This window comes from Ictalurus furcatus, chromosome 8, assembly GCF_023375685.1.
Source record: "Ictalurus furcatus strain D&B chromosome 8, Billie_1.0, whole genome shotgun sequence".
Classification (NCBI taxonomy): domain Eukaryota; kingdom Metazoa; phylum Chordata; class Actinopteri; order Siluriformes; family Ictaluridae; genus Ictalurus; species Ictalurus furcatus.
Window position 1 is genome coordinate 7,683,216 of NC_071262.1, and position 144,179 is coordinate 7,827,394.

General features: G+C 38.3%; 7 protein-coding genes across 10 annotated transcripts; 4 read left to right on the plus strand and 3 right to left on the minus strand.

Annotated features, from left to right (window-relative positions):
• The first annotated feature begins 379 nt into the window (after nucleotides 1-379).
• urp1 (urotensin-related peptide 1) lies at nucleotides 380-3,401 on the plus strand. The gene is made up of 5 exons (XM_053631180.1): nucleotides 380-827; nucleotides 1,464-1,592; nucleotides 1,683-1,723; nucleotides 1,817-1,922; nucleotides 2,913-3,401. Exons 1-5 carry the CDS (start codon nucleotides 623-625, stop codon nucleotides 2,942-2,944), a joined length of 513 nt encoding a protein of 170 aa, XP_053487155.1. The 5' UTR covers nucleotides 380-622; the 3' UTR covers nucleotides 2,945-3,401.
• A 537-nt stretch (nucleotides 3,402-3,938) lies between these two features.
• On the minus strand, nucleotides 3,939-8,458 carry clic2 (chloride intracellular channel 2). Its single transcript, XM_053631179.1, has 6 exons — nucleotides 7,949-8,458; nucleotides 6,572-6,681; nucleotides 6,052-6,177; nucleotides 5,709-5,809; nucleotides 4,743-4,924; nucleotides 3,939-4,523 (listed from the first exon to the last, which is right to left on the minus strand). Exons 1-6 carry the CDS (start codon nucleotides 7,994-7,996, stop codon nucleotides 4,362-4,364), a joined length of 729 nt encoding a protein of 242 aa, XP_053487154.1. The 5' UTR covers nucleotides 7,997-8,458; the 3' UTR covers nucleotides 3,939-4,361.
• Nucleotides 8,459-8,631: 173 nt separating this feature from the next.
• Nucleotides 8,632-17,708, plus strand: si:ch73-335m24.2 (protein eva-1 homolog C). 2 transcript variants are annotated; one of them, XM_053631178.1, is made up of 8 exons: nucleotides 8,632-10,296; nucleotides 12,173-12,375; nucleotides 12,493-12,616; nucleotides 12,716-12,868; nucleotides 13,622-13,765; nucleotides 13,881-13,952; nucleotides 16,558-16,638; nucleotides 16,936-17,708. In XM_053631178.1, exons 1-8 carry the CDS (start codon nucleotides 10,095-10,097, stop codon nucleotides 17,319-17,321), a joined length of 1,365 nt encoding a protein of 454 aa, XP_053487153.1. In that variant the 5' UTR covers nucleotides 8,632-10,094; the 3' UTR covers nucleotides 17,322-17,708. The 2 variants fall into 2 exon arrangements, with proteins under 2 accessions (XP_053487153.1, XP_053487152.1); XM_053631177.1 differs by lacking the exon at nucleotides 16,558-16,638 and having other exon boundaries at nucleotides 8,643-10,296.
• A 1,867-nt stretch (nucleotides 17,709-19,575) lies between these two features.
• Nucleotides 19,576-55,199, plus strand: ocrl (OCRL inositol polyphosphate-5-phosphatase). 3 transcript variants are annotated; one of them, XM_053630482.1, is made up of 24 exons: nucleotides 19,576-20,310; nucleotides 21,388-21,467; nucleotides 25,679-25,770; nucleotides 26,071-26,109; nucleotides 26,391-26,504; nucleotides 31,528-31,701; nucleotides 31,804-32,050; nucleotides 32,134-32,295; nucleotides 32,402-32,503; nucleotides 32,737-32,851; nucleotides 32,971-33,087; nucleotides 33,239-33,420; nucleotides 33,642-33,753; nucleotides 34,028-34,137; nucleotides 34,291-34,426; nucleotides 34,535-34,645; nucleotides 39,477-39,642; nucleotides 39,844-40,079; nucleotides 42,613-42,636; nucleotides 45,064-45,180; nucleotides 46,885-46,969; nucleotides 50,240-50,367; nucleotides 52,313-52,424; nucleotides 52,522-55,199. In XM_053630482.1, exons 1-24 carry the CDS (start codon nucleotides 20,269-20,271, stop codon nucleotides 52,644-52,646), a joined length of 2,928 nt encoding a protein of 975 aa, XP_053486457.1. In that variant the 5' UTR covers nucleotides 19,576-20,268; the 3' UTR covers nucleotides 52,647-55,199. The 3 variants fall into 3 exon arrangements, with proteins under 3 accessions (XP_053486457.1, XP_053486459.1, XP_053486458.1); XM_053630484.1 differs by having other exon boundaries at nucleotides 19,576-19,895; nucleotides 21,368-21,467; XM_053630483.1 differs by lacking the exon at nucleotides 42,613-42,636 and having other exon boundaries at nucleotides 19,580-20,310.
• A 119-nt stretch (nucleotides 55,200-55,318) lies between these two features.
• vimr2 (vimentin-related 2) lies at nucleotides 55,319-69,617 on the plus strand. The gene is made up of 10 exons (XM_053630485.1): nucleotides 55,319-56,230; nucleotides 56,966-57,107; nucleotides 57,443-57,601; nucleotides 57,940-58,059; nucleotides 59,841-59,936; nucleotides 62,137-62,274; nucleotides 63,651-63,773; nucleotides 65,408-65,518; nucleotides 65,610-65,734; nucleotides 68,348-69,617. The coding sequence occupies exons 1-10, from the start codon at nucleotides 56,118-56,120 to the stop codon at nucleotides 68,388-68,390; spliced, it is 1,170 nt and encodes a 389-aa protein (XP_053486460.1). The 5' UTR covers nucleotides 55,319-56,117; the 3' UTR covers nucleotides 68,391-69,617.
• Nucleotides 69,618-92,652: 23,035 nt separating this feature from the next.
• apln (apelin) lies at nucleotides 92,653-116,563 on the minus strand. Its single transcript, XM_053630845.1, has 3 exons — nucleotides 116,318-116,563; nucleotides 99,278-99,450; nucleotides 92,653-93,674 (listed from the first exon to the last, which is right to left on the minus strand). Exons 1-2 carry the CDS (start codon nucleotides 116,382-116,384, stop codon nucleotides 99,284-99,286), a joined length of 234 nt encoding a protein of 77 aa, XP_053486820.1. The 5' UTR covers nucleotides 116,385-116,563; the 3' UTR covers nucleotides 92,653-93,674; nucleotides 99,278-99,283.
• A 9,156-nt stretch (nucleotides 116,564-125,719) lies between these two features.
• On the minus strand, nucleotides 125,720-126,861 carry LOC128611926 (anti-apoptotic protein NR13-like). The gene has a single exon (XM_053631799.1). It carries the CDS (start codon nucleotides 126,621-126,623, stop codon nucleotides 126,087-126,089), a length of 537 nt encoding a protein of 178 aa, XP_053487774.1. The 5' UTR covers nucleotides 126,624-126,861; the 3' UTR covers nucleotides 125,720-126,086.
• Between the last annotated feature and the right edge of the window lie 17,318 nt (nucleotides 126,862-144,179).

The window sequence follows — 144,179 nt, forward strand, 5'->3', positions numbered from 1 at the left end:
AGTAGTAGTAGTAGTAGTAGTAGTAGTGAAGCCTGTTTACCACATACTGTATGTGTGATTACCATGGCCAATAATTTGGATTTAAAAAATTTGTATGCATTTCAAATCATTCAAATGTTGTATTAACTTATAAACATGAAATTAGTCTGTATTTCTGCAAAACTTCTTATTCATTGGTAACCTGTTTGACTACGTAGTACTGTATCTCTAAATAAAACATTGTCTACTCAGAATAACTGCTTTATTCTGGTGGATCCGTGCCACCAATTACTTGTTTGTTTGTTTGTTTAATTGTTCAATAGGGAAAATGATACTACAGTAATGATACTACATAATCCAAGATGATTTTATATTAGCTTGCATCTTTTAGGCCTGCATGAAGACAATGCTATGCTTTGACATTTTTAAAAATGGTCCATATGGCCCATATGTCTGACAAGCCACGTAGGCCATAAACAATATGAGACGGCTGGACAGTGGCTGATTGGTAGGAGAGAGTCAACATTTGGTAGGGCTCACTGTGCAAGCAGAGATAGCAACCCTATGAATTGTGAGCACAACCTGAATTACACCAATGACGAGAGTACTGTCACATCCAAACCATTTACACTGATGAGGTGACATGAGCGATATTGATCCATCCAGGATAGATGGCCCTGGAAGATATAAAACTGAAGTCCCTTCCTACAGCCAGGAAGCAAAGACTCAAGTGGTTCCAGATTCTGTCAGCATGCTGTCTGTTGCACTGCTCTACATTTTGGCCTTGGTTTTCCCTGCAGATAATGCGTTACCTTTATACTCAGATACAGCACTCACACCACAGGAAGGTAAGTTCAGCCAGTTTCTCGACCAATTTGAAAGACAAGACATAGGGTTTTAATTTAACTTCATCTGTAACAGATGCAGAACTGGGGGTTACAGTAACAGACACATGATATATATACTATAAAATGACATTTTACAGTACTTGATTGCAATATATATTACATTTTCATATTGATGCTATTACAGTGCCAGTTTGCTTACAGGCTGTCTTAGGAACCTTTATGGAAAGGGATAGATTTTTATGTGAAATAATAAAAAATGTTTACAATTTGAAGTTTTTAATACAATTTCATACAATTGAAATGCAATTCAGTAGGTATTGGATTCTGTTCTGCTTACATTATGTTTCCTGTTGTGTCACAGTGTTCAGACTACAAAAATACCATACATTCTAGAGCTAATTTAGCCCAAGACCTAAAGTTGAGTTGACTTTTTAAATTAGATAAGATGAATATCTAGGTGCCCCTGAATTATTTTTTCAAAATGCAGAGACTTGATATGCTTCTGAAGTTCTGCAAAAATGTCATCGCTCAATCAATTGTTCCCACAGTTAAAACTGTATGCTTACTAGGATATTTATAAGTGCCACTCTATCAGATAGCATAATGCATTAATGCCAAGCTTCTGTATTCTACCAGACCTCCTTCAGAAACTGGTGACAGAAATAGAGGATGGACAGAGCAATGACCTGAGCACACAAAGAGATGTCAAAACCATCCTTCCCATCTTGCTTCACCAGGAACGAGAGATCGACTCTTGGCCTAATGGTGAGAGGATGTGAGGATGTGTATAGATCACATGTATTAGTTTTCACCTTTTACTGTGATTTAAACCTGGTTTTGTTTTGCATGTTTCAGGAGCGAAAGAAAATCTCCAGCAGGATAAAATGAACCACATGGTAAGAACCTTATGATGTTGTTGTCTCATGTTTCATTTCCTTTCAAGTGATTAATCTGCTGCTTGTGTAACATCGATGAAAATGGTCTTTCAGATGGATGACTTAAAAGAAGTAGTCATGAAATTAGCAGCAGCAGACAAGCTGCGCTCTCAAGGCTTTCTTCGATCTGAGCAGAATTTACCGAAACCCAACAAGAGAGGTCAGCCATGGCTTTGTGAAATAGCAGCATGATTTGTCTATATTAGTTGTTATAGCTCTTCAGGAATACTAAAGCACAATCAGGCTATTATAGGTCTAGGGTTCTTATACATAAAGGAAATGTACAAAAAAAAAAGCATGTTTATAACTGTCTTATGCAATGGTTAGACTGTAGAATGAGAAGTAAATATAGTCTGCTGTAAACCTCATATTGAGATGTGCCAGGTTAATCGGAAGAGAACCAATATAGATTGCTTATGATTAGGAATGGAAAACTAACTGCACAACCCCATAGCATGGTTTTTTTTTTTCACGATATCACATAATGCGCTCACAGTTTTATACTGAAGTCAGATATTATTCAATTATTTGGTTTGAGAAAACGGAATATTTTCTTTTAAGACTATGGATACTCATATGTAAATTAAGGAACACCTTTAGCTGTATTCATGTCCAACTGGACAAAAATGAACACTGAAAGAGTTAATGCAACACTCTAGGTGTTAATTCAACACTGGGGACTTTGCTGTGCACTGCTTAGCAATATAGTACAGAAATATAATTTCTCTTTTTTTTAATGAACATGGTCTCACACTTTGTAAAAATTCTCGTGATCATTTAGAAAGAACACGTGTAAAGTTAAGCAGTGGGGTTTGCATCCAGACCTTTTCTTGTGACAATTTATATGGAATCTAAGGAAATCCAACTACATTACACTTGTAACCACATTTCTCATGTAATCAGGTTGGTTTTTTCTTGTTTTTTTGTTTTGCCTGGTGTGCCTCTGTTATCTTGTTTTGAAAACCTTGTAGACTATTTCAGTTTTTGATTTCATTAATCATTTTCAGCATTTTCAGAAGCACTATCGCTTGATGTTAATAGTATAACTATTTTTTTTTTTTGGATCACAGAATATCATCAAAGCAATATATTGTCACACTGCTAGAAATACCGAACAATGAAGCTCTTTGTCTTTGTCTCTCCTTGACAGCCTGTTTCTGGAAGTACTGTGTAACAAACTAGAAGTCCTGTGAGAATTACAGAGGATCAGTCATCAAAAAGGTCACGTTTGTCTTCTCCCTCAAGCATCAATCCATCAGCCCTTTAGCAACGTGTGCATTAATTTAACTACAGTACATTAAACTAGAACATGGATATATTTTTAAACAACATGAATACAGATAATCTCTGTAAAATAGTTATGTAGAAAAGTGGAGCTTTGATGAGGCCAACACTGTGTCTGTACATGTTACAAGCATTATGTACAGCAAATTTGAATCACCTCTGTATTTTTCAATCAGCAGTACGTCTTCATTCTAAAATCTGCATGTTCATAAGCACACAAAAGAACAAAAAGATGTGCACAATGTTGGTGATATGTATGAAATTATTTTTATTTTTAATTAAAATTGTGAAATGAAATACATTTGACCTTTTTCTTTAGTAATGGTACTATGATCTGAATGTAACATTTTCTGTAATACAATTAGTTATTGTGTAGATGAATGCAGAATACCTGAACTGTACATGTACATAACATGAAAGATCAGTATATGTTGATTCAGAGATAAATTTGCCAGTATGCTTTGTTATGGTATAGTGTTTTAACTCACATTTACCTTACATTGCTATACTGTAATTGCATGATACATGTATACATAATACTATGTATATATATATATATATATATATATATATATATATATATATATATATATATATATATATAACGTGTAAATGTTAGGATTGAATAGATAAACTCAGGGGGGAAAAGGTTCTTCAAGGTTCTGTTGTATGGTTAACAGATGTAGCTTTCTTAAAGGCTTCATCTTGGAAACTTTTATCAAATAGAAACGCTTTCTTGTAGGGCTTCAGATAAGATATTTCCGTAGAAAAAATCCCATAGAACTAAAAACAAAAAAATAAAATGAAAAAAAGAGTGTAAACATTTTTAAAAGAATTTTTCTCTGTGTAAAATACATATATACACTATGGACAAAGCAAATCACATTTGATGTACATTAAATTGCACAAATGACTCATTTAATAGGCTACATAAGGGGTTATGCAAGTGAATTATAAAGCAATTATTCAGGGATTCCTGTTTGAAAAATATAACATGCCAATATGACAAATTAAGATATTATTCATCATTAAATAACATTTCTAGAGAATTACTTATCTGAATCTCTAGTGTTTTATGTTAATGGGCTAAATAAATGGGGGGAAAAAAATCAACATTAAATGGCACTCTAGCACAATTCAGCACATTAATAAACATTTCAATATTATACTCAATATTATACCACACTCACAGAATTCAGTTATTTAAACTGAACCTGACACTTTAATTAATTTAAAGCTATTTACAAAATTTAGGCTGAATGTCCTCCTTCATGTATAGAGTTGGTGGAAATGCAAGACTGTCTTAGCTGGAGATTTATGTCCTCTTGCTAGCAACACTCAGATAGGCTTTCTCAATCTCAACGCTGGCTGGACAAGTCTGTCTGAACTCCTCTCTCTCATATGCATACTGCAAGTAGCGATGTACGCCAGTGAAATGAGCCGGAATCTCAAAGTTACAGTACTTCTTGGCAGCAACCTTCAAATATAGAGAAAATGAGACATAATATGACTTTTGGTTTACTGCACATTGTTAAAAAAAATATACCCCAGAATATACCAAACATTAAGGACACGTATCTTCTCAAAACTCATAATAAGAGAGCTATCAGGCACAGCTAATATTTTGTCTATTCCATGATACATTTAAAACATTTCAAGAACACATTTTTCTTTCACTTCAACTTGTCTGTCTCACCTTGATCACATGTAATTTGGGCAGCAAGTTGCAGTCTGCCAACGTCAGGCGGTTGCCATCGAGGTACTTCCTCTTGGAGACAGAAATGTCCTCGGTGGAGTTGTGGTCTATTTCCTCAGGCAGTGGTGTGTTTAGATAATTATCAAGGCGTGTAAACTCCCTTAGCAAAGCCTGCTCTTGTACTGTGTGGACAAAGAATAAACAAATGTATCTTATTTGTACTTCTGTAGCACTTTTTATACTCCATCCACTGTATTAGGAACATCTGTACACCTGCATATTCATGCAATTATCCAGTCAGCCAATCATGTGGCAGCAGCGCAATGCATAAAGTCATGCAGATACACGTGAAACGTTTCAGTAAATGTACACATCAAATATCAGAATGTAATCCAAGGCTTCAGTAGTCACAGGTTAACCTAAACTGGACAGGTGAAGATTGGAGAAAGACCAGGCGATGTTTATCCGTTGTGCAGTTTGTGTGAGCCTGTGCCTACTGTAGCGTCACATTCCTGTTTTTGGCTGACAGGAGCGAAATCTGATAAGGGCTTCTGCTGTTGTAGTCCATCCACCTCAAGGTTCAACATATTGTGAGTTCTGAGATATCAGAACTTAAAAAATGGTTCACTAGTTAGTACCATAGTCTTCCTGTAAGCTCAAGCCATTCTCCTCTTATCAGAACTGCTGCTCACTGGATTGTTTGATGGTTTTTGCACCATTCTGTGTAAAATCCCAGGAGCTCAGTAGTTTTTGAAATACTCAAACCAGCCTGTCTGGCATCAGCAACCATGCTATGGTCAAAATCACTAAGATCACATTGTTGAACATGAACTGAAGCTGTTGACCTGTATCTGCATGATTTTATGCATTGGCTGTGCAGGTGTCCTAATAAAGTATTTAGATGTAAATAATGAACTAATCAATCATTTAAGTGCATTTTTTTAACATTGATTAAATATAACTAACCTCGGTTATTTGGACTGTTCTTGATGAAAGCAGAAAACTTGGCGAAAATATCAGCACCCACATCAAATGACTCTTTATTCAGAGGACTGAGATGAGGGTATCTGAGGGTAGAGCAGGAGAGACTGAGTGAGATATGTGTGTATGCGTGTACTGCTGTATATCTGTGTGTACAGTATGTCCTGGTTAATCATGGCTTATGTGGTGCCAAATTGATTTTGAACAGGTTATACCATATGAAATTATTCCATTATTTTTAATACCATAATATATTTGTTATTAATCAACAAAGTCAGTTAAGTAGAGTTCTAGATGTCAAGAGATTGGATTAAGTGTATATGCATACCTGGGAGGGGCAAGAGTTGCCTCGAGAAACTCCTCAATCTTCATGAAGTCAGTCTTAAGGGCCCCGTTGTATAGGAGGAAAGGAGGGTTAGTCCCTGGAGCTAAGTCTTTCAACTCCTCTGGCTTCCTGCACATCAAAAATTAGAGTAGTCAGTGTGTGGCCTACAGGGTGTGGATGAATTCATCAATCACATGGTGCACTTATTGGTCATCATTTGTTTCTGAATCAGGCCAGTGATGATTAATTACTCTTTCACATGTTTTGTTATTCATTAAGCAAAGCACCCGGATGTGGGAGAGGCTGGCTGTGACACTCAGAATGACTGAGTGACTGATTTTATTTGCTTAATGCAAACAGTAATACTGTAACACATGTAAATAACATAGGCATGACTGCTAGTCTGTAATACATATCCATGGCCACCTCTGAACCTGATTATTACAAGAATGCAACATCTGATCAAATTTCTGTAGCTGAAAATCACAATCTGGGAATTATTATGGTCAGGGGCAACACTTACTTCCTCATATCGACTGTAGTAACTGTGAATTTGACTCCTTTCAGCCACAGCACCATGAAGAGACTCTGACAGAAGGGACAGTTCCCCACATTCTCTCCATCATGGCCTGCCTGGAGATACACAGGGCAAATCTGTGTTTAACGCTGTAGCCAGACACACAGGGTCTCACATTCTTACACTAAAATTGGAAGAAAAAATACCCTTCTAGCTGTGTAGAGGATCACAACGTGCAGTTGGGTTCCTAGTTATTAATTAGGAGACGGAATAATTCGCAGTTTATCTTTTCCTCCTAATTCCTAATTCATTATTCTGCCTTAAATCGCAGTCTATTTTCTGGCCGCTGCCTTAGAAAAAAAGCTCTCAAAGAGGAAGATAAAAAGCGGTAGCTGTGTGTCTGTGTGTGTTTGGGTGCTGAGGCTTTTTATAGAAATTAATCCAAAGAGAGGAATCAACTTTAGTCCACTACAAGCCCACCTGCAACTTATTAGAAATAAGTTCTTGTGCCATATTTCAGTTGAATAATCTTCTGGCACCTGGTCATTGTGTTTATTGCCAAAGTTTTCCATATAATAGGGGAATTAACATGAGTATTAAAATATCTACATGTGCATGTACAAGCATGCGTGTCTGCGTCTGTTGGGCCTCAGGCAGGGGTCTAGGATTTCCAGTGTTTCCCTGTGTGTGTTAGATAAGATGCCACCCCTCGTCATCTCTTGAGGTGTGTACGTTGTGATAAAGAGCAGCGTATAAGAGGACAGTTACACACCAGGCACTACTATGTCACTACGACAACTTAACAACAGGACAATAAACTTCCAATTCAGAATGAGCATAAAGAAGATCTTTGCCTCTTTACACAGAGATCACTGATAAAGAGTGGACAAATATCAGCTGTAGTCTGTCATTCAACAATAATATAATAATATAATAATATAAAACCAGTACAGTCTTACACTCATAAATTTGTAACATTCTCCAGTTACATCAGCATTTTTTTGTTTGAATGTGTATACATTTCTCATGATATCAAGTTGAGATAATGTTTCGTAATAAAGTAAAATCCTGTCAGTATAAACAAATGTCAAATTTAGAACCCTGACATGTTTTTTTTTTATACATCTGACATCTTTAGTTATAGTTAAAGCCTGGACATCATTATTCACTTTGAATTGGAAACAAAAACAGAACTGACGCTGTATATCTATTTTGTAGGTAAAAGATAGAGGTAAGTCTATTTAGTTTTGCTTGCCTTAGTAGAACTGAGGGAGTTAACATATTGAAATTAACATAGGCATATTTCATTAACAAATGTTTAATTCCTTATATAACCCTTGCAAATTTAAGTGAGTAATATTAATGAAAGTAGAAAGCACCGACCTTTATGAAGAGCTCAATGCTTGGTTCTTTATCCTGTTGTAGTGCCATTATTTTCCACAATCTGGATGCTTGTTAGCTCAAAACTTGTTCAGCAGTGATCCTACAAATTAGGATGTGACCAAGCGGGGGAAAAAATCACCACACGCACATGCACACACACACACACAAATACACACACATATACACTGGCTGGTTGGGGATCTGTTCCTTCAACACTTTAAGTCTGAGGGGTGGGACAGTCAGATGGGTGTGGCATCGACTTATATAAACTAGGGGCCAAGTGGATACAGTGTTTAAAAATAGCTCACATTTTATTACCCAACTCTTGATTAACAAAGAATGAAACGTCAACGTATGGAGTGGTCTTACGTTCCATTCACTAAAGCCATCAACACTTAACATGTGTGCTATTTCTGCTCCAGCCTGCCTCTCAGTTACACTACTCTCAGTGCCTGTGACTCCCAAAACAAAGCTTCCACTATGTCGAACCACAATGCCCTTCTCTCTTACTTAGTTTAATTAATGGAAAAAGAAATAAAACTTTCACAGGTGTAGGATGTAGGGAGAGAATCTAAAAGTACTTTTAAAACACTTTGATTTGTGTTAAAAGCCAATGAGTTATGTTTAAATGAAACAAACAACAGAACTCTAGCTGGTGTATAGGTAGTTAGTTGAATTTGATCAGAATTCAAATTAGAATTGTTTACAGGTTTGTTTTAGTGTTCACATGCCTTCTAGAAGCTTCTTTCAGAAGTCTTGGAAGAGAGCAGACTCTGATCTCATGAGCCATGAGTCATGCAGAGGGCGATGGTGATGGGAGTGGGAGTTGCACTTGTGAGTGTGTGATCAATGTTAAGAAACTGTTGGTTAGTGAAACAAAAAGGAAGATCATCTAGATATTTAAAGGGAATTACTGAGTCACTGATGAGGTCTTAAGTTCATGATTCAATGTTTACTTAACTTAACTATACTTAACTATTACTTAAACTATAGCTGGGTATCTGAGTATGTTTGCTGCCTGTTACCATGGATGCCATGTAAACTGTACTTTTACTGTTTGAACTCACATGGATGAAACATACCTAAGAAATTATATTTGCCTACCTTAAAATTGAGTTGAACCTGTTGCCAAGCTCTGTGAACAAAAGGCAGGCATGCTCCAAAGCACTGGAAACTAAAAATGGATTTTGAGGAGTTTCGTTTCTGCTTTATAGAGGGGGATTTGTTGCATCACTGTGGGGATTTCACAACTGTTTGAGAAACAGTCCCAGTAGGCAAGAAAATACCCTTCAATAAACAAAATGCCAAGGCAAAAGAATATACACACTGGCAAATAGAAAGTGGTAAAGTTAATGTTCTCTTTTCTCAGAATATTGCTGGGGGGGACTTCCAGTATGAAATGTAAGATTGCAAAATTAGCCCTTAAGATGGCTATTACTAACAAATCCTGGAAATGAAACAAGGCCACACTCGGGACAGCACAGGAAGCAGGATAGGGCGGAGTTTACTCTTAGCTCAGTGCATCCCCTACCCCCACTATGTGAGTATTAGACCTGTGTTGATTTAAAATCCATGCTGCACACTTCCTTGGACAGTAGAAATCAAAGCAAACTACTTTCGTGAAATGTAAAGACCATTAAAGATATTTCCATGGAGATCCTGATGTCAGCTTTTAAGGAATGGGACGCTGGATCCCTGTTGACAGACTACTCTGGTCGGAGAAGTGAGCAGAAGTATGTTTTTTTCTTCACGCTGCTCTTCTTCGTCCTGAGGGAGAAAGTGTATAATTATGGACTTTGTGCTGATAAAGCAGTGCACAATATGAAAGGTATTTGTGTCTCCTGCAACTCCCAACTCTCCTATGCCTCCCAGTACATACTATCACTGATACCACTTACAGTGGGATTTCACAACACCTGATGCCATACTCATGTCTACCTGCTTTGCAAATGAATACTGCACTGCTGTTACTGAATTTGTTTGATCAAATGTCACTTTGACCCAACAATAATATAAGCTATAACAATCTTCAGACTGTCAACCTGCTGCATGTCAATAAAATGACGCACACTCCAAAGCGTGCCAGCCACAGCCATCAGCTGTTTCACACCGCCTGTGAAAAGAGGCCTGTTTTTCTCTGGGTACAATGCCATCATTGATCAGTGATTTCTCCTGGTCAGAATTCAGAGGGCAACAAACAAACAAGCCACCTCGCAGTGTTAAAACCAGACCATTATGTGACTCCTGCATTATGTCCCGTCCATGCAGCTGTACCTTGTCCTGGTGTTTTCTCTGCTTTTTGCTGGCTCTCAACTCAAACCATGCCTGGTCTGCTCCGGATTTCTCTGGTAAGTTTTTCTTTCGAAAATTCTATGATAGACAAGTGAACACAATGTAGGCACTTCCTGAAGAAGAGCATGTTGTTAAGTGATTTATCTTTCGCACATCCTGTGCAAAATAGCTCTGCAGTGTCAGCTTTGGAGAGGTGACTATCAGGGTCACTATGATTGTTTTCAAAACAAACCACTGAAGAAGAGGCCGTTAGTGTCTGCAGTTTGCTAAAGGCAGTTAACCCTTTAGTATACTATTCACTGTATTCAATATCACCATGTAATGTATTTTTATTTGTGTATTTATATTACTGTATATTTCATGGCTCTATGTGTGCATGTGTGTGTGTATGTGTGATAGCTTTGTGAGGAGGCAAGACAGATGGACCAACCCAAACCCACACACACACACACACACACACACACACAAACACACAAACTTATCAGTGCAGTTTTGCATGTTCAAGCTTAGAAACCAGAGCTAGGTGGTACGACAGTGAGGAAGAAAGGGGAGGATAAGGCTAGGAAAACACTTTTTTTCCCATTTTACCAAGAACATTAAATCTATCACACATATGGAAATTAGACCTTATATTGCCAGAGATCTATAAAAATATTGATGGTGAAAATTTTCATATGCACTTATATACTTAAGTGTTATGGGTCAGAGTACAACAGAGTTTTCCAAACCACAGAAAAATGTGATATTCTTATAATGTTTAAAACCTGTTCTTCCAAACACTTGAAAGTGATTTTGAATTGTAATGCAGAATTTTAGTCCAGTTAATGGTTTTGTGATTGACAACTTTGCGCCCCATAATCTGTAATCATTTTCTGCAAACAGTTTTACGAGAGCCTTTTTAAATCTATATCTGGATTTCTGTAAAGCTGCTTTGTGACAGTGTCCAAGGTTAAACACATTATATAAATAAAATAAATTGAATCGAACTGAATTGATTTGAGACAATATAGTAAGAGTGGGCCGATGGAATAATGAAGCAATAAAATATTTATGCATATTAATAATTTTCTCTAAAATGAACAGCCATTGAATAAAAAGACCCAAGGTGAGAGGTCCTGAAATTTAAGTCACGTTTCTTATCTTCTATAATAAACAATTACTGTTGGCGGCACAATGATGCAGCCGGTAGTGTTGTCGCCTCACAGCTCCAGGGTCCCTAGTTTGACCCTGTGCCTGGATTACTGACTGTGTAGCACTTTGCATGTTTTTCACATGTCTGTGTGGGTTTCCTCAAGGCTCTCCGGTTTCCTCCCACCTCCAAAAACATGCAGGTAGGTGCACTGCTTATGCTAAATTGCCCCTAGGTGTGGTATATGTGCATGGTGCACTGTAATGGACTGGCATGCCAACCAGGGCGTTTTCCTGCCTCAAGCCCAGTGTTTCTAGGATTGGCTCCAGACCGTGACCAGGATTAGGCTGGTCAAGATAAGTGAAGATAATGTAGATGACATTTTTATCGCTTTCTGTAAATATTGTTGGGTATTCAAATTCCAGTTAATGGGTAGATTTTTAAGGTGTTCTGCACAACTGATTTTTAATTAAAAAAAACAACAAAAAAAAAACAAAACAGGTTTCAGGTATTCATTCCAATGTAATTCTGGAAACAGATAAGTGCAGTGTTGTGAATGATTTAATATTATAGTTCTGCACCACACCTACGATGATAAGATAAGAAAACAAGGCAGTTTCACAAGCGTTATATGGTCGGCATCACACCACAATGGCCTTTCAGACAAAGCATGCAGTATTGTACTACACACAACACCTTTCCAGTGTTAATGTGGTTTCAATACCCAGGTTGTTTGCTGATTACTGAACTAACACAGGCAACACCTAAAGCCTAGTTCAGCACTTTTTCTTCTCTATCTGTAGATTTCCTTCACACAGTGTTGAGGAACCACACAGCCCACGCATGTGAGGGAGAGACTCTGAGCATCAGATGTCCCTCAAAAACCTCAGTGGCTATTTTGTCTGCATTCTATGGACGGCGAATACCAAGTCAGCACTTATGCCCCGACGCAAACACAAACATCACAGAAGAAAGCACAGAATGCATGTCTGCCATCGCCATACAGGTATAATACGGGAAGAATGTTGAATAACAATGTTGTGTAGAATGTCTCTCTGTTGTGAGGTTTAATTGTACTGCGTCCTCTGAATGTAGGCCTGAGCTTGTTTTTGTATGTGAGTAGAAAGTGGTGTCCGAGTGCCAGGATCGGAGGGCATGCCAGATTCCTGTGGCGAGTCGAGTGTTTGGACAAGATCCCTGCCCTGAAACCACCAAGTACATCCTGGTTTCCTACAAGTGTCGGCCCGGTTAGAGCACACACACATACACACACATCTGCGTAGCACATTTAACAGTGACTTTCTAAGACATAAAATGAGGCTAATTCTTATCGTTCCTTTTCAAAGCACATCATCGCTTGCGAACAGCGTGTGAAAACGAGAGGCTGAGGCTCGCCTGTAAGAACGACACCGTGCTGGCCATCTACTCCGCCACCTTTGGCCACCTGGAGCATGACACCCCTGTATGCCCTCAAGGGGGGCATGTGAAGCCTGACATGGGTTTGGGACTGAACAGCTCATTTGTGCCATCTAGTGAACAAACTATCACTAACAGCAGAAACTGTGATTTCCATCACTAACTCTAAGTTAAAGCAAAACATACAGTGTAAAGCAAATCCAAGCAAACAATAGAGTGCTGCAGGGATGGTGTGTTTTTGTAGGCCAACCCGGAAATTAGCATCGCCCTGATTCCCTTGACAAAAAGTCAATAGGATTTTTCCGTCGGCTTTTGGATTATTGCAAGAAATAAGTGCTGCGAGCAACAAACGTTTATGATTCTACATGTTTTGTTCATCAAGATAATCTTCACAAATGAACATAACTTTTATGAATTTTGAAGCCTAAATACAATCGCCAGAGGTAAAAAGCTAAAGCATGACTTCAACATTAAGCTTCCGATAGAATTTGTAGCACTACAATTTGAAAAAACACTACAACTGGAAAATACTATAAAAAATATATATATATATTTTTTGTTAAGTAAAATGATGAGTGGGGTATTATTGATGTATTTTATTTATTGATGTATTTAATTCTGTAGAATAAAATGTGAAAATATCTTGCGCTTGTGTTAACCACAGACCTTATTTCAGGCATTTAACCAAAAACCCATTAAAAAAATCCATTGACTTTGGGTCAGTGGAACGGAAGTGCTAAACTGCTAACCCATTTCCGGGTTTTAGGACTCACTCCTGCAGCACTCTGTACACTCTCTGCTGTTATGTATACTCTGTGCCTGCATTTTCCTTTCAGAGTGCTTGTCACCATCAGCCTTGAGAAGGGTATCATGGAAATGTCACGGCAGAACAAACTGCACCGTGCTGGCCAGTGTGCAGAACTTTGGCGACCCCTGCTTTCCTGGCACCAGCAAACATCTGCGAGTGTCTTTCACATGTGGTGAGTTACAGGACATACCACAGGAAGCAAGGAATAAATGAGCACATACACACAGTATTGAGAAATGATCTTATGGTCACTCATAGATGCCTTTGCTTTGTTACTGTGAATTCAGTTCCTAGGTATTTGCTGGAAGATGTGGGGCGTGGAGGCGCAGATCCTTTCCGAATCTCTGATTATACACATGGTAAGATGTGTAATGCTTATACAAACAAGATGGATATTGAACGATTTTCTGCAAAATTATTAAAGTCATTATCATTATATAAAGTCATTTTCAATCATCCAATTAAAAACAAAGCCTCACAGGATGCACTGATTATCAGGTATCTTCTGACTTTTAATATCTTTAACATATGGCACATTTAATAGCAAACATATATGAGAATTTCCACATAGCATTGTACAGTGGGACTGAAACTGTGGATGGGAACTGAGGGGACATGGATTTTTAGTTGAACTGGTTTAATAATACATTTTACATTTACAATGCAAATGTTAACTTGTCTTTAAATATATAAAATGTGTTTTAGAACTGAATGATAAATCATGGAATGCTTTACACAGAACTTTCCATGACAAACAAACAAAAGAGCATGTGCAAGTTTTGTTACAGTCATTGATAAATTAGGAAATTTGGCATCTAACTAAAATGCAGCAACAAGAACCAGGCAAGATATTTATAAATATAGCTGTAAAGAAAGGTAAACGAAGTTTTAAACATAGATAAATATTTTAGATAATTAAATTAACATTAATTAAGCCTATCTACAACATTTAGATGGCATATTTCCTGTCCCAGCCCATTATATATACACACTACATTACCCTGATATATAATCACTGAAATACTTCACAAGTATAATCATCATCATCATCATCATCATCATTATCATCATCATCAAAACTCTTTTTTATATAAATCTGTTATAGGTTGTTAGGATTTTTTAGTAGGATACATTATTTAAATTGTGTCCTACCACATTTACTTAACACTGTGATCTGAACACATTCACCCTTATGAAATACAATGGTGCTTGAAAGTTTGTGAAGAATTGTGATAGAATTTTCTATATTTCTGCATGAACCTCATCAGATTTTCACACAAGTCCTAAAAGTAGAAAAATAGAACCCAGTTAAATATATGAGACAAAAATATTGTACTTGGTCATTTACTTATTGAGGATGAGTCGATATTACATATCTGTGAGTAGCAAAAGATCTCATGAGCATTAGCCAATGTGAGAGAGGCCTTTAGTTGCTTAGATGCTACCCTGGGTTCCTTTGTGACCTCGCAGACTATTACATGTCTTGCTCTTGGAGTGATCTTCGACCACTCCTGGGGAGGGTAAAAATGCTCTTGAATTTTCTCCATTTGTACACAATCTGTCTGACTGTGGATTGGTGTCCAAACTCTTTAGAGATGGTTTCATAACCTTTTCCAGCCTGATGAGCATCAACAACTCTTTTTCTGAGGTCCTCAGAAATCTCCTTTGTTCATGCCATGATACAATTCCACAAACATGTGTCATGAAGATCAGACTTTGATAGATCCCTGTTCTTTAAGTAAAACAGGGCGCTCACTCACACCTGATTGTCATCCAAATTGATAGAAACCCATGACTCAAAGTTCACCTTCAAATTAACTGCTAATCCTAGAGGTTCACATACTTTTGCCATTCATAGACATGTAATATTGGATCATTTTCCTCAATAAATAAATGACTAAGTATAATATTTTTGTCTTATTTGTTTAATTGGATTCTCCTTATCTACTTTTAGGACTTGTGTGAAAATCTGATTATGTTTTAGGTCATATATATATATATATATATATATATATATATATATATATATATATATATATATATATATATATATATATAAATCCCAAACTTTCAAGCACCACTGTATTTAGAATATTCCACAAGTCCACAAATTCTGCAACATTAAAAAGAAAACATTAATAAAGAAAACAATATTGCAGCTTCCTGCATTGCAACTCAATACAGATAGCTGCAATATTGTTTTCTTTATTTTTAGTGATATTGTGATATTAACTGATGAGGCCACTTTGCAAGTACATTATTCTTACACAGATTATAGATTGAAAGTCAATTATGAATGAAAAACCAATTATTAGAATTGGTTATTATTAGCCTTTAGCATGGATACTAGTTAGCAACATGTTGTGTATTTCATAAGTGATGCAGCCAGAGAAATCATGTATGAATGTGAGATATTGTAGCCTGAGATGAGTTTAAAACAAAACAAAATTCAGAAACAATGACTGGTTAAATGAATGTTTTCTTAGCTTCAGTGTTTTTCACAAGGGGTTGTGACTTTCACAAGTCACAAGGGCTAAATGGTACCACAATCATGGACTCGCTGGTTTAACTTAAATTAACCAATATTATTACCACAGTTATATACCACAGTTTCTTTAAGAATTTTTACCTGGTCTTTATTAAAATAGCAGAAACAACTTATCAGTTTAGTATGATGTGTATATTGTCTGTGTGTGTGTGTGTGTGTGTGTGCCCAGTGCTCCTGGGATAGTCTGACCAGGACAGAGTGTTTACAGACGATGAATGCATGTTGAAAAGCAGACTAAATCCCACTAAAATGCAGAATTAACACAATCTACCATTCCATATGGTTAAAAGGACATTTCTGATAGAGATGTTAATGAGGTGGTCATAATATTATATTATATAATACATATATTGGCTGTACAGTATAATTTAATGAATGGTCATGCTGACTGCTGAGGCTGCTTTCCCCCTCTACAGGTGGCTGGTACACTGGCCCTGGTGTGTACAGACCACAAAACATTTTCACCAACACTTTGGAAATCTTTTTCCAGATCAAGGGTAGGTTAGCTAATCTGGACCATATGCATGCATATAAAAACAAATAATTTTACTAGAAAATAATTTTTAAAAAGAGGTTTGCTTTTTCCCTTTACTCACACCAGCAGTCAGCAATGGCCTTTTCCAATACTAATTATGTCAGAAACATTTTATTTTAAAAACCTTGCATGTCTGTTCCTTTTTAAAAAAAAAAAAAAAAAAATTTATTTTACTTTTTTCTGACTGTACCAGGTATTTATTTATGATTGCAGAGACTTAAGGTGATTGTATTCTGTCTCTTTTTGTCCATGTCATAAGGGCTTCCAGAGACAGTGGCTCTGTACTTTGTCTCAGGCATATGTGCTGGCTTGGTCTTCCTGCTGTGTCTGTTTGGTGTGAAATCTACACTGGTGCGGGACGTGAAGGACTTGGTGTCCGATCTAGAGGATGAGATCAAGACTGCACACAGATCACGCCGTGGGCTGATCAATGACGACAATATCTCATTAGACTCTTCCTTTCCTCGCTTTACATACCCTTACCGTGGAGCTGACTTGTTCAGCCCAGAGATGGTCATGACAGTGGTTATGGAAGACAAGAGAGATGAGGACAGGGACAAAGCAGAGGTGTCAAATGGAGACATTTGGCCACCTTGCAATTCCAGCCCTTACGCCATCCATAAATCCAAACTTTCATCTGCCTGACTTTAGAAATGAACACACTCCAGTCATGCCCCTGCTTATTGTGCTGAAGTTTTGACCAGTTTTGTAGAGGACTTTAACACTCATCTATATTATTAAATGAGATAAAAAATTATATTGTCATGCATTCATTCCAATAATGTGTCTCATAAACCATTGCAAGACTTGCAAGATTAATAATTGTTACATATAATAAACACCTTGTTAAAATATACAGTATATACAGTATTACTATTAGTTGTGTGTCTATTACTGAACATACATAACCTTCTATAACTTTCTGTTGGATATTATCATGGGATATAAGTGTTTGTTTATTTGTGAGAATTTTTGTAATGTAATGTTTTGATAGTAAATCAAATAATGAAATGAAATAAAAAAAAAAAACAGAACCCTTTTAACCATAAATGACATCTTTTTCTTTTTCAAGAACTTTCTTACTTCTCCTTGGTTTAACATGCTGCCATAAGTTTTCTTTTTTAATTTCTGACAACACTAAATGACCAGCAGAGGGAGGCTTCTTCATTTATGTAAAACAGTCAAAGCAGAAAGTTAAGCAGAAAGTGTATTGTTTCTACTGTTGAAAAAGCTAAGTAAAGAACCAAACATGACAAGGGGTAGTGTTATAGGGAAATAATATATTCCAAATTTTGTATGTCCTGAAATTTGTCCTGAACAGTATGTCCTGAAATTTGTTTACTCCTCTTATACCACAGCAGTGTGATGTGACATTAATAAATAATTTTGTATGTATTTATTAATGTCACATCATAGATTTAACTGTTTATTATTATATTTTGTTGTAGAACATCTGTGAAACAAATTAGTTCCTGTAATCACTTTATAGCAGCTATAAACAGTCATTCCTTCACCAGCATCTCTTTTTTTCTCTCTCCATTGTCACATTACCAGGAAACATGCTTTTCATTACTAACAAAACAACACATTTTAATCAGCCACAAGTCCCTGTGAGTGAGATGTTACTACAGAAATGATAATAACGACATTATTCTAAATCTACCCTCAGAGCTGTGCTGTTATATAACGAATAGAACACAGTGAAAACAATTCGTTAATGGAGTGTTGTTGTTCCATGCCGAAGTGGATTATTATTGAGCTTAAAATTGATTACAACTGCACTATTGGCTAAAATGTCTCAGTTAGGTGAGCATTAGACTGAAAATATGAAGGTTTCTGCCTTGATCCCAGGTTTCAGCAGTTTCCCCTCTATTTATGAATTAATGACACATTGTGTATTTAACTGTTTATTGTCACATTTACTGTTGTGGAACAAACAAATTAGTTCCTGGTAACATATTACCCTGAGCAATGGAGCTAACGGAGCTCCTGCACTCCAACATTTATTAGTTGAGGAGCAAACATACGGTTTAGCTCCCTTCTTTGTTATTCCTGCTGAAAAATTTATCTTACTTTACTGTATTACTGTACTGAAGAAATTCTTTTCTTCACATATCCCAGCTTGTTACGTAGAAAATTGGGGTCCGAGTACAGGGTCAGCAATGATACCCTTGAAGTAGAGAGGGTTAAGAGCCTTGTACAAGTGCCCAACAATGGTGCTGGGGATGAAACTCTGACCTTCTCATCAGTAACCCAGAGCCTTAACTGTTAAGCCACCACTGCCCTTGGCTTTGTTTCTTTTTGTTTCATGGGTAATATTTCTTTAGTTAATGCCATTCATTTGAAATGAATCCATATATAAAAGTGTCATAACTCCTCGGGATTTACGATTTGATCAATCAAGGTTTAGATTAGTTAAGTCTCCTTAGGGGGGAATTTACACATAAAAGCATGAGTAGGATGAGTGGGGCGGCTGTGGCTCAGGTGGTAGAGCGGTTTGTCCACTAATCGTAGGGTTGGCGGTTCGATTCCTGGCCCGTGTGACTCCACATGCCGAAGTCTCCTTCTGCAAAACACATTGAACCACAAGTTGCTTTCGATGGCAAGTTAGCGCCTTGCATGGCAGCTCTGCTACCGTGTGTGTGAATGGGTGAATGAGACACAATGTAAAGCGCTATATAAGTGCGCCTTTACCATTTAGTAGGATACGACCCCCCCCCCAAAAAAAAATAAATAAAATAAATAAATAAAATTACAGGATCTTCACGAATACCAAATTTTGTGTAAAAGCTACTACGAACGACTTACGAATAAATCCGTTCGTATCCAGCTTGATAAATGAGGCGCAGTGTGTGTAGGCTACATGATAGAGGCGCTCATGTACTGTGTATTAAAAAGAGCCGATCCGTACCGTGCACTGGAAAAGCGCCATTAGGACTGCTATATAAGCGTGAGGTACGTGCAGTCTCACGTGGATATTGTATTAGACTGCACCCAAGTACGCATTTAATGAATATGCGCAGAATCTGCGCAGTGTCTATGTTCACGAAGCTTCCCAGTCTGTGCTGTTTTATACAGATGTGGGAGCCGAAGCTAGCGCTGGTTGTGTTGATAGTAGCCGTAGTTTAACATTCAAACGTGTCTTAACTGGATGTGGCGAGCTTTCCCACAGTAAAGTCTTAGAGAATACAGTTAATGAATGATTTCTACTATTACGAGGTAATGGCGGGGTTTGTTTGTTTTTTTCTTGTCGGAGACCGCAAGCTTCACCTCTCGGGGTAGAACTAGCTTAGCTATCCGCTAGCCCCATTTCAGCCGGTCACCGATTAAACTAGAGTTAGCTTAAAAAAATAGTGTATTTATTTCAGTGACATTCTGCAGCAATAACAAACGAATATTGTTAACTTCAGTAAATTATCAGTTGGATAACTACAGAGTAAAGCTATTTATTAAGTCTGTCTCCGAGGAAAGGATTATAGAAGTGGACCGCAGGGGTGTGGACTGGTATGAGACAAATATTTAAGCAGTTAACTAGCCAGCTAGCCAGTGGCTAGCTAAATATCTGGCGAGAAGCTAACTGGAGACCTGAACGATGCTGTCCTCTTTGGGAATCTGTGAGCAGAACTGCCTGGCAGTATCCTTTGGAAGTTGTGTGAATGTAGTTAGATGATTATAATAATCCCAGAGAGCGAGGCGTTTAGCTAGATAGCCATAACAGTGTTGTGAACTAGAGGCTAAACTCGCTACAGACAGCTTAGTGAAGCGAGACAGCTTGAGCAGGGAGACTAACTGAACAACTTGAACTCTCTTAGACAGCTGTAATATATCAGTGAGTTACCCAAACTGTCTGACTGCATCTTTGTATGTATATATTGTGTGTATATATATATATATATATATATATATATATATATATATATATATATATATATATAAAATATTGTTTGTGTTTGTGTGTGTGTGTGTGTGTGTGTGTGTGTAACTTTTGGATGGACTTGATCCCAATAACTTTTTAGTATTGTCTGTTTAGATGGAAAAGTGTTGAGTACTGATCCCTGATCATTCTGAGATTTAAACACCAAAAGCTCCTATAAGGGTATGGGGATTCCAGTACATCGCAGTGCATCGTACTGTACACACACAATCACATAAGCAGTTTAATCAGCATGCTTTCGGGAGGTGTGGGGAAACCCGCACAGACACGGGTAGAGCATACAGACGGTCAGCTCAGGGTCGGACCAGGAACCCACGGATGTGAGGTGTCCTCTACCCCAGTACCCGTTCAGATTCCATGTCCTGTTTCATGACTGGATTATGGCTGGATGATATGGATGATATTGCTACACAGTGTGATTGCACTGTACTACACAGTACATGCTAATTGATGAACCGATGATGTCTGTGATATCAGACTGGCAGATAACGGCTGCAAAGGCGACATTAGTCTTAGGACACTGATACGATTCGGACGAATGCTGCTTCCGTTTATATTAGCTGTTACGTCAAGGTTCTCTCTGCTTGTTTTGTTGTCCAGTGAATTGGTTGTCATTCTATACTCCTTTGGGTGTTGGGGATCACACAATCATGGCGGTTCTTTTAGTATTTACACTGTATCTTGTATGCAGGTGTTATATAACTCCACTCCCTCTTTGTTTTTCCCCCCCATTCATCCTCTATAACACACTATTAAGTCCTTAACAGTAATGTTCAGACGGTAAAGGGGCATGAGCTGAAGGCGGGGCAACGAGAACCTCGACTCCTGTCTCTGCTGGAGAGTTCAGGACAGTTCATGTGAGTATCTGCTTCTGACGTGATCATGTTTACATTTAGTTCTGTTTATTGTGTTCAAATGCAAAACTGCTGTTCTGCTCCATGGTGTGTGTGTGTGTGAGAGAGAAAGGAGCTGTTAGCAGGATATATAAATGCTTTTATTGTATCTTGTGCTTTGTAAGGATTCTCTACACTTTCTCTCAAATTATTAAACAGTCTAATAAGCATGTGTTATCCAGATGCCCTTGTATCTCCAGATGTGTGGAATGTATGTCTATATAGATGGTATTGTTACGCGGAGTGTGATTTAACAGTCATGTTTTCCAGGTTGCAGAGATTGTGTGTGTGTGTGTGTGTGTGTGTGTGTTTGTTTATGACTGAGAGAAAGTGAGTAGTGGCGCTGTTAGGCAGTGTGCTGCCCATTAGCCTGCATACCTCTGTGTAGTCCCGAAGCCTAAATGAGCCTCACATGAGCACACAGTCGTCTAAACTGCGTTAAAATTTCACCACACTGAACCTCATGCTGGATTAAGGAGCATTACTGTGAAGCAGTCTAATCTTCTATACTTCTATGCACAGCAGTGTTTCTTACTCCACAACGTGACGTGAGCAAGACAGAACACTGACTACATTTACATGGACAGCAGTAATCTAATTATTGATCTTATTCTGAATAAGACAATATTGTGATTAAGGTGTTTACATGAGTTGCTTTTAGAATATTCCTTTCATGTACCTGTTTTACATGTTATAGGACATAGGTCGATTAACGGCACACGTCATTACGTCACCGCGCCACGCCGTCCGACGTCCCTCCAGAGTTTCACGTATCAACATACAGTTGGTCTTTGTTATGGTACCGTATACAGTTTTGGGTGTTTTTATTTTTAATTTTACGAAAGCTTCAAGTGCAGTTAATTATTTGTCATGCTGTACGTGCAAATAGACGACTGCTTGAAGCCATTGGCTGTGTCCCAAATCGCGTACTTACCTACTATATAGTAGCCGAAAAACATGTATTTCACCTACTATATAGTAGGTAAGTACGCGGTTTGGGACGCAGCCGTGCTCTCTTGTTTGCTGTCAAACAGTTGAGCACTGTGATCGTGTCCTGTCGCAAAATGCTGTGAAAACTCCCACACGACGTTAATAGTGTGATTAAAGTGTTTACATGTCTATAATGCACTTCCATAATGCGACTAAAACAGGAATACTCCACATGTCTTAATTTGTGTTTAGACCGAGTATGACTTTAGTTGGATTATGGTCATCAGAAATCACTGTTTACATGGTAGTTTCTTAATTAGAGTATCGTCTTAATCGGGTTAATATCGGAATGTTGTTGTCCATGTAAACGTACTGACTGATATCTGGTATACTACTGCTAATTAAAGCCTGTGAAGAGCTCCAAGCACTAGACAGGAAACACTGCTGTGAGTCTGAGGTGTTATAGGCGTTTACCAACACTGTGTGTCACACTCACAATGTTTTGATAGTGCATGTGGTCCGGGAGGAGTGAGCATGGGGAACCAAGTCTTATGTAATACAGATACAGAGCTTTCACTTTTGTAGGTGTGTGTGTATACCAAGAGTGCTGAAAGGATCTGTTTCTGCTCTCTGATTTTTGAATTAAAATCTTTGCCTTTGGTCTGCCCTCTTTAATTTTCAGTGTCTCCTTATAGATATGAGCATCAAAAGACTTTTCTAAATTCAGGTCAACCTTAGCAGTGTCTGGCATTTCATGCCAGAAAGTAGCTAAGCTCCTAGCAGAAGAAGGAAGTGACCGCTCTATATGTTCTCAGCTTACCACTACTGCAGCTCCAAGTGACTCAGACTGGCACTGGTTTGTTTAAATTGAGGTGTCAGTCATGTTCGTTACCGTTTCAGTGTCTGGTGGTTGCTGACGAGGTTTTGCCCCTTTTGAGAGATCATTTGAGAGTCATCATATGGAGAGGCTTCCAGGCAGGACTGTTATATTGAAACCTGTTGTATACACTTGTAAGTGATTGCAAGTGTACTTGAATCAGAGCTGTGTCGGGGGATTCAAAGGAGCTGTTGACCGAAAATAATTTGCCTTAAATGCACAAACAGCAGAATATTGCACTGAGATATTTAATAATTAATTTGATTTGCTGAAATATCAAATTTCACCAAGAACCATGAATAATACAGACGCTTTGGCCGCATTTTAATGAAATTTTAGTGGACGCTTGGCTTCTTGTGTCGTCTCGGAGCAGTTGCCTGTCAAGCGAATACGACAGCCGCACTCGAGTGAGGATATTTTCTGTTGCTTTATTTCTGCCTAGTGAATGAAAGCTCTTTGAAAGACACTTCTTGTCAAATATTTTTGTTTTAAAAATATTAGTAACATATCATGTGCTTTGGGCTGAGATGCTACATTGAGCTGCAAGGCTCCAACTGAGCCAAAGCACAGAGCAAAGTGCTACAGAAATGCCATTGTGCTCTGGACATTTGGACCAGCAAACAAAAAGAGAAAATAAACAGTGGATGTGACGCAAAAGCTAGTTATTTAAGCTAGTTATTGAAATAATGATCTAGTAATTTATTGAGACACACTGTTGCCAGCCCTGTGTTCTCCATGCTTGGGTGAATATTTTTTTGTTGTTGTGATTTTCTATACCAACTTGGTAAAGGTTTATTCACCATTTTCACTATTCAAGTTTTACTTGTGTATTCTCATCCCTATATGCCACTCAGCCGACTTAATTTTTTGCTTCATTTAATTATGTGCGGTATGTGAAAACAAAGTAAACCAAATAGTACACGAAACAAAAAAAGTAATAACGTTCACTCTGTTCAGATTCGGCAACCGGACTGATAGGTGTGAAAGTGCTTTTAAGCGACCTACTTTCCAGACAACTCACACTTTTTTCTAATCAGATAAGATTAGATCGGTGATTGCAGAGCTGCACAATTATCACATTTATTTTGCTCAAATTGAAATAATTGTTTATCACAATCAAAAACAACATATAAAATGTGAATGTAAAATGTGTCACAGCTTACTCCCAAAAGTGTCAGTTTTGCAGGGTAGTGAATAAACTATAGGACTTGTGGGCTATTGAATGCATACTGTAATAACACTGAGAGTAAATAATAATGTTATCGTCATCTTCGGTGAAATACATTTTATTTCACAGCTGCCAATATCATTATGTTAAGACTCTGACAATAATGGCTGTCGGTTACTTTGGTTGAATTTGTTGTAGTAGAGAGCTTCTGGGTTGTGACATTTTTTTTTCACACAGACTTGTAGAAATGGTGGACAGTGGAGCTTGTCAGGGTTTTTGTTTAGTTTTTTTTTGCCTTCAGGCAGTGGGTGAATTTTTCCTGTTTAAATTTTGTGCTGAGTTAAGAGGAAGTTGGGGCATGTTGGGAGTGGAAAAAGTTTGACGACTTATTAGTGTGTATTGAAGTAATGACCTTCACGTTAGTTTTATAGTGGAGGAGTTATAGAAACTTGTCTGTGGTAGAAAAACGAAAGCCACAATGCTCACAACATTTTTTTTCTCTGTCTCTTCCTCCTCTCTCTCTCTCTCTCTCTCTCTCTCTCTTTCTCTCTCTCTCTCTCTCTCTCTCTCTCTCTCTCAGCCCTCAGTTGCACTGTACAGGGTGGAAAAATGGTGCAGTTGATAACAGCCTGTAGTTACTGTTTTGGTTTAGTGCTGCATAAAAAGAAAGTATATGATAACAACTGTGTAACTAGATATTTTTTACTACCATGTTTAATGTAACGTTTATTTTTTGTATTAGCTGATACATGTAATAAACAAAAGCCATACAGTATGGTTCAGATTGAAGTTATTACCGCTTCTCCTCTGAATATGAAGGGAACAGGCACAAGATAGCATGTTTGTTAAAAGCAGCATGAACAAACAAACATAAGCATGATAATATTTTAATGCTCAGTGAAATTAAAGTGAAGCGAAGTATCACTTTTGGCAGACGCCACACTCACCTGCTACTACTTTGTGTCAGTATAGAAGCAATTTCAGCCAGAGACTTGAATCAAGATGTGTACAGTACGTGACTGTACCTGATGCAACATTTGGAGGATCATGGGTAATTTGCCAGGTCGTGCCATACTGTGCGATAGAAAAGCGCCACAATTATGGATTGTAATTCTTCTCACTTGTGGTGCGGACATTATTAAACAGTCATCATTGCTGTAGTAAACAAAGTTTCATAAGAAATATTTTGCTTTCTCTAAGGTTGAGTGTTTTGGCGAATCCTGAAGCGGTCATATCCAGTCCCGTGCCCCAGCTGTCCATTCCGATCAATAGGCATTTTCACATAGTACGTGGTAAGTGGCTTTTATATTATGCTTTATTTTCCAGAGCGTTGTCGCACCAGTCCTACGTCTCTTGTAGCATTATCATATTTTTAGTCTGTGGTGAGTAAAAATAAAATAAAGATAAAATGTTGATGACTCAAGGATCAGATCATCCTGTCTTAATCCTCAAAGTGTTCAAGCTTCCTTGTAAATCAAGCAAATGTTTACTGAGAGCCTATAGGAATTGTTTCCTTTCAGTAATACAGCCCCTAGCAACCTTTGTACATACGAGTCATAACTTCCTGCAACTGTCTTTTTTTTTCCCTCCAGAAGCAGAGGAGGCTCTTCTCATTGACTTCTCAATACGCAGTAAGAACAACAGGTTTTTTTGGTTTATAATATAGTTTCTATGTATATTCTATTATTGACGGATAAGTTATTACTTTTATAAGAGAAAGTAAGAGACTAGGGAAGATCCTATTTTTAGTATTTAATGAGTTATTTTTTTGCATGCTCTGTCACTTTACTGTTTACTGGCAATATGGGATTACAGCTTATAGATTGTATGTCCTCAATGTTTTTAGATGTACTGTTTTCCTCCCATCTTTGTTATGCATAGCCTAACAGCACTTTTCCCTTTCTTTCGGCAGCGACGCTCAGGATCCGTATTCGAGGGGAGCAAGCTCCAGAACTCCTGCTGGAGTTACAGGACGATGACCGCAGTCAGACTTTTTTCCAGCAAGTGATGAAGGCTAAGCACCAAGGTGAGGATATGCTCCTGTGCATTTGATTATTTATTAACTCTTAAATTCTTTTTTTATTTACCATGGTTGCTTATTAACCTGAACAAATGCAGTAATAGTTTATAATGCCCCAATTTCAAGTTGTAGGGATGCAAGGCTTGCTTAATATGACTTTTCGTTATGAGTTGGTTTTCTTCTTCTGAACAAATTGCTTTGCTAGACCAGAGGCTACAAGTTTGCAGACCTGGACTGTTGTTACGCAACACTCTTGCTGGTTATATAGGTTTAATGACTGTTTCAGACTTGTCCTGAAAAATGTAGTAGAGAAATCAAAAGACATGTAAGAACATTATCATTTTATTGGAAAAATTTACGAGCACCATTGAAGTTTAGTATGTTTTTTTTGTTTTTTAGAGATGGTAACGTTAATGTGCTACAATAAAACACACAAGTAGGCATGAGAAAACCTGAGCTTGTCAATTATGACAGAATTTAGGAACATTGTGTGAGCCATGACAAATTAATTTACCTTCTGATAAACTAAATTTAATATTTTCAGTTAATTTTACAGACTGTATGTAAAAAAAACAAAACAAAAAAAACAACAACCGTTAACCTGTTCCATGTTGTAAACAAATACAAAAAACCTCAATGTTCAGTCTTTGAAGTCTGTTCCTCTTAAATATATTTAAAGCTACACTATTAGACATTTTCCACTTTCATGGTTCTGGGCTGGAGTCAGTTCTCGAACCACTCTGGGTATATTGTGTATATATCTGAATAATCTCATATAGGATGTGATTGGGTGAGTTCATTTACCCGTCAGATGCAAAGAACTTTAGTTTAATGGTGTTCATTAGGGACGCACCGATCAGGATTTTTACAACCGAAACCAATCCAGATACCAATCTTTTTTTGTTTAAGCTTTAATCAGGAGGTCTGTCATAAACAGTTAAATGTAAGCTCTCTGCTCATGATCACTGTTAATTGAATTAAAATAATAGCAATGACAAATAATTTTAGTTAATTTATAAATAAACAAACGTAAAATATTTATTTTTAAATATCTTAAACAATAGAGTCCTAATTAAAAGTAGACTAACACAAAAATGATCCATATTAGGAAAAAGGCTAATAGTGAACTAAGCTTAATGTCAAATTGATATTAAGTGCAACCCATAGTAATTAAACATCATTTAATTTCTCATTTTATTTATACTTTATGAAGTTATTATAATATCTATTTTTTATATTAACTGTCTTATTTATAACTAAGCACATTTTCTGTCTTTACATTTTATTATTTTTTGTTTGTTTGTTTCAGTTGTTCCTTTTAGATCGGTTCCCCAGTACAGTGTTGCCATGTCTGCTGCTAATATTGTGTTTTTTGGTAAATTAAATCAAAATATGTAAACTGGAGTTGACTTTTCTAGTGATATCTGGCAACCGTGAGTTTAAATGAAGTGAATGGGGACGAGTTCGTGAAGAGAGTGAAGGAGAGTGGCAGTGTACTGTATGTTTACAGACTTAACAGTTGCTACTCTTGATTATGATTGGTGAGGAATTATTGCCATCACAAAGATGGCAGTTGTGAGATCGGGAAGTTGAGAGAAACAGATGATGTACAGAGTTATCTCATCATCATGGCTTCCACACTTGTTCGGTTGACTGAGGAGATGAAAAGCAGTGTGAAAGTAACTGTTGCGCGGTGTAGATGTATTTTGGAGTTTTAGTTTTTATTCCGATTGTATTATACAACTCTGAAAAGGTCACCTGCACTGGTGCTCCTAAATATTTTTTTCACAGTCGCACAAAGAACTTCTCAGTCGCAAATGCGAGTGAAATGGTCGCACTGTAGAGCCCTGAAACATGTTATGTATAAGCATTACTTTGTAAGTGCTTGAAGTTTCCTTCTTACATTAAGGCAGTTCATATGGTCATCATCAGAAAATTCATCTGCGTGTTGCTAGTTTCTTAAAGGTGCAGTCAGCTCTATTGCAAAGAGGACACTTTTTGTAATCTTTGGCTTTCACTGTTGCACTGTCAGTAAAAGTGTCTGTAAACAGTTACAGAGAAAATCTGAGGATTACCAACATCTAACCAGTCAGGAAAAGCAGTTGTTTCAGTATATCTATTCATCATTTTGCCTGTTAATTCAGAATGCTTCTTTTACACTTGCATACCGGCCTTTAGTTTAGACTATGCATTTAGTCTAGGCATCTGTTTTGGGTGTGGATTTGGAGGGAAAAGTAAAGGGAGGGGCTGTTTTTGTGTGTGTTTCAGAACAGCCAGCTTCTGCTAACTTTTACCAAAATCACTAACTATAACGCTGGTAAATCTGGAGCTCTAGCAGTTACACATACAAAACCATCAGAACTGTTTGTTTACTCATTGACACCAACTCCCATTCAGACCCATGTTGGTGAAGCTCCCAGAATCTATGGTATCAAGCAGAGTTTGAGTGTTAGTTATGTAGTAGGTAAGCTTCTATCTGCTTATCAACTGCTATGAGCCATATACTATACATGTAAGATTAGTTTCCAAACTTAGCTGAAAGCTGCAAAATATAGTGTTTCTGCTATATTCTGTAGTCAGGGTCCATAGATAGCCTGTAACGCTACAGTCGCAGCAGGTATCAATTCAAATAATCACAAGTAGATTACAAATGTCAAGCTGGGCAGGGTGTTTGCTTTCTATAGTCTGGCAGGTTATAAAAGGTTAAGATAATATAACTGAGACAATATGAAGATGCCAACAGATTAAGGACTCTTAAAATACAATGCTGTGGAAAATTTTTTTTCTGCTTTTGTGTATCGAGAGATACTAAATTGTTTCAGCAATTAAAACAAAATCTAAGATGAAACAAAGGCAACCTGAGTAAAAAAAAATACAGTATTTAAATGATGCTATTTATTAAAGCAAAAAAGTTATCCAATACCAACTGTGCCTGTGTCAAAAATGTATTTGACCCCATAGTTACTAATTCTCCAAATCTATGAAACTGCTTTCATAATGGGATTCAGCTGGACTAGACGCAACCAGGCCTGTTTACTGCAAACCCTGTTCAATCAAATCTACATTTAAATAGAACTTTTTCAACAGCATGAAGTTGGTTAAAAGGTCTTACCCAGTAACACACTATGCCAAAACTGAAAGAAATTCCAGAAATGATGAGGAAGAAGGTGATTGAAATGCATCAGTCTGGGAAGGGTTACAAAGCTATTTCAAAGGCTCTGTTACTCCAAAGCACCACAGTGAGAGCCATTATCTCCAAATGGAAAAACTCGGCACAGTAGTGAACCTTCCCGGAAGTGACTGACCTTCCAAAATTCCTCCAAGAGCACAGCAACTACTCATTCAGGAAGTCACAAAAGAGCCAAGGACAACATCAAAGGACCAACAGGTATCTCGCATCAATAAAGGTCACTGTTCAAACTGGCATCAATGGAAGACTGGCAAGGTTAAAACCACTGCTAACCCAGAAGAACGTTAGGGCTTGTCTGAATTTTGCAAAACACTCCTTAATGATCCTCAAACCTTTTGGGAGGATGTTCTGTGGACTGATGAGTCGAAAGTGGAACTGTTTGGAAGACAGGGGTCCCGTTACATGTGGTATAAATCAGAATTCCACAAAAAGAACATCATACCTATCGTCAAGCATGGTGGTGGCGGTGTGATGGTGTAGGGATGCTTTGCTGCTTCAGGGCCTGGGCAACTTGTAATAATTGAGGAAAACATGAATTCTGTTCTCTACCAGAAAATCCTAAAGGGGAATATCTGGTCTTCCATCTGTAATTTGAAATTCAAGCCTAGCTGAATTATGCAGCAAGACAATAATCCAAAGCATAGGAGTAAGTCCTAGTCCTAGAAGTACGTAAAAGACTGATCTCCAGTTATCGGAAGCATTTGGTTGCAGTTATTGCTGCTAAAGGTGGCACACCCACATTTCAATTTAAGAGGGCAATTGGTTTTTCACATGGGTAATAGGTGTTGGATAACTTTTTGCTTCAATAAAAAATAAAAACTGTATTGTGTGTTTACACAGGGTTGTTTTATGTTGTATGTAAAGTTTGAAGATCTAAAACTATTCAGTATGAGATGTACACAAAAACAGAAGAAAAAAGTAATTTCTAATAATCTATAAATGTTTGCTATTATATTTAAAATAATCAATATTATTGTTAAACAAAAAATGCCTGGAGCGGTGAGAGAGCCTTCAGTCAGTGTTCATAAATAAAATTTGCTATAAAGGCTGTAATTTTTTTTCATGGTCCCATTTCTCATATGTATACATAATTTATTATGTTTAAATAAATGCAAATTAAATAAAAAGAATATATCAGTTGCTTTTAGAAAATCAGTGCTTTGGGGCCACTCAGTGGAGCTGGAATAGAATATTGAACTTTAATCTCTTTTTACTTCTGGAGGTAGCAAGACTTTATTTTTTATTGAGAAATGAGCAAATATGAGACAGATTTCACTTCAGGAAAACATGTAGATTTCAGGATTACATACAGTAGAAAATGTCTAAATACATATAAAAGGGTTTTCATATTTGCATTTGGTAATAGTAAGAGAAGAAAAATATCATCTGGTTACTGCTGCTTGTCATTCACATCATTTTATCTATACGCAGAACTTGCCCAACCAGTTTTCAATATCCTGTTAGCTTTTGGTCAGCATGTGATGGTTATGGTCTGTTAGTAGCAGAATACTAATGAGGTCACTAGGAACAACATAGCAGGACTTCATCATTAAGAGCCATCCCAGACTAATGTGCTACAGCCCTTTTAGTAGGTTGTTTTTATACTAGCTGTAATCATGATAGTGAATTTTGTAAGATATTAAGTGGAGGAGAAAAAAGCTATTTAAGGGAATTTTAAGTTTATAGACTCTCCAACATATTTACATGCGTACATTGTGATTACTCCATACCTGTTTGTCTTTGAAATTCTGTTAATAGTCAGGTTGATATTTTTGCCTGGATCATTTAAGACTGGTACGTTGTCCTGACTGTGGTGCTGCTCGTTTTTTCTTCTTCCAGTTGAAGGAAAAAGTTCACCGCCGAAGAAGATGGAGCCTGTTGTTCCTGCCCCACCTAAAGGCTCTGTCCCAATCCCCCCTCAGAGAAGCACCTCCAAAGCATCAAGCAGTTCCTCCAGGCCCATGCTACAAAGCAATACCAACAGTAGCACTCCAGGAAAGCCTTTAACCTCTGGTACATACAGTGCCTTGCATTAATTGAATACATGCTATGTTTATACATGCTACCTATTGCATATTTAAAGCTGTTATCTATTTTTTTTTGTACTTTTACCAGATTCTGTAGACTCTCCATACCTGGTGACAGACTTGGGTTTTGAGGATCATTTCAACCATGGTTTAAAAGTAGAGGAAAAGAAGAATAGACAAAATCGGATAGTTGCCCCAAGAGAAGCCCCTCCACCTCCTACACCTCCCCTTCCTCCTCGGAAAGGCAGTTACACCCCCTCTGTTGCCCCTGCTGCAGGCCTACCTCCTAAAGATAGACCTCCTCAAATACAAATGGCCACACCTGTCAGGCAAGAGTAAGTCTGAGCAAGCTTCTTTTGCTTTAAGGGAGTTTCTCTCTTCCTATGGAGTGGCTATAGTGTCTTATTTAATCCTACAGGTTTAATCACTATACAGACCGCTCCAACTCTTGGTCTAACAGTCCAACTACGCACACCATTAGGCAGGCTATGTTAAGTAGCCAGACAGGCCAGAGAGAGGGCCTTCTCAAATACCGGTTGGGCAAGAAGGAGAAGGAGTATGTGGACATCCAGAACTTTAGGTAAATATAATTTTTTTTTGTCTTTTAAATAAATTAGTTAATTTGTACCACCTATTATAAGGCTGACAGATGCCCCCCCCCCCTTATTTTTCTTTTTTTTTTTTAGGTTTTTTGCAGGCACGTGGAATGTGAATGGTCAGTCTCCTGATAGTAGGCTGGAACCCTGGCTGTGTTGTGACCCTGAACCTCCTGATGTGTATGCAGTGGGGTCAGTGTCACTAATACTTGGCGTTAAACATCTGTATTTCTGGATCATATTTCCACAAACTCTATTAGTTTTATAGACCTACATTCCATTGATTTATCAGTCCATTTTCATGATTATTAATTAGCAGACTTTCAGCGTAACAGCGGAGGTGCTCCCTCGGATCAGTGTATGGTTTGGTTGACCTTTTTCATTTTTAAAAAAAATGTTTTAAAAGAAAACCATTGTGACAATAGGTTTCAAGAATTGGATTTGAGTACAGAAGCATTATTGTACATGGATTCATCCAGACAGCATCTGTGGGTTGATGCAGTGGAGCGGAGTCTTCATTCCAAAGCCAAATATAGACAGGTGAGTGACTGACCACATGACATCTAGAAGAGAGTGCAGGTTTTATAGCTTATACTAAAAGACAACATGTTTAGGCCCGTAGACTAACGGACCTTTTTTTTTAAAATTTAAATCCTCAGGTACGCCTTGTTCGGTTAGTTGGTATGATGCTGGTGGTGTTTGTCAAGAAGGAGCACAAAAACCACATCAGTGAAATTGCTGCTGAGACTGTTGGAACTGGCCTAATGAACAAAATGGTGAGCCTAACGTTAGTACAGTGGTTGTATAATTTTTAAAAAATTTTTTTTTTTTTTGGAGAATATGAGGTTGCTAGTGTCTGGTTTCAGTTCATGCACCTTATAAATAAACTACTGCAGTAACTGCTGACTGATTTGTGTACACCTACAGGGAAATAAAGGAGGTGTGGCGGTGCGGTTTGTGTTTTACAACACCAGCTTTTGCATTGTAAACTCCCACCTGGCAGCCCATGTCGAAGACTTTGAGCGACGAAACCAGGACTATAAGGAGATCTGTGCCCGCATGAGCTTTCACCTCATGGAGCATCCACCTCTCAGTATAGTCAAACATGAGTACGTTTTTTATTTTTTATTTTAGTTGTCTCACGCCCTCACAGAGCTTATCAAACATCAATAATGTTAACACCATTAATGTTAACGACTTCTTAAGCATAATTAAACACAAGATAGTAACTGTATCAAGACGTTAGTCATATGACAGTTAATTCATGTCTCTATTACTTTATTCTAAATTGACATTTTTCTAAAAGATTGTGTTCATTTGTTTGTCTTAGTGTGGTAATTTGGTTGGGAGATCTGAACTACAGACTGTTTTTAAATGACGCAGCTGATGTAAAGAGGCTCATTGCTAATAATGAGTTGCAGAAGCTCCAGGAGTACGATCAGGTACGTGCAGAGAGACCGTGCCATGTGCCAAATAGTTAGGTCAAAAAAAAGAGGAAGTCATTGTAGATATAGTAAGAATATGGCTTCTCAGTTCTCAAAACATTTTTGGGAACACTAATTCAGTCAGTCACTGGAATCCCTTGTTGTTGTTCCTGTTTCCTTTTTTTGTCATATTTATGTGTCCTGTTAGATATGCCTGAAATGAAGAGAGGGTTCCTCTGCCATTTATAATACAGTTGTTTTTTTGTTTTCTGTCTTTATTCTCTTTTGGCAGCTGAACATCCAGAGGGAGACTAAACGTGCCTTCACTGACTTTATGGAAGGAGAAATCCATTTTATCCCCACTTACAAATTTGATGCAAAATCAGACCGGTGGGACTCAAGGTATTACTTTAGATCCAGGTTCATCACGGCATATCACAGTTAAAAACAAAAATAAATAAAAAACTGAAACATATGAGAGCACAGTTGTGAACTATTTTAAACTGGTCTGTTGTTTTTTGTTTGTTTGTTGTGCTTCATCTTTTTTTGATTCAGTGGCAAATGTCGGGTTCCTGCCTGGTGCGACCGTATTTTATGGAGAGGTAATAATGTCAGGCAGTTGTGCTACCGCAGCCATATGGAGCTGCAGACCAGTGACCACAAACCTGTCAGCTCTGTTTTTAGCATCGGGGTGAGCTTCAGAGTTCCACCAACATTTATTTCACTTTTTTTTTTTTTGGACTAATTTTGATATTTTGTTCACATATCTGTGGGTCTTTATTTTCTGTTTGTGTAACAGGTGAAGATGATAAATGAGCAGCGTTATAAGAAGGTATTTGAGGAACTAGTTCGTGATATGGATAGGTTGGAGAATGACTTTCTACCCTCTTTGTCACTGACTCAAAGAGAGGTGAGTAGGGCTGGACCAAAAGTCATATCGCAGTTATTTTTGGGCTGAATGGCGATATACAATATATATCTCGATATTGTTTACGTGGGTTAATGCTCAGTTGTAAGCCAACTACATGTGAGGCGTCACAAGCACCTTTATTTGTAAAACATCAATCCAAATAAAGTGCAAATACAGGGTTCCTCTAACTGTTTGAGAATACACACAGCTGTGTAAATATCAAAATGTAAATAAAAAATGACGAATATATAAAACAAAAATAGTCACATCTCTGACAATACTCAGTTGTTACTCTTCAGTTGTTAACCCTATAACAGACTGATTTGGTAAAAATAAACATGCAGTTTATTCTTTTGTGCTGAACAAGATACACAGCTTTTCAAATACCAAATGTAAATAAAAAATCTATAAAATATATTAAATAAAAAGATGCACATCTCTGAGAATACCTCTTCCGTTATTTAACAAAAAGAAGACCGAACAAAAAAAAGAGGGTCTTGAATCCAGGTTTTCCTTTCCTGTTTAACAAACTATATCTCGGTGCAAATAACAATGAATATGTAAACAGAAAATATAAACTGGTCTACTTGCTCTGAGAAAGTAGTTATTTTTCTACTAATCTGAACACTTCAACAAACAACAAAACTTTTCCTTGTGTGTAGCTCTCGTGTTCTCTCACAGGTTTTTGTGCAAGGAACACTAGCCTATCAACAGACTTGGGCTTGAGAGATGCCCTGTGGCAGGTTACAATGTTACCACTAAAAACTTTTTCTGAAGGTGTGCTGGTGACTGGGACACAAAGATACCTCTTTGCCAGGGCTGGAAAGAAAATATCATATTCTCTTCCACAACTCAAGAGGATCGCTATCACTCTTTACACTGACCGACTCTGTCTCTTGAAAGTTCATTTTCAATCGCCTACCTCTGTGTCAGGTTGGTGTTGGTGGTGGCTGTGCTCTTCTTAAAGAAGCTTGCGAGTGTCTCCTTAACTGGTGGTGACACAAATGCTGCTCCTTCTTGGTCTGCAGGCGTGGGCACAGTAGGAACAGGCTGAAAGCATCAGCTAGCAGAGACTCCGCCTCCAATACAGCTTTGTGCTTCAACATGTCGATCTTGTCAGTTGAGATGTACTTGGTTTCGAACCTTGGATCCACAAGTGAGGCCATGTCCAATAGGTCACTAGTGGCTGGATCAGCATACTTTGTGTTGAGAGAATTCACAATGGTTTTTTCTGATGGATTTAGTCAGCTTACTATCTCCCTCATCATGTGCCAGGAGACTTGTTTTGAAAAGATTAAGCACAAGTCTGACATATGAGAGAGTAACATAGTCCTCACCAGACAGAGCATCTGTGAAGTCCTGAAGAGGTTTGTGAGCCTCCTGAACCGCGTTCTAGGACCTCTATATCCTGCTAGTTTCCTGGATTTCTTGTCGGAGGACAAAACTTTGGCAAGGGTGCCCTGCTGCTCCAGAACCCTCTATCATTTGCTGACTTGTTCCCCATCTTGTAACGGACTCAGTGATGAGCTGGTGAGTGAACTTCCAGCTGAATCTGAGCTTCAGCCAATTCTCTCCTTTTCTTTCAGCTATAGGAAAAGCTGCTCACTATTTTCTTGCACAGAGAAATAGCCCGAGAGATGCTGTCATCATCCATGCCATATCGTGTGATAGAACATTTTAGAAAAATCTTTTGAATATGTTTTTATTTAATTTTTATTTATTTAACAGATAACAAAAACTTTAATATGTTCTGACATCACTTAAACCAGCCCCTCTCATCAAATTTTATATATATATATATATATATATATATATATATATATATATATATATATATATATGTATATGTGTGTGTGTGTGTATTCATTTAAAACCGCTACGCGGTCAACTCCTTCAGCATACTCACCAATTGCAAGATGAAACCGGTGACCAAAGCACTACATCCTCAGCCACTTAGTCAGTTGCACCGCTTTGAGAACAGTTGTTATTGCAACCAGTTCCCTTTCATCAAGTTTCCTGTTTGTAAGGGCGTCCTGCAGGGCTCTCCGGTGTGGTCTTAGTGGGGAAAGTAGCTTGTTTGGAGACACGCACTTTTCAACACCCAATCTTCAATAAAATGTACAGTCAAGCTCATATATGGCTCGTATGATCTGCTCGACCATACATCTGTTGTCATTGCATAGTGTGTCATTTTTGTGAGTCGTATAGTTTTTGTCTGGCATCACAGTACATTTTGGTAGCGCCTCTCTTATAAAGTAGTGACAGCTGGGCAAGTCGTATCTTTGATCCATTTTTTTTCAGCAGTTTTTTTAAAGCCAGCTTGTTCAACCGTTGCAACAGGGATCATATCTTTAGCAACGTGGTAGGCTACCGCCTCCATTATGTCTCGCCACTTGGCAGTTTTCTTTTCATAGGGCACGCCCTGAGTAAATGAAGCTTGTAAAGAGGTTGGTTTTGGGGCAGAAGGCTTTCCAGTCTGGCTTGCAGCACAACCTTCACGAAGTTTCATACAGTTGTAAATGGTGAAAGAGGTTTGAAGTTCTTCCGGCACGTGTTGCGACATGTTTATTGCACTGTCTACATATCACCTTGCTCTGATGGTCAGCCGACCTTTTAAACCCAAACCATCGCCAAATGATTGAGCCATTGTTTTTCTTACATCTTGATGTATATGCATAGAATTTTGATCTACCATCCTGCTGTTACCACTGTGCATGCCATACCTGTAATGCAGAGGTTTCCAATCTTATCTGCAAAGGACACCGGTATTAATTTCAACCAACCAAATGCCATAACGGATTCTACCTTTCTAAATCAGTAGTCTTCATATCAGTTGTCTTCAGATTGGTTAGATATACAGTGGATGTAAAAAGTCTACACATTTTATTCTACTTTTCCTTGCAAAAATTCTCCAGATCTATCAAATTGTGAGGGGGTCTCCTGTGCATAGCCCACTTCAAGTCATTCTACAAGTCTTTGAAGGGATTTAGAACCAGGATTTGACTAGGCCATTCCAAAACCTTGATCTTCATCTTCTGAAGCCATTCCTTTGTTGACTTGTTTTTGCTTTGGGTCATTAGCCTGCTGGAAGGTCACATTTTTCTTCATCTTCAGCTAGCCAGGCCTGTAGGTTTTGTGGCAACATAGATTGGTATTTGGAGCTTTGCACGATTCCGTCTTTCTTGATTAGATCCCCAGTCGAAGCTGATGATAAGCAGCCCCATAGCATGATGCTGCCACTCCCATGCTTCACCGTGGATATTGTGTTCTTCGGGTGATAAGCTGTCTTGTTTTATGTCCAAATTATGACATTACTTTTAGAATTATCACCTTGGTCTCATCAAGTAACACATTTTGCCAAATGGTTTGGGGTGATTTAGGTGGGATTTAGGGGGTTAGATGTTTGTTTGTTTGTTATTCCCATGAGAAAGGGCTTCTTGTTCCTATGGCAGTTTCTATGGCAATAGTGAAAACTACAAAAGGTAACTGATATTTTTGTCTTAATACACATCATCTTGCAAAACATCTGATGTGTGGATGTGGTTTCCAAACTTTTGTTTTGTTTTCATAGTTTTCTATAGGTTTTTGTTTTCCTGGGTGTGTTGCTCAAAGCCTAGACGTACAAGTATGCGTCAAGTGCCAAACAACAAAACTTGATCTTTACAGGAATGGAGCCGTTGTCTTTATTTGTCTTTTGTTTAGCAACATGTTTATTGCCCATCCCTCATTCAGTTTACACACAGCCATTATATTATTCCTTTTTTTTGGAGCACAAAGCCTAATTTCTGTGTTTTCTCACTATGTACATAAATATATCACGTCAGTCCATATTTCACAGTTAGATTACCATAACCATGCTTTACCACTGCAGATGATCAAATAAAGTTGATTAGATTGAGAATATGGCTTTTGGAGCTTTCCACACATCAGGGAATAAAGGAGTGTTTATTAAAGCTGCTCTGGTCATGAGGTTTCACCGAGCTTGTAATTCCACAAATGCAGAGCATAAACGCCTTTCATTTCAAAACATGCAGAGCTAAAACAAAGACATGAGAAAAAACACAGGCTGAAGACTTCTCTCCCATTAGGATTTATAGTGGGCGTAACCAGACTTGGCCTTTATAAAGTGTCAAACCACTTTAATCTGCCAAGAGAATAAAAAGGAGCTTATTTAGTCTGTAGAGTATTTTAAACCGTGACCAATATACATCTCTCAATACACATGTAATCATTTCCAGTGATTACATCAGGGCGGCTAGCGTCCAGTATTTGAACAGAGTTTCTCCTTTAATAGCCAGCACATTTATAATAGTCTTTTTGTTTTTAAGTGTTTTTGCTGTTTATTTTCATTTCACGTTGTATTTTTTTTTTTCTATATTAACACTGTTGTAGTCTGTCGAATGTTTGAGCCTGTAAAATTCCATCAATGACAGGGTTTTTCCTGGGTCAAAAATGGTCTTCAGTGGTGTCCCACAGACATGGTCATACACACACACACACACACAATAAAAAGTAACCTACTAATGTGATCTGCGAACCCAATACTGACAATAAATTTAAAATAAATGCAAAGAAACAGTTTGTGATTTTTGCTTATCCTGTTTATTCTTGAAATAAAAAACAATCACTGTCAGGACGGATAATAAACCAAAGTGCTTACAACTGTTTTAATCATTATGTTTAACTTCTTAAAATCTTTATTGCTGTCCTATTAAATGTTCATATTGGTTGAAGTGTAATTTATCATAAGAACCACACATGTGTGTGTATGAGTGACTTAATTGTCTCTCTCTTGTGTTTTTTTTTTTTTTTTTTCCCTCATTCCGGGCAGTTCCACTTTGAGAATGTGAAGTTTCGCCAGCTACAGAAGCAGAATTTTCTTATTACCAATGATGGCCAAGTGCCCTGTACATTTGCCTTCATCCCCAAACTCACAGACTCTCAGTATTGCAAACCCTGGTTACGAGCGGATCCCAACGATGGTGTTCTTGACCCTAGTGAGTGCCAGTCATTTTAGACAGTTCTGCATCTATTGAACAGTTCGTCCAGAATGTAAATAAAGGAAAACTGAAAGAGCACATACAATGTAAACAGTCATAATAAGCTTGTGATGTGATTATGTACTAAAAGTATAAATAATTAGCTGCTCACCGTTGCTCAAGTTGCTGATTGATTGATTTAAAAACATTTTTCTGCAGATGAGACCATGGAAATATCCTTGGAGGTGTATGTGAGTAAAGACTCAGTAACTATGCTCAACTCAGGAGAGGATCAAATTGATGACATCTTGGTGTTGCACTTGGACCGAGGGAAAGATTATTTCATCACCGTGTCGGGGAACTACCTGCCCAGCTGTTTTGGAACCTCTCTGGAGACGCTGTGTCGTATGAAGAAACCCATCCGTGAAATTCCCATCACTAAGCTCATCGACTTGGTGAGGGATAAAGTGCAGCTACAAGCTTGTACAAGTAGCGGTTTATTTAGAGGTTAAATTATATAGATGTACTATAAATTAATTATGCAACAGTGTAGCACATGCAAAGTGAAATCCTTTCACTGGGCCATGTGCAGGTATTAGGGTTGTAATGCTGAATGTACTGAGCAAAATTTAGTAGCAGAATTGTGATCTTACCGAACTGAAACGAGGTCTACTTGGCATCTCCTGTTTTTGATCAGGAATACTGATTAGTTAAAACATTAATTAGTGTCCTCTCCTAACTAAAATGGTTAGAGATCAGGGATAATGACTGCAATTGCATCTTTTTCCGAAGTCAGGTTCTTTGTTGTACCTTTGCTGTGTTGCCAGATGTACAAAGGGAAACGCATGTAGAGCAAATGACATACTGTTGTCTTTTTTTGGTCAACAATATGCACATGTTCAGCACAAGACCCAAACTGTTACTATACCAGTGATTTAGAAGTTTACAGAGTGAGGGTGCTCCAACTTTTGTTTGCTCTGGTTGTGTCTAGGAGTAATCATCTTGTGCATGCTCAGCTACTGAGCAGTTTGTAGGGTTGGCAGTTAGGGCCGGAGTATTTTTCTCACACTTTTATTTAGACGTAAGTTACAGAGAACATGCGAGGGATTTATTGAGACAGCACGTCTTATGAGACAGAAACATGAGCTCAGTCTTAAACCTATAATTATGTTTGCAGATCCCATAAAGACTTTTGCACCAAGGCTGAAAAATGCAGCCTCTAGAATTTAACGTGATGTTTCAGTGTGGGTATGTGTAGAGTATAAAACCCTTCCCTCTCTGCTCGAATGCGCACACACACACACAGAGCCATTGCAGATCAGAGAAAAGGAGAGATCCTGAGACGAGACCAATAGGATGCAGTATTAATTTTCAGAATACTGTTTTGAAAGTTCGATTTGTCTGTATCAAATTAATTAATCAGTAATATATTGTCCATGACTGTGACTTTACTTCCAGTTGAATGGCCTATTAATAAGTAGAATGACACTTAATAAGTTAATACAATATTGGAAGTCTCATTTAAACCCATCTATCAATATATATAGAGCATGAGATCCAGACTGGAGTGAAGTTTGATTTAAAAGGTGGAATATAAAGGTGCTAGAATAAGACTTTCACTAATCTCCTTCTCAAGTGAATGTACAGGTGCATCTCAAAAAATTAGAATATCGTGGAAAAGTTCATTTGTTTCCGTAATTTAATTCAAAATGTGGAACTTTTAATATATTTTCATATATTTTCATATATTCTAGATTCATTACACATAAAGTGAAATATTTGAAGCCTTTTTTTGTTTTAATCTTGATGATTATGCCTTACAGCTCATGGAAATCAAAAATCCAGTATATCAAACTATTACAATAAAGAATTTATAATACCGAAATGTCGACCTTCTGAAAAGTATGTTAATTTATGCACTCAATGTGCATTGAGTTGTTCTGGAAGCCCAGGTTGCTTAGAAGCGGCCTTCGGCTCGTCTGTATTGTTGGGTCTGGTGTCTCTCATAGATTCTCTATGGTGTTCAGGTCAGGCGAGTTGGCTGGCCGATCAAACACAGTAATACCATGGTCAGCAAACCAGTTACTAGTAGTTTTGGCACTGTGGGCAGGTGCCAAGTCCTGCTGGAAAAGGAGATCAGCATCTCCATAAAGCTTGTCAGCAGATGGAATCATGAAGTGCTCTGAAATCTCCTGGTAGACGCTGCATTGACTCTCGACTTGAGAAAACACAGTGGACCAACACCAGCAGATGACATGGCGCCCCAAATCATCACTGACTGTGGAAACTTCACAGTGGACTTCAAGCAGCTTGGATTCTGTGCCTCTCCACACTTTTTCCAGACTCTGGGACCTTGATTTCCTAATGAAATGCAAGATTTACTTTCATCTTCCCCATGATTGTGGTTGTGTGTACTGAACCAGACTGAGAGATTAAAGGCTCAGGAAACCTTTGCAGGTGTTTTGAGTTAATTCGCTGATTAGAGCTGTTCTCAGGTCGACATTTCTGTATTACAAATTCTTTATTCGAATATTTTGAGATACTGGATTTTTGATTTTCATGAGCTGTAAGCCATAAGGGCCATTGCATTGTCACTTCTGTATGTAAATGTAGACTTTAGTCTTCAGAAGCCCAGGATTGTTCCTGTGTCTTGTTTCCAGATAGTGTACCTATATGTCACCTGAGGAATGCGAAGCAGTACAGATCACTATAAAGCTTTTCCAAAATGTTACAGCATTTTTCTTTGTCAGCATTTATCATCTGCGTTTTTGCCATTTCTCGTACATGCAAATATGAGTGATCATGAGTTATCGTTTCTTTCATTTCTGCTGATCTATTTTCTAGACTGGTGAGTGAAAATGCATCTCTTATGCAATGCTTTCTTTTCACTGCTTATCTAATTTCCCTGTCCTCCTTTTTCTCAATCTCTCCTGTATGCATTGTCCATTCCTTTCAAAACAATAATTCTTGGGACCGCTTCACTCTCAGGGAGAAGATAGCTACACGGAGAAGGTAAAGCTCTACAGATTGCTGTACTGTAAGGGCTACTGCAGTGTTTTGTCTGTCTTGCTAAATGGCATTTCATTGCAGAATTCGAGACAGTTTGTTTACAGTGCATGCATGTGGTGTGATTAGTTAGTCATTTCTGTGTATGCATCAGATAACGTTCTTTATGGTTTATGCTTGCTTTGCACTGTCGTCTTTAACACATTCAACGATCAGCGGGCCTCCCACTTTAAGATCAGCTCTTGCTTCACAGCAGACTCAGTGTGTTGTTCAGGCAGTTAAGGCTGTTCGGAGTTTCACTAGGCTCTGCATGTCAGTTTCTAAACAACACTACTGCTTTATCTCAGAAGCTCACCAGGCACTGACATTACAATACTTTGTGTGGAATAATGCAACTGGTCTAATAAATTGCTAAGCTTTTGCAATTAGCAGGGTTTGAGATTCTTCCAAGACAGTGTTTACTTTGGGGTTACCAAGGTGTTAGAGTTATCTTTGAAAATATTTTGTTAGGATGGAACACCACTGGTGTTTTCTCTGTCAGGCCCAGACAATGAAAAAGCTCTTACATGGATGGATGAATCTTCAATTAATTTGCAAGCCCACCGGGCAAGTGACAGCTCCGATGTACTTGCCCAGTCTCATGTTTGGTTTGCCCAGGAATTAATTAACTAGGTTAAAATGTTGTACAAAAAAATATCACAAGCTAGTTAATCCCGGGATGTGGAATGACTCTGTGTAGCCACTGTGCTTATACTGTCCTGATGAGGTCTTTAATATAGCATGCTGTGTTTGCACCAAGTCTTTGGTAAACATCTTGGTTCCGAGCTGTGGTGCTCTTGCACAGCACATAAAAGATGTTATTTAAGTCTGGCTGCATGTTTTTTCAGTCGACATGCGATTTGTATGACCGTTTTTGCCTTCACCATTCTGTATTTTGCTCAGTTTAGATAGTCTCTCCAGGATTTAGCTGTTTTGCGATCACAAAATCAAGCAAACTATATTCGCAGGAGCTTGCAATTTTTCAAAATTACCGCAGATAATCCGCAGACTTGGGCCAAGACGCGTCATATAACGTATCACAATGTGCTTTCAGCCCAAGCCCTCTTCGATTCACGTGCAACGAACATGAGTAAAATTACTGTAAAAGGTCTTATTTACCTACAGACATCGCTGCGCAAGAACATGCAAAACAATTTCATGCCAACTCGGGTAGTTTTCTGCAAAAAAAACACACAAAAAACAGCAAAATAAATAATTTTTGGGTGTAACAATCACCAAAAAACGCCATGAAATCCTGTATGGACTGTTTAAAGATCCCTAGTGATTTGTATGCTCCTGTCCTTAGTGCTCCTTCAATCATGATGCTCCACATTTTCTCAAAAATGTGTGGCCCAACATTGTACCCTGCTTTATACTTGTCTTACTTAGGAGTGCTTAAAATGAATCTTGGAGCACAAAGAAAAGGGAAATGAGTGAAGGTATTCCATTGTTTTGTTGTGTTTTTTACTGTAAGCTCCCCAAGTTACCCCCGCCCGCAATTTCCGTCTTACCAAATCCCACTCACTAGCTAACTCTTACATTATTGTTACCAGCCAGGGTATTTGGGACGAACACGCACTTCCTCCAATAAATGTGAAACAGCACTCTTCATGCCTACCCTCTTCCATATACATGAGGTCAGAGACACCTCGACTGGCTAGTGTCGCTGTGATCAACAGGGGAGAGGGAGAGGGAGGGAGACGGAGGGAAAGGAAAGGAGAGACAGGGAAAGTTCATTCCATGCAGAGAGCACTGCCAGATTACCTCCCAGCCACTGATGGCTGTGGCATTGTAAAGGTTCAAACTCATGATCTCCTGATGATAGGGCTCTTTTCTGATGCACCACCAATTCCCTTTCTAAACACTTTTTACCTTCACATTAACACCATCTGACTTTTAGAAACTGCCTTTCTGAGTAAACATGTCCTTGTTAGTTTTAGTGATGGTGTTGAGACTTCTGTGGTTGGACAAAATAATTGCACAATTTTTCAGAGAAGAGTAAAAGTGTTTTGCTCTGTGTGCTTAAAAGAATAATTGGATAGCAGATGCAGATATTTTGCTACTGTTTCTCTTTTAATTCCTTTTAGGATTGGATCTGGACAGGGATATGCCTTTTTAACATTGCCATTTTTAAATTCTAAGTGATTTGTTTACAATGTCTAAAGTACAATATGTCTAGTTTAAAACAGCCCTCCTTCAGTCTTGCAGTCCCCTGTAAATAATGTGTGACCTGCTTAACCTCACTCTAACCTCCTAATGTGTGAAACTTCCCTGCTTGTATTAGTGAATCTTGTCTAAAGAAAATTCTGCAATTTATTAGCAGCACACAGTAAATCAGGTAAAAGCACACTGATTTGCTTCGTTCTAACAGGTTAACATTTATCTACTTCTCAGGAGAAATCCAAGATGAACTTCCTGTTGGACAATAGCAACACAGAGGACAAACCATTAAAGATCCCCAAGGAGATCTGGCTGCTTGTCAACCATCTTTTCACCAAGGCCTGTCACCAGGTAAACCACAGCTTGCATATTAAATCAACTCTCTAGTTTTTATTTACAAGGTGCCAAAATGTACTGATTTACATTTAGATCATCTAGAAAACTGCTTTAAAAATTACATTTGTAATGCTTCATTTTAATGCTAATATAGCTTCTCAGTGTTTGCAGTCATTGCTTTGTGCTCAGTGTTTCTAAGAATTTACCCTCGTACAGAGTATAGTGAGAAGCCATTAGGCTTCTCACCATCACACCTGCTGCACCTCACTTATCAAGCTTATACAAAGGGTTTATTCGTTAATTGTTTGTACAAGCAGTTGCCCAAGAATTTTGTTATTCATGAAAATCCTGTAATTTTGGAAAAAAACGTTTGCATCATACTTGTGCTCCTGAGTGTGTGGAAATGTATGCACTAGTAAGAAAATTAACTAATGTAAACCTTGACTTGCTCAACTTGCTCATGGATTATTTTTCGAGGTGGCCCAATAGAAAAGCGTTTGCTCCATCATCGCGAGATTGAATCCCAATGATGCCACAGACATCCGTGGCCAGGAGCCCAAGAGGGCAAAATTGGCCGTGCTGTCAGGGAGGGAGGGATTTTATACTCTCTCTCTCTCCTGTCAATCCTCTGCGTGTGTTATGCCACCCCCAGTCGCTGTATGAACAGGAGTTTGAAAAGCTGCAGAGTTGGGTTTTTTTTTTCTTTCTAAAAACTGTTCACTAGAACAGGGACTAAAAATACCATGGAGAACATTTTGTAAAACCCAATCATTTTATATTTTTAACTTAATTAAAGAGTATGAAAAATGAAGAAAGCCTGCCAAAACAAACCCCTAAATTACCAGAGATAAATTCAATAAAATTCGGACAAAGGAAATGCTGCTGCATAAACGGGCCGGTCTGTCTGTGCATAGCTGTATGATGATTATTTTATTTATTTATTTATTTTCACCGGATGAAAGCTGGATTATAAATCGTTCCGTTTGTAACGGCATCTTCTAGTGCTGTGCAACACGCCAACATGTCGGCTGACTCACTTAAAAATAGTTTTCCTGTTATGCTGTTAAATAAAGTCTATATTTTTATCAGCACAGACCTGAGTCTAAATCACTTTCCCCTTTTTTGCCTTTTATGTGTTTTGTGGGCGTGACCAAATTCAAATCGGCTGTGCCTCACAAGCTCCTTTTCATTTATGGATGATTATCCTTCATCAACACGAGTAGGAAGAAAATCAGCGTTTCCAAAACTTTTTATTTTTGTTTGGCTTACACAAACATTTACACACAACTGGACTAAAATGTTGATCAATGGGGCCCATTCAGTCTATTTCTGTCGGAACATAGAACAGGGCTGATGATCACTGCTCTACATTATAAGCTTTAAAAGCGGGGAACAGATTACACTCTCACCAACTTTCATGGATGCTTAACAAGACCTTTTGTTGCCTTTACATTCAGGCATTTTTATTGCTCACAGGAGTTTTAGTTACTCTATACTATAGTATAGAAATCTATACTATGACTGGTAATGTCAAGGAACCAATTAAAATGGATAGTAATAGATTGTAGTTGTGGGAAGCCTGTAACTGGAATCAAAGAGATGAACATTAGCAGTGCAGCTGCAACACAAATAAAAATACATTTTCATCTTCCCCCAGAGCCTTTTTATATACTAATTAATTGGGTCATGTTTTAAGTAAACTTATTATTATTTTTCTAGGAGGACCTTTTCCAGACCCCTGGCCTGCAAGACGAGTTGCAGAGTATCATCGACTGTTTGGATACCAGTATTCCTGACTCCATTCGTATCCTTTTCCCCAAAATGACCATGTGCTGTACGCTATTGCTTGTATGATAAAAATGTAGGGGAAATGTTTTCCAAATGTTTTTGCTTGATGAATGGACAAGCACATTTTTGTCCTGTAGAAATATCATACTCACTTAATAAATAACACAATCTAGTTTGAAAAAGTCATTGTTCATAATGGCAATTCTTATACAGATATTCCCAGTCCCCTGACTTGAACCCCATAGAAAACCTATGGGGTGAACTGAAGAGGAGTGTCCACCAGCTTTGTTATATATAGTTATATATATATATATATATATATATATATATATATATATATATATATATATATATATATATAAAAAATATAAAATGTGTGTGTATATATGTTTCATGGATATCAAACCATTGAAAACAAAACACAGGTTTATCAAGAAAAAATCTTTGTTAAATATAGGTGTGGAACAATTATTGGCACACTTTTTCATCCATTCAGAATCTCTCCAGATCCTTCATATTTCGAGGTCCACGCTGGTGGACTCTCCTCTACAGTTCACCCCACATGTTTTCCATGTGTTTCAGGTCAGGGGACTGGGATGGCCATGGCAGGACCATGATTTTGTGGTCAGTAAACCATTTTAGTGTTGATTTTGATGTATGTTATGGATCATTGTCCTTCTGAATGATCCAACCATGGCCTATTTTAAGCTTTCTGGCAGAGGCACTCAGGTTTTCATTTCATTTTGTTATTTGATAGACTCCATGATGCCATGTATCCTAACAAAATGTCCAGGACCTCTGGCAGAAAAACAGCCCTAAAACATTAAAGAGTAACCACCATATTTAACCGTGGGAATGAGGTACTTTTCCATATGGCTACCTCTCTGTCTGTGTGCGCCAAAACCACCTCTGGTCCCATTTGAATTTCCAGTAGTGTCTGGCAAACTGAAGACGCTTGAGTTTGTTTTTGAATGAGAGTATAGGCTTTTTTTCACCAAACAACTTGTGGTGATGTGGGTGACTTCGGATTGTAATTTTGGAGACTTTTTGGCCACTCGAACCATCCGCTTCACAGTACGTTGAGACAATATAGACACACGTCCTCTTCCAGGTTGGTTCATAACATTTCCAGTTGACTGGAACTTCTTAATTATTGCCCTGATGGTGGAAATGGGCATTTTCAATGATTGTGCCATTTTCTTATAGCCACTTCCAATTTTGTGAAGCTCAACAACCTTTTGCCGCACATCACAACTATATTCTTTGGTCTTACCCATTGTTATGAATGACTAAGGGAATTTGGCGTATGTGTTTCCTCATATTTATACCCCTGTGAAACAGGAAGTCATGGTTGAACAATTTCCTGTTCCTAGTCACCCACGTGTACTAAAAAAACTTAAAATATCAATGGGAATATACTTCTCATATGAATTCATAGAGGTGCCAATAATTGTTGCACACCTATATTTAACAAAGATTTTTTTTTTTTTGGATAAACCTGTGTTGTGTTAGCAATTGTTTGATATCCATGAGAGTAGAGTATTTTTGTGAATCTTTTGGTTAAATTATAAAGACCATTTTTCACAGCCTTCTTTGCTCATATATTTCTGAACGTGTTTCAGATAAAGCATATAACATGTTTTTCTTTAATGAATACAAATCTATAATCGTTAGCAAATTTCTGTGTTAGAAGAGGAATAAAACACTTCATGCTGTTATAGGAAAATACTTTAGGGTGGTAACAGTAACTCTGCTTTGTGATGGTATGCAACAATCCACTCCGTTATTGATATCTATTTTTACAACAGCATGCCCCCATGTGGTTTATTTGTTATAAATCTGTTTTATTTCTTGTACTGGGAACAAAATAGTGATTGTAATTAGAGATGCACCGATGTATCGGCTGATAATGGATATCGGCCGATATTTTAAAAACATCCGATGATCAGGGCCTATAGAACCTGTCAATCCAAATAGGCTGGGAAAACACATTGAATTTGTGCTGTGTGTGAAGACGTTGTCTCTTGTGTGGAATGACGACAAAACTGCAGTTTATAAGCTCTGCACTGCTAAAATTTTACACCGCATGCTGCAGCAGAGCAGAAGCAGTGCGTATTTTTTCTGGTGTGCATGTTAACCAGTGCTTTTACACCAGACACAGCAGCAGCGAAGCTGGATTTTCGGCATCGTGTCTAAATTTCTTTTTTGTCGAGCTGAATTAAAGGGCCAGTACACTGTTGAAAGATTTAAATTAGGATGAGTTGACAGAAAAAGTATATATTGTACAGAAAAATATATTTGTAGAGTAGTATATATCATATCCAGTTAATGCTAATATATAAAAAAGTTTATATTTTATGTTACCAGTTTGGTATTCAGTGATGGAAATGCTTTTGTTTGTGGTGAGTGAATGTGAGACTAACTGGAGGTTTTTTAGAATTCAGTCAATTAATTCTCTTAATATGAAATAATAACATTCAATAAGAAATCCTAATGAAATCTTCAGAATTTAGTTAATGTTAATTAGAGAAATGTGTTTTCTGTTTATGAGACCTGTTACTGTGAAACAACTTTTTGAAATGGAGGGAATAAAGTTTTTATTCGCATTTCTTTCAGAATTGTGGAATTAATAATTGTTAATTTAAAAGAAAGCATAAAAGGCAGAACTATCAGCTGAGAAATTTAGTATCGGTGCATCTCTAATTGTAATGTGAAGGTAAGATCGTCGTTGTTCTTGTACGTGTCAGCTGATAGTTAACTTTCTCTTTGGTAGCTACAGCCAGTGCAAAGCATGCAATTATGCATCCATCTGATATACAAATTTGTTGTGTATTTGGTATATTTCAAGTATTTTTCAAGTATTATAAATAGTCAGATGATGCTTGCGGTTATAAAATTGCCCAGGGTGTAAAAGTGCTCAGCTTAAACTGTTCTCTCCCACAAGATTTAATCTGCACTCTAACCTGGCTGCTTTTGTGGTATTTTTCTTTATTTATTTTTTGACAGAGATCCCTGAAGCTCTTTTATTCCTTTTTATAATGACTCAAACTACTTCAAGGAGACACAGTACACCCTCTGTTTTGCTTTCTTTCCTTGTCTTTACTGCTTTATTTTCTCCTGCAGTCTGTCACTGTGCACTGCCACAGTGGCGCTCTCAGTCCAATTTGTCCTGCATTCTTCAGTTTTGTTAAATGTCACCATGGTTTTCCACAAATTGCCAGTCTGCTCTGTGTGTGTGTATGCGTGGGTGTTCAGTTTGTATTTGCACCCTAACTGTGTGTATCAGCTGGCAGCAACCATTCAGTAGCCGAAGCACTGCTGATCTTCTTGGAGGCTCTGCCTGAGCCCGTGGTGTGTTATGAACTCTATCAACGCTGTCTCGAATGCTCACATGACACTCGTCTCTGTAAACAGGTACACAGACACTCTAGAAGAAGAGCTTTGAAATACATATTTAAAATTAACCTAACTGACTATAGTCCATGATGGTTAAAACAATACTGATTTATTTAAGATAAGCCACTTATGACGAATCATTTTTCAGCTTTTAAAGAGCTGAATTTGCAGCAAATTGGCAGTTATTAATGATATTGCACTATATGTATATGATGGCCTGGGAAACCCATTCTAATGGACGTTTTATGTTATATGAAGTTCTGAATGCTGTGGAAATGTTTCTCAACCAGAAATAATGTTATAGCATTTTAAAGTCTGTATACTGCCAGAAGCCAAAAAGGGGAGAAATTGCTTATAAAGATTCCATTCTGACTCCACTGAGAGACACCAACGCACTTAGTCTCTAAAATCAACTATCATTTATTTGTTTAATTTGAATTGAATTGAGTATGTAATAAATCAAATATATACATAAGAAATATTATCACTATCTTAATACAAGTCTTTATTTATAGCCTACAGCTGTCTAACCCTTCCAGCAGTCATTCCATGTTTATTATTAATAATAATAATAATAATAACAACAACAATAATAATATCCTTCAGTGAACTTTAAAAAAAAAGGCAAATAGCCTTTACAGTTTATAAAATTCCTTATGTTTACATTATAAAGTATATTTGGACTCCTCATTAACGTTAATAATCCTCATTAATGTAATAATGTTCTGTAACCTCTCTGTATTATGTGAGTTAGAATTATGTTAACCTTAGTTAAAGTATCATATAACAAGAGAAGGACTCACCCACCTCTTCATTTGTAATGTATGTTTCGTCATTTATGTAATCTTTAGAAAAACAACATAAGTGGCAGTTTATCAGAGATTATAAAGCTACAATGGAAAACTCGGATCACAAGACATCATCCATTTCCACTCTTTTCCTTTTTTTTATTTAAATTAACACCTCTACAGTGTAATTGACTGTGTGTGTTCATTGAGAATTTGGCAGCTGATATTTAGTTAGTCTGGGCTAGTTAGACAACTGAATCAACTGCAGAATTGAAATAACAACTTGATTAAAACATGGCATTCCCTGTGTGAGAAAAGCACACATAGCTAGATGGCTATTAAACACCTTTAAGCAGGCTGATAGTTTTGCAGCCATGTTTATTGCAGGCGAAAAGGCACAGGCAAGGTTTAGTCCCGATATATTTATGGTTTCTTAAATACAGGTACCCAAGTGTGAAAACCTCAGTTTGAGTCAAAACCTGGTTTGTCATTTTCTGGCTGTTGGCCAGAATTCAGCCACAGAGATATCTGACAAGTTTTCCCAGATTGCCAAACATGTGTGATGATGCGTCCCCTGTTCCGAACATTCCAAGCTTTCCAAACATTTCCATGTTTTATGGATGCCGTTTACTTATATTCTTATTAATGGATTTTCATTTGTTTGCTGCCTTTGATTTTTTTGTTTTTGTAATTTCGTAATACAAACCTATACATGCTTTCGGTTATTGTGGAAATGCTTGGCACGTTGTTCGTGATTCTAAATGATATCATGGCACTGTTGGCCTGAGTGGATAGAGTGGTTTAGTTTCTCTACTTCTTTGTGCTTGCCAAGTGAGCAAGTCGTAGATCTTGTATAGAGAATTAAGCAGTTAGCTATCCTCTAAGCTCCTCTTATGAAAAATGGGTAGTAGCTTAAAAAATGAGTGGATATCCAGTGTAAATAAATAATCTACTATATATGTACACATGATTATAATTGCAACCACACGCAACGTACTATTGACTGTATGGATATGGCCTCAGATTAGGTATGGATATAGAGTTGGAAAAGAGATATTTGGACTATATATCAAACATATGCATTGACTTGATTCTCTTAGTGTTTAAAAATGAAATAGAATAAAATAAAACTAATTGGCTATTCTCCCTGTTTTTTGTTGTTGTTTGTTTTACAGTTAATATCACAGCTCCCCAGAGCACACCGCAACGTGTTCCGTTACCTAATGGCCTTCTTGAAGGAGCTGCTGAAGCATGCGATCGACAACAACCTCACTGCCAACCTCATAGGTCAGTCAGTAATTCGCCCATCTGTGTATCCACACTAACTATTCAAAAATGTTTTTCATCTTCATTTCTGTTTCTCATTCTTCATTTCTTCTTCCAGCTACCCTCTTTGCAAGCCTTCTCATCAGGCCTCCACCAAAACTTTCAAGCAGACAGACCTCAAACGATAGGCAGAGGGCCAATGATTTCATCTTAGGCTTCCTAATGGGCAGTGATGAAGACTGAGGAGCTCCTCAGAGATCACGGGTCATAAACGCTCATCCAGGTGCAGGTGGTGCCCTAGTGATGGCAGAGAGTTTAAGTGCGTGTGTGTGTTTGTGCGCTCCTGTATACGAATTATCATTAGCACTATCATACCTATTTGGAAAAATGGCAGCATCTCTTTTGCACAAACGCTGCGATTGGCTTTAGTATTCTTTTTGTTTATTAGAGCATTCTCCATTGTTAAATGAAGCAGTTTCAGGTCGAACTGGTGTCGCTCTGAGAGTTCCGTATTATTTGGCCTCGAGGCCTTTATGAGGATTTATGTATGAACCCCTTTTTTTTTTTTTTTTTTTTTTTTTTTTTTTTTTTTTTTTTTTTTTAAAAGATGTTTCAATTTTATGCCAAAACCAAAAACTGTTATTTTTGTGTGTGTGTTTGTGTGTAACATGCATCAGAAGAGAGCTTGTACACTAAAATACAAATAGTAATGAAACTTTTGACGGATTTCAACAGTGTTGAGGCACCTTTCATTTTTTTGCTCCAATCCAGCTATCAGTGGACTGTGTGAGTTTACCATGTAACTAGTGAGAGACTAGTTCCTCTCAGTTTGCTATTAGTGGGTGGGGTTATATTATTCTTGAAAGGTGACTTTGACACTTGTTTGCCTTTTGAAGCAAGGCTTTCTGTGGCAGTGAACCTGAGTCACAGTGGTGTTTATCCGTTGTAGTGTAAACATTTATTTATATATTATATGTTCTTTTGCTATATCTGTCGTTTTCTCTACCAGTCAACACTGGGGATTTCTCAAAGCTCAGTCAGATTCCCTCTTCAGTCATATACATGGGAATTTTGTTTTAGACCCACCTGTCCCGGTTCATCATGTTTAATTGTCAGTGCCGCTTTAATGCTGTATTTCAGCATTTTCTGGACAGTGCTGCTAAAGTGCTATTAAACATTGTGACAGTGAGCGTGGATCTTCACACTGTGGTTCAGCAGAACACTACACTCCAGAGTGCTGTGGTGTATAGCTGTTGACAAATGTTCCGCATGTTTCTGATGGTTTATTCGAAATCCAGCTATGCGCTTTCTGGTTTTCAAAGTCATGTCTACTTGATGTCTTACCTGATGTAATTATGTACTCTTGTTAATTAATGGGTGTTTTCTGCATTGTCTTCACTTTTAACGCTGGTGCAAAATGTCTCTGCTTTTCTTCTGTTGATACTGTGTGTGCAGTAACCTAAACCATGCATAACAATCATTACTACATAACAATCATTAGGGGGAAGTTTCCTTTTTTCTTTTGTGCCCTAAATAGAAACGTTCACACCCTAATAGCTTTTAGGGGCATTGCTTGATCATTTACATATACTGTAGATATAGTTCACGAATCCATATAAGCTACTATCTTTATCAAGCCCTTTTTCTGTATTTCAGTCCATACTAAAAACCTGCATTTAGGTTTGTCATGAAATATTGTTTACAAATATAGCTCCTAATCATGCATACTGTTAGTGTCCTAACCAGAAGTTTACTGAATCAGTGCATAATTACGTTTTAAAGATGACGAGGAAATTAGGAGAACTTCTTTGACTTTACTTATATATACACACTTGGTGTAGTTTGGTTAGACATTGGGTTTGTCCTGTGCTGTCACATTTACAGATTACAGGTCAGAATTTATGCAACATTGCAAAGTCAGAGTATTCTGTCATTTCACATAAGTAGAAACCAACTTGAATAGTTAAACCTGTTCTCCCTTAATTTAACCATGCAAGACACTTGTGGTATGCCAGCTATGTTAAGAACAGGAAACTCGGCATTGAAAATACATCACTGATATTATCAAACTGATATTATTAGAGGTGAAACTTTGTCTTTTCACCCTACTTGTATCCACGGCTCAAATTTCCCTGAAGTCTTAAATGAATTTACTATAAAAGTCGAGTATCCGCTATTGCTGTCTTCAAAGGCTCTTATCATTACACTGTAAAAATTAGCATGGCCTAATGCAACTAGATTATCTGCTCTCACATTCAGCTACTTCAGACACAGACATGCTGATCTCTGCTATCTGACCAATTGTCCATGTCTGGCATTTTTATAAAACTGTGTCTGTGGGTAGATTTAGTCACTCACAACACTAGGCCTCTTCTTTTGTAACTTCCTCTAAAAACAGCAGTCATAAGTAGATTCCTGGAAAGGGCCCAGCACTCAGCTTCTGCTTTCCTCAAAAAATTCCTCAGATTTGCGTGCATTGAAGTCTCGGGAAGGAGACGCTCTAGTGCTCAGTGATCTGAGATTTTAGATGAAAAGTTCATTAGATGGAAGGCTGCTTGCTTCTATGATGTCTCCATTCATCTTCATCAAGCTCTCTGGGAAAATATACTTGGAGGTGTACTGCCTTGTATTGTCCCTTGTCTTGCATTCTGTTTCTGTTGTCATGCATTGGGTTCTGCACTGGTTTGTCTTGTAATTTTGGTACATATGCAACTGAACACTTGCACATCCTTCAGTTTTCTCCTCTTTTTTTGGTACTTTTAACTTATTTAATGGAAATAAAATACTGAAACTTAACTTTGTGGTTGCTGAAGTCATTTGAGTTTAGCCCATTGTTGTTATCTGTTTGCTGAGGAACGGGGATTACAGTTTTCATTTAAGTTGCTAGCAAAGTATAGCGTTAGGTTATGAATATGAGCTTCCTCCTGTGCTTTTGTTTTGTGTTTTATCATTAATGTATATAAACGTACCTTATGTATTACAGATGGCAATGGATTTCAACATTGTCGTCATCATAATATGTAGCTTCATATTGTATGTGTATCAGGTAAAATGTCTGGAAGAAGAGAATGAGTCTTTGGAGGCTCAGATTATTGTGATGGAAGAGAAATTAGCAGCCAAACCAATCCCCTCTAGATCCAACAGTCTCGACTGCCCTTCAGACTTCAGCCTGGAGGCCGTGGTTGAGAGACCACGCAGAGAGGTGGTATTTAAACATACCAGCACTAGACATACCAAATATTTGTCATTTACACATCAGATCAGCGGATATTCATGGTTTATGTACATAAAGTATGGGCCAGTAATACAACACATTATAGACAACTAAGATATTGTATCTTAACCTGTGCATTCATCTTCAGCTGTAGTCTACTTCAGTAGCATTTTAGGAAGCATTCACATAGTTATGAAACTAAGATATGTATATTTGTCCTTCACTGAAGTAGTAAATGCAGTCAGGCAGCATTCATTTCGAAACTATGCCTTATATGGTACTCTCTTCTCTATTACAGATGGCAATGGAGTTCAACAGTATTGCCATGGCCGGATTGTTTCTCCTGTGTGAAACATTTCGCTTCTGATACCATTCCTATAGTTAGTTTGTGAGAGAACCCTCATGTGTGTGTGACATTCTCAACCAAGCAGTGTATAAAGTCTCCAGGCTGAAGCAGTAGCCACCAATTTGCCCAGCTATTGTGTAGCTTTGGTGCAGCCATGGCCATGCTGAGAGTGTCCTCGTATCGCAAACTGTTTGAGGAGCAGCACCAGAGATCAGCTACATGGCTCAGTCAGCGCTGTGGAACCCAGATCCTCCCATCTTCCGCCAGGTCAGACTGATATGCCAGCTCTTTGGCATTATGGCATTTACTTTCAAGAGGAAAAGAATGGTGGCTTCAGTGATTTTTAAGGTTATATAAGTGTTATATATATTATATAAAGCAGGGTTGTGTTTTTTTTTTGTTTTTTTTTTTGTTACAGAGGTGGAAATCACAACCCACCATTACCAAAATTGTTAGATTTATTGTTGAATTCTTGTAGTTATTTACTGGTCATTCGAATGGAAAGGGTTTAATCCAGACCTCTATGACTAATAAATACATTTAAATAATGTTCATGAAATGAATTTATTCAGAGGGGGTCCTTGGACACAAGAACACGCTTAAGAACACTTTGAAAAATGATTAGTCACTTACAGTCAGTGGGAAATGAGGGGGGTTTTTAGTGATGTCAGTTTATTTGCATTATTGCATTAGAAATCAAGGAAGCCCTCTTGGTGTGTCTCTTTCCATTATTTTTCGCTGTGCTAAGAATAGTGAAACTTCAGTGTTTTTAGCAGTCCAGTTTCACTTCATCCACTCACTAGAATCGAGAGGAATGTTTAGTGCCATGTGAGGTATTTTTCGAGTATGAAACTATGACCTCACCCATTTGACTGATAAGCATACTTCACATTAGTCATGTCAGATGACTTTCCAATAGTAGCCATTTCCTTGCATGCGCTTTTTTGTTTGCCTGTGGTTTTAAGTCAAACGTCATGAGAAAGACGAAAGTCTGTTTGCTAGGGGTGGAGTTTCCATGATCGCCTCTCCTGAACCGGACTTCGCTGCAGCTCGGGCGTTAAACAGGGAGGGTCTGATGCGTTTCTCCCAGGAGCGCTCCATAATCGCCACCCTCAATGATCGCCTGGCGGTCCTTATCGACATGGTGAGACTGGGAGAGGCGGCACTTTGCGACCGGGTGCAGAATAACTGGGCACATATTAAATGCTTTACACATAGCACAACCTCCTTAGTCTTCTATTTGACACAAAAAGCTTATTATGCATTTGTGAAAGTAATATCTTCTTTGTAGTTGACCCAATTAACTTATTCCCATACCATTACTTTGATACTACTGATTACTATGATTGATTACCCAAGGAATTGATTAACCTGGGTCTCTGTCCATATTTTTCATATCACTATGGCAGATTATTTAATAAGTGTAGTGTTCGAAGACTTTGCTATAACGTTTGTAGCTTCACACTGTATGTGTATCAGGTACGATGTCTGGAAGAAGAGAATGAGTCTTTGGAGGCTCAGATTATTGAGCTGGAAGAGAGATTGGCAGCCAAACCAAGCCCCTCAAGCTCTGTCAGTCTCGACTGCCCTTCAGACTTCAGCCTGAAGGCCATAATTGAGAGACTGCGCAGAGAGAAGGTGTTTAAACATACCAGCACTGGACATACCAAATATTTGTCATTTACACATCAGATTAGTGGACATTCACAGTTTATGTAGGGCATGGTCCAGTAATACAACACACACATAATATTGCCTTTATAAACAATTCAAATATTGTCACAAACTGTGCATCACATTCAGTTACTTCAATAGCATTTTGGGAATCATTCACAAAGTCAGGAAACTAGCATGTGTATATTTGTCCTTCACTGATGTAATAAATGGGACCAGGCAACATAATGTAAAGAAACATGCTGACCTAATTAAGATCAAAGCTTGGCCTTATTTGGTATGCTGTTCTCTATTTTCCCCAGGATGAGATTTTGTGTCACAAAGAGGAGCTGACAAAAGACCTGCATCATATAAAAATAAAGTATGATGAGGTCGTGGAGCAACGGACTCGCCTCCAACTGGAGCGCAGGGATGTTGCCGTGGTAATGCCATAAAGGTCTATGGAGCTGAACAGGGCCCTTGCCATTATCTTTTCTTCATTTATTCTCCTTTTAAACAAAACTGTAACAGCACTAGCCCTTGCTTTGTCATAGGTACAGCACACAAATACTAACTTCCTGCGGGGATACCAAAAAAATAGAGCATGAACGCATACCAAATATTTCAATATCAAGATATTTCATGTGTATCAGGGTGTAGGTTTCCTCACATTTTGTACAGTTTTTCCTTTTTTATTTAATTTTTTAATTAAGTGAATTCATATAGGGTCATGATTCATCTCTTCCAGAACTATGTCACTTTTATTATGCATTTATAGTAACTATAACCCAAATGTACAGTTCAGAAGTTCAGACCAGGCATGCAAAATATAATCTAACGTAAAAATCTAAACAAATGTAGTATCTAATCATCTGTAGATCAGTTATTGGATGTCAGTCCAGTTTGTGGGAACAGCTTAAACAGGCCCTCTGTGATGCTGTGTTAAGTTTTCCAGTAGATGGCAGCCTCTACATCCTGATCAGTGTGTGATGACATCGCCCAGCCTCTGTGAAGAGAATAACTCTGTGTGTGTGAGAGAGAGAGAGAGAAAGAGAGAGGCCCAAAACGGCACAAATCTGTTCTAGAGAGCGTTGATTAGCAGTCCCATGCTGGCTCTGGGCTAGCGGCCATGCCGAAACACGAGCCGCTGTGTTCATCGAACATCTCATCACTCCACACGTCTCTTCTAATAAAAGAACAGATGTGGGAAAGCTGCTACAACCGTTTATAATTCATTCATGCAGGCTCTCATCTCTCACTGCCAGATGCTGTATGGTGTGCTTGGCTGGACTGAAATCTGAATGGAGAATGGCTGATGAAAAAAGCTGCTATAAAACACAGAAATAGAGTGTGAGAGACATGGTGGAGTCAAAGGGAAATGGGTCAAAACAGAGATGGCAGACTTTTGTGAAAATAGTTAAATCACTCTAAATGGTTGGTTGCTGCATACAGACCTGAGAAGCACAATATATCATGTTTAAAATTAGTTTTATGACAGTTATACTGAAAGTCCATATAGGCTGTCTATGTAATAGACATTATTTCAAAATAAAAAGAAGTGCCAGTTTTATATGAACGATCTCCCATTAGATGGTGTTAGCATTTACCTAAAATAACAGATTAAATACAACCACAGACAAGACAAGGTCATCACATGGAATTTAGCCTCTGACAGCTTAGGACTGGAGGAATAGTGTGTGCTCTGTCATCATAGTCCAAGCTTCCTGTGGTCCATCACCACTCTGGCACATTCATATGCAAATGCATTCATTCAGAGTAATTGAATTCTTCGCCAATTAATCAGGCACCCTGAGAAGCCCGGATGAGCTAAGTGAAATGGCACTGTCTCGCAAGGAACATGCCCCTGCCATACATTGCTGTGTGTGCAAGTGGTTGGAGAGGCAGTAACTCAACTTGAGCTTCACTCCCATTGCCACAAATGGTATGCCGAAACCACATGCTGCCACACTAAATAGTCTATGAAAATAGTTTCCTACATAGTGTACACAGAGACTACATTAGACACGGCTCACTATGTGGTAGGAGCACTATCAATTTAAATAGGAGGTCAAAATAGTATGCTACTAGGTGTAGATTGAGGCTAAATCATAATATATGCACTTTTTTTTAATTGAATTTTATTTTTTTTAAACATATTGTAACCATACTGTTTTTACACTGGCTGCGAAGAGCATAGTTTGGTAATATGTGCTGCCCCCTGCAGGAAGTGGACACAGTGACTGCTGACTGCTTGGCACTCAGAGAACAAGCGGCAATCTTTGAGGAGCAGTTAGCTGCCATGGAGCAACAGCATGAGCTGGTAAGACAACACTGAGCACAACTGTATCCTGAGAATTTCCATGCTGTGGTTCTTCATACATAGTTCTCTAATGGAATTGTCAGTTGAAGTAGTGTTGCTTTTATTGGTGGTCCATCTGTGTCAAACTAATTTTAGGTAACATGCCACATTACACTTAGTCCACTGTCAAGTGGGCCAGATCAAGAAAATCAGTTTACTAGACCAATAACACATCAAGAACTCCTTTTAAATGTGTTCCTTTTCAACATACACTCACTGGTCACTTTACCAGGAACCTGTACACCAGCTCATTTATGCAGTTATCCAATCAGCCAATCACGTGACAGAAGCACAATACATAAAATCATGCAGGTACATGTGAAGAGCTTCAGGTAATGTTCACATCAAACATCAGAATGGGGAAAATATGTGATCTCTGTGCATTTAACTGTGTTTGGGTCCAGATGGACTGGTTTGAGTATTTCAGAAACTGCTGATCTCCTGGGGCTTAAACACATAATGGTCTCTAGAGTTTACACAGAATGGTGTGAAAAACAAAAAAAAAAACATCCTGTGTTCAGAGGGTCTGCAGGCTGAGACGCCTTGTTGATGAGAGAGATAAGAAGAGAATGACCGGACTGGTCTGAGCTGACAGGAAGTCTATAGTAATTCAAATAAGCACTCTTGGTGTACTGTGTTTCTGCACTGTGGTGAGCAAGAAAGCATCTCAGGACACACAACACACCAAACCTTGAGGTGGATGACCTACACCAGCAGAAGACCACATCAGATTCCACTCCTGTCAACCAAGAACAAGAATCTGAAGCTATTACTGGCACAGCCTCACCCAAACTGGACAGTTGAAGACTGGAAAAATACCAGGTGATTCTTCTAATCTTCAATTGTCCAGTTTGGTTGAGCCTGTGCCCATGAACCTTGAGGTGGATGGGCTACAACACCTGAATCTGCATGATTTTGTGCATTGTGCTGCCATCACATGATTGGCTGATTAGATAACTGCATGAATGTACAGGTGTTCCTAATAAAGTGGACAGTGAGTGTATATCTTAAAGGTACATTCAGAAAATGGACAAATTGATTGCACATATATCCCCTACAGAACAGATGAACAGAGTTCTCATCATTACCAAGAAAACTTTTCAAACTATGGCTTTACCATAGTCATGCACAAGTATTCACCCCCTTTCATTTTTTCACATTTCTACAGTGTTACATGTCAAAAATGGTCTCAGCAACAAACCTCAAAATATTACAAGTAAAATTTGTGATTCTAAGAATATGGAAATTATCGTTTCTAAAAAGTAGATGATGATCATTTTGTGTAATTTACATACATTACGCATTGTATGTTGTTTAAACTGGTAAGAAATAGGCGAGTCAAGGCATAGTCAGATCTTACATGGTATTTTAGCGTATAGTGTATGCAAGACAGCGCATTAGACACACATATTTAGTGATGCTGAGAGAAAGGGTGCTGTGGTAAGTACCCACTCTCATCAACTGTTAGTACACTCCATTAAACTTTGACATGGCAGGGAGTGAGGGAGAGGCAAATAACAGCCAAGACCTGGCTATAGAGAGTTAGATGTCACAAATGATGGAGCTTTGGCCCAGATAACAGCAAAGGCTTTGAAAGAAGCTTTCTGTCTGTATTGTCTCTGTCCTTGCTTTTCTTTCTTGTTCTTTTTATCTGAGCCTTGCTTTTTTAAAAATACATTTTCCTATGCAAACCATATTCTCTCAATCTCTCTGTACCCCTCTCATCTGTTCTTCTCTTCCCACTGCACTTCCTCCAGGAGGTGATAGACCACCAAATCCCTCATATCAGGCATGGGAGCTAGGGACAAAGGGATGCTAGAGGCATAGAAAACTTAATCATTATGTATTTTCCTTTAGTTATCTCATGTTTAACACACTTCCTCATAGCCATGCTTGCAGTCCATGGGCTCATCTGGAGTATTAAATAAGGACAGGCATCTCCTTCTATTTTTATGATGGCTACTTTTAACAGGGTAGTCAAAGCAAGTCGTATTCTCCTGGTAACTCTGCTGAAGTTATTATTATTATTATTATTATTATTATTATTATTATTATATTGTTCAAGGACAATTAATGAACATTGGCATCTAAGAGTTTAGAAGAGCATGAACTGTAACATGATGAGAGAAATGTAACCTCTTAATGGTGTGCTGGTCCACAGAGGATCGAGAGTCTGTGTGAGCCTACGGCTGAAGATCGGGATGATCCAACTGTGTCTCTGCAATTCCCCACCATCGACCTCACTCCAGCCATCACGGTTATCAAGGACTACTACTGCCAGCTGGCTGAAAGCCTAAAGGTACATTATGGATATATTTAGAGTCTGTTCTACCCTGACACTAAAGCTTTCAAACATGCAGTTGTGTTGACATGGTCACTTCACACAGGCTAGGAAAGATTTATTTTATGCTAAAACCAACAACAATACACTTTTTGCATGGTGTAGCCTTCATGTCTTCTTTCAACTGTCTGTTCAAGGCCTAAAGCTCATTGTCATTGAAGTCAATTATGTAATTGTAACTAGTCTCACTATTTAATATATGATATTTCCCATCTACCTGAGCATCTCCTCAATATAAATAAGTGGGACAGATGATCTTTTGGGTGAAAACAATCCAACCTCTCTCTCTCTCTCTCCTCTCTTTCGCTCTCGCTCTCATTCTCTCACTCTCTTCTCTCTCTTGCGCTCTCTCTCTCTCTCGCTCTCTCACTTTCTTTCTCTCTCGCACTCTCTCTCTCCCCTCTCGCTCTCAATCTCCTCTCTTGCTCTCTCACTCTCCTCTCTTGCTGTCTCTCTCTTTCTTTCTCTCACTCTTTCTCTCTCCTGCTCTCATTTCTCTTCTCACTGGGCAAACCTGAGCTTTCACGTGTCTCAGTGGGACCACCATCTGTGTTTTCTGTCTCAATTTCCCCACTGTAGAGAAGCCCTGTCCGATACGTTTCTTTTCCAGCACAGACTATTATTGTGTGTTCAGTGACTTATGAGAAGAGAGTTTTCTTCCGAGGTCATCCTCTAGCACCATTCCCCTTTGACCCTGCCTGCCCCTAGAATGGTGGCTCTACACTGGGTCATGGCCAGTAATCAGTGTCCTGGCCTCCTTCCCAGGCTCCTTGGCAGTTTGGTAAGAGGTAAGAGAACTGTTGCACTGGGAGGTTGGCTTCAGGAGTCTCTAGAGAGCCTTCAGTGTTTGTGAATGTGTGTGTATTGGAGAGATTTTCAAAGACATGAGAGAGTGGGTTTTCCTTTCTAGACAGCTATGTTAAACTCTACAGTTGTTTTCTCTATGTCCCTGTTCTTCCTTTGTAATTTTTGTCTACTTTTCTCTTGCCCTGTGGCACCTGGATCCAGGGCCCATCTTTGAGTCTGGGCCTCATTACCGCTCCAAAGGGGCCAATTGTCTCAGTCACAATTGATAGTGATTGGGTCTTGGACTAATCATAATTACCAGCTGATTTTGGCTCATCATGCTAGCTTACGTGATGGCCCCTCATTTGCTTTTCTTTCACTCTTATTTATGCCTGCGTTAATTGGGAACAAGTATGAGGTAATGTAAGTGGGGATTAATCGGCCATGCTTACCGCCTACTCCCTGTATATGCCAGAGTCATTTTGTGCAGCAAGGTGATCTGAGTGATTGGACATGACTGATGCAGTATGCTTTTCTTGTGTTAATAGTTTGAGTCCGGGGCTGTTGCGATTGCCAGAGGAGAAGAGAAGGGGAGGAACTTGGAAAAACATACTGGAGGGAAGGTTAAGGATTATTCTGAGGTGATGGATGTGAAAGGTCTGAAGGAGCTGGTGAGTGACACTTCCTCAGTGCTGCACTTGAGCCCCCAACCTGCTGTTCTAACAGACTGATCCATCCACTGTTTCCTTTTTTTAATTCTGAACATTTTGATCCACTGTGATTTCAAGTGATCCAAATTATTTCAAGCCCATGGTGGCTCTTGCCAGTTTAAGCCCTTCAATGCTTCTTCTCTAACGATCCAAACAAGTACTTAGGAGTCATGAGAGGTCAGAAGGCACGCCAGGGAAAAAAGCGTGAGTGTTCCTGTGACCCAAAGTGTTTACACTGAGTGATAACACTGGGAGATGTGAGTGCTACAGCATCTCCATACCAGTGTTTATCTGTCTTCTGAAGTTATCACATTTCGCAGTCTGCCAGGCAGCTCTTCCCCCGTTATACTTTATAAACTTCAACACATTCCAGCTGGGTCTCAGGAGAAAGCAGCAGTACTAATAAGGCCCAGTAGTAATAACACCTCACCTGTCAACTGTCAATTCTCAGTCAAGATTTTATTTATGTTTTATTTGTAAATATCTGTTTATGAAGACACACTTATAGCACATTAGTCATTAGTAAAAATAATAAAGAAGGATTCGTTATAGAGAGAGATGCATGAGAAGCATCTTGAACTTGAGCATAGTATGATTAAGAACCATTCATTGCTCTCAGTTTACATTTTAGAGGACGGGGAAATGATCAGTTGGTCGCAGCTGACACCTTTTCATTTGCAATAACAAACAAAGTGGTTTGGTCCTAATTATGTTGGTTGTAGTCATAGCCCACTCTGAAAATAAACAGAAAATAAACCACTCTGCCTGCTTTCATAACACCATGTGCTCTTCCTTAATCTGCTGCATGCAGATCGACATTGATGGACAGCCTGCCTCGCCCTGTTCCACTTGCTCCCCTCCACTTCTCTTTTTCTCCCGCAATCACTCTTTTTATTTCTCTCGGTTTCTACCCTGTCTTTCAATTGTGTTTTCATATCCACCTTGAACCTCTGTCTAGATTTTGGTTCCTATTTCTCAGTTTTGTTTTTCCCTGTCTCTGTCTGTCTCTCTCATCTTGTGGTCAGTTTCCTAATTCCTAGTGAACTGACCAACTCCTAAGAACCTAAACAAACTGCTTATGGTGAAATTAGGTCCCCCTGCTCTGCCTGGGCTTTGGGTAATGAGGGAGGCATCACTGATGTCTTCCATCGACAAAGGACACCAATCTCCTCACCAATCAATCTCGAAGCAAAGCAGCGACCACCTCTGTCGCGTGGCTCATCAGCAGTTAATAAGGCTGCTTGGAGGCTCCTGTGATCTACCTCAAAGAGAAACAGAGCCAGCTTTTTCCATCCATCTCTGCCAGCTGACTATTTAGCTTACCTGATTACAGTAATTATTCACAGCATTAGACTGCCCTGAGGTGGGCCATATAGCTCTCTGCATTCTGTTTGTTGTAAGGAACAAAAGCAACCTGACATTCTGACAGCCTTCATATGCACATGTATACCATGTAATGGCAGCCTGGACATTTCATGTTGATAGACAAACTTTCAAAACAAAACATGTCAACACTCTTTATCGAGTCAGACTCTTGTGTGTTAATATATACGCTACACTGCAAGTATAACCATTTTGACCATATATGATCCTAGATTGTTAAGCTGCAAAAGGAGCTCGCTGAGCTGGAGGCATGTGGTGAGGAACTGGGGGCAGAGATTGAAGCAAAAAAACAGGCTCATTTGCTGGAGATAGAGGAGCTGGAAGTAAAACACTGAATATTATACTGAAAAATTCCATACAGCAGAGCTGTAGGAGGGCATGACCCCATTTCACTAACACAGTCTGTGTGTTTAGAACTGCATCTGCCGGCTGGAGAAAGAGGAGGCTGACTTACAAGCACAGATGAAGGAACAGATGGGAGACTACGAGGAACTGCTCAATGAGAAGATGGCACTGGACATAGAAATTGAAGCCTATAGGTAAGATTAAGACCAATACTAATGTAAATGTGAGGCTTAATTAGGTAGTGTAGGCTTAGTTAAGTCCTTACAGAGAAGCTTGTCAGCTTAAAATATAGCAATCCTCAATGCAGAAATACACGCTGTTATTAAATACAATGGGGGAAATAAGTATTGAACACGTCAACATTTTTTTTCAGTAAATATATTTCCAATGAGGCTATTCACATGAAATTTTCACAAGACTTTGATATTAACTCAAGAAATCCACACATATAAAGAAATCCATACATTAAAGTCCATAAATGAAGTTATGTGTAATAGAGAGTAATGACACAGGAAAAAAGTATTGAACACGCTAACTGAAATTTATTTAATACTTAGTGGAGAAGCCTTTGTTTGTAATGACGGCTTCAAGACTCTTCCTGTATGAAGAAATTAATCGGCCGCAGTATTCAGGTGTGATTTTGGCCCATTCTTCTAAACATATGGTCTTTAAATCTTGTTCAATTGGATTCAAGTCAGGTGATTGACTGGGCCATTCTAACACCTTAATTTTTTTTTCTCTGAAATCAATTGAGAGTTTCCTTTGCTGTATGCTTTGGATTGTTGTCCTGCTGGAAGGTCCACCCACATCTCATCATCATCATCCTGGTGGATGGCAGCAGATTCTTCTCAAGAATCTCCTGGTAAAGGGCTCCATTCATCGTTCCTTCAATTATATGAAGTCTGCCAGTACCATGCGATGAAAAACAGCCCCACACCATGATGCTTCCACCTCCAAACGTCACTGTTGGTATAGTGTTTTTAGGGTGATGTGCAGTGCTATTTCTTCATGGTGTGTAGTATGACAGCCAAAAAGTTAAATTTTGCTCTCGTCTGACCAGACTACACTCTCCCAGTATTTCATAGGCTTGTCCAAATGAGTTGTAGCAAACGTTAAACAAGGTTCGACATGCCTTTTCTTTAGTAATGGAGACTTGCGGGGTGAGCGTGAGCAGTGGAGTGCATTGCCTTTTGTTTTCTCTGTGACGATGGTACCTGCTGCCTCCTTGTGTTTCTGGAGCTCTTTCCGAGTGCTCCTTGGCTCTTGGGCTTCTCCTCTGACTATTCTTCTGACTCCCTGGTCAGAAATCTTGCGAGGAGCTCCTGTGCGTGGCTGGTTGATGACTGCATGATGATGCTTCCACTTGTGGGTAATGGCCCCAATGGTGCTTACTGGAAGATTCAGAAGTTTTGAAATACGTCTGTATCCGATTCCATCAATATGTTTTGCAACAATAAGGTTGCGAAGGTCTTGGGAGAGCTCTTTTCTTTTACCCATCATGAGATGTTTCTTGTGTGACACCTTGGTAATGAAAAGACAATTTTTATAGACCATCAGTTTACTAACCCAGCTGATATTAATTTGCACAGATAATATATACAATATAATTACTTACGGATTTCAGCTGGTTCCTTGCCTTACCTTGCCAGGGAGAACTGCTTTTACTTAGCATGTTCAATACTTTTTTCCTGTGTCATTCCACTTTATTACACAACTTTATTTACGGACTTTAATGTTGTGAATTCTTTATATTTTCGAATTTCTTGAGTTAATACTGATGTCTGGTGAAAATTTCATGTGAATAACCTCATTGGAAATATATTTACTGAACAAAAAATTGATGGGTTCAACTTATTTCCACTGCAGTATGAGGGAACTTCCAGTTCCTACTGTGCTTTAATTTGAGTCCCAGTAGAGAGAGAGAGAATAGCAAAGATGAGGTCATTGTGTGGCATCACACCTGAATGAACCCTTGATTAGATGAAGACATTACTAAGAATAGCAGCTTCATTTACAAGAAAAAACTTGGCTGCAGGAAATGCATCCGTCTGCAGTCGTAGAAACCATGATGCCATTTCCTGTATCCTTTAAGGCGCATGCTTCCACTGCATTGTTAATTGTCACCTGTTGGTATGCACTGTGACGCATGTGGTCCTTCTCTCCATTTGCACACAATAGCTTATTAAAATAGGCGGGAGGCAAACTTGGCGTTGTCTGATAGTGTCACAGCTGCCTGCAACCCGCAAAAGTAGCTTTGCTCTCAGGTTCACTGCATGAGTGCTGTACACCTGAATACTCCAAAGTCTCACCAGGCTGACTTTATTCTTTATTCTCTTTTAGCTAACTGCTGTTCTGTTGTCCAGAAATAAATACATCAATAAGAGTTGAACCCTTAGTGTATTTATTTTTACCCTTTCTGTATTTTAAAGTCCTGTCAGGCCTAAACTCTGATGCTGCTCTTCCCAGTTTATATTAATATCCTAAAAGCTGTTTATCCAAAAGCATATCTACATGTCTGGCTAGCCCTTCACAGAGTTACAGTTTTGAATTAGCTTTATTTACAGATATTACACACTGTATACAATGCACAAGTTACATTAGAAAGGGGATTTGAGCTCACTAGTAATTCATGACATTCAGTATGGATTTGAGTGAGCAAAAGGATGATCAAATGTAGCCTGGGACTGGAGGCAGTGTTTTAAAACCTTGGTCAGCATTGGTCAGCCATGGATAGCTCTTTGTCTTGGGGCTCTTGTGAAAGAACTGCAGTGTTACTTGTATTTTTTTTTCTTATACCTTTGTCCTAGGGCTTTGGTGGCGGTAGAGGAGCAGAGACTGTGCTACCCGTGAAACAGAGAGGCCCAGAAACATATGATATCTTTATCATATTGCTGCTGAACTAATACACACTTACACAGTTGCACGTATAAAAGGTGTCTGTATCTTGTATCTACTCTCATCTAATCTCATCATATAATCAAGTATACATACGGAGTAGGTGTATTTTAAAGGTAAACCATTTCTCAATGGCTTATCATGAAACTTGCATGATACTCCTGGATATGGATATAATCATTTTTAATGTTGCAAGACCTGGCTCTTGAAGGGTGCTACACATTGTTTTGCTGGACCTTTGTGTGTTTTTACAAATAACTATATTTGATACTGTTTTCTTAATCTTAGCACTCAAAAGAACCCTCAAGAATGTGCCTCTATATATATATATATATATATATATATAATCAGTTTTAAAGTGTCTAATAATAAATGGCAATAAAGACGCAACTTCATAGGTTTAACAGCAATCTGAAAATGTTGTAATAATTATTAATTCCTCAACCAAACTCAAGAAATGTTTGTATGAAGAATGTGTTGATATTAATCTACTGTAATAGCTGCACATAAAGGAATAAAGAGCTCTAGGGCAGAAATTGGGCTTACTTGCAAAATATTGCTCGTACTACGAGGATTGCAGTTTGCAACTATATTTAGGGGTCCAAGCCTTACTTGGGAACTTGTTCATCAACATCATCTTCTTCTTAATAATAATAATAATAATAATAATAATAAAAATAATAATAACGACAACGACGTAGCCTTGCTGTGCATATTCTGTCAGCCTCCTACTACCCTGTTTATCATTGGAAAAGGACTGCTATAGGGTCACTGCTGATCATATGTTCTTTGGGTGGTGGATCATCAGCTACAATTGTATGGCTACAAAGTGAACCTTTGTGTTAGGGTTGCCTAAAAATTAAAATCTCAGCATGCATCTGCAATGAAGTGAGTCATAGTCAAAAAAGACCATCAGACACAAATATCTGAGCAAATACAGACCTACACCAAAAAGATGAAAGGCATCTTTCAGACCACTGACAATACTCATAGCAATCAGTGGCTGTTAACCACAATTTGTGAAAAAAAGGGAAATGTCTGAGCTTTGCTATGTGGGTGTAGTGATGGAAATATCCATGTATAGATTTAAAGTCTCAGACACGACATCTCCCAAAACAGACATATAAACACACGACAACGTATGGTTATGTTTGTGTCAGTCACCTCCTGAATTCTCACCTGACACTGATCAATTACATCCTCTTAAACCTTTGGCCTATTCTGCACTGTCCGAGTGCTATTGAGCTTTTTTGCCGGAGGTGTAACTTAATAAGCTTGTCAAATTCTATGACTAAATCTTTTGCTCACTCTAATTAATTCATGTTTTCCACCTTTCTCCAATTTTGCTGACCACCCGAGAAATCTCATAAATGTCCTCCCTTTAACCCGTCTTCATTTATGCCCTCCATACTTTACTCATTTGTCTTCAAACTTACCTTTGCATGTAAGCACCCTGTGCTACGAGATAACAATATCACGGTTGTGTTAGCTCGGCAAAATGTTACTAATAATGGGTCAGATAAGATTACAGCTACTGGTGAACTGCTTGAATTTAAGATTATCGTTACTGACCTACTCAGGCAAGCTGACTACTTTAATTGTGTGGATATGAAACATGACAGACATGGGACGAAGCCACTCTGTCTTTGGGGCCCTTGTTTTTGCTGCTGAGGCACTCCATCATTCTTAGTGCTTCAGGGCACCAGATCTCTATGACTTACTCCCCCAACCACCTTTGTCGCAAACACACACGCACACACATGTGCCTTCTGGGACCTTCTGGTGAAGTATGGCACATTCAGCATGGCCCCCTGGGCAAGTGGGCAGTTCCTGGCCTTCATGGGGTTCAGTGGAGGAGGAGAGCAAGCAAAAGGTTGACTGTGGAACTTTGGTAAGATTTATGTTAGTTTGATTGTGTGTTTTTCTGTCACCCACAGGTTGTTCTCTCTATGCTGACGTCTTTGTCTGCATTAACATGCTGTATTTATAATTATCACCTAATATGTTCGCTGCCTGCTAAAGCACAAATTAGATTTGATAAAAATGTTTGTACACTTAATCATATTTCCATTTTTATTATGTCAGTTTTGGCTTAGTGGAAAACAAGTGTGTATCTGCGCTGAGATGGCCTCATTAAAATGGAAATGATTGCTGTTTGGCGCAGCACTCCAAAACACCGATTTATTGGCCTGATTGTTGATTAAAGACTTGCTGCTGGTGGTTTGGGGATTCATGAAGCCTTACCACTTGCCCCCACTACACCAATATGATAGCTGTTAGCCCTTAGAGCCCAGCAGCACCTTTAAGAGGTTTGAGGTCATTCCTCCCTTTAGACCCAAATCTTGAGTATGCAGTCATGAGGTCGGTCATCAAAGTAGCTCTGGGTCAGTGGTCACTGAGGGGTCTGGCCTTTTAATCCCAATACCCGTCATGAGGATAGAGTATGAGAGAAGACAGAGTGGGAGCACCATCCTTGATTTAAAAAAAAAAAAAAGGCTTTCCTCACAGTTTGTCATCGGAACTTATATACATTTCTTTAGATTTTCAGAAAGTAAATGTATAACTGGGCTTTGTGAAGTGTCTATAAACATAACTATATGTGTAGGTTTATGCTCATTTTTTTATATGCTGATCTTAGCAAGGTAACACATCTGATACTACATGTGGGACCACAGTGCTTGCCTGCATGAAGAGCAGACATTGCTTATGCCTGCTGATATTTGATCTAAGTAAAACAGGCCCTATCAGTCAACACCTCTTCTGCCTCGGACATGAAGAATTGAATTAGAGAATGGTGGTGGTGCTGACCTGAGCAGCTTGTATAACTCAATTCAACTCTCATCTCCTGATAGGTGTACTGAACCAGGTTTATAACAGCCTGATGGCTATGCAAACAAACAATGTCCTGCTGAAAGAGAGAAATTTTCAATTCAATACAGGTTCTAAGAAGTATGCAATGAATTAGATATTTATACTGTAAATAAACAGGGAGGGACAGAATGGTGATTAAGGAGAAAAGTAAAGACTGAAAATATACAAAATGGAAAGACTATTGAGAAGTATTTCCCTAACAACAGAACAATAATAAATTATGGGAACTTCTCTGTCTGTCTGGCATGGCTGAGGTTCAAGGAGGAAAGCCTCTCTATCTCTCCTTCTCTCTTGAGTTGCTCTTCCTGCTATTCTTAGAGCCACTGGGAAAGAGATCCCTGAGTAAACATTCTTTCTCTACATAGGAAGAGTTATACTGCTGCGTATTCCCTTGTCTACAGTGTTTGTCTTGATGAGGTGATTGGGTGTTTTAAATGTTTTCTAATGGCAGTTGTTCCATTTACGATGAGACTGCTGACCGCTAGATGACTCTTAAGTTCTTCCACCACATGAATGAATGGGAGGCACTGTGGAACATTTTATCTGGAGGTCTGAAGCAGTTGTGCGTAGACTATACAAATGAGTTTTTCAAAAAGGATCAAGGATACAGTATATAATATTTAATATATCACTGGCATAAATGGTTTGCTCAGATTGTCCATTTCAGAGCCTCCTAATATTTTAGGCCACTTGTGGTGCATTTGTTTATATTTGGCAGATTTCTTCATTGTTAGTCCTGGGAAAAAATAGTAAGGGTTATGATTTCTTCTAATGTGTAATTAAGCTGCATCACATGGTGAACTTGATGGAAAATGAGGAATGTCTTGGCACAGTCCCACTTGTGAATTGGCAGCAGTTCCATTTTGTAGAGGCATTCATTCACTCCGTAAGATTAGTTTTGTTTTGCCAGTTTGTCTGCAAATTATGACACGTACTTATACAGTAACATTTACAGTGCAATTCATAAAAATGAGTAAAAATTTATATCATAAAAACAATAATATGAAAAAATAACACGTTAACTGTTTTTGCGTCCTCCTTTTTTTTTTCTAAAAAAAAAAAAAAAAATTACAACAAAAAACTGGGTTCAATATTAGCAGCTGCCTTACAGTGAATATTTTCTGACACCTACCCTGGAGAGAATAACATCACTGAGTCTCTTCTGCAGGTCGGAGACATGTATAGAGGGATCTTAGTCCACTCCTTCATGCATGATATTTTAAGTTCCTTCATATTCACAGGTTTGTGCATGTGAATTTCCCTCTTCAGTTGATTTGGAAGCATGTTTGTCTCATATATTTTGTTGAAAGCTCTATCTATAGCCAAGTCTGAAACTTCTGGCACAGGCAATCAGTTTTTGGGCTGAAATGTCCTGATATATTTGAATGTGACTAGCAATTTCATGATTTAAAAGTGTGAACACTCTTTTCAGTATTTTGTCTCTGTCCAATAGTATAGATGGTTCTGGCTTTTGAATGTGCAGGTCTGTTTGCCCTCAGCACTGACAGGATTCCCTGGTAAACAGGAGGCTCTGTTTTAGCTTTAGGGGAGTGATGGTATCAGTTGTGGCAGCCACTCTGGGTATGTGTTGGTACCCGTCTAAACTTATTGATGAAAGTGTCTGTTATCTTGCATAAGGCACCTACTGTAAAGAGATTATTGTACATTATATGTCCCCCATTATCTGCCTAAAGCTATGGGATGACTTTGCAGAGAACACCAACAGCATGTGGAGCTTAGAGATATTAGCCCCTGATAAAAGGATGCTTATCCCCAAGCTTAGAAGTTTTATTGTAATACCATCCATATGCTTTGTATCAACTCAAATGTTTTCCCCTTGCTTCATGGATTGTAATTCTGAGTCTTAAGTAACCATTAAATGTTCATTATGGTATTGATTTTATTCATTCACTGACTCATCTAACTGGAAGTTCACTACAAGACACTCTCAAGCCTCTGTTTCTAGACAAAACAGTTCTTACATCAATCTCAGGCAACATCTGCTGCCAATTTGGCAAATATTCCCACAGTCTATTCACAGGGGTTCTGGGGTCTGCCTGTCAGGAAGAAAGAGAGAGAAGCAGAGAGGCAGACCTTTCCGAATCCAGAGACTGATAAATGAGGGGTTAAAACAGACCTCGTTGGTAAATAGGCATTTCTGAGCACTACTTATTTGAAGGGCTAATAATGATGCTGACACTATCAGCCCTCACGGAGACTCAGTTAGAGAGGCCATAGCTGAAGATGAGCCATGGTTCTCCAGAACAGCAAATCGAAATTTATTCAATTATTCAACCAAATGTAGAGAGGCTTTGAGCCAAACCAGAAGCAGTTACTGCATAAAATAAAGACAAATGTGGTGCAGAAGTGCCAACTGTGCCTTTTTAAGAAAAGTACCTATCGCTGAGGTTTTGCCAAAACTAAACAGCACTGCAAAAGTGTACGTTCTGCATACAGCATAGCCAAGCTCTTCAGTGGTACTGCAACAAAGGGGGGAATTTTTAATGACCGTGAATGGTTTGAATGTAAACATTGTTTTACCACTGAAAGGATCACAGGCTTGATGCATTGTATGGTTAATGGGACTTGCTCATATATATGAAATTATAAAGTATAAAAGTCTAGTTTATAAAGAAATATCTGCTAAGAGACATGTGCAGTGATGTGTGGTGTTTCTTCTTATGATGATGATGATGATTATTATATTGTCTAATACTTTAATCTGTTTCATTTTTATATATATATATATATATATATATATATATATATATATATATATATATATATTTATGATATATGTTTATATAAGTATGGGATGCATATCCTGTGAGTGGCAGTGTATTTGGCATATCTGTTGCTGGATCTATCCACATTTAGGCTGTAAGAGAGGCACCTGACAGCAATATAGAGAGACTGTGTGTTACAGGCTGAAAGAGGAAAGAGTTTCAGCCAGAGAATGGTGCTGATCAGTTAACACTTCCTCAGCCTTTCTCCAAACGACATCCTTTGCCATGGCAACTGCATAAACATCAGACTCTCTCTCCCAGGGTGAATCTGCAGGGAATTTCTGAAGGTGCAATTTATGAAGCATCAGCTAGGGATTATGCTTCTGTGCAGCAGAACCAGACTGCAGAGATTTTCAGAGCCCCAAGGAAGCTGAAACAGTGATTGCTTTCTATATAGGTTAATATTGGTCTTGTGGGCACACAGTATGCATGAATATTTGGTGACGTTTTAATGTCTATACATATTCACGAGAATTTCTCCTCTTATGATGTAAAGATGGTGATGCTAACCTTATCACTCATCAAAGCTTTTTTTCAAAACTAACCACTTAAATGGCTTCATTGAGTTTGAACATTCTTGCAAGTGAAAGCTTAAATAGTCTGCAATAGCCTGACACTTGAATTCGGGAAACTGATTGGTCATTTTTAGCAAAATGTGTTCCAAAATTTTTACTTATATATATATATATATATGTGTGTGTGTGTGTGTGTGTGTATGTGTGTGTGTGTATATATATATATATATATATATATATATATATATATATATATATATATATATATATATATATATATATATATATACACACACACATATACATATATATATATATATATATATATATATATATATACACATATACATATATACACAGTGAGGGAAAGAAGTATTTGATCCCCTGCTGATTTTGTACGTTTGCCCACTGACAAAGAAATGATCAGTCTATAATTTTAATGGTAGATTTATTTGAACAGTGAAAGACAGAATAACAACAAGAAAATCCAGAAAAACGCATGTCAAAAATGTTATAAATTGATTTGCATTTTAATGAGGGTAATAAGTATTTGACCCCCTCTCAATCAGAAAGATTTCTGGCTCCCAGGTGTCTTTTATACAGGTAACGAGCTGCGATTAGGAGCACACTCTTAAAGGGAGTTCTCCTAATCTCAGCTTGTTACCTGTATAAAAGACACCTGTCCACAGAAGCAATCAATCAATCAGATTCCAAACTCTCCACCAAGGCCAAGACCAAAGAGCTCTCCAAGGATGTCAGGGACAAGATTGTAGACCTAGACAAGTCTGGAATGGGCTACAAGACCATTGCCAAGCAGCTTGGTGAGAAGGTGACAAAAGTTGGTGCGATTATTCGCAAATGGAAGAAACACAAAAGAACTGTCAATCTCCCTCGGCCTGGGGCTCCATGCAAGATCTCAACTTGTGGAGTTGCAACAATCATGAGAACAGTGAGGAATCAGCCCAGAACTACACAGGAGGATCTTGTCAATGATCTCAAGGCAGCTGGGACCATAGTCACCAAGAAAACAATTGGTAACACATTACGCTGTGAAGGACTGAAATCCTGCAGCGCCCACAAGGTCCCCCTGCTCAAGAAAGCACATATACATGCCTGTCTGAAGTTTGCCAATGAACATCTGAATGATTCAGAGGACAACTGGGTGAAAGTGTTGTGGTCAGATGAGACCAAAATGGAGCTCTTTGGCATCAACTCAACTCGCCGTGTTTGGAGGAGGAGGAATGCTGCCTATGACCCCAAGAACACCATCCCCACCATCAAACATGGAGGTGGAAACATTATGCTTTGGGGGTGTTTGTCTGCTAAGGGGACAGGACAACTTCACCGCATCAAAGGGACGATGGACGGGGACATGTACCGTCAAATCTTGGGTTAGAACCTCCTTCCCTCAGCCAGGGCATTGAAAATGGGTCGTGGATGGGTATTCCAGCATGACAATGACCCAAAACACACAGCCAAGGCAACAAAGGAGTGGCTCAAGAAGAAGCACATTAAGGTCCTGGAGTGGCCTAGCCAGTCTCCAGACCTTAATCCCATAGAAAATCTGTGGAGGGAGCTGAAGGTTCGAGTTGTCAAACGTCAGCCTCGAAACCTTAATGACTTGGAGAAGATCTGCAAAGAGGAGTGGGACAAAATCCCTCCTGAGATGTGTGCAAACCTGGTGGCCAACTACAAGAAATGTCTGACCTCTGTGATTGCCAACAAGGATTTTGCCACCAAGTACTAAGTCATGTTTTGCAGAGGGGTCAAATACTTATTTCCCTCATTAAAATGCAAATCAATTTATAACATTTTTGACGTGTTTTTCTGGATTTTCTTGTTGTTATTCTGTCTCTCACTGTTCAAATAAATCTACCATTAAAATTATAGACTTATCATTTCTTTGTCAGTGGGCAAATGTACAAAATCAGCAGGGGATCAAATACTTTTTTCCCTCACTGTATGTATGTGTATATATATATATATATATATATATATATATATATATATATATATATATATATATATATATATATATATATATATATGTGTGTGTATGTGTATATATATATGTATGTGTATGTATATATATATGTATATATATATATGTATGTGTATGTGTGTGTGTATATATATATATATATATATATATAATGTGTGTATGTATGTATGTGTGTGTGTATATATATATATATGTATGTGTATGTATGTATGTATGTATGTATGTATAGATAGATAGCCTTTAAGAACACCTTTGATGAAAGAAAAATGGTTGAATGGTCCTCATGGTTGAATCGGGAAGACAGGTTGTCTTTAATGGGAATCATGGCAAACACATCATACACAATTCAAAAAGATTGGGAGTGTTTTGGACCAACCGAGGCGTGAACGATCACAAACATCGACTGACGAAGGCGCAACTGACGTGATGCTGGCAATTATAGTCCCCTATGTATGGAGACTTTTGGGAAACCCTGTAGTTCTGAACTGGAAATGATTACATATATAAAGAGTTTAGATTTTTCTTAGGATAGATTTTTATTATATTTATGTTTTATAATATTTATCATTTTTGCCATGTAAGTACTATTTTTTTGTGTGAAAAAGTTTAACTGATTTTTTTTTTTTTAAAGCTTTGCTTTTGTATGTCGTGTTTTTAGTTATGTAATTTTTTCTTGCATTTTCTAAGTGCTGCAGTTAAAACAATAATCATCTTAAAGCTTAGTAGCTTTTAAAGAAAAAATAATATTGAATGGGTATTGATATTGGCTGATACTCAAAGTTTCAGTGTCAGTATTGGTATCGGAATAGAAAAATGGTCTGCATAGTAACAAATCATTCACACAGTCTAGTTGGATAAAATTTAAATCTAACAAAAAGCTAATTAAAAATACACACTGTTATTTAAAGAAATTGTATAATAATTTTTTTATGATGAAACTTTCTGTAATGAGACATTTATTTAGTTTGTTGTCAGCCCTCTGCAACAATTTGTAAAAGGCTTCATTAATGCAGAAATGCATAGGAGAAAATGTTAGAGCATTGCCTGTGATGACAGATATTAGTTTTAACTCGGGTATAATCAGTGAATGACACAACTCAAACCTGTCCCTGTAGGTCCTGTTTCTGCAGCTCTCTTCCACTGTTCTCTGAGGGCGATTCTTAAGTGACAGATATGATAAACAAGCTCTTGTGCTTCCAATAAAGAAATATTTGATGTGTTAGCTTGATATGAAACTCAGTCCAGAGTTTTGTAAAGCGAGATTTGGATTGGATGACCGGGAGTGGTGTCTCTACTGCCTGTTTCTCACTGGCAGGAGTTTAGACATGGCTACACTGATTGTATCATTTGCTGCTGTATTGCAGCTAGATTTTGAATGTTTACCCAAAACATAATGAATCATTGCAAATGAGAGAAAATAAAATCCAGAGCAAGGCAGAGGAGCATGTTGTGCTTTGTCTCACTTGCATTAGATCAACTTGCCAGTGTTTCGGTTGTTTTCTGGTGCATCTGTTGTACTGCTGGTTAATGGTGAACTTTGTGGCTCAAGGCTCATCAGACTGTGAAATCTAAATGCTGCTTGGAAAAACATGTCTGTGAACCCTCTGAAATGAACTGGATTTCTGCATAAATGGCAGCCAGAGCATTGGATACACTATACAGTACAAACTGAAGTCCTGTAGGTATATCCGAGCTCGTTTAAGCCTGTTCACAAGCTCTGTATTGAGAAAATGTTTTCAAGCTCAATGAAAGTATTAAAGCTGTAACTGAATACAAATGCATTATTCAGAGTTAACAGATAATGTGGTATAAATAGATACAAATATAGATACGAAAAGGATGTACAGTATTCCTGCACAATGCCAGAAAGGATCACAGTGTGAGTGATTTCATATCAGCTAGATATGAGATTCGCAGGACAAAGAAAGTCCATTTCCATTAACATGAATGTGTGGCGCTAAGTCATGCGTTTACAACATACTAAGTAACTGCCTGGTCAGAGTCACGATCATTTCAATTAGGGTGCTAGTTTGGTTAAAATTTGGGAAGGAGAACCAACTTCATTTGACACAGACAGGTGAAAACAAATAGAATATCTGAATGAGCAGGAGTAGGACCATGCTGAGAGCACTGGCGTTTCTACTTCTTTGATATTTTCCTCAGTGTTTCCAGGGGCATAGTGATAAGGTTCATATTTAATAATAAAAGACAACTTCAGGTTTAGATCATGACTGCTTTGGGTTTAAATCCAAATACAGATAAAGATATTTGGAGCAAAAAATGGATGTTGTAATACGTTTTATTTGTAGTTGATTGTTGCTTAATACATGCTAAGACGTGTATTTTGTCTCTATACATTACATTGGACCTTGCTGTAATCATGCAATACACTTGAGTTGGTTTTGGATCTTGAACTTGCTGCAAGGACCACTCTAAATTATGGACAAGCAGCAGTGCATTTGTGGAACTTCCACAAGGTCTGTCATGATGCTAAGATTGCTTACAAATGTCTAAGCCCCTTAATGCAACAAACTGGTGGGACTGATCTAAATACTAAACAGGAGAGCAAGATATTTTGCTGATGCCCATGTCTCTTTGTGGGGTCATGATATATTTGTACTGTTGGTTATGGTTTTGTACGTTATCCTCTATGTTGGTTTGTATGCAAATTACAGCATGTAATATATAAATACCAAACAAGATGCCATCAACATCTGGGCTTGCAAAGGACTGTTCATTCATTCTTTTCTCATAGTCTTAAGATTATGAGGTTGATGCAAAGACAAAGACACATGAGCGCAAACATGAGAACTATGCACACTTCCAACTCTATTTATATTGCTTAGCCAGGGCTGGTTTGGGTAAAATCACTTCAAGCTTGTAGCAGTAGACTAATTCTCACCAACTGTCTCAGAATCTGCATGGAGGAAGTAATGTGTGCAAACATGGATAATGTTTCACACTCAGGGGAAAAAAATCAATGCACCACTTTTCCTCACTCCTAGTGGTAGATGGCAAATCGCTTTGCTTTTCATATGCATAAACTTATACTTTGCACAAGTTTGTCATGCTGCTTGCATCCCTAACGGTCATTTGGCCTTTCTCTGGAAATCGCCAGTTCTTAGTAAAATCAAATGACTTCCTGTTACTTTGACACATCATTTTGCCACCCGTGGGAGCACAGGGTTATGCTTGGATTGACTAGTAGTATACAGGGGCATGAGCAATGATTTACCACAGATTACCTACAGATTTTACTATATTCCACCAGGAAGTAATCAGTCAAATCCATCTAAGTTTGATGATATAATTCGAAAAATGAGATTCTCTTTGTGCCAAAAGTATTGAACGTAACTTTTCAAGAAACAAACAAAAATATACAATGAGAAAGAAGAAAAACACTCTGAAACTGAGAACAGTGATCAGTGGCAAAAATTTAGCATGGTCTTCAAATAAACAGTACTCCTTGTTAAGGATTTTCTAAACTTCCTTTTCGCTAATCATGGTCTATGAATGCACTGCCAGAGTTTTTGTTTATGCTTTCAAACTTTTCGTTTACGCTCCACAGGTTTACGTTCACCATTCTGGCACAAATCTCACATGTACTTGGCTTAACAGTGATTTACTCTCATTGGCTAGTGAGATTTGGATCGACAGCTCCCTGACCAGGAAGTAGAGACTTCAGTGGTGTGAGTTTTGGAGAGCGTTCTAGATGCAGTTCTCTGTATAATTATAGTGTATGTACTTTGTAGTGGAAATTACTTACTTAGTCAGTATATTAGTTCATAATTACTCTTTGAGATTTGTGTAGTCTCATAAGACTATTTTTTTTTAGATGAGCTCTCAGGAGCAGCACGAAGGATTGTTGTTGTTATCATCAATGTTTTCATCAGAAAACTCTTAACAAAGAATGCTGCTTATTTGAAGACCATGTTGCCACTGAGTTCACCGTTTTCAGTTTCAGACTGTTTTTCTTCTTTCTATTTGTATATTTTTGTTAGTTTCTTAGAAAGTTGTTTTCAATACTTTTGGCACAAATTTAATTCCATAACAGAGTATCATTAGATTTTTTGTGGTGCTGCTGAAGAAATATATTGCTATGTGCTCCTGTGTGGTTTGAACACCAAAACCTATTTCCACTTCATATCCAATGTCTTAGAAATAAGTAAGGCTAGAAATAAGCACCACATGGAGCATCCTTGAAGAAGCGGGCAGAAGAGCATGGTGAGGATGCGGAACATCCACAAAAATGTCACACCAATAGAAGCTTGTTTTGAACTCTTGCTCGTAGCCTCAAGCTTTCAGAACACAACAGCCAAATTCCAGCGTATTTACATAGTCAATGTGCTGGTGTATTCTGACAGGGAAAAAGTAACATTTACAAGACTTTAGAATTGTTGCAATATTACACCTCTCACATTACAAACCGGGACTTTGTGTGAACCAAGTTGATTATTATATTATAACTATAATATAGTGTATTATCCACTGTTAAAGGAAGGCAAAAATCAAGAAAGCAAAAAGCTATGGCATTCCCTTACATTTATAGACAGAGTAGTAATGCTGCTTTGTTTGTTTGTTTGTTTTGTTGTTGTTTATTTGAATCTGCATAGACTGATGCTGGTATAATTTTTTTTTAAAACATATTACAATTCTTTCCAGTCTTATAAACAGCATCTTACTCTGAAAGCTCTTTTGACCATAGTATACTTGTACAGAATTGTATCGTAAATCAAACCACAGGTAGCCAAAACTGTTGTGTTTTTTTTTTTTTTTTTAACATGGAAGAGCAGGTCATCCCTGAATCAACGGGAACACTTGACTCCAATTACCCTCACTGTAAGAGATCATTATCATCGTGCTCGACATGCGTTTTTCACCATTCAGCTCCAGTTGTTAAACCACTTGCTCAGTAAAGCAAGGCTATATGACTATATAAAATATTTGTTTGTTTGTTTGTTTGTTTGTTATTTATATTAAGATTAGATTAGATTATATTTCAGGAGACCTTCATGTGGAAAACTTTATCTGTGTGTTGCAGTTAATCTGCTTCTCACAGAATTTTTTTATGCTTATTTTTCCTTATGAATTAATCAAATTTAGTTTTTTAAAAGAGACCTTATGTAAAATAAAGCTACTATAATAATAATAATAATAATAATAATAATAATAATAACAACAGCAATAATAGTAGTAGTAGTAGCAGTAGTATTGTGGTATTACATGTGTGGGCCAAATTAATATCTATAAAATCTCAGCCATGAAACTCTTGGGGTTGAGGAATGCATTACATCAACTTCTCATCAATGGCGCAATAAGAATAATGTGGGCCAAACTATTACACACATATACACACACACACACACACACACACACTTTTATGTCTGTAATGCCCGAATGGAGATAGAATTTAGGAGTTGTTTCACTCGGTGTAATCACCTGACATGACTGATAGGCTGCATGAATCTACAGTCTGGGATACAAGGAATCAGCCTCAGCATCACTGTACTTTTTCTTATGACCTTTTGTTCAACAAAAGTCCAAAATAGTATACCTTAAGAAATTTACTAACAGCAAATAATCCGATATGGTTGTCACAAATTAATTTATATGGATATACAAAAATTAAATCATATTGATTTTTCTCCCCCTTTGAAATAAGGGTGGATAAGCCCTGCTAGCACATTTATTCCAGCTACCCTGTACTTCAGTACCCTGTTTAGACAAATGGTTTTAAACCATTTTAGAAGCCAGAGTGTTTAAGAGCTGGGGACTGAGAGTCAGTTATATTTCTTTACATGTGAAAGATTCAGAAATGGATAAAGAACAAGAGCATTAGTGAGGTCAGGCACGGGTGTCGGGTAAGGACAGTCAGCATTTCAGTTCATCCCAATGGTGTTCAGTGGGGTTGAGGCCAGGGTTCTGTGCACGCTATTCAAGTTCTTCCACATCAACCTTGGCAAACCATGTCTTTATGGACCACGCTTTGTGCACAGGGTCATTGTCATGCTGGAACTGGTTTGGGCCTGTTAGTTCCAGTGAAGGGAAATTGTAATGCTACAGCACACAAAGACATCCTATACAATCATGTGCTTCCTTCTTTATGACAACAGTTTAGGAAAGACCCACATATGGGTGTGATGATCCGGTGTCCACATACTTTTGGCCATATAGTGTATCTCATTGCCATGTCATCCTGTGATGTATAAAAAAAATGTTATAGACCACTATCCTCCAAAGCCTCCGATTTTTCCCTTACAGCACATGCGGTTGATCTTGTCACACAACTTGATTAGTCCATCCATCCATCCATCCATCTTCTATACCACTTATCCTTTTCAGGGTCACGGGGAACCTGGAGCCTATCCCAGGGAACTTGATTAGTGAATATCACAAATATTTTCCCAATTGCTTCTCACTGCTGGTGGAATGGAGTGGTGCAGTGGTTAGGAGTGGCCTTGTCTGAGCTGCTGCTTGGCTGTGGTGTGATAATCCCACAGTCACTGACACTGGGCAGTATGATGGAGGTCTACATCCCCACTGTCTGTGTTTATAGTCAGTCTCAAACATGACAGAGCATTGTCATCACCACACACTCTGGAAAGGAGGAGAAAGAAAACTCTCAAAGGTCTGTGTTTAATAAACAATTCAGCAAAAGCAATTATCTGATACAGTGCTTACTATAATTTGCTGTTGGACCCAACTTCCCTTCACTCACCAGACGTTATCACATGCTGAATTCTTTAATGCATTAAGAGCCTAAAGTAAATGTGATAAAATGCAAACTTAATCCACAGTGGAACAATCTCGCACTGTCAGTGTGTGTAGCTGTGGATCATAACTCTTGAAGGTACGCACGTTTATTATTCGAGCAATCACAGGAGGCAGTGCAGAGCACCAAGACAGCAGGTCCACTCCAGCTGCAGTTTAATTTGCTGTCAGCCCCACTCTGAGCTCGAGCTGCGAACTGAAGTACAGGCTGTTCCAGAAAAGCTTGTCTTACACTGGCACTGCTGTGTCTGTGTGTGGCTCAGCTGGCTGTGTGCATGGATAAGAAAGAGATGGAGTGGGAGTTGGAGTTTGCTCTATAGTTTTTAACTCTTGAGAAAGTTGAACTTCATTAAGACATCATTAAGAAATGAAACAGTAATCGGGTAGTAAGCAAATTTCTTCAAAAGCTGGTTACGAAAGAAAAAATTGGCACTGCATTGCATACTTTTATAATTTTACTAGATATAATGTAATCTAGAATCAAATAATTCAAATAATCAAACAGCAGGCCTTTTAAGGCTTTATCAGTCCCTGCTCTTTTGGTAAACTGTGATTTCTGTTTTGTTTGTTTTTTTAAGCTGATGCTAGCTCATTTACTTTTTCTGTCCTACGCTGTCTTGTGTGCTTGTCATATTTATCTGCATACATCTCATAATGTCATTTAATATTGTACTGTTTTGCCACAGCCACGGGTTGTGTGCAGATTAAACATACCGGTCGAACATTGACTTCACAGAAGAAAAGCCTTTCTTTCCATTTCTCCTGAAACATCCACCCTTTGAGGTCAATGTTTCTTTTTTGGACATGTTCAAGATCACAAGTAGCTTGCCACACAAGCATCAGTTTCAAACAGCTGTCATCAATAACACCCTCAAAGATTTTGTGTTAAGTGTTCCAGGGTGTAATAGCAACACAAATAAATGAGCAGTGAGTTTTGATTTAAATTTAAAAAATAACATTTTGTGGCTAATATAATTTATTTAATCTTTATTTTGTTTTATATTATTCTTCAAATCATCCTGCGGGCCAGATTGGCCACATGTTTGACATCCCTGGTCTATAGCATCTTCATTCCCATATACGAATCCATTTATGAATTATATACTGTTCATAAAGGCTAATTGTTTCTGTCAGTAGATAGGAATAAAGCCTATGATATCAAAGGTTTGGATTTTAAGCTAATAATAAATGCCCCCACTCCGATTCAGGTCCTGTGCTACAGCCACACTTTGCTTCTTGCTGCCTTGTAATGTTTCATTTAATTAACATCTGCCATAATGCGTAAGCAAATTTGCAGTCTGTTTTTGTGTTTAGGGCATTCCACAAAGCCACTGTTAAAAGGCACTTTTTAGTTGAAGCCATCTGACAGTGATTTTTCCCCATCCTATGTAATTTCATGATGGCTCCCATCCTTTCAAGTTCCTAATGGCAGTCAGTGGCAGAGCTCTGGCTTAGTGCTTCTGCAAATTACAGGTCAGCCTGTGTTGCTCTGTTCTTTATGCAGAGAAATCACTTTTGTTTTTAACCTCAAAGCAGTATGTATCTTCCTTTCAGTTTTAAAAGTGGGTGTTCAAATGAATCAGTTAATAATGTAATAGTGGCAAAAATGTCATTCATTTTTTCCACATAACAATTTTTCCTTGCTGATTTGTAGCAAGTGGATTTAAGTGGCCATGCTACACTGGCATCCATGTCATATCATCAGTGATGGTAAATGGTCTGCACTTATATAGCGCTTTTTAACCATAGCGGTTCTGCAAAGCACTTTACACTGGTTCTCATTCACACACACACTCAAACACCAATGATAGCTCAGGAGAAACTTGGGGTTCAGTGTCTTGCCCAAGGACACTTCGGCATGTGGAGTCATGTGGGCCAGGAATCGAACCGCCAACCCTACGATTAGTGGACAACCCACCTGAGCCACAGCCGCCCACAATGATGGCTGATCATGATGTATTGGGAGAATTAAAATCTAATATCACTAGCTATCTGTCAATTGCTCAACAGTGTAACTCAGGACTAGGGAATGCATTATATTGTGAGGTCTCATCTATGGCATAATAAGAATTATGTGGGGAAAATTATTACACAAGCTGACACATAAAAACAGAAAGACTTAAAGTCTATAATGGTTTCAAGTCTATAATGGCGTACTGGGTTCTTGAAGTTTTTTCCCTGTTTCTTCCAAATATCAACCCAAATCGAGGTCAGATCTTGGAGTTGTTTCACTGTGTGTATCAACCCATGTATTTCTTTTTCCTACCATTTGGTGTATTTTTTTTTTTTTTTAAATAATCTCCACCACTGTGACCTGCTACTAATCTATACCCAAAAACTTCTAATGCTTAGGCATTGATTTAGAGAGAGAGAGAGAGAGAGAGAGAGAGAGAGAGAGAGACATTCATATTTAGAATGTGATGAATTTGAATGGAGCCCACCTAAAAATATTCCACTCCAAAAGATAGAAATGCAGGACTAACAACAGGAAATAACTGCATAGTCGTTCCCATTTTACAATGTCACCAAGTCCCTGTGGAGAACTCCTGTTTACTGGCATAAACACAGCAATAACAATTGCAGCAGTACCCTTAACCTTCGGAAACCTTAAGTTTCCCTGGTTACAGCACTGCCTCCACAAACACCATTTGTGTTGTAAACAGTCAGTAGGATGTATTGAGTTTCTCACAGATCAACAGCTGTTACTTACCATCTGTATAATATACTTTAATAATAGAACGATGGGTATGTAGCCGACTGCGCACTGCCTTTGTTTCAAATATGCCAGGAAAGCCTAATGTAACCAAGCAGTCCTATGCATGACTAATTCTTGAGAACAAGTTTTTTGGGGGGTCTGATAAGGTAAATGAATTCAAGGACAAGTTCAGTGCATGAAATCTCCCCTTGGTTTCTAGACATGTATTCCTGAGTAGTCTATCAGAGTCAGTCATTCCCATGGGCACTTTGAATAAACCACAAGAAATCAGCACTTTGATTGGAGCAGTAACCAAAGAGGCAAACCCACCTCAAAAAAATCATAGACATTTGCCATATCACTCTTACCTAACCACAACCTCCCTGACTCTAAGTTCATGCTGATCTTGTTTTTATGACCAGTTAAATGAACCGTCACCTCTGCAGAACTGCCACTGTTAACACAGCTGAGGTGCATTAGGCTTTTGTTGTTCTTCCTTTTTTTTTTTTTACCTGGCTCCAGGCCCAGTGCTGCAGTCACAATGTTTTCCTTCCTCTTCACTGCAGTGACAGACCTCAAGTGGCACCTTGTCGCAACTCTAATGTGCTTAATTGTCTTGAATGTTAATGTTCATTCTGAAGCTTTGACATTCTGACATTTGAAATGGCAGTGATTTGACAATGTGATGTCTGATCCAGGGCGCGCGGTGGCGCGCGTTGCACCTCCAGGATTGGGGGTTCGAATCCCGCCTCCGCCCTTTGTGCACAGAGATTGCATGTTCTCCCTGTGCTTCAGAGGTTTCCTCCGGGTACTCCAGTTTCCTCCCTCCATCCAAAGACGTGTGTTGTAGGCTGTTTGGCATTTCCAGATTGTCCGTAGTGTGTGGATGTGTGTGCAATTGTGCCCTGCAATAGATTGCCACCCCTTCCAGGGTTTCCCATGCCTTGTACTATGAGCTCCCTGGGATAGGTTGCAGGCTCGCTGTGACCCTGTGTAGGATAAGTGGTATGGAAGGATAATGGAAATGGATGGATGTTTGATCCAGTACCCATCAAGATAGATGATTACACAAAGTAACGGAGCTGGAAACCAGAGCTATACTAAGGATACCGCATTCATCCATCCATCCATCCATCAGTCATAGGTACCAGTACCATAGGTCAACTGACAGCAATAAATACTTTTATGTTGCAGTGGAAAAGACTAGAAGCTTGGTGCCAGAGATCCTGCAGATATTATTGTTTTGGTGTAATCTGTAGTTAAAGTAGTAAAAAACATTCTGTATGTTTTGTTTGTCAGCTTCACTTTTCTCACTTGCCTGCATCATACATAATTAAGAAAGGCACTTGAGCATTATGCATCTGACACACATTAACCACTTCTGTGATTTCTTAGACCTCAGTAAAGTCAGTCTAAGCCACAAGCACACTTGGATTTCAAGTGTCCAGTAGATATTGTACCAGATGATGTGTCGAGACTGCTTCACCTTTCAGAAGTTAGAGGAGCCATCTGGGATGCTTAACTGCCTCCTGCCTTAGCCTCTCTTACCAGAGCTACACTAAAAGTCTGGCTCTTCATTGTCATGTTCCATATCACCTTGGTGACCTCCTGTTCAATTATACAGCTGACCCGAGTTTGATGACATAACCTCTTCAGACTGGGGTGCGTATGCCCTGTGGGGTGGCCTGTTGCCTGTCAGGCCATGTCAGCTTCGCATGTTAAGCAGACACTTCCCAGATCAGTCCCAGTGGGCTCAGTACTGCTGAAAGCCTCCAGGAAAACCTTTCATTTCCCTCAGACTTTACTTTTTCTTTCACTCTCTGTACCTACCGTCAACTTCTCATTGCAGGTCAAAATGCCAAAAGACAGAGATTTTAATGTACTGCTGTGAGACAGTCTTTCTTCAATGGTGATACTTATATAATATTCGTACCCCCATGATAAGATACTCATTGTATGCTCATGATCTCTGTGGCTCAGGTGGTAGAGCAGGTTGTCTACTAATTGCAGGGTTGGGGGTTCGATTCCTGGCCCATGTGAATCCACATGCCGAAGTGTCCTTGGGAAAGACACTGAACCCCAAGTCCCTCCCAGTGGAAGGTTAGCGCCTTGCATGGCAGTTCTGCTGTCATTGGTGTGTGAGTGTGTGTGTGTGTCTGTGTGAATGGGTGAATGAGACACAGTGTAAAGCACAGTGTATTGCCGCTAAGGTTAAAAGGCGCTATATAAGTGCAGACCATTTACCACTGTACTGGTTACAAAAAATAATAACATAAACAAAGACAGGAGGGCTTCACAAAATGGTTCTCCATATTGCTCTCAGTATAAGACTATTAGTTTGGGTCTTTATAATAAGTTAGAAAGTACGCTATTTATTTTATATTGTGTAAATGTAATCTTTGATTGTAAAGTGTAAAGGTGATAATGTCATAAATGTTCATTTTTATACCAATATTATTATTATTATTATTATTATTATTATTATTATTATTATTATTATTATTGTTGTTGTTGTTGTTGTTGTTGTTATTATTAATCATCCATCTAGCCATTTTCTGAACCGCTTATGCTACACAGGGTTGCGGGGAGCCTGGAGCCTATCCCAGGGGACTCGTAGCATGAGGTGGGGGACACCCCGAACGTGGTGCCAACCCATCACAGGGCACAATTGCACACACTCACACACCCAGTCACTCACTACAGACAATTTAGAGATGCCCCAAAGCATGTGGAGAACATGCAAACTCACGCACACAGGCTGGAGGTGGGAATCGAGCCCCAAACTCTGTGAGGCAAATGTGCTAACCACTAAACCACAGAGCCCTTCCTATTATTATTATTATTATTATTATTATTATTATTATTATTATTATTATTATTATTATCTGCTAGTTTAAATCCTTTTATTCTTTTTTAATCCTAACCTTGATCGTAAAAGGTACCAAAATTTCATAATTATTATCTTGTCTGTATCAAACTGTTGCAGTTGAGAGAATTTAGAAATTGAACATACAGTACTGCAAGCATGACTGCTGTAGAATTGTAGTAGTCACATACTGTATGTGTCATATGTACAGGGTTTTATAAATGGACAACTCGACACTTGTTTCTTAAAATAATATTTTTAATATTACTTATTATCATAAAGATATATTTACACACTTTACAGAAATAGAAAATAAAAACACAAAGCTACGCATGAAAAGAAAAATAAAATAAGTACTCCAAGAGCTAAAGCTTATCTTTTATAAATTAGAACCCAAACGCTCAAATATGTACACAGTATTTCAACCATTTCTGATACACTTTATTTATTCATTTATTTATTAAATTTTTTTTTTTTGCCCAGTTTAACATCAAAACAGAGACAGAGACACTGTACATTTGGCCTGGTGAGTTCTATGAGCACACACCTTGAACAAGAAAGATGAGGATTTAATACCTTGTTTACTTGTTTTCCACATGGCCTAGTAATACTGTTGATAATCCATAGCTGGCTGTGGGCTATACAGGTATCCTCAGAATATATATATATATATATATATATATATATATATATATATATATATATATATATATATATATATATATAATATTTTTATGGTGTGCTGAACAAACTGGCCATGTTTATGAAGAGATATATTCACATGGAGCTTGCTTTTGTCTGGGTGTGAAGTTTCATTAGAAGCTATGCGGAAAATCAAGTTATTCTCAGCCCCTCACCCATGGGATTTCAAAATGCAGTTATCCTGTTGATTGCTCAGCTAGTGGACATGTGTGAATAAGTGGGATTGAATTTCAGCTATTTGATCCCTAAGACTCTACATTGCACATGCGCAGTGGTGCGTTTATCAAAAGCAAGCAATCAAATGTGTTGCTTGTCGGTCATTTTCTTTTGCCTCACTTGGTCAAGTGTGAGACAGCTGATAGGAGAGTGGAAAAATGCATTTATGACACTAAGGCAAAAGAATTAAGTACTGCCTGCAGTCTTTTGAGGTTTCCTTCTGTCTATTAAAAACTCATGTCTTAGAGACTAGAGCGTCTGAATTTCACTTGCCACAGCTCTCTTCATATACAAACATTCACTCAACTCCTTTCCTTCCTACACATAACAGGCAAATGCACATTTCTATAGCAAACATGATCTGAGCCTAAACAGCATCTCTGTGAACAAACCAGTGGAGCATGCCTTGAAGTGCATAGGAATATAACTCAAGCATTGTAAGATAACAGTGGAGTGCATCTGGGCAGAAACACATGAGGAACTGGGCAGAGGTTTCTTTTATGTGAACTGAAAAGACAATTCTCCAACATTAAAGTACTGGTTTGAGTCTGGCAGCATTTGTTCTCTTTTCACCACAAGCTTCATTAGCCTGATATGCTGATAGGTGGCTCAGGCTGCACCAGGCAGGAGAGAAAGGTGTGAAAGCTCTCGTGTGTCCACAACACATTGTGTGGTAGAGTAATTCTCTGTAAGGTTGTTTTTTTTGTTGTTGTTTTTTTTTTGTTTTTGTTTTTGTTTTTTTAAATATGACCACACACGCGCACAGACATAAAATACAGCTTTCCACACTGTATTCAAAAGTAAGCTTTGGACAACCAGCTAGACAAGAATCAGTCAATAAAACTGTCACAATACACTGGAAAATCATTACATGCCAAGAGAAAGTGTGTTCGGGATATATTTTTCCAGCAGCATAATGGAATTGCAAAAGTGCAGCCTTGCATGCCCATACAGAAAGGTGCTGGAGCAAATCTGCTAGGGGTCTCTTCTATACCAGGCTTTGGATGTTGGTGATGGGTTTGTCTTTGGACAATCCAACAGATAGCCATCACTAAGGAGTTGTGTTATATAACAGTGATGGGGGGTATTTTTATGTATTTATTTATTTATTTATTTATTTATTACAGATACAAGGCTTGAATTGTGCTGAAACACCGCTTTACTTCACTCCGTGAATGGGGTAGCTCAGCTGGTGCAGATGTTATAGATACATTCATGAAGAACATTGTGGATGCTGAAATTATCCTGCACCTCTGTTAGGAGCAGATATGAGTGATTCTAACCTTGTCTCTTTGCTTTCATACCATTTACTGTATCACAACAGACCTGGGGTAACTTACTCATCTACTCAGATATTCTGCCCTGCTAACGTGTGAGACAAGCATGTCTCATTTGAAGGAGCATTTATGAAACATCTCTGTCTATATCTCTGTCTGAGAACGTATGAAATAATAATAGTGAGACTGGAAATATTTGTAATCGCAGTACCCTATGATTCTATTAGTTTTTCTTCAAGGTGAGCTTGGCGGGGTGTTTTACTGCTGTGGTTCTTAGGCACGATCTTGTTAAGAGTTGTTCCAGCTGCAAGGCGTCGATGGTGGAGGATTTTTCTTTAACTTCCATATGGAGAAATGGCTTATTGGAGGGTGGGGGAGGGAATTAGCTGCTGATTTAAGAAAAACACCAGCCATGCTATTTGAGCAACACAATTATGTATATGAGTAACAGTCTTGTAAAAGCTTCATGTCTCTGAATTATAGTTGCAAAAGAAATAAGGGCCTGATGTTAATGGAACGATGTCTGCTCTGTGGGTTATCTTAGATTATAGAGTGTTACATGGTTACAATAAACCCACAGAAGAAGAGGGTATATGTGGTCACGAACTAAGCCAATTTGTCAATGAGCTCAGACTACAAGGGCCTCGGACTCCAGCTAACCCCCTGTGAGGCCCATCTGAAATAGATTAGGAATGGGATTCAATGACCACAGCAATCAAAGCAATGGCCACCTGTGCTGAAGAGGCTCAGGCTAAAAGGCAACCGCTCCCAAAACAGGGAGAATGATAATGGCTTACAAAAACTGAATCTGAATACATAGCTATAACAGTGGATACATAGACAGGGATATATATATATATATATATATATATATATATATATATATATATATATATATATATATATATATATATATATATAACATTCATATATATAAACATTTATATATAGAACATAGATATGTTGTACTCAGTACTGAACAGTGCATGTGTAAGCATGTTTATATGTGTGTTTCTTAAATAAATGCACAAAATATAGACAATTCCAATACAGGCTTCTCTCACAGCACCCTGAGAAAAAAAAATTAAACCAAAGACAGAATCAAAGTTTTAAAAAAGTAATAAGTTCCACTATGGTGTAAAAGAAAGGCATATTATTGTGTCAATCAAATATCTCTGTCCTAGGGGGCAATTCAGCCTTTAGCACAGCAGTCAGAGAAGAGAGCACTACTGGTTGGTATGAAAAACAGACTATCACTGCATTTTCAAGAAGTGTCTGCTTTGAAAGATTTTTGGTCTGATTTGTTTAAACTATGTTTCTTTGCTACCATTGTTTTTATAAATTGGATGTCAGAACAAATATGGTGTTGTACATACATATGCTTAGGTGTTTCAAGACTTAAATAAGAGGTAACATGTTCGTTCGTCTCTTTTTTTTTCATTCCCATGGCAGCATCGCGTTTTAGATTTACTATTTGGCACTTCAATAAAAGGAGAGGTGGTTTGCTGAGCAGGGCAGGCCGTCCCAGCCAGTTAACAGTCATGTATGTCTGCTGTGGCGAGGTGAAGAGTGGGGGTGGACGACAGACATGACACATGGTTAGTAAAGTAGTGCAATCCTATAAGGAGACACTGTCGGCTTGAACCTTGCGATGTTGGGTGCCTATAGGGTAATGCATAATACGCTTTGGATAGCAAAACTTTTAAGAGCAATAATCCCTAATAATGGTTGTGTAAGTACAAAAATGATGAAATGCAATCAATCCATATACCATAGATTTTTGTTTGTTTGTTTACTTGACACCTGATGATAGTCTTTTAATGCAAAGCAACACAATTCAGAGGTAATTATATAATCAGCAGTGGTAGCTAAATAAAATCAAATAACGTGTTGTAGCTACTTTTATCAGACATAAGGTAAAATGAATTGGAGCATTGTTACCTTTGTCAAAAGATGGAAGTGGATAAAAGAGATGAAGTTTTCAATAGTGCCTTTACCTTCACATCCCTGTCACTTCCCTCCCATATGACATTTGTTCACACCAGAATTTGCCACAACACAGCACTGGAACAAAGGGCATCTTTACACAGCAGAGAATGGGGTAGCACACCTCGAAGAAAAAACTGACACTGTTGCATGAAGATTGTTTTGGACCAGGCTTCTCAGTACTCACACGTCATGCAAAGTGTGGCAATGAAAAGGCTTTAGAAAGCTAATGAGGAAAAAACACTGGAGGAGAGAGAGAGAGAGAGAGAGAGAGAGAGAGAGAGAGAGATGGACAGACAGAAATAGAATCTGATAGCTCGGGCTCTATATCCCCCCCACCCCATTCCTGGCCCACAATTCTTCATAGAGCTGAGGGTGAGTGGCTTGTCCTGGTATTTTGTGGACAGAAGAAGAGTTTCTTGAAGAACCAGCAGGTGCTATGGACATCACTCTTCAGGCTGGGCTGGAAAGACCCCTTGTTACAGGGCCCTCCCTAAGACAAAGGAAGAGCATTGAAATCAGAACCAAAGGGGTGGGCGCTCGAAGCAGTGCCTGCAAGAGAAAGAAACAAAAAAAGTCTTTGGAATAATTGGTGGTTACTATAAATATATTGCAACAGTTCTAGATTAACAGAAATGACATGGGGCACTGGGGGAAGAAGTGCAGTCAGTAATGTTATTGTTCAGTTCTGCTTATGGTTATCATCAGAGTAGTTTCAGCCTCAGACCTTTTGCCCATGGGCAATGGAGCACCTGGTATATTTTGCACACTTTTCTGGCCACAAGCTTCAGAATTGTAAAGGTTGCAGTCTGCCCTCTATACTTCTGTGCTCTAGTTTTAAGTCAGAGAATAAACCTTTGAACACTATGAGCACAAAGAGCAAGATATAGTCAATGGTTTAAAACGTTCACAAAATTGTGCTTTGTCTGAAGCAGTGGTGAGTAAGCCAGATAATCTTTTGTGTTTGCAAAAAAATACTGGACTCTAGTGAAAAGTTTCTTTACTAGATTGAGCCTGGGTCTCCAAACAAAAAACAAACAAACAAAAAAATCCAGCTTTTTTCAACAAATGACATCAATCTAGATAAAGAAAATTTTGTGTTCATGCAGAACCATACGTCATGCTATAACATGCATTGAACTGTGCGCCAGTGTAATTCAAGGATATATTTTTGATCCTCCTTTTCTGTTCCAATCTGATTGTAAAGATAGCTTTGTTCAATAACAACAGCCTCCATTGACTGATAAGAGTCAGCATCTCCAACATCTTTTGATACATGTAAGAGAACAGATTTGAATCTCACTGGTTTTTGTTTGTGAATCATAACTGAGTCATTTTGCTCTGTGACTTCACCTAGGTATTTTGCTGTGTTATTCCTCAAACCAAACAGAGATGTCTGTAGATTCAAAATCAAAGTAGGATATACAGTTGCAATAAAAATTATTCAACCCCATTGCAAATCAGGTTTAATGTCACAATTTACAGACTTTCAGCTGTCTGCAATGAACAAATCAAACAAAAGCAACTGAAATAGTTCAACAATTTGGTTTCCCCAAAATCAACTGAAAATGCAACATGATAATAACATGATTTCTCCAGTTTCAAAATTATTCAACCCCTTCATGGCAAGTATCTTTAGCATTTAGCTGAGCACCCGTTCGCTGTTATGACCTGCTGAAAGCGAGATTCATAGCTTCTGGAATCTTAGTCTATTCCTCATGAGCAGTGGCCTCCAGTTCAGTAATATTCATGGGTTTGCGTGCTGCAACCACCTTCTTCAAATCCCACCAGAGATTTTCTATGGGGGTTCAAGTCAGGTGACTGTGATGGCCCTATAGAATCTTCCAGGACTTCTTCTGCAACCAAGCCTTGGTGGAATTTAAGGTATGCTTGGGATCATTGTCCTGTTGGAAGGTTCAGTGATGCCCAAACTTCAGCTTCCTTACAGACGGCATGATGTTTTCTCCTAGGATTTCCTGATACTTCAATGAATCCATCTTGCCTTCCACACGCTGCAGGTTTCCAGTGCCAGAGGATGCAAAGCAGCCCCAGAGCATCACCGAGCCACCACCATGCTTGACTGTGGACAGAGTGTTCTTTCTTCATTTTTCTTCCTTCAGATATACCGCTGATCCATCATGCTAAAAAGTTCCAGTTTTGTTTCATTGCTCCACAGAACAGAATCCCAAAACTTCTGTGGCTTATTTATATGCTTTTGAGATGACTTTTCTTGTGCTTTTGGGTCAGTAGTGGCGTACTTCTGTGTTTAGATCCCGCCTTACTGTGCTCACTGAAACCTCAGTGCCTGTTACCACCAAGTCTTGCTGCAGGTCTATTGCAGTCACTCGAGGGTTTTTCACAAACTGCCTTCTCAGAAATCTGGTTGCAGCCGTTAATAGCTTCCTTTTTCTGCCCCAACCAGGTATTTCATAAATTTTCTACCCCTAGCCAGTTCAGGTATTTCATGTGTTCCAGCTCAAGCACACCTGGTACAACTAATGAAGCCCTTGATTAGTTAGCCCTTGAGACAACACCTGTTTTGCATATTTGTGCTGTTTTGAGGGATTCTATTCAGGGGGTTGAATAATTTTGAAATAATATTGAAATGTAAGTTGCATTTTCAGTTGAATTCGGGGAAACCACTTGAAACATTCGTGTTGAACTATTTTAATTGCTTTTTTTTGATTTGTTCATTGCAAACAGCTGAAAGTCTGTAAATTTAGACAATAAAGCTGATTTGCAATGGGGGTTGAATAATTCTGATTGCAACTGTAAAGTGACTCTCTCATCAGGTTTTTTTTTAAAAACCCTTTTCTTTTATGTGCCACTATAACTAGTCTGAACTTTCACTATTTTCTGTATGTCCTTTAAAGCTTTTAAGGAAAATGTTTCCTGTTTCTTTCTTTGATGTAATGGCATCTGGACCTCATAAAGAGCTGTTGATGCTTATGCTAGGGTTCCATTATCACAACCTTCAAGTCCCATTACATCAACTGTGGTTATAACAACTTGTTCTCAGCCTCACACTTACAGTCCTGAATAAAGCATGGTAAAAAAAAAAAAGCATGTGTAAACCTGAACCCCGCTAGTCATTCTGGCTGCATTAAAGTAAATGTTATTTAACAGCAGCTCTTGGCTTACAGTATCCTCACTAAAAAAAAACTAATGCCTTGATTTATTAGGGGTGTGTGTGTGTGTGTGTGTGTGTGTGTGTGTGTGTGTGTGTGTGTGTGTGTAAAAATACATGCAAACTTAATAACACAGAGAAAATAATGCAAGCTGATTTACTAACAAGGTCCATAATAAAATAAAATAAAAATTATAATAATAAAGGGTGCAGAATAATATAGCTAATACAGCTTTGCAAAATTCCCTTAATGAATATTGATTTTAGGGCATGTCATTATAAAAAAAAAAAAAAAACACAGGGCAGTCTGTGCAAAAAAGATTCATTTAAAACCACGTGTAAATGTCACCTGCATCAATTTTCTGATGAATAAAATTGGCACTGACACACAGTAGGCACAGGAGGAGGAAGGCATGTAAAGTAGAGTTTATTCTCTTTATGTGAAAGACGTCACACAGCAACTGGGTGTCTGTATTGGCTTAATATTCACATGTGTGAATTATTGAAGTTCTTTGCTGAAGAAGGAATTTAGTCTACAGTACTGCATATGGTCTAGCAAGCAAGGCTGCTGTGGGCTGTAATGTTTAATTAAGAGTAGTATGATAGTATCACTGGTTATATATAAACTTGTATAAACTAGGCAGTGGTTGACACTGTTAAGGTCAACTGGCCAGCCTAGGGCAGAAAATCAAGAGGTATTCTTCTTGTTCCATTTCTTAAGTACACACTGTTCAGCCCCATTGCCACTTATTCACAGTGTAGTTAAGGGCCATTAATTGTCACCCAGAAGAGGATGAGTTTTCTTTTTTGTCTGGTTCCTCTCAAGGTTTCTTACTCATGTCCTCTCAGAGAGATTATCCTTTCTGCTGTTGCCTCTAGCTGGTTATTTAAATAAAATTGAATGGAATTGTTCAAAAATCTTTCTATTAACCCTATTGTTTTCATCCATTTGGCAAGCACAATGTCTTGCTATTTTAAAATGTATTGGCAAAACAAATTGGCAAACACGATGAAAAAGAAATTATTCTTTCTACTTTCTACTACTATAAGTGTTTATTTTCCCCCTGACTGTTCCCTGCCTATTATCAGATTTAGAGGAGGGATAATTCTTCTGGTCAGGTTGCACCCAGTTTCAGGCTTGCCTGATGAAGTGCAAGGCAGCTTTTCTTACCCATTGGAAAACGTGACATTTTGTACATTAGCCAGATGCAGGTTAGAGGCTCAGTACAGGGTTATCCCATGTGGGGAACATTGTTGATTTACTATGAGATTCATATTTTCTCTTTGCTAAATAATTATTAGTCAAGCAACATTATAGTGCTACAATGGAAGAGTGACAAACTTCAAATGGATTTCATTAGATTAGCATCTCAACTTTGAATGTTGTGGTTTGAGAGTCCATAATTGTTCTCATGGTGACATTCACTGGCGGCTTGATTGGCATGCTAGTCAAGCAAAATGAGCTGGCTCAGTCAACTACGTCTGTCGGGATATGGGTGAAAAGGCAGAACAGGATGAACTCTGAACTCCAGGAAGGCATGAGAGGAGCCAAAGAAGAGAGTGAATGAAAGAGAAGTCTTCATGTTGTTTGGGTTTGAAGTGCTGTTTTGGAGTGTGCATTGTGAATCACTGAGCCGTTTCCTTTAATGGAGCTACACAACTTCCTGCAGATTCCCTCATTGTGCCCCGCCAAAATTCTGGGCTTTAAAAACAAGCATTGACTGCCTAACTCGCCAAGAGAGTGCCTCATTTTTAACTGGCCAGGAGAGGCATTGAACACTTAAAGGCATGTGTAGTCCCACAAGTACAAGCTTCCATACCATGGGCCTGCTCTTTGTGTTCACCTTTGTGGCGTCACCACTGCTTGTTTCCTTCGGATCACGGGAGAGAGTGAATAGGGGATAGAAAATTCCCAGACGAAATCTGGCCAAAACAATAACAAACTATAATTCACCATTGATTGTAAAACTGTGAAGGATATGGGGGCTTGGGCTTCTCTTCTTTTCAAGCTTTCATCTCCATGCCTTTAAGAATTAACTATGCTATAAAGGGTTGTCTTGCCTGTATCGGCTGAAAGGATTAATTGCATATGAGGTTAATTTATAGCAGTACTTGTGTTATGGGCTTGCCACCTCCTGCAGGGATATTATACCATGCAGAGTTTATCTGTTCTGCATTTTTTGTGTGTGTGTGTGTGTGTGTGTGTGTGTGTGTGTGTGTGTGTGTGTGTGTGTGTATCTGTCTCCATGGTTCCTTAGATATTACATAGGTTTTTACAAAAAAAAAGGCTTTACAAATTGTCCGTAACATTTTTATCCAGCAGTAATGACTTCCAGTTATTGTACTATTCCTATCATGTGTGATTTTTTATAATAAGAAATGACAGGCTGCTGCATAGAAATTCACTTGACTTTAAAGATAAAAGAGAATTCAAGGCCCAGACATGAAACCCAATGTTTCATCATGTGAAAACGTACTCCAGAATAAGGGCCCTGATTGTATGTGGTAAGTGGTCGGCTGAAAGGGCGGTGATGTCTTATTTGATTGCCAAAATTTGTGTGAAATCTTACCTTACTTCCTGCTTATATATTTGGTTACAGTCTTTCATTCTGGATATAATGTAGAGCTACTCAACATGAAAAGATATATGGAACCCAGTCTAAAGTACAGTCATCACATAAAAACGATTAATTTTACTGTGTAAACAACAGAGAAAAATGAGTATACGTCAGTTACATTTTTCCTTTCCTCATGTTACACGTCATTTTCTACTCATTTCCTTGGTGTGCAGCGTTGCTAACAGATAGGGGGGAAAACCTTCTTCATTTAGAAATTAATTACTGCATATTTTGTGTTTGTTTGTTTTTTCCTAGTAAAAGTGCTGGAAAGCCAGGACATTTGTTGTGTCCTTTCTAATTTGTTCAAATACTGTACATTTCAAGTGAATTTTCATAAATCTTCTGATTTGTTAAAACTAAAGACGTTCCGTCTCATCCATCACAAAAGTGTTGTGCATTGTGGGACTGACCTTGATCTAAAATGGCATGGGCCCCTTGTGGGACAGACGGGGTCGAGGGCGCCTCCTCCTCCAGCCGGAGGGTCTTTGGTTCCGGCCAGCTCGGGCAGGGTTCTGACGCACAGGAGTCCTCATGCTACCCACCTCCTCCAGCTCCTTGCTATGCTCGGTGGAGGTCACTGGACCTGTGGGTCAGAGAAAGAACACTGTATTCCATACTGATGCATTTGACATATATGCTAATCCTCTGTTTTGTTAACTACTTGCCAACGGCAGTTCAGTTTACTGAAACCATCTCCTGATTTTAATTTCTTAAACTCTGTCAATGGCTCAGCAGGTCCAGACTACCATTCCTCAGTCTCATCAGTACATACCTTCCCTATCAGTTTCACTGTCATTTCTGAATCATATGATTTAAGGTGGATTACTGAATCAAAACTTTTTGGGGTTAATAACCAGAATCAGTCATGAAGAACTGTAAACAGGTGCAACAGCCACCAGTCTGGTGATCTCAGATCTCAGAGAATCGCATTTACTAAGTACATTAATTCTGTGAATGTACATTATTCAGTCTTATAGAGTGAGGTCCAAAAGTCTGAGACCGCTATGAAAATGACTCTATATGGTGTTCTTTTCTAATTTAACACAACGCTTCTCATTACAAATGATATTATCAGCAGCAACCCGAGTGAAAATAGATTATTTGAAATAGTTACATGAATCTCAGATCCATGTTAGATCAAATCCATTAGAGTGTCATCTCAACATGTGCTTCAATGGAAGGGATAAAACTCACAGAAAATCTGACTTTTTGAATAAACAGTTGAAAAATGGTCAATATCACATTGAAATAGTGAAATAGAATTGGTGCAACATCTTCTATATTTAAATAGTCAAGATGTTGCATATGTGTAACAGCATTTCCCCACCACTTTTTCATATACGCAGGTTTGTCTCCACCACATGTTCAGAGTAAAGTACATTTTAAAAAATCATTTAATAGGTGTTGGCAGAAACTGATCCAAATGCTGACTAAAAAATATCAAGACATAATTTCCTGTGTTGTTTTCTCTGGATGGTGTCTATAATGAATCTCTCCTATATGATACAAACTCTTGTGTCCAGGCAGCTTTAAATGAACACAACACGAGACATTTTAAAGCAGGGTTTCCTTTGGTTTCCTTTCATGCAACCCAACGTTTGCATATGGCATTATGATCACATTATTTTATCATAATTTAGAGAAAATGTCACTATAACGGTCAATTAAACTGTGTGATGTATTCAGTGTGCTCAGGAAAGACAGCATGTAGTTGATGTAAACTGTATAAACTCAATTTTAAAATAGTTTCAAAGTATCCATCATTCCTTTACATTGCTTTCATTTTTAAAATGCTGGTATGAATTCAAATGCTTTTCTGTTAGATGCATTTCATAGAGATCATAAAAAATGCTTCAGTAATACATCTGGTGTTTTTTTTTTTCTTTTCTTTTTTTGCCTTATAGTCATTCCTGTCTCCAGCACAAAACATGCCCATGCTATTCAATTTGATTGCACATATGCTATTATGGTAAAATTATATCAAAATTCAATCAATTTTCATGTGTGTCACAAAAAATTTCTCAAACTTGATAGTTAAGGGTTTTTTGCTTCCTAATGGGATTCTATGTAAAATTCTTTCCGTGCTATGGCTTTGCATAGATTCTTTAGGGGGAACAAACCAAAGGATTCCAATGAGTGTACGTTAAATATTTAAAAATTTTGAATAAACATTTGCACCAATATGAATTTTTTTCCTAACAACTCTGTGTTTTACTCAAGAAAGTAAAACAGTTCATAAACAGCTTGTATGCACAGATGTGTGAGTGAGGATTTGTATGTATGAACATATAGTAAGTCTTGAATATACCCAGATGTTTCATATCATCACACAATAAGTGTAGTAAGATCTTGTAAGCCTGCTTTCCACATTTGTGTGTGATCCAATTCTCCCCAACCTTTCACCTCTGTAGGAAATCAAAGCACTGCTCCAGGGAGTTTGGGTTTGAAGTATCTTCATCTGCTCTCTGACACCTGATGTGACTGATCTCACAAGTGATTCCACCACTGATCTCTTAGATGGCATTACTGAGTCTGGAAGTGTTTTGCATGAGAAAGTTACTAATATGCATACATCATGGGGAAATTAGGGAGTGGATTCATGGTAATTCAAGCATCAGAATTAATTGAATATAATGTGAAGCTCATAAAAACCTGTTTAATTATTAAATAGCCATTGGTTCTCAGTGCTGATTCAGTGAACATCCAAGCCACCATTTCCAAGCAATTTATTTTGCAATGAATTTTTTACACAATGAAGGTCTTAAACATTTCCTTGCATGCTTTGTGAATTAATCTCTCTCTCTCTCTCTCTCTCTCTCTCTCTCTCTCTCTCTCCATGGTTTTAACATTTGTATATATCCTTTAGTCAAGCCTCAAATTTTGTGCCAAAAACTCATCAGTGAGTAAAAATGCATTTTTCAAGAAGAGCTTAACTACAGGCTTTACATTAAGCTTTACTGTCAAGAACAAGAATTTCTTAACAGGCAACATGTATTCCTAAAGCCAAGCCAGGTCTTTCATTATGTTTATAATTGAAAAGTTTTTTAATTTCATATTATTTTTCATATTTCAGCAATTTAATATCCTTTGCTAACCTTGGACAAGAACTTTGGAAGAGAAAATTTTTGTCACATACAGTTGCAAGAAAAAATATACAACCCCCATTGCAAATCAGGTTTATTGTCAAAATTTACAGCCTTTCAGCTGTTTGCAATGAACAAATCAAACAAAAGCAATTGAAATAGTTCAACACAACAAATTCTTCAAGTGGTTTCCCAAATTCAACTGAAAATGCAACTTATAATGATTTCTCCAGTTTCAAAATTATTCAACCCCTTCATGGCAAGCATCTTTAGCACTTAGTAGAGCACCTTATGCTTTTATGACTAGCTGCAAACGAGATGCATAGCTTCGGAAGCCTTCCTGAGGAATCTTATCCCCTTCCTCATGAGCAATGGCCTCCAGTTCAGTAATATTCTTGGGTTTGCGTGCTGCAACGCCTTCTTCAAATCCCACCAGAGATTTTCTATGGGGTTCAAGTCAGGTGACTGTGATGGCCCTGTAGAATCTTCCAGTACTTCTTCTGCAACCAAGCCTTGGTGGAATTTGAGGTATGCTTGGGATCATTGTCCTGTTGGAAGGTTCAGTGTCACCCAAGCTTCAGTTTCCTCACAGATGGCATGACATTTTCTCCTAGGATTTCCTGATACTTCAATGAATCCATCCCCATGCTGCAGGTTTCCAGTGCCAGAGGATGCAAAGCAGCCCCATAGCATCACCGAGCCACCACCACGCTTGACTGTGGACAGAGTGTTCTTTCTTCATTCTTTTTTCCTCCAGACATACCGCTGATCCATCGTGCCGAAAAGTTCCAGTTTTGTTTCATTGTTTTATTGGGTCAGTAGTGGTGTATGTCTTGGATTTCTGGCATGGAAACCTTCTGCATTTAGTACACACCTTACTGTGCTCACTGAAACCTTTGCACCTGTTGCCACCAAGTCTTGCTGCAGGTCTTTTGCAGTCACTCGAGTGTTTTTCACAACCTGCCTTCTGAGAAATCTGGTTGCAGCCGTTGATATCTTTTCTGATATCTTTTTCTGCACCGTCCAGATATTTCATAAATTTTTGCCCTAGTTCAGGTATTTCATGTGTTCCAGCTCAAGGACACCTGCTGCAACTTATGAAGCCCTTTATGTGCTCTTATGAGGGATTCTATTCAGGGGGTTGAATAATTTTGAGACTGGAGAAGTCATTATAAGTTGCATTTTCAGTTGAATTTGGGGAAACCACTTGAAGCATTCATTGTGTTGAACTATTTAAATTGCTTTTGTTTGATTTGTTCATTGCAAACAATTGAAACTCTGTAAATTTTGACAGTAAACCTGATTTGCAATGGGGGTTGCATAATTTTGATTGCAACTGTATGCTCAGAATTTCCGCTTCTTGAAAATATCATCAAGGGCTCCTTGTCTCTCAGTGGAATACAATGAGTATTTAAGCATACTCTATTTTTTTCAAAAACTAGTCTTATATTCAAGCTAATCATCTTTACTTGCTTTGTTACGTGTTTACATGAGAACAGTTGACTAATTCATTCAAGGCATACAAAGACTCCATTGCATATTTTACAGGGGGGGGCACAAAATCCGACTTTCCCCCAGGCAGCCTAATTCTACACTTATCCTCTTGTTATTGGACCAAAAACAGAATTAATGAAGGAAGTTTATATATTCAGTCAGGATTTAACTCATGTCTACTTAATAGTTGGTGGGGGAAGGTAGAAGGTGAGGGGTTAAAATGTAAAAATGTTTGAGTGTGGTTAGAGCTGACATGAAGGTTTTTTTTCTCAAGAGTAACAGAAAAACACACACGGGTCTTATCCACTGTCAGTGCAACCATCATTCAATCATGCGTGTCTCTGAAACATGACAGGAAATATAGAGCCAAATTATCTCAAAGGGATGAAAATTCCAGGATTGATACAAAATGTCCCAGCTTGGCCTCCAGAAGAGGTTGTAATTACAACTGAACAAGCTGAATACTGCTTATCAATATGTTACTTTCACTCTTCTCCCCATGCTCAGCCTGTCATAACCCCTCTCCTTAATGAGACAATTTAAAGATTTCCTGCCATCACAAGCCGCCTGTCTTTGCCCAGCGTCTTGAGGAAGTACATCTGAGTTCGGGTCAAAAAAGCGTAATGAAAGCTGCTAAAAATAAAGTCTCCGGCAGCCATCAGAACAACGTTTATGAATTAACTCTTAACACCCGGCGGAAACTCAATCAGACAGATGCGCTAAATATTGAGGGGGAAGTCTATTTTAAGCACATAGGATCACTCTATTTGACTGTTTTACTGCTCTTGACTTTGTCTCAAACCACATGGATCTTTTTAGACCTCTGATGGATGCTGCATCCTTTTAAACTCCACCAACAATGATGGCAAAATGACAAGAACAATAAAAGTGTTTGTAGTAGAATAGATTGTGCCTACATATTTGATCAGTTTCTTAACCCACTACTCCGTCCACCATGGAGTAAAATGCTTCATTCTTGTATTATATTGACAATTACTGTACTACAGTATACTATACTATAAGTGACTCTTAAGACACCATATCATATGAGAAAATCAAATGAGTGAGAGCAGTGTGGTTTGGTTTTATACAAATACAGTTTTAAGAAAAAGTATGAAAGCTAACACTGTTTTAAAGTTTGCCATTCATTTACAAGTGTGAGACCATAACTCTTCTTTAGACATCCCTCAGTAAGGCTTAGTTTATTCCCACTAGCCATAGCTGCTTCACCTATTGCTTGATCATGATGCTTCATAATTCCCTTATTGTAGTTTTGAAAAAAGAAGAATGAAAAAAGAAAATGAAAAAAGAGTGAACTTTTTGGTGCTTTCTTTCAGCTCGACTGAAGATAGTAGTGCAGCAGTAACTATTCCCATTTCAGTTTGTGTGACAGACTGCTCCATCCTCCAGAGTCATGATGAATAGCCAGAAGTGCTACTATTTCATTTTCTTCTCACTGCCTCGGTGCACTCCTCGGGTGCTATCCATTATGTTGGCTTTTTCACACGACTGCCTTGCTCCTGCTGGACATACGGAGGTTGATAGCCTGTCCCTCTAAATCCACAGTCTGTCTCTCATGCGGACAACTAGTGCCTCTTCAAGCCCGTCTGGCAGAGGAGAAAGAGCCACAGGGCACAGGGCAGTTATGAACAGCCGGCTGAGTTTGATGGGTGACTCACTGAAACACTGTGTCTAGCTAAAATGTATAATATACAGCAAATATAAGTGTGCTGCACCAGTAAAAAAAAACAAAACAAAACAAAACAACAACAACAACAACAAAAACTTAATCCACAGACAAGAAGGACACATGATTATTATCAAGGATGCATTAGAGACATGTTTTGGAGAGCATGTATACGGAAAGGGCAGATGGATTTAATCTGTTTGCCACTACTCCAGGAAGTGAGAGATTAGATCTATTTATGTGCAAAGCAGAACCAGGTGAGGACAGCACAGCGTTCCTCTATAGGGAGATGTATTACATGTGTTTTCACTCCTCAAGCTCAACCTCTGATACCTACCCAGTGCTGGCTATTCTCAGTCAGGTAATAGAGCTCTGCTATGCTATGTAATTAAATTGTCTCTGTTTGAATGTTAAAAATGGACTTATCTGGTTTCCTTATTAAACTAGCCAATGATTTATTGTCTATCTTTACCGTGCATTTTATATATATCATATTTAGAATGAGCCACAAACACTGAAACAATAGCTGAATGAGACATGCTTAGCCAGCATGGAAAAAAATTGTAGTGAAGCATGATGAGAGAAGAATTAACCAAAGAAAAAGGCTAATAATACCTACAAAATGGACAAAGACAGACAATAATTGATAATGATGCTGATGGCAGTTTCATAAGGAACCCTGGTAAGTCATTTAAAAAATAATAAGATTTAAAAAAAAAAAAAAACTGTATACAGTATATACTAAAACAACCCCATTATCACAAAACACTAGGCACTGGAAGACACTAGGAGACATAATACTGGACAAACATATTGTAACAAATCTTAAATTTTATACTACATTCGTGGCTGCTGTAGACCAGAAATGTATTGATTCATGTGTGCACAAGTAAAACCACCAGAAGAAAATATAGTCATTTGTCGAGCATGATCACAGAAAGGTCCTAGGTTTCTGCTTTCAACCAGACAAGCTTGGCTCCACAATCTCTTTCAACTGGACATTCCATTGGAAAGAACTCAACAGCATGTATGAAATGAACTATAACAGGATTAAATAGCAGAGCATCAAGACACTCTCTCCCCAGCATGAATTGCAGATATAACAGCTTGTAGCAGATACTCTAAGTCAATGCAGGACTAGTCTTGTAAGCCAGATTTCTATTTGGATAGTCAGATACCTTTCCACAATAATAATAATAATAATAATAAACTATTTTCACAGGAGGAGGCCATTTTGGTAACAACCAACTACACTATGTGTAGTTTGTTCATCACACCAATATGTGCTTTTTAAACATCTCATTCCAGATTTAGTCCCCCTCTGCGCTTATAATAAACTCCACTCTTCTGGGAAGGCTTTCCACTAGATTTTTGAGCATGGCTGTGGGGATTTATTCATTCAGCCACAAAAGCATTAGTGAGGTCAGGCACTGATGTTGTGTGAGAAGGATTGGGGTGAAGTCGGCATTACAGTTCAACCCAAAGGTGTTCAGTGGGGTTCAGTGCAACTCGAGTTCTTCCACATCAACCTTGCATGGTTTGCACATGCAAACCATGTCTGCACGAATCTCAGTTTGTGCACAGGGGTATTGTCATGTTGGAACAGGTTTGGACCTCATAATTCCAGTGAAGGGAAATAATAATTCTACAGCACACAGTGGCATACTATTCAATTGTGTGCTTCCAATTTAGTGGTAGCAGTTTGTGGAAGACTCACATATGGGTGTGATGGTCAGGTGTCCATATACTTTTAGCCATATAGTTTAGTGTATGTATGGTTCTGCACATTAGTGTTTCTAGAGTTTGATCACAACCGCCCCACCCCCCATCCTCTCATCCGATATCCCTCCCGAGGAATATTACAAAAATTTAAAAATAAATAAATAAATAAATAAATAATTGTAATTATAGGGGGGTCCAGGAGTAAGAATATTTTTGCTGTTCAGTTCTTCTGACTTGGGGAGTAGTATTTATTTATTTATTAGTTTGTTTGTTTTCTTTAATCATATTATGTAACAACCATTAATGTAAGAATGAATAAGTGCTGCAGATCATTTTAATAGTTCACTTTTACATGTCAATTTAGTGTAAAGGGTTTTGCCTACGTAAACTTTTGTTTAGGCATCAAAACTGCTTATTATTTGGTCCTGACAAACTCCATATTTTTATACCTTGGAACTCTGTTTTACCATGGTAATTTTTAAACAATTACTAGCAACATTACTAATCAATTCCTGAATTCTGTATTATTGTGATGGGATTTCAGGTGCCAGCTTTGAATTTCAAAAAAATAATAATTTCTCCTTTTTGAACGGAGTGCATACCTACAGTATGTGTACACATAATTTAGGTATACACTCCGTTCAAAAAGGAGAAGAAATCTTTTTTTTTGAAATACAAAGCTGGCACCTGAAATCCCATCACAATAATACAGAAGACACTTTTGAAATAACCTGTATATAAAACAACAAATATATAAACATTTTCATTGCATTTAAAATCCAACCCTACTTTCCAATCCTAGTCCATCAGAGCCCCAAAAACAAATTCATTATATTTTGTACACAAATACCTGACAATATACTGGAAGAGGCCACTGAAACTGTGAAATTAGCTTCTAAACCAGGGAGGGCCAATTCCGGTCCTGAAGGGCCACTGCACTGTCCTGCAGAGTTTATCTCCATCCCTAATCACGTACACCTGAAACATCTAACTAAAGTCTTGAAAATGAACGGCAGGTGTGTTTGATTAGTATTTTTGTGAGTAAACTAACTAACTAGATCCCTAAATGAATAAATCACTTCAAAAAGCTTTCACTGTTAATGACTAAATCACATCGTTTGTGGCAAATGCCAAATTAGAAGAGATAAGCATTCTTTTAGCAGCTAACAAGCTAATGTTATCCATCAAATCTGTGCCAAGTAAATTAGATCTGGGAAAATGGGATGTCCTCAATTAACTAAATACAAATTCACATACTACTCATTAACACAGCGATAAGCATTAGCCTGGTAATTACCTCTCCTCAGCTACAATGTCGTATTATGAATTATCATCTGATTGCAAGTCGAGGTTTCCACTGGGAAAAGTAAAGGGAGGGGGCTCGTGCACCAGTAAAAAAGGGTCTAGCGACACCCCTGATTCTGCATGTATTAAACAAAATAATTTTATTTTAATTAAACTTAATACTGTAGATGTTGCCACGAACCTTTTTCAATCCAATGACTATAGTTTGCTCCCAAAATCTCAAAACCTGTCATGGCTTTCAAAAGTGTTCTGCAGCCTCAAACATTCTGAAGCTTGTTACCAGCTATGTGTGCAAAACAGCCATGGACAGAGTATCTGAGTCTTGGACTAGTGCCAAACAAAATGTTACAACAGAAGTGTACCACAAAGCCAGAGGTGAACAACTTGTTCAGATAAAAACAGCCTTTGGCTTATTGGACAATTGGTTTGTGTGTGTCTGAAATCACATTCTGTTTACATACTACATCCTTTTTATTACATTTACATGACTTCTGACACCATCACTTAAGAGCATATGTGTATGAGAGTGAGCACTGGGGTGTGGCTCCCCATGGGTGTGTAACCATAGCAGTTGGTGTGTGATATCAAAGCTATGATACCCAATGCTTTGAAGGACCTTCATTCACTAAAATGAGAACACGAATGTGAAACAAAAGAAAGAGAATCAAAAGGTGCATGCATACTACAGGTCTAAAGTAGAGCAAATCAGACTTTTTTTTTTTTTTTACCTATATACGAAACAAATCTTTGTGAACAGTGAACCAGATCTGTTTAAATATTTTAGACACTTTCTTTTTGGTGCATGGGTTGGGGTTGAATACAGAATTAAGATGCATTTTATTTTGAAAATGTCTGCATGTGAGGCCTTTGAGAGCAAAGGTCTGTTCACATTATTGACAGATATAGGTCACTAACAAACACTGATGTAAACCAGAAATCATTTCTGGTCTGACCAAAAATAATAAGACTTGTAAATGGTCATAGAGTGTTTTATTTTCTCCATTACACACAAATCTATGCCAAGTCCAATAAGCTGTAGCTTGCCAAGCCATCCTCCACTTAGTCATAGTAGAACAGTGGCATTATATCCTCAATAAGATTAGAATTAAGACAAAGCACTAACTTAGACACAGTACTGTTCGTACTGTCAGTCCTTCAGTGAACTATTTGGCATATGGAAATGAATGTAAAGAAGCCATGGCTGTTGCTTGAGCTGCATATGAAATCAGCAGTGCCCCATTCTGAAGCGTTCTGCCTTTTGAAGCCTGAGAGTCCCAGTGCTGCTTATCACATGCCTACCAGTAGCACAGGGCCTTGGCAGAAACTGGTACCAATCTCTTGTCGACTTTCAGACCACGTTACCATGGCAGCCACTCTGAAAGGCGCTCAGTCAGGACCAAAAGGATTGATATTGTGAATTGGAATGGAATCAGAGTCCCAGGTTTTACACATTTCAAGTTTTGAACCCGAAGCGCTTCATTAGCATCTGCTGGACAAGGTGGGTTATGCAGTGCATGTGGTCCAGCACATTGCTAGTTGCAAATATTTTGAAAGTACGTAACTGTTTGATATGCAGCATAGTGTGGCTGTGATCGTAGTGCACATGGGAGGAAATGAAGAACAGCTTTGTTTGGTGCTGCTCCACAGAGGAAAAAGGAATGGATAAAAAGTTGCTCCCTTTGTCCCAGTGTTTCTTCTTGCTCACCCCTCAACCCACAAAAGTTGCTCCATTTTGCAACCTATTACTGAGAAGAAAAGAGGCTGTACTACATTTTTTTTTTTTTTTGGTTTAAATCAAACATGTACTTTGTCGTTATTCAGCTCTCTGATCTCGTCTGACACGTTCAGATGGCACGCAGCTTTGGAAACTACACATGACCCAAATTAGTGCACTGCTTTAATGATGAGGTGAGAAATGGCCCAGTTCCAAGTGATCAGAGCGCAGGTTCAAAGCGGCGAGGCTGCCTGCTGTCGAAATGCTAATGAAGCTCAGCGAAAGAGAGAGAGAGAAAGCTGAACAGTTGCTCTGGATTGACAGGGGTGAATCAGTGGGTAGAGGTTACTGCAGGTTGGGTCCTCTAATTCACTGAGCTGCTCACACAAGTATATTAAGCAAGATTTCTCATGAATCAGCTCCAGGCAGTATGCCATTTTACAGAGGATTTGCTTTAAGGTTTGGGAGAGGCTGAGTTTTGGATATCCCACTCAGCCATGGCAAGGAAAGTGCAGATTTGCATATCTCGCATGGCAAAAAAAGAAACTGCTTCCTGCTTCCATGGCACTGATAAATTGTGATGAATTCCATGCACCTCGGATCACTGAATCATAATAATCATCAGTGCTGAATTTCTGTGTTGTGACTCTATAAGTGCTGGGGGGTCAGCTGCAGTGCCCCTGCTTTGGGCCTGTGCCACACTACAGGGTGACTTAGAGAAATGCCAACACTGTACACATTTTGTGCTGAGAGGACATATTTTGATCCCCATGTTCTCTGTTAAAAATCTCCTCAGTCAGTAGAGAATATTTGTGAAGTGATGAATAAAGAAACGCATAACTAGCTAAGCAACTGATTTAGCATAGAATTTCTGCGCCAGATAGAAATCTGGAAGAGCTCTGAAGTCTTTCTAGTTCCAAAATATTTGCTCTGGTTCTCATGGTGCATTTTCAGGTCATTGAGGTTGCAGCTGCAGTTCATTCTCAACTTTTGTTTATCTGTGTTGCGTATTAACCAATGTGTGTATACATGTGGTTAAAATGAAATGCAGTGCTCTTTGGTGCTTCCACTTTGGCCTTAAATATGTTTATAGACTTGATTTAAGTCTTCTTTGCCACTTTAAAGAGCAAACTATTCACACTATTCACGCACAATATAAGGTAATGCTGTTTTTTTTTTTTTATTTTTTTTTTTTATGAGAACCGTGGTTACAGCATTGGCTCTGATTTGCTGCAAGCATAACATCATCCCATATTTAAATCCTGCCAATAAAATGGAGTAATAAATAATAATAAAATAAATATACGTATATCACCCAAACATACTGTATATTAACAACTACAAGCTTAGTATGGCAAAGACTCAAGGACTTTCACTGCATATTATTTTGATTAAATTATTTGAAAAGGCAGTGCATGTCTATTCTGTAGCATGGGCCTATAAATTGTGGGAATTCTCAGTGGACGTGTAAAGTGTTTCCCAACTCTCCACCACTTCTTTGTGATCCACTTTCAGCTGTTCTCATTAAAGCATCTCAGTCCAAACAGCATATGAATACAGGGAACCATGGCTAGGGCACTACAATAGAAGCTCATATAAGACCAATTGTTGTGCTTACCTTTTTTTCTGCCTTATGATATCAGAATTGAAATGAGAAATTTCTACCCAGCTATGAGATAAAACCTAGTACAAAGTTTTGTTGTTTTTTTTTACTCTGTATATGGACTGTAATATTGTGCTGACTTCATGTTGCAATATTTTCTCACCACATGTTTTAGATATTGAATGTGAAAGCAATTAAATTCTATTTAATCTTGAAGCGTCTTCGCCGGCATGGCTCGCTGTTCATAAAAATGTCTTCTCTGATCACATCTGATTGACAAGGGCCATGAAACTAATGCTTTATATTCAAACAGGGATCCATAAATCAGTGTATAAACCACCAGGCAGGATGGATGGTGTGAAGCGTTTAGAATGTCTGGCTTTAATTAACCGGTTAAGGCGAAAGAGAAAGAGGCAAGCTGGGGAGGTTTCAGGTGATAGACTGTGTTCATTAGCAACTTTCTGGCCAACAAAATCTGTGTAAAATCTGTAAGAAAATCTGTAAGGAACAAAAGCGATTCTGATGCCATAACCATTTTCCTCTGCTCAAAGTCTTACAGATTAGCAGCGGTGAGAGCGTGCCGATCTGGCTGAAGGAAGCAGGCTGGCTGGTTGCTTTACCTCAGAAGCTGCCAGTACAGTACATGAGGCTCGCTACTGTTGCCAGACTCTGGAGTAGAAAGACTGAGCATCGAACAGCAATTTTAAGAATGCTACTAAACCTTTTATGTTCCCTGGAGACATACACCTGCGATTGTAGGAGAACAAGCAAGACCACCAGCTGTGAAAATTTTAAAGGCAGTTTAATATTTTAGTGCCTGTGTACACCTCCACATCAGAAGGGTCTCATTTGCTGTTGTGCAGTCTGGCCTGCATGCATATTTTATTCTGTCTCACCCTTTTAGTGTGTGGGTCAAGGTGAGCAGATTTATACAAAGGGCACTGAATTACATAAGGTTGGTTGACATGCCAAATCATTTATTATTTTACCATGGCCGCTTGGTAGCATTTTTATGTCCAAAGTGAGTGACGACATAACAGTGCACTTACTTTAATAAAAGGTGTTTGTTTTTAATAACACCAGCACTATTATTAATTATCTCCATTAACAAACAATACAATGAGACAAATATATTCTTTTAACTGCTTGGGAAGACCTTGTGAATGACAGATTTAAAAAATTCGTGTGAAACCATATATTTAATTTTAATGATCACACATGAATGTGCTTATTAAATTGGTGTGTTGTCTTAACAGATGATACTTGATACTGACACAGTTAGAAGTTCTTATATTATTGTTGCTCCAGTTCTCAGTAAACAATCTAAAAACATTTTGTGGCTAAATTGAAACAAATTATGTAGTCTTGCCAAAGAGATATACTTTGGTAGACCTGTACAACGCTGTTTATATCTACTGATTTAAAATCCCTCAGTGAATTCAAACTTGGAACATTGTGTATAAGTATATTGATTTTGTATATTGCTGTTCTTGTTGTAGCCTTATTGGATTTGTATGTTTTTATGTTTGTTTTATTAAATAAGACATGCCCACAATGCTATAAGAACTGGTGCTCAGAATACTGCTACATTGTATACAGCCAAAAGTTTGTGGACACCTGACCATAACACTCTTATGTGCTTGCTGAACATCCTATTCCAGATTTACTCTCCGTTTGCTATAATAACCTCCACTCTTCTGGGAAGACTTTCCAATAGATTTTGGAGCATGGCTATGAGGATTTGCCTATTCAGCCAAAAGAGCAGGACTGGGGCACAATCGGCATTCCATCTCAAAGGTGTTCAGTGGGGTTGAGGTAGAGGCTCTGTGCAGGCCACTTGAGTTCCTCCACACCAACCTTGGCAAGCCACGTCTTTATGGACGTCGCTTTGTGAACAGGTGTTTTGTCATGCTGGTACAGGTTTGGGCCTCTTAGTTCCAGTGAAAGGAAATTGTAACACTACAGAATACGAGATCCTCTACAATTACATGCTTTCCAACCTTGTCTGGGAAAGACACATATATGGGTGTGATAGGCAGGTGTCCACAAACATTCGGCCATATAGTGTATATAGGGAACTGATTTGAACCAAGAATCCACAATGTATTTCAACGTTACTTGCTTCTTTATAGCTGAAATTTAAATACCACCTGCTAACACAGATTGCATGGTACAGATGCCCGTGCCATCAAGTGTTTCTTCAGACAATAGATGGGAGATATGCAGGTCACACAGGTCTTTAAGTAAATATGAGCCACTGACCTTATATGTGTGTGTTCTTCTAAGCTAAAACATCAAGTGCACGTTAGAGGAAATTAAAAAAAGACTTGCTGAAGGGCATAATCCTTTAATAACTTTTCTGTAACTAGACTATACTTCCCAGTGGTTACCCACCATTATCATGTTATTGCTGGACATCTGGAAAGGTTTACAGGTTGGATGTTTTGTATGCTTTTCGTGGCCCTTTTAATCATAATTGTTGACAGAAGCCCCCTCTTTACATTAGGTAAACAGCCTGAAATTATGACTGAATGTTTCACATCCTTCCTCCTGTTAAAGGTGCTCTGTACGTGTAGAGTTATTAATGAGGCCTGTGTTTGTTTTGCTGGTCTTTCTACAGTCCTGGTGGATTCTGAAGGGTGCTGGTGGGTGCATGATTCTGCCTCAGCCATACATTCAGGCATACTTTAAATATTAATCGATGTCGTTGCAGTCATGAAGTTGGTTCTCTGCACACAGATGGTTTGTTTCAAATGATGTGGAGTGATCTCTGTGCCCTCACCTGCTTTCACTAAGGTGACAAACTAGGCGGCTAAAATTACACATCTCTGGAGCTTTGTGTGTACGTGTGTGTGTGTGTGCGTGTGTGTGTACGTGTGCGTGTGTGTATGCATTTCAACCTGTTGTTTTCCTCCCCTCTGTCTCCACTGAATGTGTTAAGGGGATATATCCTTTTCCTTCTTCAACTGAGGGATGAAACTCTGATATCGGAGGCAGTATAAGCTGACATCTTTACATACCAGGCTTAGGAATGGTGAGGTTGGAAGGCAGATCGTTTTCAGAATGAATTATGAATGGCTCACTGCAGAGAGGGCTTAGCCGGTTGTGAGGAAAGCCCATTGCAAGGTCGAGCTGAGCTGATTCAGGTATGCATAGCTGAGATATGCGAGGTCGCACGTTGTTCTGCCGACTGACTCTAAAACAACGAAAGTGTAGTCGCCTGTTGCACTGTGACTTCTACTGCTCGTCCCCGCCCTCTTTCAGTCTCTGCCTATAGATAACCCCTTTCACAGACACACACAATCGCTCTGTGAGTCTCTTTATCTCTGGACTGAAATAGCTTGTAAATTCCACCAAACTACCAGTGAACTGGAAAAAGTGTGCGTCTGGAGATGAAAGGCTTCACATGCGCTGCCTACACACTCAGACACTTGCAACACCTTCCCGCGACAGCACACATACCAGACTCACAGCAGGTCTCTTCCTTTTCTCTTCCTCTCTCTATATCTCTATCACTTTCTCTCTTTGCCTCTCTCTCCCCATCACTGATGCCTGATTCCCTAATGCTGTCTGAGTGAAGCTAATGCTGCTAATACTGCCTGGGAACAAGCGCTGGCCTGAGTCTGGGCATTACAGAGCCTCAGCCCAAGCGCCACAGCCACACACACGCATGAAAGATGGGACTGAAAAATGATACCGACTGTAATTCAGGCTAATTGCTTCCCATTTACTCATGCGAAGATAAAAATAGTAAGATCTCCTTAATGAAGGTGTGCAGATTGCCAGTTTGATGTGGCTAGTAGACTCTAGCCTGGGCACACACTCCTCCTCCTAACACACGGCACATGCTTCCCAGCATTTGTTAATTGATTGGTGTGAGTATTTGAAGAAATGCAGGGATCTACAGAAGGGTCACTCTTGTTGTTTTTAACACCAAACTGCAACCTGCATCACATCTGCAAGCCGGCCACTGGTCAGCTGACACAAGCTAAGACTTGAATGACCTAGCATTGGGATAAAGCTCTACTGCCAAATATGCATGTAGTAATGCTGTTACTACACATTAATTACACATTATGAAACCAGGCATTCGCACACTTTTTTGTGGGATTAAATTAAAGCCAAGTCCAGGCTTTCATGTATACAATGATCATATATATACATATATACACATGTACACATACACAGAGCCAAAATTCACAATAAAAGGTCTTTTGCTTTTGGAAATACAACCATTCACACTATACACCTGACTGTAGATTTCCATACTGACAGCACATTGGCTGCTTTCAAAGAAATCAGTCAGGCTGAATGAATTATACAAGCAGCTACACTATGTAACACATCAAGGAATGTGAGGAACATTCACAATGTGTAATAAGCATATGTGTTAGATTTGTGAGACCCAGCAACACACAGACCTCAAAGCTAGCTTAGCAATACATGTCACATACAGGAATAATCATGAATATATTACCCAATCATTTTATCCTTACAAATTCTGGCTCCCTTCTGTCAAAGAATTGACAGCATTCTCGTCAAGAAGAGAAAAAAAGAAGAAAAAAAAAACCCCAAGAATACACAACAACAACATGCAAACCTCTGCAGTGCAGTACAGTTTACAGCCCAGGTGCTGTTTCTCCTCCTCTCCCAAGCCACAGAAAGCTAACTACACTGGGTAACTGATCAACTACAGCTGCCTCTAGCCGAGCTGAACGCTAACAGCATATAGACAGAGCAAGAGAGTGAGAGAGAGAGAGAGAGAGAGAGAGAGAGAGAGAGAGAGAAAATAGACGAGCATAGGGAGGCTCCAGGCAACAGCCTGCATGCTCCTTGACTTACCAGCACGGGCTGAACACAGCAGAGAAAGCAGCAGCACAATCACCAGCGTCAGGATCTTCACATTCATTTCTGCTCTCCCCTCCGTCTCTCCTCTAGTCGTGAGCTGATATACTGTAGTGGTGTGTGTGTGTGTGTGTGTGTGTATGTGTGTAGAAGCGAGGTAGAGGAAGGGTGGGTGAGCTCGACAGAGAGAAAGGGAGAGATACTGTTTGCTCCTGCGCGTGTGGCTGTGTGTGTGTGTGTGTGTGTGTGTCTGTGTGTGCTGTTTGTGTGTGTGAATGGGCTGTGTGAATGTGTTTGTATATCAGCGCCACTCTAAGACTGAGGGCAGGTCTCGGTTGGAGCTCTCCCACAGAGATGTGCACGGTTTCTTTCTTCCTCCTCCTCCTAGAATAGGAGAGCTGCAGTGTGCGCCAAGTTCAGTAGAGCTGTGAAGGCAGTCAGTCTGTGGCAGGTTTGCATATGGTGGATGTTTGCTTAGAGTGGCTTCACTCGATCATGTGTCTTATATAACTGACTCAGGGGGTCACACAAAAAAGAGGGCCTCCCCCACTTACACCCCTCCACCCCTCATGTCAGCCCTCCCACTGAAAAACAGTGGAAGAGGGGGGTGGAAGAGGAAGATGGGTCACGGAGGTTTATGGTAATAACCCAACAGATGCTCCTGTTTCAAACTCTTTGCATGCCAGACAATTGGTGCACATCGGTGCATAATGAACCTGTAGGTTAGCTGATGACAGAAGACCTTCTTTAGACAGCTACAGTTACCTGGGAGAATTTTTTTCTTGCCACTCCCTACATACCTGATCACACATCTGACATTTTATTTAGTGTACTGGGTTTTTTTTGTTTGTTTGTTTGTTTGTTTTGCCACAGTACAACTGAATCAGATTCACCATTTAGAGTCTGAGAGGTTTGTACTGTTTCTGAGTCATTTGGGTTTTTTTTCTATAAATGTTCATTATTTTAGTTAACAGAGCAGAAAAATCTGACTGAGAAGACCAGAATTGGTAACACCTTTCTTTAAGGTCTATCCATAAGTCATACTTAACTATTGAATACATGCACTAACACAGCCCTTGTGAACTTTTGTACACCTCCAATCCTAAACTAAAACCTAAGACAGGATACATTATAAATACAAATGAAATATACACATTATTACAAATTTCACCTATGGTATGAACATTTATATTATTGTCTTCTAAAATCACCTTTAAAGTAAAACCAGCTCTAAGTTAGCCTTATTAACTACTTTTATTAGTGTATGTCACTATGTGCTTGAGTGCATCAATTTTTGCACAAAAAACATCGCCCCAATAAAGTGGGTTGATTATGATTATGTTGTCTCAAAGCAACTTGTTAGTGTCACTGGCTTCAAATTCTGAATTTTGACATCAGAATATAGTGAGACTGTACCAAAATACCTGAACACACCTGAGCATCATCCTATTATCCTGAAAGTTGAGTTAGCCTACAATATATACTAAAGATTGTCAAAATTCTACAATTATTTTTTCCTTAATCTCTCCATTATTGATATCTAGTCATATATGACTCAGCTGGCTGTCAAAGAGCTTCATTATTTCATGATGCACTGAGGATTAGTACATGCATAAATTCATCATAATGGAAGCAGAATTAATCTATGCATATTTGTGGACTTTATAGTAGCGTTACCTTTCTATTTGTAGTTACAAAATTTTGTTTTCTTAATCCTGTGAATTAGTATGCAACAATTATTTTATCTCTTATGTTGAATTGTGAAAGTAGTTTAAAGTGGTTAAAAAAGGACCAGGTTTCTAATTTAATGCAGTGGAGTAGCCGCCATGTCCAATGACATTAGGCACGTTACAAATGAAAATTCCAAAATATTCCAAAAAATGCTGTGCTGTTGTTTTCCCACAATTTACCAACATGCTCTCATAAGAAATTTGTAAGAATTCAGAAAAATTATTGCAATTACTTTGAAATAAATAATTTTTTTAAAAAAATAAGAATGCAAACCCCAGAGAGTAAAGTTGGTGAAGCACTTAAAAAACAATTAAGCACTTGCTGAATTGACAGAAAGCAATGATGGATGGATTGTATTTGTCATGTAAGACACAAAGTATCCCCCTTGTAAGGATGTTCCTGAAAGTCATTTTATTCACTCAAGCCCTGAGTTCAGGGTCCATGCTCCTGCACCCTCTACACACTGTGCAGGCATTGTTTTACGAGTCACCTGCCCTAGGGCAAATATGTCCCCAACACCCTCTTCAGACTTACCAACATAAGCACCTTCCATTTTTAAATGGCCCACTTGAAATGGTCACTTCTCATGAAGTAATCTTTTCACTCTGCAAGTGGTTAAGTCTCAGTTTAAAGGTGCTTATCCTCCCTAGGCCCCCTTTTTTTTTCTTTTTTTTTTTAGCTCTCAGATAATTCGCTAATGTACACTGACCAGGTACTGTCCATGACTGTCATCCATGCTGCTTTACATCATCACAAATATGCATGGCATGTAGCATGTGTAGATGGAAGTCAACAGACTGATTTGGTTATTTAAAGCTGCCTTAGTTCTTTGTTATGCATGAGAGAATGTTGATTGACATTATGTTTTTTGCCTACTGTGTGGCAAGTGAAATTGGACAGGAACAAAGATTTTGCATCTGGATGAATTTAAATAGCAGAATGACATTAGTACATCTATATGGTGTGTGGAGTCAGAGTTCTTTTATACTGCACACAGTTCCTGCATTTCAGCTTTGTAAACCACGACAGCTTAGAATGAGATATCGCATAACACGGCCAGTTCTGTAATGCAACCAGTTTCCTCTGGTTTCAGGGAATACCCTCAGTTGTCTACACTAAGTGAAATACATATTCAGCTGGATGAGTAACAGTCAATGTTCTTGCCATAAAACTTCATAACTTAATTTGGGTTATGTTTTAGTTCGCTGTCCTGTTAAAGCAACATTCATTGAGTTTGATGGCATTTGGTTGGATCTGAGCAGTTAATATGTTTCTCTAAAATAATAGTAAAAAATATATATATCTTGTTTCTGTTTACACATTGTCAGAAAAAACAAGTGAACCAGCCACACAGGCCAATAATGTACTGTCTTACAAATGAAATGCTGTGCTTTGGATCATGATTATTGCTTTTGTAGCCATTCAGGCCATTCTGAGATGCTTTTCTGCTCACCAAAGTTGTAAAGACTGTTTATTTGACTTACTATAGACTTCCTGTCATTCTCCTCTGATCTGAGCATCAAGAAGGTGTTTCAGCCTGCAGACCCTCTGCTCACGGGATGCTTTTTGTTTTTCACACCATTCTGTATAAACTCTAGAGACTGTTGTGTGTGAAAAGCAGATCAGTAGTTTCTGAAATACTCAAACTAGCCCATCTGGCACCAACAACCATGCCACGGTCAAAGTCACAGAAATCAGACTTTTTCTTCATTCTGATGTTTGATGTGAACATTAACTGAAGCTCTTCACCTGTATCTGCATGATTTTATGCATTGGGCTGCTGCCAAATGATTGGCTGGTTGAATAACTGCATAAATGATCAGGTGTACAGGTGTTCCTATTAAAGTGGAAGGTGAGTGTGTATATAATCAATAAAAAAAAACATTATAATTATAGATCAAAACACTGTATCAATAACAATTATGAGCATTAATTACAATTAAATATGTCAATATTAAGCCAGTGTATTTTCCCTTATGCTATGGTTAATCTGATATTGATGTACATATTTAAGCTGACATTCTATACTTTACTGCCATACTTTCTATTTCATTTCAGTTCCATTACTCATCTAATTCAATTTATCTGGAGTGCAAAGCCAAAACAACACAAATTGTATTATTGCTCATTACCTGCTGGCTGCACCATAAAACTAATAAAAACTTCAACGTTAAAACAACAAATAATGCATTTTCAACCAAATAAAGAATAATTTCACTAAATTCACAGGTATTAATTTTCCTCTGGTGAGTTATCGTGGTCATAAGGATTTATTTTAATACCCTTTGTAAAGAGACATTTTAAAATATGTTTGATATTCTGAAGTAGACTGCAAAGTCAAAACATTTGCACCACATTACTCATATTCATATTCACCTGATGTAAAGTTTTGAAGTGGCTTTCAGGTAGTGAGGTGGGTTTTTTTCCACCTCAGTATCCTTGCATCTATTTTTGGATACTAACAGATGATCTGCTATGATGGCATTGAATTCCTATGGCATTTCTTCGGAAGTGGCCTTGTTCATCCGGAACCTGTGGACCCTGCACAAGCTGGTATTTCAAAGGGTTGGGATCTGACACAGGAAGCACTTGGATGTTTACAGGAAGTTCTTTCAATAAAGGAATGCTATACAGGCTGCATGCCGGCTACCATTGACGACATTCGAGGTCTCTTGTTAGATGCCTTAAATAAAACAGTACATTATTTGGGCATTTAATTTTAGTTGCACACGTTTCTTCAATCATCTGATTATGTTGCTTGTAGGAAACAAAGATGACTCCTACTCAGGGCATGTTTATGAACAATATTAATCACTCCACAGGTGGTTTTTCATCCCGGGCTAAAAAAAGGTCTCTTATCTGACAAAATGTTATTTGCCTGCTTTCATGAGTAATAACCTTCCTGTTTATTATACACATCTTAATTACCGAACTCAAATACATCGGCAAAAATAAACAGGCGGATGTTTGTTGCAGTTGGTAAGAAATCAAGTAGGTTGAATATTAAGAAATATGGTCAGAGAGGTAAATGTCACCACTGGTGTTTCTACTGAGCTGTACATTCTGCAAGTCTTTCCCTCCATATGCAATACTAGCATTGAAATATGTGACTGAGTTGTGAGTTAATGGAAAAGGTTTCATTTTATAGTTTTAAACGACTTGGAGGTTGCTGCTGATGTCAGACTAAAATCTACAATGCAGTGTTTTTCTTATTAAAAAAGTCCAAAAGTCCCAATATTTTTTATTCTCATGATTGCACATACATCATCATGTCTGTTTGTCTAAAAGTCATGTAATCCCAACTTTTCCAGAGTTGTGATTTTGTGTGCTTGTCATCATGATGCTATTTTTTGTTCTGTTTGTATTATGACTAATACGATTGGAGCAAATTTACTACACAGGAGGAACTTCTAGGACATTCTTCAAGCTGTCTCAGCCAATTATCTCTATGAACGTTTGCCCCAGTGCTGCATGACTGCGCAGCAGCTGTCTAATCCAGGTTATCCGGCCCATGAGCTAGAGAGTGGTAACTGAGGGTAACTTATGAGGTATGACAGTTTAGGGCGCCATTGTTTAAATGGGGCCAAAGTAACTCACAGCCACTCATTCATTCATGGACAATGCAAGGGCTCAAAAAGGTAACAGCAGTTCCCACCTGCACTAGTGAATTTTACTGGTACCTGCTGTACCCATTCATTTCGAGTTCACGCTTTCTACATTGATGATATAAAGCATGAATTCTTCTGTCAACCTGGTGTTTGCAAGTTAAGAAAGCTGTTTTTGCTCAGTGGCCCTGTTTGAATAGAGTAAGTCAAGCCCACATGTACCCTCATAATATTGAGCTTTACTGTACAGTAGGTGCCCAAAGCCAACAAACATAGAATGGCTTTGAATTCTTTGTACATTCAGCCTGTAATCAGAAGTACAGATCTCTACAGAGGTGACAGGTGATCCAAGTGATCTTAATGCTAGTTACCCCGCCTGTGTGTCACAAAGTGGATTGGATCTGGGCCATGTGTACAGGAGATATCCTCTGAAGCTTTGCTTTTCATCCCAACGTTCTGTATCCAAGCATGAATAGGAGTGGACCAGTGCTAACTGGCCATCTATGCTTCCTCTCAGGTTTTAGGACACCTTTCCTTTTATTCTTTCACACCCCAAAAAGAGCCGAGCTATGTTGTTAATCCAGATCGAGAGTTCATTTTATTGTATGCGCAAGATTAAAGGAAGTCAAAACAAATTAAATGCTCAAAGAGAAGTAGCCAAAGCCAGTCCTCCTTTTTATGCAGCTGTTCACATGGTGTTGCACTTATCAGAATTTCAATCAGTTGCATGTGGTTTGGAAACAGCCTGCTTGATGCTGGATGCTGGCAGCAAATTCTGAGGGCTAAAGAGTGTGGGGTTAACTTGAGGGAGTGCTGTAACTTGACAGGTTAGAGGGCTGTTTTTGTGGGTAGCAAACTTTGCCTGTTCCTCACTAAACATTTTACATTTTTATTAACTCCCTATGTGCTCTGAGCTTACTGTAGATCTGTGTTGTAGATCAGTGTTATAAAGAATAACAGATTTTCTGTGTGTTACTATCAGTGTGTACAGTCTGAAACAGATACAGAACTGTCTTTCAGTGAGACATTGTATTCCTATACATGACCTGTAAAAATGATAATTAAAAAGAATAGTATGCTAGTAGTATGTAGTTAGTTAGCGGATATTGACCGTCTTTAAATGATCCTTTTCCTGTGCCTTACAGTCACTGTTTTTAAATTCGCTATTACCCTAAACATGTACTTCTTTCTCATCCATGTGTTATATCTACGACACTGAAGATTTTTACAGGATGTTATTGCTATGATGCTTTCAAGCCAAGGTGAATGAAGACTGAGTAACAGCATAAAAAAAGACATGCTTTTACAGTGCCAGCCTCTGTAAATACAAAAATCCATTTCCACTTTGGGGATTTGTTGGGGATTTTGTTTTTCCCTCTCTTACCCATAAAAAAAAAGTTTTAATGATTTTGATTCTTCCTCTCTAGAAGTAGCTCTGAGTTTTAAAAGGTGAGAAATGAAGCTGAGTGGTTGAAACTCACTTATATGAATAGGAAATAAAAAGCCTTCATAAAAGCTATGCTGGAGTGGCAGCGTTTTGAACCAAGTCTTCTTTGTTTCTTATCTCTGTGAAATTTGCCTTTCATGTGCTGACACCTTCCTTATTATAAATTCTCTTTGCTCTGTCTGGGAAGAATAACATAACAATTCATGCTGCTATATGTAGCGTTTCCATGGTTTGCCAAGCAGTAAATGTAATTTATATACTGTCGCAAAAAAAAAGCCAATAGCAATGGTTTTTGTAGCACTTTTTGTCCAGCTGCATATTGTTATCAGCTGAAAGGGAAATGGCAAAAAAAAAAAAAAAGTGACACATTAATGACCCCCAGTCTATAATGGCTAGCGTTGAAGCCAGAATATCCATACCATAAATCATTTCTTTTTGGTAAGGGCAGTCTTGGTCCCCACCTGTTAGGGGGAGTTTGCCTTCAGGTCATTTTTCACCATGAGATCAGGGACCCATTAGGAATCAGTTCACTCTGTGAGTGCAAAAATGGATGGAAAACACCTGAAATTTCCCCCTCCTGCCTGTTAATGCCTGAGAGAGCAGTAGAAAGTTGGATTTCTTGAGGTGCACAGAAACCCCATCTTTAAACAATAGGGGGGAAAATAATCAGCTTGTCAAGGTTAAGTATATATTATGATCATCATTCTACATTCACTTTGTAATGTAATGATCCCCTATGGTGCATTTTATCCAATATGAAGAATTTAATTGGGTTAATGGATTTTAGTTATCGGGATGATGAAAAACAGTTTAGAGGCAAAAAAAAAAAGAAAGAAAGAAAGAAAGTGAAAAAGACAAAAGGAGAAAGAACCAAAGAAAGAGAAAAAGAGGGAGAAGGAGGAAATTGAGCCAGTAAAGGATGTGCTGCCCTTTGTGTCTCTGGCATGTTGATAAATTGGCTTCTCTAGAGAAACCAGTTACTTTTATACTTTGCCATGGACTCTATTTGTACCATAGCAACTAGACTTTTGAAGTGTAGTACACAACAGTAAAACTTGGCTGACACAGTTAACAAATAAAACGTGGTTCTAATATTTCTTAAACTGTTTTCTCATCTCAGTATTTTTACACCAGTTCAGCTCAAACACATTCACATTCAGTGTGCGTTCAGTAAAATTAGCTGGGTTATTTGTATTGTAATTTTCATCAAACTGTTTTGCATTAAAATATTTTGCCAGCAATTTCATTTAATTTTCACATATATTTAGCACCTCTCAGAGCAATTAAGAGAATTATATTTATCTACATAGTTCGATTACTTTTTATTTATTTTTTATTTTTTTTGCAGGGAATAATCGGTAAATTAATCAGTAGTTGACTTCAACTCAAGAGCTGAAGGCAGTTTGCCAGGATGTACTACAAAAGCATGCATATTTATTACTGAAAGTACCTTAGTCCCATGACTGACTTGGCAATAAGCTATTTATTCCCTGAAAGTCTTTTTGTAATATAAGATATCCTAGACAAAATCTAAACAAAAATCATGTACATAAGTCAGATATAAAAAAAAAATGGGGTTCAATTCTGAGCTCTCTGTGCAGAGCTTTGCATGTTCTCCCTATATCCAGATACTCCCAAAGTGGGCCAATTGGTGGATTGGCAAATCTATATTGCCACTGTATGCAAATGAATCCTGTCTAGGATGTGTTCTGGCCATCTGACCAGTGTTCCTGGAATCGGCTCCAGATCCACCATAACCCTGACCAGGATGTAGATTTTCAAGTGATGCTCATAATGACAGAATCATACACATGTGGGTCTGGTCTGATCCACACCTACTCAACATTGTGGACTGTTATACTAAACATTATTGTGTTTTAGGTGTGTCATTAATTATGAGTGTAGACATATCACACCCTCTCTTCACTGATCCAGTTACACTAGATGATCCATTTTTGTGCATTATTATTTGTTCTTATAGTACTTAATGGACTGGACCCCTTCTGGTCTGCTTTACAGTGCCTTCCAGGTGTCTGAGGTAATTCAACCAGTTCCTTCTCACTGTTGCGTGTTCAAGGAAACCCTGCCGATCATTTCTTTGCTTGGCAATGCAGGAATATGTGCCCTTTTAGCTCTCCTCTTCATCCTTTTCCTCAACCATGAGCTAAATTTGTGGGACATTTGGATATGACAACAATATTTTAATACAAATTACATTATTGATATACAATCTGAGCCATAATTTTCTGTATTTATTGTAAGGGTAGTCTAGGTAACACACATGTACTGTATGATGACTACTGTCCACTGAGTTATAGACTGGACTTGTGCTGTGAATGACTCTTCAGCTGTGCAAACTTTATGGCTTTGTTGTTGTGTAGTCACTGTTATTTATACTCCATGTGTCCAAGCATACATCCTTGAACTCTGTGGGCAATGGTACTTTGGCCTTAGGCCTGCTTAAAGTTCTAGATCATAGCAGCAGGAAACTGACAGCTATAAATGACCCAGAAGAAGTGGAGGAAGGATGACATTATTACCACATTCAAAAAACTCAATTCTGCCCTGTCCAGGCAACAACTGTGGGTGCTGAAATAAAGCTCTCGGACATGGTAGTACATTCTCTACACTTATCATCACCTCAGGTCTGCCAGATTTGAGCCAGCCATCATGAAACATACAGTATTTTTCATGCTCACTTTTCTTTTTTTTTTCTTTTTTATTTTTTTTATGGTAATGACTTTTATTAAGAAAGTGTTAAATAAATAAAATAATTCAAAAATACAATTTTGTCAAGGTAGGGAAAATGCCTAAATAGTTACAATTTGTTCTTCAGATGGTAAAATAAATACAAATTTACAAGTGAAATTGGTTTTAAATTTGGGGAGAAAAAAAATCATACCACATCACATGATAAAAAGGCTTACAGAACCTAAAAACAGAAAATGGCGGCGAGAATGAGAAGGACACTGGGACATGTGGCTCAGCGCATTAGGAGGAAGGTCAGTCCAGCCAAGCAGACTCCCGCGGCTGCGAACAGCACCGTCTTCATGGACAAATCGTGACTGACGTGATCGGTGCTGCTGAAGAACCTGCAGAAACCGTCCCAGCCTCCATTCTCCAGCAGCCAGTCACTCTTCTCTTTAACCAGGTAATCAGCGATGGTCTCGGCGAGCTTCCTGCAGCTCTCCACTCCGTCTCCTCTGGAGGACATCTCGGCGGCGACGACGCCCGTGAACGCAAACAGCGAGACGATTCTTCCCCAGTTCAGCTTTCCGTCCTCCACCAGCAAGGTCATGACGCTGCGCAGACAGGTGCTCAGGTCCGATTTCAAGCCGCACGTCGACAGGAACATGCGCGACATAGACAGGAACTTGGTCTTGTACTGGAGCTCCAGATCCTTCGCCACACGGCGCATGGCCTCGGCCGACTTGCTGGGAGGCATCTGCTGGTTCCCGATGCAGAAGTCGATGTAGTCTTCGGCCAGCATCAGAGTCTCTTTCCTTAACCAACAGGACATTTTCTTCAGAGAACGAGTCTGCGAGTTTTGTCTAATTTCTTTGACAATTTGGCGTCTCCTGGCTGGGCTGCGCGAGTCTTTCAGCTTTTCTAGAGAACAAGTAAACCCAGGACGCTCTGGAGAAGTTTCACACTGAAGTCTGTGTTGATGCGAAGGTGGTTTGTTCTTTGTTTTGTAGAGCGAAAGACAGATGCAGCCTTAACACTGACCGGTAGACATCATCAAGAATTTAGAATTTAGAATTTAGAATTTTATGATGTCATGACATCATCGTGTATTGCTGTCTCCATGGAAGCGAGCCAGTCAGTGCGTTTACATAGACAACAATAATCCACTATTAACCCAATTAAGACAATACTGTGATTAAGAACCTACCTTGTAAACAGCACTTTTTAATTACCTTAATCTGATTAAGGTCATACTCGAAGTAAACACTAATCGAATTAAGACATGTGGAGTACTCCTGTTTTAGTCACATTATGGACGTGTATTTCATGCTCACTTTTCTATTTTAAAGTTCTCCCTCATAAGACAAAAACATTTTTATTGTAGAAGGTGGTGCTCTCACTGCAATAAGATTGGAATGAGTTATATGAGAAGCACTGAGTAATCTGATGTACTAAAGAAAGGAACAGACCTCAAGCCTCAAAAGTTTTCTAAACACTACTTTTAAGTTTTTGAGACAGTTCGTGAATAGTGTTAAGGGATTTCATTTTACTCTAGTCTATGTGAAAGTAGCAGTCACTTTTGAATGTTTGGTTGCTCTTCATAAAGAAACTGGTCTAAGCACATTTTCACTGATAGTGATTTACCATGATACAGCACATGAAATATTCAATTAAATCCTGCACTATTTATTAAATATACTGTAACTAACTTTCCTATAAACTTCCTAAAGGGGTTCTAGTTGGAAACATCTCTGAGAGGGAATCCCTCTGTTGTAGTGTCCTACCTAAATTCTTATAGCAGTAGTAGTTCATTCATCTTTAGTAAGTACTTTATTCTGGTCAGGGTGGATCTGGAACCTATCCCAGAAACACTAGGTGTGAGGCATCGATGAACAAGAACGCAGGGAGAACATGCACAGAATCTCCACCGGGCATGCTGCCCCTGCTGTATATTTACTGTACATGCAAGTATAATTTTACAGTACATTCCAAAATAAACATAATATTCATTGACTGTCTATAAACATGCTCAACTTATTCCCGTTTTCAAATAGATTTATGATGCTATTTAAGAAACAGCTGTAAATATGTATGCCATAAACACAAGCATTACAAAAATATAAAGAGATTAATTTTGTTTAGTTTTTTTTAAATGATTTTTTATGTCAATTATAAATACAAAATCTACAACCCCAGTTCCAAAAAAGTTGGGATGCTGTGTTAAATATAAATAAAAACAGAATTCAATGATGTGCAGAAGTTATAAACCCATATGTTATTCACAATAGAACATAGAAAACATATCAAATGTTTAAACTGAGGAAATGTGCCATTTTTAGAAAAAAAATGGTAATTTTGAATTTGATGGTCGCAACACATTTAGGAAAAGTTGGGACGGGGCAACAAAAGGCTGGAAAAGTAAGTGTTACTAAAAAGAAACAGCTGGGGGTTAATTGGCAACAGGTCAGTAACATGATTGGATATAAAAAGCATACTTCTGAGTCTTTCAGAAGTAAAGATGGGTAGAGGTTCACCAGTCTGCAAAAAACTGCATCTACAATTGTGTAGAACAATTTCAAAATAATGTTCCTCAACATAATTGCAATGACTATGAATATCTCATCATCTACTGTACAGTACATAATATCATCAAAGGATTCTGAGAATCTGGAGAAATCTATGTGCGGAAGGGACAAGGATGAAAATCAATATTGCACACCCGTGATCTTCGGGCCCTCAGGCGGCACTGCATTAAAAACAGGCATGATTCTCTAGAGGAAATCACTGCATGGGCTCAGAAACACTTCCAGAACTCATTGTCTGAGAACACAGTTCGCCGTGTCATCCACAAATGCTGGTTAAAGCTATATCATGCAAAGAAGAAGCCATATGTGAACATGATTCGGAAACACCGCTGTCTTCTCTGGGCCAAAGCTCATTTAAAATGGACTAAAGCAAAGTGGAAAACTGTTCTGTGGTCAGACGAATCAAAATTTGAAATTCTTTTGTAAACCATGGTCCTCTAACCTAAAGAGGACTAAAGAGGAGAGGGACCATCTGTCTTTTTATCAGCTCTCAGTTCAAAAGCCTACATCTCTGATGGTATGGGGTGCATTAGTGCCTATGGAATGGGCAGCTTGCACATCTGGATCGCCATCATCAATGCTGAAAGGTATATACAGATTTTAGAGCAACATATGCTTCCATCCAGATTCCACCCCATCTTTACTTCTAAGAGACTCTTATACTCTTTAAGATACTCTTTTTTATATAAAGGTAAGTAACACTTACCTTTCCAGCCTTTTGATGACGTGCTGCTGCCATCAAATTCAAAATTACTTAATTTTTTTCTTAAAATGGTACATTTCCTCAATTTAAACATTTGATATGTTTTCTATGTTATATTGTGAATAACATATGGGTTTATGAGATTTGCAAATCATTGCATTTTTTTTTAATTAAAATTTTATACAGCATCCCAACTTTTTTGGAATTGGGGTTGTATATTTATACATCATTGTTGATCAATTAGAATACAAAGTGAATCAGCGGTTAGTTTGATTGTGTGTGCCTACACCTTAAAACTAACTCCCAAATGTAAATGTTGGATCAGTGTGCATCTTAAAGTTTATTTTCTTGTTCTTCTCACTCATAATTTTACTGAGAGAATTAACAACACATAAAGAAAATATTTTTGTCCACACTGCTTCTGTCCTGTGGCCCAAGTAGAGTAATAGAATGAGCATAAGGGGAGATGCAGGAGGTGTTATGAAAGAGCATCAACACTATTAGTCACAGGAAACACTGTATTACACACTGCTGTATCTCTGCTGTATCTTACAAAAGCTACAGTTCTACATTTCCTCCTTGCTCAGAACTTGAACAACCAACAAATCTGGATAAAACTGACTGAACAAAAGATTTTGTGTGATGCATCATAATAAACAGTTTTTGTTTTCCTGTGTGTTTGTGTGTGTATGTGTGTGTGTGCCTTCGTGTGTGTGTGTGTGTGTGTGTGTGTACACACAGAGATTCAAAGTTTTAGTTGTAGTTAAGATTTAGGTGGGGATGTCTTTCAGAGTAGCTTTTAACTCGAGTTTTGTATTTGTAATTTCTAATACTGATTTCACGTAAGTGCGACTGAAACAGGTTTGAGTTATTTCTGTTTCTGTCCAAAGTAAAATGAACACTAGCATCTTATTTGCACTGTTTTTAAAATGGTCATTTAACAGCTGTTTGTTATTTAGCTGGCTATCCATATCCATAATGATTTTATGTTCATGTAATGTAGCAACAAACCGTAATCCATCCATCCATGCATCCATTTTCCATACCACTTATCCAGATAGGCTCGTGGGGGAGCCTGGAGCCTATCCCAGGGAACACAGGGCACAAGGTGGGGGACACCCTGGATAGGGGGGCAACCCATTGCAGTGCACAATCACACACACACACACACACACACACACACACACACTCAAACACAACGGACAATTCTGGAAATGCCAATCAGTCTACAATGAATGTATTTGGACTTGGAGAGGAAACCTGAGTACCCAGAGGAAAACCCGAAGCAAGCAAACTCACGCACACAACTAACTATCTGACAGAATGCTTTGGAATTATGCTGGATAAAATAACAACAGGAGAAAACACTACAACAAACATCTATACTTTCGAATGGTTGAGGCACCATCATGCAGAAAAGATTGTCAGGATGTGAAAATTTTCAGGATGAAAGGAATGAGTATTATTCAAAAAAATCAATCAAACTCATGCAAAATACAGTAAAACTTTAGAAACTCAGTAACTATGCAAGTGTAAATGAAGTCACTATCTGCAATAAATAATGTATTTTGCTTCAAAATTAATGAAAAATAATATGAATGAATAATAAGGACAGTTTGCCACTTTACTATAGGCAAACAGTCACCTATTAGTGAAGGATCAATACTAACATTATTTGTGATGATTGATGACTCGTATACATGCCAAGGTTTTAGAAGTGAATGGTTTTAGTTGTGAATGAGTAATTACATAAAAAATTAGACACAAATTAGACATTGTACAATTTGCAAGCCCCATGCCTCTTGAGACTAAAACCAGAGCATACACAAGTCATCAGGAAACAATAATTTCCAGATCTAGTAAAGTTATCAACGAATAAGGTAACCCTTTAATGGGAAGTCCGAAATAAACAGTGAATGATAAACAGAGCAACATGCTCCTAATTACCATCTCTGTAATGATATAGTTGCAAGCCTAGCCTCCTCTGAAATCTTTAGATTAGACTTTCTAAACAAATAAATAAATCAATAATATAATGGTTGTCATTCATATGCTGTCCGTTTCTAAATGAAAGAAGTTTAAGACAGCCTACTGGTTTTGAATTTGTGGCCTAACTCTATGTTCCCTTATGTGAGCTAATACATTTGTGCAATTGGTAAATTAACCCCATCTAGTGTAGCCCTACTGAAGGAAGCTTAATGTATCTTAAATAGGATCCATTTGTTAATGCTAATCATCCTACCTTGTTTTTAACTGTTTGTAACTTTACACTTATTTTAATTCACTGTGTCCCTGGAGCTGAAGCACACTTCTTTAAAACAAACACAAATTGGCTATACTCCAAAACAAATTCCTGATTTTGGCTTCTTGATGGAAATGCATAATTTAATCCTGATGTTCTGCCTATTTCGTGTCTCAGGTGTCTTTTTCAAAATCTCCAACAATTTGTGTGTAAGAACATTCACATGAACGATGTTATTGGTGCAGACAGAGGGAAAATTGCTTCTCTACAAATGGAAGGTTTTTTTTTTTGTTGCCATGGTTTCTTACAAAATTAAGCTCCATCATCAGTGGCTTCATGTGAATTTTCCTCTTTTGACTGTTTCCATTTTCTTCTTTTGCCTTTTAGCATTTTATTATAATGTGGTATAGTTAACAGAAGAACTGAACATTTTGCCAGAACTTAATCAGTCACTACTGTTACACAGAAGTATTATGGTTGAAAACTGTTTAGCTTAAATGGCATCTATTAATCAAAGATGAACCAAAATAAGTTAGAAACAAATATCATGTAACAGTAAATATGTTAGGAAGCAAACTGGTTTAGAGGCATTAAAAAGCTTAATCCCTGTTTTACTTATGTCATATTCATTTTGTACTGCATGTGTACTTTCATGTATTTGCATTTGGCATTAATTTGAAATTCACTTTGTGGATTGAGACCATGTCCTGGTGAAGGGGCTTGTGTAATTTGGTGAACCTCAGGGCTATGTCACAAGGAGCTTAAAGCTCCTGGTGAGGCCACCTTTGATGAACAGATACAAGGGAATAGGGCCCCTTGATAGGTACAAAAACACCCTGCTTGGATTTGGGTTACTGGGACCAAGTACCCCTGGAGAAAGTCCTGGAGGTGGTGTCCACAAGTGAATGCCTGGTGACTGGGCCACCCACATAACCTGGTCACGCTCAACCCAAAATAGAGATGTGGGGGTGGGGGTCAAGTCTTGCAAGGGATAGGTCTGACTTTTGGAATATTGCATATTACTTCACTGTTGCGGGGAGAGCCTGAGTTATGTGAGATTGAAAGGTAAGGACTAGATATAGTCTAGGGTACAGCCACACACAATAGAGGCTCAGAAACAAACTTCTTCAGTGGGGTGGTCTCTCTTCTGCTCTACAATTCCCACAGGACACAGACCTCAGGCAGGTGTGGGGATACTCACCTGTCCCAGGCTGAAGCCCTTGCACTTTTTACCAGTGAACAAGACTGTTGCCCTCAATAAGATTTTGAAGCTCAGAAAGGAAAACTCTAACTGTTGTTTATGCATATGCACCAAATAACAGTTTGCAGTATTCAGCCTTCTTGGAGATGTTGGAGCAGGTGCTCAAGAGGGTACCTCCTACTGACTCCATTGTGCTATAGTTATAAATTATGAATGTACTTGGAGGGGCTGATTGGTAGGAATGGCTTCCCATATCTGAACTTGTGCAGTGAACTGACTTCTGTGCAAGCCATGGATTGTCAATAACAACAATTTGTCAGACACAAAGTTGCTCATAAATGTACTTGGTACCAGAGCACCAAAAAGTCCAAAAGTCAATTATTTATTTTGTGATTGCATCATCAGAGATTGTTTCATATGTTTGAAAGAGGGGGCATATCTGTTAAAGAATCACCAATTAGGTGCTGGCCAGTTTTACCTGGTAAACCCAGCAGAGCCTTTGGGAGAATCTGGTAGACTTTGATTAAAGACAAATAAGGTAATTGTGGGGACCATTTCAGGAGGCAGGACCAGAAATCTCTGGTGCTTTTGAGTCCATTTCTGGGCTAAAATTATTATGACAGCTATAAATTTTCATAGCTACAGAAGTGAATGAAGTTGGGGTTATGTAGTTAACGCACCTCTTCAGTGATGCATGGAGATCTGACAGTGCTTTTGGGCTGGCAAACTGGGATAGTGGTCCACTATATTTCAATTAGGGGAATCACATTCTTCAGCGTCCCAGAAAAGGGAGGTCTATGCCAGGGTTCTGTAAAGATCCCATTCAATAGTTTTGAAGGAATAATGCCCAGGCTATGGAACAGTGGATCTTTTTACTACTGCACAGCTTTGTGAGGGGGTCATGGGTGTAGGCTAATACTGTCTACATGTTTTTTCTAGAAAGCCTATGATCATGTACCTGGATGTTTTGCAGGGGTATGGTGTATTGGGGTCACTACTTGTGATCCAGTCCCTGTATCAATTCAGGGATAGTTGTGTTGCATTCTTGGTGTTAAGTTGAAAAAGTTTAAGGTGGTGGTCAGACTCCACCAAGGGTGTGTCTTGTCTTCATTCCTGTTTCTGGGTTATCAATACACAGCCAAGGTTGGAGAGATGTCAAGTATGGGGGTCTAAAATAATATCCTTGTCATTTGCAGAAGATATTGTTCTCTTGGCACTATCCAATGCACCTTTGCCATTCACATGAATATTTTCCTGCTGAGTGTGAAGCTGGGATGAAAACGAGCACCTACAATGGTTCTCAGTGGAGACACCTTGCCCCTGGAGGAGGAGTTTAAATACCTTGGAATTTTATTCAAGTGTGATAGGAAAGAGATCATGAGATTGACAAACGGATCAGGTCAGCTGCAGCAGTGTTATAGTTGTTGTATTGGTCTTTAGGTGAAACTCAGTTTTTGGGCAAAGCTCTCTGTTTGGTCAATCAATGTCACCTATGGTTGAGAGTGACTGAAAGAATAAGGCTGTGTGTATATACAGCAAAAATAAAGTTCCTCTGCAGGGTTGCTGGGCTTAGGCCCTGTTTACACTAGTGCGTTTTCGTTTTAAAATGCATAACTTTTGCTATGGGTACACCTGTCATCTACACTACTCCGGCATTTTTTAGACTTTTTGAGACTTTTGGAAATGCCGAAGACCCTGTTTTAGTTTCAAAACTCCAGGCTCTCGTTTCAGTGTAAACAGGCCAAAGTGAAGACTTTTGAAAATGAAGGCGTGGCTGCACACATTCGCCCCCTGATTGGGTCTTCTGGATCATTCCAGGAGTTTCCTTCCCGGCGTGGCGTGGTGACGTAATGACGTGTGCTGTTAATCGACCTATGTTGTATAACATGTAAAACAAGAACATGAAAGGAGTATTCTAAAAGCGACTCATATAAACACCTTAATCACAATATTGTCTTATTCAGAATAAGCTCGATAATTAGATTACTGCTGTCCATGTAAATGTAGTCAGTGAAACAGGGGAAACAAGTAAGATGCATGGTGACAAGGTTTCTTGACCCATAAGCCATTTGAGCAGCCCACATTAAGAGCAGCAAAAAACAGCCTACATTAAAAAGAAACGTCCCTTATATTACAAATAAAGTGAATTATTTGAATTTGTATTGAGTTTGATTAAGTACACACTAGCGTACATGCTAGCCTCGATTATCCATATTTATAAAGAAAAAACATGACAAGGAAAATAGAATGACTAGAAAGTAATAAATCCAATGTTTAAAAAAGACGTCCTTGCTTTTCCTTGCCATCATGCTCATTGTTGTGCCTGCCAATAACTAGCAACCAACTTCCTGTTTACACTTGTATGCGCATGCCAAGTGTGCATGAATGGTCACATGACATGCGTTTTTGGTCGTGTAGTGTAGATGGAGATCGTTTCTGAAACACAGCAGAAACGCCAGTGTGGACGAGGATCACTCTCATTTTAAAACGCCGTTTTAAAACGAAAATGCACTAGTGTAAACAGGGCCTTAATCTCCATGATAGGTTAAGGAGCCTGGAAATCTGGGAGAGTCTCAGAGTAGAGGTGCTGTTCTTCCAAATTCAAGAACAGCAAATTGAGGTGGATCAGGCAGCTTACAAGAATGCACTCTGGTCAACTCCTGCTAGAGCTGTATCAGGCATGTCCCCCTGGACAGAGACCATTACACAGACCTAGGACCTGCTAGAGAGTTATATCTCACAGTTGGCTTGGGAATGTCTGGGGATCCCCCAGGACGAGCTGGACTCTGTGGCTGGGGATAGAGAAGTCTAAGTTGACCTTCTCAGCCTGGTGCTACTGAGACCCCCACCAGGAAACCTGGAAGAAAAGACATTAGGACCTTAATTATTTGTTTATTTATTTATTTATCTATTTGTTCATTCATTCATTCATTTGTTTGATTCTTTGGTTGCTTGCTTGTTTAGTGGGGTTTTTTTTCCTATTTTGCTAAATGTGATTAAAGGATACTTATGAACTTATACATATATTTATTATATATACAGTACTGTGCAAAAGTTTTAGGTACATGCAAACAAAAAATGCTGTAGAGCAAAGTTGCTTTCAAAATAATGAAATGATATGTTTCTACATTTTAAAAATATATCTTAAAGAGCAGTAAAGAGTAGTAAATTAAACAAAATCAACATTTGGTGTGACAAAAACAATAAAGATAAAAAAAAAGTAGTCTCAGGTAGAATTGGTGCAGTTTTATAAGGACATGAGCTGTAAGTTTTATTGAGCATCTTGCAGAACCAGCCACAGTTCTCTGGAGACTTTGACTTTCACACTTGCTTCATATTTTTGCAGAAAAATCCAGCAGCCTTCATTGTATTTTTAATCTAAAAAGTGTCTCTTACATAATATGCTGCTTGCTTTAATGACATACAAACATTTTCCTGTAACATTTACTTTTGTGCTAGAAAATTAATGTTTAGGAATCTAAAATGTTTTTGTAAACACTCAATAATGTAGAAATCATAAAATAAAAAATCTATAACAAAGTTTGTACTAAAAAAAAAAGGTGCCTAAAGCTTTTTCACGGTAGTGTAGGACCAAATAATATGCACAATTTTAATGTAATGTTTATGTTTGCTGGATTTTAAGCTTGGACACCATGCATTTCTTACTCATAGGTAGTTTGCCAGAAATCTGAGTGGACACTAATTATTTGGCCACCTGTGTTGTCCTCTGTGCTTTTTGATTATTATTTCTGTGGTATAATTAGCTCAAACCTTCATTGTTTCTCTTATAAGAGAAGCCAAAATAGATGCAACTGCTTAAGGCTACTAGGACGTAAAAAGAAATTGTGCTTGCCATTTGTGTGCTATTTAGATTGATCCCACAGAAATGGTTACTTAAGTCAAGGACTGTCTGGAGATGTGTCATTAGATGCATCATTTTTTAAGCTTCATATTTCATTATCCACAAGGAGGCTTGAATTACCCTCAGAAGTCAGGTGCCCTGAAATATTTCTGTAGCAGTGGAACATTGCTGACCCTCTTGTTTAACCATACCCCACCTCATTAAAGATTATGTAGGCCAAGGGGAACCCTTAAATAGTTGAAGAATTATGACCCATTTTGCCGCTAAAGAGGCATTTACAATGCATCACTGTACCCCAAGTACTAACATGACAAAATATATATTTCATAATCACCAGAGAAAACACCGCAATATACTTGTATAAATGCCAGTTGTTTTGTATAGTTGTTTTGTGTAGCATCATACATCAGATTGCAATCTGGCTGTAAGCAGCAACAGCTGATCCTGGGGGGTGGTGTAAACAAAACTTAGTAAGTGACGACATACTGCCCCAAACTGTATCCCTTTCTCTCTCATTTTTCTCCTTATGCCCTGGTGGGTTATCAGGAGGAACAAGTGGAGAGCTGAGTCACAGCCACAGCAGAGCCATGAGCCTGATAATACTGCAAGACTGTGAGGAGTTATCCTGCTTCCTGTTTTAATTAGGAAGAGTGCACCATCAACAGGCAATCATGTAATCAGCTTCCTTCCCTAGGTTGATTATAGAGAGTGAGAACTGCGTCATTGTGCATGTACAGCTCTGAAGATATGACACAGGGGTTTGTTCTGTGGTTATTTCTGTTTTGGCTTAAAGGGCGCATAATAACGTAAGTTAATAAATGTGAAACACAGACCTGTCCTAGACTAGCCATAATCAGCCTCTCACTATTCAGTACAGCTTGTACAAGGCTTCAACACTGGCTTTTCTTGAGGCCCGCATCACTTCATAGCAGTCAGGTTTTTTTCCCACTTTCAGGAGGCTCTTTAAAAAAAACATCACTAACCATCCATCAAATAGGCTACTCTCTGGCCTGTCAGAATTTCAGCATGTATGTCCAGGTGCACCAGTGATCTGCATTTCTAGCCTCCAAATCAGGAAGTTCTGATTTATAGTTCAGCTTGCATGTCACAAGATATGTGCTTCATACCTCAGTGGTTAGGTTAAGTGTACTTTTGATCTGCACTGGTGCCTTTTATGCTCTGCTTTCCCTTCTGCTGTATTGTAGATGTCAATATGTACTTTCTTCGACTTTCTAGGACTTTTTCAAGAGGCCCCAGAATATATGTTTTGGCATGCTTTTAGACAGAGTGCCTTTTTGAACTTTCTATCTTTAACACTTTCATCTTTATTTCATCTTTATTATATAATGTCAACCACTTGCCAAGTTTTTTTTGTTTTTGTTTTTTTACAGTGGGTGAAAGTAAACTGTAAAATAAACAAAAGAAATCAAGCATGGGGAAAATAATGTATGGCTGAGCTGACAGAAAGTCTATGTTTGCAATTAACACTTTTTAATGCCCCACAGAGGTTGCATGGTAGGCTCCAAAGGAAGCACATAATTCCTCATAGTTTAATGCATTTTAAAGAATTAAGTAAAGATACTTAATAAGTAAAGATTGCCTGTCGATCTTTTATGTAGGGAAAGACCATTCAACTGATGAATACTGCTGGATATTGTCATCTACCTACATGATGTAACATTTTCTTCTTGACATTAGTTTGTTTATATTGCATTACTTACGATAACCTGGAACACTTTAATACTTCTGTAAGCCTGAGGGTAAGGCATGTTTTCCATGTATTTTAAGATACAATGACAAATGCTTTTCTGCATCTTATGCTGAACACAGCCTGATGATGACTACACTTAACTGTGAACAGCTTATTGAATTTCCTCCAGTAAACCTCCCCTGTGCATCACTGAATGCTGTGCTGTAGGCAGTCACTGTGGAGACTTCAATTACTGGCAAGTCCCAGCCGGCTGATTTCTAACTGTGGCCAGCAAATTAGAAGAGAGAGAGAGAGAGAGAGAGAGAGAGAGAGAGAGAGAGAGAGAGAGTACGTGTGTCTATGGAAGATCATTTAGAGAAGTCTAATCTAAAGTATAGTTACAGTGCTAAAATCAGGAAACTGGAGAAGACATACCTTAAGCAGAGTTCAGTAAGTGCAGTAGTGAGAAGAGGAAACTGTTTGTTCATATGCTGGAAACAAGCCAACTGTCTGTGCCATAATCCACTGGGTGACTGATTTATAACAGGTTTTAAACTGTTCACTAAACCTAAACTTCCTGAACTTTAATTCTGTCTACAATTAACAAGGAAAATGCCCTAAACACAGAACAAGTATAGTGTTTGTGTACCACTAACTTTATGCAATTGTGTGATTTTGGAAGCTACAGTGCCTACAGAATTATTGGCATTCAACAAATGAGTAAAAGTTAATATATAAACAGAACAACACATCAGTATGTACTGTATGTGTGTGTAAGCTTATATATATATATATATATATATATATATATATATATATATATATATATATATATATATATATATATAAGCATAAGCTAAAATATACAGGAGCTTTATATAGAAGTAGTGCCATTTTTTCTACTGAAAAGTGGTTACAAAAAATGTTGTACCCTTACAATTTATATTTTATGATGCCCTGGAGAGAATGCCATCACTGAGTCTCTTCCTGTAATGTCTACCTTGGCATCCTCCATACAGAACATTTTATGCTCCTTCATATTCTTAGATCTGCACATCACTCTTCAATTCAGACCAGAAGTTGCCAGTACTGTTCAAATCCAAAGAATAAAATGGTCATTGCAAAACACTAATTTTTTGTTTTTCTTTTAACCACTTCTGTGCATGACCACAAATTTTGGGTTTGGTCTGATCTCACCACAGTGCAATGCCATTTGTAGTTCAGGTGTTGCATTGTGTGAGATGCTTTAAAAAAAAAAAAAAAAAAGGCTTCTTTCTTGTAATGCTTCCAAAGCTTGCTGTTTTAACAGCTGATTTAGAATCTTGACAACCACAAGAATTTACTAAACTGTTCAACTCTAAAACAAAGATCCTTGTTTGCCTTTTCCATCCTTTACCATTCTCCTCACTGTGTGGGTGGACAGTGTTCCCATAGTCCAATTCCTTGAAAACAGTTCTAATTATTAAATTATTAATTCCATAATTGTGCTTAATGGTATTTTAACTCTTTATGTATTTTATGGTCACAAACCATCTCTCTTCATTTTGTTAAAAGTTCCATGCCATTGAAAGATATCAGGGATTTTTTGATAACAGGGATGTTACATTTGTGCAGACTCAGTCCCCTCAGAATGTATTGGAATAGCAAGGCCGATTTTTATTTGATATACTCTGAAGACATTAGGATTTGAGATCAAATGATGAATATGAGTCTATAGATCAGTCGGCCAAATTCAAAACATGTCGTCCAAAGAAAATAGCAGCATTTAATGACAGAAACATTGTGAGAGCTCTGAGGAAAACCCAAAAACAGCAGTCAGTGACATCACTAACAACCTCCACAGGACAGGCGTGAAGGTATCACAATCCACCATTTGTAGAAGACTTTGAGAGCAGAAATATAGACACCATACCAAGATGCAAACCACTCATCAGCATTAACAATCGGAATGCCAAATTTATATTTGCAAAGAAATACCGAGATGAGCCAGACAAAATCTGGAACCAAGATTAACTTCTACCAAAGTGATGGAAAGGGCAAAGTTTGGAGGAAGAAAAGATCTGCTCATGATCCAAAATATAAAAGCTCATCGGTCAAGCATGGTGGAGGTGTCATGGTTTGGGCTTGCAAGGCTGCTTCTGGAACAAGCTCACTAATCTTTATTGATTATGTAACTCATGATGGTAGCAGCAGAATAAATTCAGAAGTTTACAGGAACATTCTCTCTGTCAATTTACAGAGAAATGTATCCAATCTAATTGGGAGGAACTTCATCATGCAGCAAGACCATGACCGAAAACACACTGCCAACTCGGGGCGCATGGTGGCTTACTGGTTAGCACATTCGCCTCACACCTCCAGGGTTGGGGGTTTGATTCGATTCCCACCGTGGCCCTGTGTGTGCGGAGTTTGCATGTTCTCCCCGTGCTGCGGGGGTTTCCTCCGGGTATTCCGGTTTCCTCCCCGAAAGACATGCATGGTAGGCTGATTGGCATGTCCAAAGTGTCCGTAGTGTATGAGTCTGTGTGTGAATGTGTGTGTGAATGTGTGCCCTGCGATGGACTGGCACCCTGTCCAAGGTGTACCCTGCCTTGTGCCTGATGCTCCCTGGGATAGGCTCCATGTTTCCCCGTGATCCTGAAAAGGATAAAGATGGATGGATGGACACTGCCAACTCAACAATGGACTTCATCAGGGGGAAAAAGTGGAAGGTTTTAAACTGGCCAAGTCAATTGCCAGACCTTAACCCAATTGAGCATGCATTTCACCTCCTGGAGAGGAGACTAAATAGAGAAAAGCCTGGTAGAAGCCTGGAAAAGCATCACAAAAGAAGAATGCAATAATGTTATAACAAAGAAAAAAATATTTACTCCTCTCCTTTAAAAGGAATAGAATAGAATAATGTACTTTTCTGCCTTCATTGTAGGCACTGTAGGCACAGAGTAACTTATGGGATCATGATCTTCAGTACTACTAATGATTAATATATTACACTTCCTAGAAAGAGAATCATATCTTCTTGACGTGATGTGAAGAAGAAGCACAATATTCTGAGAATTAGGGAAGATTAAATTTCACCCTACTCCTTGAAGTAGTGGCCTTAATTTGACATTCTAGAAGTGTAGATGAGAGTTAATCATGCATGCATGCATGCTTGAAGATAAGAACTTTGGAGACTATCTGAGTCATTGTTGACTTCTGATGAGAAGGAACAACTTCAAGAGCAGGATTTCTTTTTCTACTGGTCACAGTAGATGGTACTGTATTCTGGTTTGTGTCTTGTTTGGGTTCCTTACTATGCCTTCTTTCTTTTTCTCCTTCTTATTCAGGCCATATTTTACTTGCTAAAGATATTTTCCACACATATAGAAAAAAGTTAATTTAGATACAAGAATACCACCATCATATAAAAATTATTCAGAATGCTTATCTCTTATTGGAAAAAAGTAATTCATATTAATATATTAATATTAATTAATATTTCCTTCAGAAAATATACATTTACATAAATAGATTCATCAGATTGTTGGATTAGTTCTTAAGACATTTGACAGATGAGCAAACAATCTTTTAATTTTTTTTATTTCAATCCATGAAATTGAGAAGAAAAAAAAAGAACTATTAAATCCTATCAAATTCCTGTGCCTCTTAATGATAGTTACATGCCACATTCTTTGTGGTATACACAGTGGTGCTTAAAAGTTTGTGACAGAAATTTCTATATTTCTGCATAAATATGTAACCTAAAACAATACAATTTTCACACAGGTCCTAAAAGTAGATAAAGAGAACCCAGTTAAACAAATGAGACAAAAATATTATACATGGTCATTCATTTATTGAGGAAAATTATCCAATATTACACATCTGTGAGTGGTAAAAGTATATGAACCTTTGCTTTCAGTATGTGGTGTGACCCCCTTGTGCAGCAATAACTGCAACTAAATGTTTCTGGTAACTGTGAATCAGTCCTGCACATCGGCTTGGAGGAATTTTAGCCCGTTCTTCAGTACAGTACAGGGTTTCCTCACATGAACTGCTTGCTTCAGGTCTTTCTACAACATTTTTATTGGATTAAGGTCAGGACTTTGACTTGGCCATTCCAAAACATTAACTTTATTCTTCTTTAACCATTCTTTGTTAGGGCGACTTGTGTGCTTAGGATCCTTGTCTTGCTGCATTACCCACTTTCTTTTGAGATTCAGTTCCTGGACAGATATCCTGGCATTTTCCTTTAAAATTTGCTGGTATAATTCATAATTAATTGTTCCTTCAATAATGGCAAATTGTCCAGGCCCAGATACAGCAAAACAGGCCCAAACCATGATACTACCATAAGCATATGTCACAGATGGTTCTTAAGCTGGAATGCAGTTATTTCCTTTCTCCAAACATAACACTTCTTATTTAAAACAAAAATTCTATTTTGGTCTCATCTGTTCAGAAAATATTGTTCCAATAGCTATTTGGCTTGTCCATGTGATCTTTAGCAAACTGCAGACGTCTAGCAATGTTCTCTTTGGAGAGCAGTGGCTTTCTCTTTGCAACCCTGCCATGCACACCATTGTTCAATGTTCTCCTGATGGTGGACTCATGAATATTAACATTAGCCAATGTGTTGGAGGCCTTTAGTTGCTCAGAAGTAACCCTGGCTCCTGTGACCTTGTGGACTATTACACGTCTTGCTCTCGGAGTGATCTTTGTTGGTCAGCCACTCCTGTTAGCCACTCCTGTTAGCCACTCCGGGTAACAATGGTCTTAAATTTCCTGATATCTGTCTGACTGTGGATTGGTGGAGTCTAAACTCTTTAGAGATAGTTTTGTAGCCTTTTCCAGACTCATGAGCTTCAACAACTCTTTTTCTGAGGTCCTCAGAAATCTCCTTTTTTCATGCCAAGATACACTTCCACAAACATGTGTTGTGAAGATCAGACTTTGATAGATCCATGTTCTTTATATAAAACAGGGCGCTCACTAACACCAGATTGGCATCCCATTGATTGAAAACCTGTGACTCAAAGTTCACCTTTAAATTAAACTGCTAATCCTAGAGGTTCACATACTTTTACCACTCACAGAAATAAATAAATGGCCTAGTATACTATTTTTGTCTCATTTGTTTAATTGGGTTCTCTTTGTCTACTTTTAGGACTTGTGTGAAAATCTGATGATGTTTTAGATCATATTTATGCAGATATATAGAGAATTCTAAAGGGTTCACAAACTTTCAAGCACCATTGTAGTGCTAAATAGATCTTATAGCATACATTTTAAATAGAATAGAAGAAATGAATATCTTTATTGTCATTGCACAAGTACAACAGAACTGGATTTTCAACCTCCTTATTAGATGCTATATAAGATTAAAAAAGAAAACGCACAAAAAAAAACCAAATATATATCCTATGTGTGTAACTGTAGCACTGAAGTAATATTATAGTCAGTATAAACAGTATAAACAGTATTTGGCAGTAATAGTGCAACAGCTCAAGTAACACTGCAATTATTTTAGAGTAAAACTACATTTGAGTAATAGTAATTAGTAATAACATCAACAACAAATACAACAACTTTCAGTAACACGTTATTTGAAGTGCCTATAGTGCCTTTATAACATATTCATAAGCAGTGCATACAGTACTGCGTAAATGTCTTAGGCAGCCTATTGTTTTAGTACACATTTTGTTATAGATGTTTATTTTATGGCGTCTACATTATTGAGTCAGTACAAAAACATTTTATATTTCCAAACATATTTCCAACAAAAAATTTAAATGTTACAGAAAATGTTTGTATTTCAGTAAATAAAGCAGCATATTATGTTACAGACCACTTTTCAGACAAAAACTTAATGAAGGCTGCTTGTCATATCACAGCAAACCAGTGACTACGTTTCCCATCCTGCACTGCAGCCTACAAACATGGCCACCATGGACTGCAGTTACCAGAACACTCACATTCATTCTAACCATGCACACCTGCATCAATTTCACAGCACTCACAACCACAGTATAAAGAGACTGTTTGAACACAATGACTTTGTGAAGTATTGAGTGTTATCACCATACCAAGCATTTGTACCCTGTTCCACGTTTTGTTTCATAG

Coding starts and splice junctions, on each gene's coding strand:
- ocrl (XM_053630482.1), top strand. CDS start 20,269: ATGCTGTCCTCTTTGGGAATCTGTGAGCAGAACTGCCTGGCA. Junction 32,051..32,133: donor GCCACACCTGTCAGGCAAGA/GTAAGTCTGAGC, acceptor TTAATCCTACAG/GTTTAATCACTATACAGACC. Junction 34,138..34,290: donor TCAGACCGGTGGGACTCAAG/GTATTACTTTAG, acceptor TTTTTGATTCAG/TGGCAAATGTCGGGTTCCTG.
- si:ch73-335m24.2 (XM_053631178.1), top strand. CDS start 10,095: ATGCCATCATTGATCAGTGATTTCTCCTGGTCAGAATTCAGAGGGCAA. Junction 10,297..12,172: donor GTCTGCTCCGGATTTCTCTG/GTAAGTTTTTCT, acceptor CTCTATCTGTAG/ATTTCCTTCACACAGTGTTG. Junction 13,953..16,557: donor AATCTCTGATTATACACATG/GTAAGATGTGTA, acceptor CCCCCTCTACAG/GTGGCTGGTACACTGGCCCT.
- urp1 (XM_053631180.1), top strand. CDS start 623: ATGAGCGATATTGATCCATCCAGGATAGATGGCCCTGGAAGATATAAA. Junction 828..1,463: donor AGCACTCACACCACAGGAAG/GTAAGTTCAGCC, acceptor GTATTCTACCAG/ACCTCCTTCAGAAACTGGTG. Junction 1,724..1,816: donor AGGATAAAATGAACCACATG/GTAAGAACCTTA, acceptor ATGGTCTTTCAG/ATGGATGACTTAAAAGAAGT.
- apln (XM_053630845.1), bottom strand. CDS start 116,384: ATGAATGTGAAGATCCTGACGCTGGTGATTGTGCTGCTGCTTTCTCTG. Junction 99,451..116,317: donor GCTGTGTTCAGCCCGTGCTG/GTAAGTCAAGGA, acceptor TCTGACCCACAG/GTCCAGTGACCTCCACCGAG.
- vimr2 (XM_053630485.1), top strand. CDS start 56,118: ATGGCCATGCTGAGAGTGTCCTCGTATCGCAAACTGTTTGAGGAGCAG. Junction 57,602..57,939: donor AGAGACTGCGCAGAGAGAAG/GTGTTTAAACAT, acceptor TATTTTCCCCAG/GATGAGATTTTGTGTCACAA. Junction 63,774..65,407: donor TGAAAGGTCTGAAGGAGCTG/GTGAGTGACACT, acceptor ATATGATCCTAG/ATTGTTAAGCTGCAAAAGGA.
- LOC128611926 (XM_053631799.1), bottom strand. CDS start 126,623: ATGTCCTGTTGGTTAAGGAAAGAGACTCTGATGCTGGCCGAAGACTAC.
- clic2 (XM_053631179.1), bottom strand. CDS start 7,996: ATGGCACTACAACAGGATAAAGAACCAAGCATTGAGCTCTTCATAAAG. Junction 6,682..7,948: donor GCATTGAGCTCTTCATAAAG/GTCGGTGCTTTC, acceptor GTGTATCTCCAG/GCAGGCCATGATGGAGAGAA. Junction 5,810..6,051: donor GCAACTCTTGCCCCTCCCAG/GTATGCATATAC, acceptor CTCTACCCTCAG/ATACCCTCATCTCAGTCCTC.